The sequence below is a fragment of the Narcine bancroftii genome, chromosome 1 (assembly GCF_036971445.1).
Source record: "Narcine bancroftii isolate sNarBan1 chromosome 1, sNarBan1.hap1, whole genome shotgun sequence".
NCBI classification, from domain to species: Eukaryota; Metazoa; Chordata; class Chondrichthyes; order Torpediniformes; family Narcinidae; genus Narcine; species Narcine bancroftii.
The window spans coordinates 32,234,486-32,378,664 of NC_091469.1; the positions used below are offsets into that span (position 1 = coordinate 32,234,486).

Below are 144,179 nucleotides of genomic sequence, written 5' to 3' on the forward strand. Positions count from 1 at the left end.
GCCTGAAAAGGTTTAGCTACATTGAATTAGAACATTACAGCACAGTACAGGCCTTTGACCCACATTGTTGTGCCGACCTATTTAAACCAACTCCACAACAATCTAATCCTTCCCTGCTTTACATCTACAATCCTCTATTTTTCCTACTGACATCCAATTGTCTATTGAAGATATATCCCTATTTTACCTGCCTCCACCATCACCCCCAGCAATGTATTCCAGGCACCCTCCACTCTTTGTTATAAAAAACTATCCTCTAACATCTCCCTATTTGCCAAGGGAAAAATATGGAACCTTCATGCTTGCATTAATTTAACATTACCTATCCCCTTACTTTATCATCTGTAATGAAAACTGCCCATTGATCTCACTGATAGTTTAATACACCTCCTTCCATGGACTGAAAAACCAGGGAGTTAGCTCAAGCTTCTACTCTCTGTGGGATCTGCATTGGCTCCTTGAGATAATTTTAACGCTATACTGTTATATTTCAACAGAGTGACGTGTTTGATTGGAAAATATAAATTGCAAGAGATATCATCACTCCTCCTTTCTGTGAACTCCTCTGTCTATGGTCTGCTTGTGTATCGTACCATTCTTAGTTACCTGCATTGTTCTTTCCAATGGATTGCTCTTCTGGAAACTGCCTGGTCATTGGTGCAAAGCAGAGTTTCGAATGGCTCTCCATTTCTTTTCATTTTGAAAAGCTGGATCCCAAAGATGGCATCAACAGCAGAACAGCTCCCAATCCCACTCCAAGGGAGTGAACAGCTTGGCATGGGTAGCTCCAGTTCCACAGCAAGACACCAATGGGCTGAGGAGTTTGGCACAGGCATCTCCAGCTCCAGCACCACAGCAAGGCATGGCAGCAGTGGCAGCATCTGAATCATGGTAAAATCAAGCCCACTGCATTTCTGGGTGCTCCTGCCACTTGGTATGCGGCAGGAAGGGATTCAATGTATGGTGGTCACAGCCACAGCAGAGGTGTACCAGCTGTGGTTAGATGGTGTTTATTCAGAGAAGGAGAGGAGCAGTGATGTCAGTGGAGGCTGGTAAATTGCAGAATCATAGGGAATACATATACAAATCTCTTTCTCTCTCAAACCATTCCAACCCCCCCCCCCCCCCCACACACACACACACACACACACACACACACACACACACACACACACACACACACACACACACACACACACACACACACACACACACACACACACATATATATAAATAATTCTTGGTGTCACTATCTCTTCATCCTAAACTTCACATCACTGTTTTTCAGTCACTATATCCTTGCAATTGTTGTCCAGAAATGAATTAAACTCTCCAATGCTGCCAATTGCCTCCTGAGCAAAGAGATGCTCTGTGTCAAATGGTGAATGTTCTGACAATTTCCATTATAGCCTACTTATCACACACCACACGCATCAAAAGATTTGCTGTATTGGCATTCCTCTTTGTTGAACTGACAACTTAAAAAAAAATCTGTTTTATAGTTTGCTAAAAAAATCTTGCAATCGCCATAATCCATTTATTCCATTTATCATTCCTTTAATTCTCCAAAGTAATGGTCTTCTTTTCATATTCACTTCAGCTGACTTGACAACTTTTTATTCTTGGATGATTTATTTACCCAGCATATTTGGCAGATTTACTCCAACATGACCTCTAACTAAACATTCCATTGAGCTCTTTTGCAGGATTAAGTAGCTACTTAGCCCAGTTAAGGAGATTCTGAATTCTGCTATACCATTGATTTACCATTTTGTTGGCATTTTATTACACTATCAAATTACAATTCCAGTCAATCTTAAAATAGGATTGTTGAACAATAACATTCAGAAACCTGAAGCAATTCTTTAATCAGAATTGAAACGTTCCTTCTAAGATACGCAAGTTCAGATCAAATTGTAAGAAAATTTGTTTGAATGATAGGCCTTTAAAACTATTTTAAACATTAAAAATATATTTCACTTCAGTTTTAGTGTTCCAACTATTGTTAAACATAGAGGATATTTCAACGCTGATACAATAGGCCAGATTCCATTGGGTTACATGGTAGTTTCAGCACATAAAAAAGCTATTCTGCCTCACTGGTCCATGTTCCTTTCAGGTAACCCACAATCCCTTCTTCCACATATGCTTGATAATTCCCCCCCTTACAAATCACCCCCTCCAAGATATCTTGTAAGCTCCCCAACATTTAAATTTCCTGGCCTCCACTGCCTCATCTTCACCATGGATATCCAGTCCTATACAGTTCCATTCCCCAACAGGAAGACCTTTGGACCTTCTGTTTCTTTCTAGAATTCAAATCCAACCAGTTCCCCTTATCTAACATTTTCTTCCACCTGGCAGAATCTCATCTTCCCCAAATCAACTTCACTTTGGATTTCTCTCACCTTCAACAAAGCAAAGGTGCAGCAATGGATTCTTCCACCAGTCCTAGCTATGCCTGCCTATTTTGATTGCATGAAGCAGTCTTTGTACCCAACCTGCTCTGGTACACCTCCCCAACTCTTTCTCCATATTATCAATGACTGCATTGATGTTTCCTCTTGCACTGATAAAGAACTTGTCAATTTCATCAACTTTGCTCCAAACTACCACGTCAAATTAATTTTGATTATTTCTGACATATCACTCTCCCTTTCTGGATCCATCTCAGGAGACAAACTATTCACCAACATTGCCAACAAACTCAATAACTCCCACATCTACTGAGACTACACCTCCACCCATCTCGTCTTCTGTCAGGACAGCGTCCCTCTCTCTCAGCTTCTTGTCTTCACCATATCCATTCTCAAGATGAGCTTCCAACTCCAGGGCACCTGAAATGCTTTTCTTTTTCAGCAAATGTGGATCCCCTCCTGGCCCCACGTTGTGTTTGATAGAACCTTCAGCCATCTCCTCTCTTTCCTGTTTTTCCCTCACCTTGCCTTTCCCCAGACGGAACAAGGGTAGAGTTCCCTTGGTCCTTGCCTTTCACCTCTCTAGCCTCCATATCCAACACATCATTCTTTAACATTTCTGCCAGTTATAAAATGATCCCACCACCATCCTTTCTTGATTTCTGCAGGGAACACGCTCCCTGTGACTATGGAGTTTTCCCATTGCTCATCTCTCATCCCTCCGTCCTCCCCAGCTACTTTCTTCAGCAATGATAAGTGGTGTCACACCTGCCCCCACATCTCAAATCCCAACTCCATCAAGGGACCTAAACCATCTAGGTGGGACACAGACTCACATGCATCTCCTCCTGCTTCTTCTGTTGATGTTTTTGATGTAGTCCCCTCTTCACTGACAAGGCCAAGCACAGTCTGTTGGCAATTCTGTTGGCAATGGATATCTAGAGTTCATGATTTCAAGCCATTTCATTTCCTAGCCCATTCTTACATTGCCCTGTCTGTTGTTGTCCTCCTCTAAAGCAAATGTGAAGCCAACAACACCTCAAATTCTGCATGGGTAGTCTATGACCCAGCAATGAATTGTCCAATTTCAGTAACTTGCTCGTCCTCTGTCCCTTTCTCTCTTGTCTGGTCTCACTAGGCCCCCTCACAAACACTTTCTTTCCAAACCCATCACCAGCTCCTGATATCCAGTTTTTTTCCCCCCCACCCCACCTCCTCCATCTGCCCATCACCCTAATCTCTCATCAGGTTCGCATCTCCTCCCCTCACTGTTCCCATCTGCTCACCATGCCTCTGCTGTTAGATTTCACTCTTCACCTTTCTTTTATATCAGATTCTAAAATCTGCGGCTCTCTGTTTGCTTTAACATTACCTCCCAGTCTTTGCCACTATCTCCCTCATCCCTCCCTCACCATCTATCTGACAATCAAGCCCTCCTCACCAGATCTACCTACAGCTTTTTGTTCTTGCATCACCTGTCCCCTTCACCTCTGTACTGGTGATTTGCCCTCTGCTTTTTCAGTCCAGATGAAGGGCCTGAATGTGAATGTTGACTGTCCATTTCCTGCCACAGGCATTTATCTCCACTACACCGTATCTATTCTATTCTTGTCAGCACACCCAGCGGTACCAATTTTCATATTCTCACTGCTCTCTGGGCAAAGAAGTGTGCTCTGAATTTCTTGTTGTATTTCTCACTGACTGTCTTCTACTGATGACCTCTAGTTATGCTCTTCCTCTCAATGGAAACATTCTTTCCTTCTCATTCTGTCAAAATGTATTCTAATTATAAAACCCTCTATGAGGTTTCAGTTGTATTTTTTTTCTCTCAGGAGTATAGATTCATCCTTTTCTAATATGTCAAATCTCACATTTCTAATAAATGCCATTGCCACACTCGCCAGTGCATTTATCCTGTTTTATTAATATGGTAAACAACATGATTTAACAAAATGCCCTTTCTTTTCCATTCCATTTCCCTGAAAATAAACAAAATTTTCTGTCTACCTGTCTGTGGGCTTGCTAACCTGAAGTGGAAATTTAAGTGATAGCCTCTATTATGCTGTGGCTTTGTATATCAAGAACTGAGTTGCCGCACTTTATCACCTTCCATAGATAGATCAATGATCTGAAACCTTAACTCTATTTTACCTCCCCTGAGGCTATGTGAGCTACTGACCATTTTTAGCATAGTATATTTTTTTATTTTATTCACAGTGTATTGGGTGTTTTGCTTCTGGCTTTGCTGTGGTTTTCTCTCTGCTGATGGATGATGTTCTCCTGAATATCCCTCCCTCATATGACAACAGTTTGGATCATGAACAATATGAAGCAAAAATAAAGGTCAGGCCTACCATGCATCTTTCAGTCCATGTATATAAATAATTCAGGTATTATTTTACATTGATATAAATACAATGCATAAATACTACAGAGATTGCACCTACCAAACAACTTACAGTTTTATGTACACGAACATGAAGAATCTTGAACAGATGTTGACAAAACGCACAGTATATAAACTCTACAGAGTGAATATTATGTACCTCTCATATTACAAAGGGACATGAAACTTGAAATATTTTCTGGAAGTGGACTATATAAATGCACAAGGATTATTAACAATATATTCATGACCAATCAATTTATGGCAAAGCAAAGAAACAGGTTTCAATGTAGACTTTAATTTACAATTTAGTTTTGTTATGAAGGGCTTTGTAATTCTAGATTTTATTTTATATGCTTATGGATAAAAAGAGGTTGTGTAGCAATATTGGTTAAGGAAATAATTTTAATAGTGAGGATGGATGATGCCCAAGAAATATCAATGAACAAGAATGCAGAGTTGAATTGAAGAATGAGGGAGGGACAATAAAATTGTTGGGAGTGCATTACAGGCATCAAACAGTCAGAGAAAGTCGGACAGCAAATCTATTCAAAGGTTCCTTCCATTGTCATATAATAATGTAATGTGCATGATATACTTCAACTTTTGTCTGCCATGGGTGAACAAAGAGCAGCCATGAGCATTGCCTGTTGCCCCTACCAAAAGGAGAAAGAGATGCAAAACAGAGCCCCTGCAAAGACACGAAGTGTACATGGATTCGTCTCCATTGCTCCCGCAGCCTCTGCAACTGTACAGACTCCAGTTCACAGCTGGTGCCAAGGGAGGCATTGCCCCTCCAAATGAGTCATTGTGCCCCCCCCCCCCCCACACCCATACATCCACCTGCAGGCCAAGCCTTTGGCACAAAACTTTTTAAACTAAATTATATTTATCATATTAAAACTAACCTTTTCGCTGAAAGAAATTAAATGAAATAAACACTAAAATAAGAAAAGACAAGTACACATACACATGACATCAAAAAGGAAGTTGTGTTGTAATGCGTGGAATGCGCATGTGCATGTGACATCATATCATAATAGAAGTTGCGTCGGGATTCAGTGTACACACCAGATTCAAAGTGTGCTTACCATTCCTCCATTGTGAATTGATTCTTAAAAATACATACACAACGAAAATGGATATAAGAAAATGGCTGAATGTATCTGCTTCTTCAAGGCCTCCTAAAGCTCCACCAGTGCCCAGCTCGGCCACCTCTGTAAAGCCAAAGACTCCTTCTGCGAGCAGCCACCATGATGCACCTGCTAAAATAAGTGCTAGTTGTGAAAGGCAACCCGTAGTCACAATAGCCATGCGACTGACCAACCCAACCAAATAGTCTTACAACAGTACCCTGCCAGCATCTTCAGTGGTTGAAATGTTCATTGTTCTCCGCTTGGTATCACAACAGAGACTGGCTTAAATGTATCATTTTTTCTTTGCTGTCTGTTGTCTAGCATCACTCAGAGGTCTCAGGGCACTGGGTGCCTTTGTGAGTGTGGGCTTTTGTAACTGGTAAATGATGTGGAGAGAGATAGTAGATTTCTTAAAAGCATAGTGTTGTGTATGGGAACATGCATGTGTGATGTCAGATATGTGGAGTTATGTGGTAGGGAGTTTTTCAGTGTATGGTGCCATATTTAAGAATAAAGACATGTTACCTCTCCTCCAGAGTAATGTGGTGATAAGGATGCGATGGACATCGGAGATGAGAATTTGGTGAAAAAAAAGAAAAAGCAAAAGGAATGACGTTGGAGCTGCTCAGCAGCAGGAAAAAGAAATAAGAAACTCAAGAAAAAAATCAACAAAAAAATGTGAGAGATGGAGAAAAAGAGAGAAATTGAGACGCCAAGAGTCGGGACAGCCAAGGAACTCAAGAGCCGGGACCAGAACAGCTGGGAAAAGAGGGGCAGGGACAGCCGGTGAACTCAAGAGCTGGGACTGGAACAGCTGAGGAAACCAGGGCCAGGAGAGCTGGGGGCTAAACTCAAGAGCCAGGACCGGAACAACCGGGGAAACCAGGGCCAGGAGAGCTGGGGGCTAAACTCAAGAGCCGGGACTGGAACTGATGAGAAAACCAGGGCCGGGACAGCTGGAGGCCAAACACCAAGTGAGAGTCTGGGACAGCCGGGGCAGAATGCCCAACAAGGGGCAGGATGCTGCCAGCCCGGAAGATGGTGTGGAAAAATAAGCCACCGAGTTAGTTACTGGTTTCAATGCAGCACTGGGTCTTCGGAATATCTGGGAAGGGATTGGAATGGCAGAAGATCACAGAAGTTGTTAAAAGGCATATTTTGGATATGATGATTGCAGAGGAAGATCATTTAAGTCAGCGGCTGGAAAGAGTGTGGCTGCGTGCCAGAAAGAGTTTCATGCAGTGTGTCAGAAACTTGGTTTGGATGCATGTCTGCCAGAGGAAGATTGGGCACAAATGATGAAAGAAGTGCTGAGAAAACAAAACGCAGTAGCATGTTTTAAACCCAGGCCCAATTCTGTTGCATATTAGGAGTCATATCAAGAGTCATTTAAATTAGCAACAGAAAAGCAAAGAGTGGAAGGATTTTGAAAAACACAAAGCAGAAAAAGAAGTCAGGGAAGAGAAATTTGAGCAGAAGAAGAAGAAAGAATCGAAAGAACGTGAAAGAGACGAAACTGTTAGACTTGGAACTAGTAGACAAAGCAAATACTGTTCGACGTAACAGAAAAGTGGATATCAAACCCAGTGTGGAACAGCCATTTTGTCAGCACATTGCGTCACTTAATGAAGAAAAGGAACACAGAATGGCAGAATTTGAAGAAACAAAAGAAATTCAAAGAATTTAATGTCTTCAGGGGACTTAAGGCAGACAGGATAAGGCATGTAGAGAATGAAAAAGGCAGAAATGGTGATAAAAGGGGGAACTACAGAAAGTGATGTCTCAGCATAACACACTGAATGCAGAGGCTGAAGAGCTGAAAACTCGTGCTTTCAAAAAGCAGAGTCTGGGAATTTGTGAAGAGAAACTTAATTATCATCTGCAGCAACTAGAGACTAATAAATCACCAATGGGAAAAGAAAAAGAGGAGCTCTGGGAGATGCTGGAGAGGGTTCTAGCACCAAAGGATGAAATGAAGAGAATGTTGCACAAATGATTGAGATTAAAATGGAGGAAAAAGTTGATGTGAAAGTTAAGCAAGAAGCTCCTGATCCTGTAGCATTGGAAACTAGGATTTTGGAATTGTGCTAGCAGTTTCCACAGGGAATCACAGACCAAGTTATTCAGATTTACATGCCACAGGTTGAACCGCAGAAGAGAGCAATGGTCATCACTAGGCTTCTCCCTATAGGCCAGCTAGACTTGTTGAGGGGCACTTTACCACATAAAGTTTTCCCAAACTGCAATCAAAATTAAGGGATCTGACAATCAGGAGAATTGGTTTATTGAATCATTGAAGATGCTGGAAATCAAGGAATAAGGAGCAGAAATATTCGATACTAAGAGCAACCTCCCTCTGCCAGAGATCAACAAAATCTTGAAGAATATGGAAAATGAAAAACTAAGTAAAGCCGTGAAATCATAGGCTTCTTTGGAAATAATCACACACTCACGCAATAAAATGGAAAATGAAAAAAATAGAGATACAGAAATTGAAAATTAATTTACCTGTACAGGAATCTCAGGAAAACAACAAATTGAACATTCAATCTGAAATAAATTGGAGAATGCTTTATTTGACAAAGAATATGATCAAATTGCTACTTCGCAGAAAATTCAAAAAGCTTTCTCTGCCTCTTCGCAAGAAAAGGAAGCTACAAAGAAACTCAAAGTGCGTATTCAGTGATTGGAGGTAGAGAATACATAATTAGAATTTGTGGTAAAACAGCAGACAATCAAATCTGAGTTGATGGAGAAGGCATTTCAGGATATTGAGTCGGTCCGAACTTGTCTGGAAGACTTGATAACTTTCATTTCATGCACACCTGTTACCAACTGACAAATGATCGACTGAGGGTGATGTTCAAAATAAAAATGTTGAAATGAGATGGGGTCTTGAAATGGGAAGATAAAGACACCAGAAAGAAGTCAACTGAATGAAGACAATGGTGAGGATGATCAAAAAACGAGCTGAAAGAAAATCTTGGACAGTTCACGCAAGAACTGGACTTTGGGTGCTCTGAACCTGAGGCTGCAAGCAAGATTGATGAATTGTCCAGTCCACTTGAAGTACAATCTGCAAAACGTCGACACTTGGAATCAACTCATCAAGTGCCTGTGAACAGGTCTCCATGATGTGAGTTTTACCAAAGAATCAGGATCATCTGGAAAAAACTAACAGTACTTCAAGCTCTGACAAAATAAGGCTGAGGTGGTTCAGAAGAATAAGCATAAACAACGTCCTATGGTGCAAAAGAACAGTCCCTTTGCTTCATCTCATGAAGTGTGGATGGGCAAATGAAGTAGAGAGCAGTCAATCCAATTATCCAGCCCATTGGCCTGACGAGCATACCTTGTGGTATTTAGAAGACTAGGCGCAGTGACTTGAAGATTTATGAAGGGCATCTCAAAGACTGTGATCTGCTGACTTAAAGACTTGTATGTTCTATAGTCACTGTACCTGTGGAAGACATCGTTAAATTTTCTGTAATGTCAGCAACATTAAATTTAATGTTTGTTTGCCAGTAAGTACAAACCATTTTTTTGAGGGGGAAGAGTGTTGTGTATGGGAACATGCATGCGTGATGTCAGATATGTGGAGTTACATGGTAGGGAGTGTTTCAGTGTGTGGTGGCATATTAAAGAATAAAGACATGATTACCTCTCCTCCAGTATAATGTTAATTCCTAAAGGTCAAATACACAACACACATCTCTGTGGAAGGCGCAGGAGAAGCGTGTTAATACTGGAAAGGAGATTTCAACACTTGTCAACGCAGAACAATTATGAAAGAACAAGTATTATCTTTCCTCTCTCATCGATGTTCTCGGATTTTTGTCGAAAAACCAGTTGACTTTTTGAGGGAAGATAGAGGCTCTTAATAACTTATCAGAGCAGGGAAGTGCACTTTTCCTCTCTTTACTGGACTATGCACTTAAAAAAAGGCTTTTAATTGGCTGAGGTTGTGAAAACGATCCCTCGTAATGGCACGTACAACTGTCATGACATGCAAAATGAACTCACAAGTACACTCAGCAGTGTGATGTTAGGGCTATAGTGGAGGAAGTAGGCAGAACCTGTGACCCCACTGGATGTGAAAATATATCAATTGTCAATCAATTTGTAAAGGGGTTACATGAGGTCACAGAGAAACTGCTAACCATAGCAACAGCTGACAAAGGTGACACACAGACATTAGCACACACCATTTTGTCAGAGCCAAATGAAGTTGGACTGGACACATCAAAAATTCTAAGCCAGGTATTTGTTGGGATGTTCTGATCTCTGGGAAGCATGGTAGTGTCCAGAAGCTACTGCAAGAGAAACTAGGTCACGAGATACCTTATGTACACTGTCTTAGCCACCAGCTACACTCGGTGGTAGTACATGCAATGTCAACAGAGAAAGCTGTATTGGACCTTTTTATGTATGTGATGTCCTCTACAAATTCTGCAGGAAACCCAAAACTGTAGTGCATGATAAGGGTGTTCTTCTTAAACACCTTCGGGAACAGAGATGGATGGGAGATATTGCCACTGTGTCAGTCATTTTAAAATCCTTTCATGACATAACATCTCTTTTGACTAGTGGGATTGACTCTGTGCCTGTCTATAGCACAGAGGTATGAATAGAGGCTGTGGGCCTGCTGCGTGAGATGACCAATCCCTGTTTCTCATTCATTGCCAAGCTACTGCATACAGTTCTTGCCCTGTTGGATCCAGCAAACCGGCTTCTACAACAGGAGGACACTGACTTCATGACAGGTTTAAATTTTGTGGCTAATCCAACAAGTTGTGTACAGAAACTCTGTTGTGACAAGGAGTTTAGTAAGATGTGGGACATGGCCACAGCTTCTAGTGTATCACTGAGACACATGATCACCAAACAGAGATGAAAGGCGAACACGATTATGGATGATTATGTCGTTATGGGAACTAGAGGAAACAGGAATGATGATGATAAACAGAACTTCAGAGACTGTACTACAACACTGTGGTGGATGATCTTTGTGCTCCGACGGCATCATGTTGAAATAACGAGACCCACACCTGAAGTTATCAGCCAGTGAAGAGAAGAGTTATCAGGCTTAATAGAGACAAACAACATGTGACCTGGCGTCATGACATCTGAAGTGCTAACAACCTCATGACATAGCTATGTTGAGTAGGCCAGGGCTTCTTAGTAGACATACAGGTGCTGCTGAGTCACTAGGCCTCATGGTTGTAGTGGTTCGTTGCCAGTAGATAGGAAGCTGTTGTGCCTGGCTATTAGCTGTTAGCGCTGGTTCTGCCCACTCCCTCCAAGCATACCCGCTACAATACTATTGATTCAGTGCTTGGAGAGATCGATAGATTCAGCGAGCGCAATTCACATTTGGCTAGTGCACTTGTTGCACTGAATCCAGAAAGTGATATATTTCTTGATGAAAAGGCTCTGAAGCATATTATGGTCCTGTCATGATAGCCTATAATCGAGACAGAGTGCAAAGTTGCTAAACAGTTTTTCAGCTCATAAAAACAATCACAGCCAATCAAGGGGGATTGAACTACACAGCACATCCTCTCAAAGTATCGCACACATCTGATCAGAATGTCCAGTGTACTGATTGCTTTCAAACATGCCTTGACATTAGCGCCTCCACAGCAATGTGGGAGAATTCCTTCTCCACTCTGAGAAATGTATTATTAACCCAAAAATGCACAAATGAGTGGAAGGACACCATTGTTAGGAGATTCAGCACCAACACTCGCTGCCTGCAACTCTTTTCAAGCTAAGCCATGCTTTTAATTCATTTTATGATACCAGCCTTGGCCTTCACGATCATTTACGCAAAATATTGAATGTTTTTTTGGTTCTGTGCCATGAACTGGGATTCACTGGTCGGGTGTTGTGCTGATGGCTGGCTCTGCCTCCATCTGCTCACATATAACCCTGGTTTCTCACCTAAACCCAGAACCCTTCCGAAGACTACTGTGAGACCCTACCCATAGTTATAAGCTAATAAAAACCATGGTGATGGTGGGGGGTGGGGCATACACTACCATTGGAGAACTCACTCAGATGGGGGGGTAGGGTGCCTCCAGTTGTGGGAGCTTTTATTTGCGCTACAGTCTGTCTACATTTATTCGGTAGAGTGGAGTATATAGTCTATTTCAAATGATGTTCTAATGACGCGTGCAGCATAGCATGTATGTGTGTGAAAGAGAGAGACTTTGCAGCATGTTTTTAAACTGGAACTGGTGTTGGTGGTTGATGGCAGTCTTCTTATCAGCAGGTTGTGTGTGGTTAGATGATGCCACAGTGGTGGTAATGGTGTAAATAAAAATGAATGTAACAATATACAGTGATGGAAATTTATGAATACAGAACTTTGGACCGTTTTCTTTTTTGTTCACTTTATTGTGAATAAAGTTTATGTTTGGTTGAGGTTCAACATTCATCTTATTTATAGCATTGAGAGGATGATAAGTACATGTGAAGCACAAAATGGTTTCTTTCGAAAATAGCTTTTTTCCCATGGTCTCCTGCAGCAAGAGTATGGCTTGAACCCAAATTTGTAGGTCTTTAAGCTGTAGGTCCAGGTGCAGAGACCCCAGCAGTAGTGTCATTAGAGGTTGCTGGTAATGGCATTGGAGGAGATGCAATTTATTACAAGCACTCATGTTACTCTTGGCACATCCAACAGAGAGAAATAACTGAATATGTCACAGTTTGATATACAGCTGATTTTTTTTTTCCCAATTTATCTGTTTTCTGCAGAAAAGCAATACATTTTTGTTGTTTCACTACAGCAGCATTAGTCATTTTTAATTGCCCTTAACTATATTCACTCACCAAAATGAAACCATGCATTTGTCTGAAACGCTGGAGGGAGGGGGAAATGTGATGGTACAGCAGACGGAGGAGGTCATGGCAGATATGGTAAGGCACCCTTCCCCCCCATCTGAGTGAGTTCTCCAATGGTAGTGTATGCCCCACCCCCACCATCACCATGGTTACCCTAATGCCCCCCATTTAGATCCAAACTGCCACTGACCCTGCTCCAGTTCAAAGCATTATCAACCCAAGCTCCAGATCCTAACCTATGATACAATCAGGAAGCTTTCAGCACCCAAAGTGTATGCCCTACCCCCAATGTCACCATGGTAACTCTAATGCTCCCCATTTAGATCCAAACTGCCTCTGATCCTGCTCCAGTTCAAAGCATTATCAACCCAAGCTCCAGATCCTAATCTATGATACAATCAGGAAGCCTTCAGCACCCAAGGTGCTTCAGGAGCTCATCTTGCCCTCAGCACTCACTCAAATTCCAGTTCAGATAGCTGGTTCCCATGAACCAGTCTCTAGCAACCCACAACCAGTGTGAGTCCTTCAGACACTGAGCTATTCACTGGTCTACTGCCATGGTCACCATCCTTTAAGGTCATCTCCTATGCTTCTCCTTTTCAACGAAGGATGTTCTCCCCATTTCTGGTCTTCTGCTCCCCCCTGGAGTCTGCAGCCCCTTGTGTTATGCTGCCAGGCACATGTGACAACATCTTGGCACAAACCTGTGGTAAAACGTCAGCTCCTTTAATGGGTCATTTAAAGCCTGTAAGGAGCTCTTGGCATCAGGACCAAGCAGTAGGACCCTGGGAAGCAGAGCTGTATTTCCACTTTCTGTTCTCCCAGGTCTTCACTAGCAGCAGTCCTACCATTACGGCAGCTCCAGCAATGCCACCTTTTTGTGGGCTCGCTTCAGAAAAGTCTAAAGATAGTAAAAGAATAATGGCAGGGGGCTTCAAGTGGGGTTGTAACAGAGTAAAATGCATAGAAGATGAAAAATTCTTAACATGTACTCGGAATAACTCTTTAATGAATATGCTGTGAGTCTAACAAGGACATTCTTTAGACATTCAAGTTTGCAAATGAGCATACAAGGGCTAACAATGGGAGCATAGGAAATGTTGTGGTCATCTGTGGGGAAGGAACGAATTGGCCAGAGCAGTGGCGTGGCAGAGAAGGGTTGAAAATGGAGAATAAATGACGCAACATTGTTTGCTGAGCTGAACGGTGTGAATCCTCTTTATTTGTGAGATGAAAGTTTAGCGGTTCTTACAAAGTACGACTTGGGTGCCTGGAGATCAGGTCCGCCTCTGGAACAGACAGGAGGCAGGGATTTGGATGGTTCGTGAAGTTTAGAGCAGAGGGATTGCTGACCTGTGATCTGCCGGTGGGTTAGGTGTGAGCCGTGAGAGATTCTGCACGATCTAGCACCAGCTTCTCACTGCGCATCAATAGTTTGCATCGTCTTTACAAGTCAGAAGTCAGTGCATGTTGCCAAGATAGATGATGGCATATACCGGGCAATGGAAATAGCTCAAAGACATTTGATATACCATGACTCACTGAGAACATACAGAATGTGACAAGGAATACTTTATTTACACCAGGAATAAGCTACTGGTGACAGTATAATGGAACATCAGATCAACAGACATTTTGAGCATGTCAAATCAACTTCAAGCATGGTTTTGCCTGGAACCTAATATTTTGATTTGTTACATGAATCATTATAGGGCAAAGAGGGTGCAAAGTGAGGAACAGGTGTAAAAAATTACGAGAGGCTTACATAGAGGTAATAAAAAGGAACAATTGCCTTTGACAGAGGTCAAAATCCAGTTGTCATACTGTAGATTTGAAGTATGAAGTGGTGAAAGGCTGTTATTTGGGCTGGAGGCCTGTGATCAGTAGTGTTTTTCACAGAGATTGGTGTTGGGAAGCCTGTTTGTTTGTGATACATATAAATGGATGTAAAAGTAGGTGGGGGTCATTGGTAGATGAAGCTTATAGCAGACAAGTGTGAGGAGCTACATTTTGGGAGGTCAAATGTAAAGGGATGGAAAAGGCTCTAAAAAGAATCGATGTGCAGAAGAGTCTGGGGTCCATAGCACCTTGAAAGTGGCCACACAAGTAAATAGGGAGGTTAAGAGCCTGGCTTCTTTAGGCAGAACATTGAGTATAAAAGTAAGGAGGTTATGTCACAGTTATTGAAAAATCTGGTCAAGTTACACATCGAATACTTTGTGCAATTCTGGTTACTCCATTACAGGAAGAACATGGAGGCTTTGGAAAAGATATAGATGAGGTTTATTAGGACGTTGCCTGGTTTAGAGGGTATGAGTGAAGGAGAGACATCGGGTAAACTTGGGTTGATATGCCATTGATACCAGGTTGAACACAACATTAAACATCTACAGAGAGCATATATTCACGGAATACAACAGTTTAAAGTATCTCTGCAATTTTTCTTTCCCTGTTTTTCATTACAGCAACTCATGTTCCTTTTTTACAAATAGCTCATTTCAACTGAAGTGATTCATGTGCAACTTAAATTACTCAGATCATGTACAAATGAAACAGGACACAAGGAGGAAAGTATCCTTTTACATAAAGAAATGTTGTATTACTAGCTACAATATTAAATAAGCCAAAAGCATAGCGATACAGGCCTCATCCATTCCTTCTAACATGGGGTAGTCCACACACAGGGTTACCAAAAATCCCACACATAACTATGGTGATATGCTATTATATCACTAGGTTACCAAGGGCCACCACCTGATGACCTTGTATATATAAGTCGATCGTAGTTCATTAGCCTCCATTCTGACCTAGGCTTGCACAGAGGCAAGACCCAGCTGTATATATTAGCCTATTAAAACTGGCGTTTAACTTGCACTCTGTCTCTTGTGATTGATGCCAGTCACCATCAATTTAATAGACTAACATATAACCAGATTGGAAGCTACTTCTGCCCTCACCCATACTCCCAATTCCACCGAAACCCAATTTAAGGACCTGGAAATGGAGATGGGTCCCACGCACGTGCAACCGAGTATGGACCAGATGGAGAGCTGCGGGACCGAAATTGCGGGGGAGAGAGGGACTACAAGATGGACAGAAGTAACCCGGAGAAGGAAAAGAGCGACCAAGAGTCCCGCCTGTTAATTAATTCACTGAAACCGGACCCGGCCATGCAAACCCCCGGGTTCCTGATTTATAATCAAGGATCACAACAAGCGCTGGGAGAAGGCGTGTGGCAAGTCACCCTCCTGATCACGATCTACCACCAGGACTGCGGGGATGGGTTGCTATCCCCGAGACAACCCCAGCTAACCCCAATTCCCCAGAGGGGGCACATGCTTCCCCAGGACTGAGTGGCTGTGTGGGGAAGGGATCAGGCTTGGTATGCACACCCCCCTCCCAGCCAGCCACTGAATCAGGAGAGTCGCAGACCCCTATGGATCAGCATGAAGGGATCGTGGACAACAAGGGAGAGTCGCAGACCCCTACGGATCAGCATGAAGGGATCGTGAACAACAACGGAGAGTTACAGACCCCTACGGATCAGCATGAAGGACGACAGACACTAGGACAACCAACCATCACGTCACCCCAAAGGACCCCACCGAACAATACACCCCCAACAACCAGTACTCGTACGGAAAACCCTATACCCCCTCAGCATACTCCCACCCTGCAACCGACGGGAAGCCCTACACCACCTCAGCATACTTCCAACCAATGTCAGGACCCTCTGCCCTTAATACCTTGCACTCCCTCCTGCCCCAATACCCCAAAGGTCCAGGAGAAAAAGGAAAGCCTGTCAGATACTGGACTTATGAACATACGGTGAGGGGGGGAGGTCAAAATCCTTTGTGGGGGGAATGTGGTGATATGTTATTACACCACTAGGTCACCAAGGGCCACCACCTGATGACCTTGTATATATAAGCTGATTGCAGCTCATTCTCATCCATTCTGACCTAGGCTTGCACAGAGGCACGACCTAGCTGTATATATTAGCCTTTTAAAACTAGCATTTAACTTGCACTCTGTCTCGTGTGATTGATGCCAGTCACCATCAATAACACCCTACATTTATTTTTACAGAAACTAACCGCTAGACTCGTGGATTAGGACAAATGTTTTTTTTTTAAAAATGACTTTCTTCAGTTCTGTTAATTATTCCCTTATCTTTATTTCCTTCTGTCCCCACTCAGGCATGCAAGGAGATCTCAGAGGGATTCTCAATGTCTGTGTCCCACAACATTACCCAAGATAAGTTTTCAGACAGATTAATTCATAACAGGATCTCTGAAGACCAGAGCAGGAGCAGGATCAAATTCACATAGCTTTTTTAAAAAAAATTCTCTATACTAGAGGGATCTTGGAGCAAGAATGCTTTTTTCCCCAACATCTTAGAGGACGGATTGCAGAATGTGCACACTCATTTGCTAGAATGCCTGATTTGACAAATATATAGAGCCCTGCATACTGCATTTGAGTTCTGCTTGGGGCATTCATTAATAACCCAGAGCTCTTTCTGAGCAGAAAAGGCTTCTATTCCCTCATCTTCCATGTAATAGTCAAACACAAGATGAATGCAATAGCAATCAAAGCCTGCGTACTAATCAGCACACATAGCCTCTTTATGTAACTTAGTTTACCACTGTTACAAGGGAAAGAGAATCTTTTGCATCGATGGATATTAAGAAGCAAGAGGTGTCAATGTCAGCCATTACTCCTCAAACCAATAAGGGCTCCAGATTCTCAAGATGAACAGAGTTGTAAGATGTGCAACCTCGTGGAAACACTAAAGCTGAGATTTTACAGACATCAGTCGCAAGACACGTTGCAGTACTTACCCAGCCTAGACTCCTTGTATATCGTGGTTTGCAGGGTTCTCCATTATTTAGGTATCAATGGGACAGAACCTTCAATAGATTAAGCACCAGAAGAGAAGTGGTACACCTCAATAGAGCCTGGCAAGGAGCAGTGTGAAACCTACAATAATGTCAATGCCAGAGGAGAATGAGGGCAGTGGAAAATGGTGCCAGCACCATCAGTCTCTGAGAGCTGCATCACAGCCGCTGGTGGATCACCAGTATTGTGTGGCCAAGATGAGATGTCCCCAGGTATAGCTTCACCCTCCTCCAACCCCAGCCTCAAATTAAAGTAGAATACATTCATCATGACTCGGTTAAAAAAAATTCTAAAAACCTTTTTTCATGCATTTCAGTTCCCAGCTAATTATGTAATCAATGAGGTCCTAATTTACTTCTGTATCTAGTGTCAAAATCTGGAAAACTGCTTTAAAGTTAATAGTAGCACAGATTTTGATATTAAAAATTATAATTTGCAAGCACATTGTCATGTGTATGGGAGCTACGAAATCTCAGCTTCAATTTCAGATGTCTCCAAGCATTGTTACAGCTCCTTTGCAAAATATTTGATCAAAAGACCATCAACCATAAAAATTTTCAATCCTTTCCATACACATTTAGCTACAATGCTATCATCTTTCTTGTAAATGTGCTTACAAAACCTGCACTGCAGGCTACAGTGTTCCATAACCATTACAAAGCAACATAGCAATATATAATCAGAATTTTTCAACAGTGCATAAGTAGTTTTGGAGTTTCAAAGATCTAACCTTGCCGTTAACAATCACCTTGCCACATGATGATGTTCAAAATAAACTAACAATGGTAAAGTCATTAAACCTTAAGCTACACAACTCTTTATTGTAACTCATTGATTAGATGTGTATCTTTTAATGACAGCTGTTAACAAATATAATCAGAATGATAAGACATTGCTGTAATAATGAAAATTTAGGGGATTGTCAAAGTTTATGCGCTGCCAATAACCAGAAATAAAATCTCACCATGAGATCTGTGTAAAATAGAGTTATATTATTATTACCTTTGATAAACAATGATTCCTCGTGAAGGGAAAATTAGTTAAAGCATCACTAAAGTGTTGGGGAGAGGAGGAGATTCATCAACTAAGCAAGAACCTGGTGGGCTAGATCCGACAGGATTGACAGAATGGGACCAGAGATGAGGTTGATGATTTACTTGCTTGTTTTGGTCCATTGCTATTTATTAGTCAGACCAAGGAGTCCATGCCAAATGAAAGCAGTGAATTATTAGGCCATTTCATATCGGGCCTCTCCCTTGAGACCAGATAGAAAAATGGCAACTTACCTTTCAGGCAGCAGCCCTAAAAGGGTGCTCCAGCATCCCATTCATATCCAGAGGCGCCTCATAGCGCCTTCCGGATCCGACGGAGGTGAGGGAGACTGGTGCTGTATCGCCCCCTGTCATCAATATGCGGCAGAGCAATGTGGCCATCTTCCCTACCCATAATTCTCTATGCAGCTGAAACCACTCTATAGTTCCCAGAACAGTTCCAGCTGCATGGGGGTAATGGGTAGGGAAGACGGCCATTGCTCTGTCGTATTTTGAGCAGCAGAGAGCGGCCCCGAAGGCCAAAGAAGCCCAGTGTGTCTGTCCCAGCCTGCACTGGCTGCCCCCCGCTGCCCCACCGTCCCCGCTGCCCTGCCGGTACCCGCTGAACCACCGGTACCGACTGCCCCGAGGGCTCCCCACCACCCCTGACGGAGGGAGAGGAATGAGTGGGTAGATGGGCTGTGGGCTGACGGCATCATCAGCCTGCCCCTAAACAGCCTGCTTAGCATGGCTGTACATTCGGATTGATCGGCGGAGGATCTATGCTACGGACATTACCCCTCTCAGAGAGGGGTTGGAATATGCGACTTGGAGACAGCCTCCGCACATTCAGAAAGGTAAGTGATTATGTGTTTTGGCGGAGCTTCTCTGCCTTTTCATCTCAACTTTTTGGCTATCTGAAATGGCTTAGTGAAACAAACAACAGCCAGGAGAATGGGAGGGAGATAGTTTAGCTGTACATAACTATTTTAAATGCTTACATTTTCAGAGCATTAAATTGTACCTCACTTATCTGGTGCTCTGTGGTACAGCAACTCCCATGGTCTGGCGCATTTGAATCTGTTGCCATTAGTACAAATTCCTCACAGACAGTTAGGATTGCTAGCGTTGCTAGTATTGTAAAGGCATTGTGCTAACGGTGCCGCACCACAGTATTACTTTCTGTTTTAAGCTTTGTTCTGCCTTTGATATGTTTACATAGGGGGTTCCCTTAGTGGTCAATTTCTGTTTTCCATTATTTTCTGTGGTCCGCAATGGCAAGGTCTCAATGTCGCCAGATTAAAGAGGGTGTGTGTGTGTGTCTCTCACACACACACACACACACACACACACAATCAGAGTTTGAGTTTCAGTCATAGGAGGGGAGGTGCCTTGTGTGGTGATGGAAGATTTTTGTAAAGTTTGAAAAGGGAGCATATTCTGGACTAGGGCCTTTTAAGTTTCAATCAGGGGAAAGTCAGAGAAGGTTCCTTTGTGTGGTGAGAAGATTTTTGTAAAGGGTTAAGCAGAATGTTGATTTATGGAATTGAGTAATTGGGTAATTGGCCAGGGATCAATAAAAGGAGGGGTTGCTAAAGGAGAAGCTAGTGAGGAATCCATTGTGTGTGAGTGGCACAGGAGCTCTGAGGTGTTGGCTCAAGATGCTTTGGTAGGGAGAAGATTATGCCACAGTTGGGGAGGGTGAGAAGTGGTGAAGAAATGACAGGTAAAGTGATTCAATGTGATGCTTGCATGATGTGGGAGGTCAGGAATACTGGTGGGTGCCTCTGGCTGCTACAAAATGTGGAAACTATGTCTAGGTTCAGCTCCTAAAGGACTGTGTTGGGGCACTGGAGAAGCAATTAGATAACCTCAGATTCATTTGGGAAAAATTTGTTTTCTGGATAGGACCTACAGTGAGATTGTTACAACAAAGATTCTAGAGAAGGGAAGAGGGGTGATGAGGGATGGCTGCTTGCAGTTCAGAAGACCCTGGGGATGTACCTTTTGAAAACTAGTTCACCCTCTTGGAAGCTGTTGGGACAGAAGGCACTGCCAGTCTGAGAGGTGGACAGGTCTGTGAGTCAAAAATGTTTGCTGAAACAAAGCTGAGGAGACAGATGTCAGGCAGAGCTGCGGAAGTAGGGAACTCCATGGTGAGAAGTACAGAAAGGGGTCTGTGGCAACAGGTGGGATTTAAGGATAGTATTGCCTACCTGGTGCCAGGATCCAGCATTGCAGGGCATCCTTGAAAGTGAACAGATGCAGTGTGACTTGAGAGAACTTGGAAGAAGGCTGAAAAGCAGGACCTCCAGTGTGGTCATCTCTGGTTTGCTTCTGGCTCCTCGTGCTGGTGAAAGTAGGAGAAAGGGGATCTGAATGTGTGGCTGTGGTGTGCGGAGCAGGGTTTTGGATTCTTAGACCACTGGGATCTGTTTTGGGGTAAGGATGAATTGTACAGGGGGAGGGGTTGCACCTTAACAGGCAGGGGATCAGCATTCTAGCAGGCAGATTTGCCATTGATACACAGATGTGTTTGAACTAAGTAATAGGGAGGGGGGGGTAGGGAAAGATGAACTGGAAATATAATGGTGTTAAAGGGAAAGTGAGAATAAGAATAGTTAAGACAACAGAATTCGTGGGGAAGAAAGCTCAGGAAGGGAATCAGCCAAATGCAATAGCAATTGATGTGAAAGGGGAGGGGAGTAATGGATTAAGTGTTATTTATGAATGCATGAAGTATAAGAAATTAAATGGATGAACTTGAGGCTCAGTTGGAAATTGGCGAGTATGATGTTGTAGGAATAACAGACATGGTTGCAAGAGGACCAGGGCTTGGAAATGAATATTCAAGGATACTTCCTATTGAAAAGACAGACAGGTGGGTAGAGGGGATGGGGTGGCTCTGTTGAAGAAAAATGAAATTCAGTCCCTCGTGAGGGGTGACATCGAATCAGAAGATATAGTCAGTATAGATAGAATGGAGAAATTGTTAGGGCAAAAACTCCCTAATGGGAGTTACCTATAGGCTCCCAAACAGTAGCCTGGATATAGGGTGCAAGTTGAATCAAGAGTTAAAATTGGCATGTTGCAAAAGTAGTGCTATGATTGTAATAGTGGATTTCAACATGCAAGTAGACTGGGAAAAATGGGTTTGTACTGGACCCCAAGAAAGGGAGTTTTTGGAATGCCTCCAAGATGGGTTCTTAGATCAACTTGTGCTAGAGCAATTCTGAATTTAATGTTATGTAATGAACTGGCTTGAAAAGGGAACTTGAAGTAAAGGAGAAATTAGGAGGTACTGACCATAATAATGTTTTCATCTACAATCAGAGGGAAGGGAAAATCAGGTGTCAATATTACAGTTGAACAAGGGGGATTATGGCACCTGTTAAATGTATATGTGTATGTATGCATGTGTATATGAAATCCATATGTATGACTGGCAGGCTTGAAATGCAGGAAGAGGTTGGGACATTTCTCATTGAGGAGGAGATAGGAGATTGAGGGGTAATGTAGAGCTTTATAAAATCATGAGGGGCATTAAGTAAATTGACATGGTCTTTTTTCCTAGACTAGCAGAATCTAAAAGCTGAGGAGTATCTTTAAGATGAAGGACCTAAAAAAGACCTGATGGGCCTTCCCAACCCCTACCCCCCCACAGAGGATTGTGGGGGATATAGAGCAAGCAGCCAGATGAAGTGATAAAGGGAGGTTCAAATGTAATGCTTAAAAGACATTTAGACAAGTACATGAATAGGAAAGACTGAAAGGGATGTGGGCTGAATGCAGGTAGATGGGAATAGCTTGAGCAGACACTATGGTTGTCAGAGAAGTTGGGTTGAAGGGCCTGTTTCTATTCTTTTAAACTCTGACTCAATATTTGTTCTTCATTAGTTCTTGAATCTTACTGCAAGTTTGTAAATAGCTGATGTGTAGGGAACTGTCTTCTCAGTGGAAGACTGCAGCCAACATCTCATTGAAAGGAAGGGCATGGTCCAGAAGCAGGTGATTCCAGTGTGTATGGAAAATCTACTCCATTAGGTGGAAGCTTTTCTGGGGTAAAGTCAGGAATGCATCTTTCCAGAATGAGACTGGACATTTAGCACTTTTACTACAAAATGCTATTGAAGCTAAGGGTCAATTAAAAGTTTTAAGCTGCTTCTTTGAGTCCATGGGTGTTTAGAGGAATGGAACCAATGCTGAAGAATGGGGGTTAAGATACAGATTCATCATAATTTTGTAAATTTGAGATGCAGCCTCAAGAGATTAAATTGGCTTCCATTGATCTGTGCTTTTATGCTGCTAACAAATGTATAATGACAGATTTTCAACCTCCAAGTTTGCTTTAAAGTCCCAATCATGTTGATATTGTGGAATGTTTCCTAGCAATAATACTACATGGACATTGAGAGAATGAAGGCTTTCTGTTTGGAAAGATCTCTGGGTAATTAATAGGTGCCCTGCGTAACAGCATGGAAGGCTCCATGTATTTGGCTAGTCAGGCATTCCAGCAAGTGACCGTACACATTCTGCGAACTTTGCTCTGAGATGTTGGGGCGGTGCGGGGAAGGGATGATGATTCCTGCAAAAGCAGAATGTGTTCAAAACCTCTAATACAGAGAGTATATGATGGCTGTCTTTGTGTATCTGGCATGCATGTGCATTGCTTCAAAGAGATCAACTTGTGAATGTGTTCCCAGACAGTCTTAGTAAAATCATGAATTATGTATGTAAACATTGCAGGAAACAAATCAGTGTATATTAAGAGGGTAGGGTGTGTTACTTTGAATGTTTACATGATTTTCTCAATTATCAATAGGTAGTGGTTTATGACATTCTTAATACAATGTGTCATAAAAACCAGAATTCAGTTAATTCTCTTCCTTATCAGCCAAAGTTAGAATGATCATTGTAAATGGCAGTTATTTAGTTTGTGATGATTAGTGTTTGCTCATTGCACCCCTAAGCATGCATCAAGAGAAAACACAATCTGTTGGAGTCATAATTTCCAATTAAAAGGGAGCTATTGAACAGATTGAGTAGTCAGTCACAAATGCAGAGAGTAACTTTCAGTGCTTTTCTCAGCATATTTTCATTTTATGCCTCACAAGATGATTCCCCAGCCATGACCAGCTGGCTTAATTTAAACATGATGAAGAGTACAAAATGTGCCATTTAAGAACTAGGCCTAGCATTTCCTGACAGCAAAGAGGCACTCAACTTCAATGAGCATCAACCCTTTGTTTTAAGCAGCTATTAATGGTATTCCTCATTGCAAAGCTTGAGCTTGCTAATGTCAGGTTAAACATGATGCATTATGGGCCGGTAAGTGGATTTCACAATACTCTGCCAACATTTGAAAGTTAAAAAAAATGGAATTTGTAATTTTATTTAGACATAGTATTGTGTTGTTAATTTTTTGATCATTGGTACTTTGATTTTATTTTTTATTTCTTGTTCAAACATGCATTTTGGCTTAATTAACTAATCTCTTTGGGTGAAGCTTGCCTATGATGCAAACCTGACTAAATTTTGGAGCCTACAACAAATTTACTTCAGAATCAAATTTATTGTAATGAACATGTCAAAACCTGTTGTCTTATGGCAGCATCACCGTACACACATTTATATAAACCATCTTGTAAAATAAATTAAATTAGTGCTAGAAGAGAAGGGTCAAAGTAAGGCAGTGTCGATGTTTCATGATTAATTCAGGAATCTGATGGCAGAGGGAAAAGCTGTCCTTTTGCCACTGAGTGCTTGTCTTCAGGCTCCTGTAACTTTTTCCCTCAATTGTAGCAGAATGAAGAGGGCATGGCCTGGGAGATGGGGTCCTTGAGTATCAATTCTGTTTTCTTGAGACACCACCTCTTATAGATGTCCTCAATGGAGTGAAGTCTGGTGCCTGTGATGTTGGAGGTAGAGTTAACCACATTCTGGAGAGTTTCTTGTCCCGAGCATGGACACCTCTGTACTGGTCCATAATGCAACCAGCCAGAATGCTCTTCAGATGGAGTGAAGTTTTCAAGACTTTGATATAACAACTTCAATCCAATAAATAGTCACTTGAAGGCCAAGTGAGACACTATTTGTGATGCATTTCAATTTTAAACACAAATACAGATGTATTTAAATCCTTTTATTAAATTCTCTTTCTCCATTCAATTCTTTTGATAAGAAAATAATTCTCTCATCTTCTAAGAAATTATTAACTTGATCTGAAGGGAAAAAAAATCATGTGATGCATTGGTATTTCTGTTGGCTCTGCTGTAGTAAACCAAGTGTTTGAATTTATATTGCTACAATGCAATTTCTCTATCTTCCTTCAAATTACATTCTTGTTTGTTTTTGTTAGTCAACGGTTTTGGGTTAATAACCAATGACTTCATCTCTCTCAAAAGATGAATCTCTTCCTCTAACCTTTACATTTTGATAATGTAGAATCTCTACTTAATAACTATTCATTTCTTCAGCAGTTATTTTTTCACTTTCTTATCAAACATTTCCAAGTCTGTTTTCAACATGTTGTTCTCAGTTACACCAAATTTTCAGTCAGATGGTTCTTTATTCCATCAGTGCAATTTTCGGTGTCAACAGTTTTGCAGAATATTGCAAGATTTTTTCATTGGCCTTGACTGCTGTAATCTTAGCTACAAAAGTTATTCATATTTGTTCTCAGTCTTTTGTTTTAGTCCTCCCCCAGATTCACTTACACCAGCAGTATTTGCAACATCTTCAAATGCTTCATTTTCATCCACTTTCTGAAAATAATCCTTCAATGTTGTTTTGGATCCCTTTGATTTATTTTCACATTATTCTGTTTTTATTCAGATGTGAATTTCTTATTTAGTCTGTGTTCCCACAACTCATCAAATTTCACAAACAAAATCCTGTCATCATTTGTCTCTATAACTGTTCCAAAGCAATATCATTATTTTTTTTCTAATGATACATTGATTGTCTATCTAAGCATAGTTTTAATGGCATAAGGTCCATTCCCACACTCTGTATTTCATCTAGTGTTTCCAAAGCCTTTGATACATCTGAACCAATCGGCATATCTACCTCAGAATTAACTATAGGTATATAAACCCTCCACAGACAAAACAACCGATGGATATTGTTTTGATGTGGGATGTTTCTTTTGTGCACCAGCATCATCTTCTGCGTGTATAAAATTGGAAGATCGCAAATATTCTTGTCCTGCAATCCAGCAACCTCTAAGCTTGAACCGATGCTGGTTTCAATGACCTTATCCCATGGCTTTCACATAATTTATGTCTTCATTCCTTGAGGATTAAGTTTTTATCAGTTCCACCATGAAAAAAAGATGCAGTACTATCTGAGTCAAGAAACACATGCGTATATTGCATTCCAATTTTTGGTCTTGACTTGTACAGGCACTATTAAGAGTTTCCAGTTATCCACACCAGTTCCAGTAAGACCACTTGTCCAAACCAAAATTATAACACTGTTTTCTGATGTTTCCTTTATTTCTGCTTGTTCCTTTTCCAATACCTTGTTCCTTTGATGGATATGCAGTATTTTAGGATGCCTCTGACTGCATATATTACAGTTAAGTCAATTTATAGTTTTACTGATGTGCCCTTTCTTTGGCTTGGCTTCGCGGACGAAGATTTATGGAGGGGGTAAAAAGTCCACGTCAGCTGCAGGCTCGTTTGTGGCTGACCAGTCCGATGCGGGACAGGCAGACACGATTGCAGCGGTTGCAAGGGAAAATTGGTTGGTTGGGGTTGGGTGTTGGGTTTTTCCTCCTTTGCCTTTTGTCAGTGAGGTGGGCTCTGCGGTCTTCTTCAAAGGAGGCTGCTGCCCGCCAAACTGTGAGGCGCCAAGATGCACGGTTTGAGGCGTTATCAGCCCACTGGCGGTGGTCAATGTGGCAGGCACCAAGAGATTTCTTTAGGCAGTCCTTGTACCTTTTCTTTGGTGCACCTCTGTCACGGTGGCCAGTGGAGAGCTCGCCATATAATACGATCTTGGGAAGGCAATGGTCCTCCATTCTGGAGACGTGAATTCTGGAGACATTCTGGAGCCATGAAAGACCCCAACAATGAAGACGCTGTTTACATCCGGTACCGCACGGATGGCAGTCTCTTCAATCTGAGGCGCCTGCAAGCTCACACCAAGACACAAGAGAAACTTGTCCGTGAACTACTCTTTGCAGATGATGCCGCTTTAGTTGCCCATTCAGAGCCAGCTCTTCAGCGCCTGACGTCCTGCTTTGCGGAAACTGCCAAAATGTTTGGCCTGGAAGTCAGCCTGAAGAAAACTGAGGTCCTCCATCAGCCAGCTCCCCACCATGACTACCAGCCCCCCCACATCTCCATCGGGCACACAAAACTCAAAACGGTCAACCAGTTTACCTATCTCGGCTGCACCATTTCATCAGATGCAAGGATCGACAATGAGATAGACAACAGACTCGCCAAGGCAAATAGCGCCTTTGGAAGACTACACAAAAGAGTCTGGAAAAACAACCAACTGAAAAACCTCACAAAGATAAGCGTATACAGAGCCGTTGTCATAACCACACTCCTGTTCGGCTCCGAATCATGGGTCCTCTACCGGCACCACCTACGGCTCCTAGAACGCTTCCACCAGCGTTGTCTCCGCTCCATCCTCAACATCCATTGGAGCGCTCACACCCCTAACGTCGAGGTACTCGAGATGGCAGAGGTCGACAGCATCGAGTCCACGCTGCTGAAGATCCAGCTGCGCTGGATGGGGGGGGGGGTCACGTCTCCATGGGGTCATGATGTGCCCTTTACACACAGTTCAAATGTACTCCATTTTCCTTTAAGAAAATGATCTTTTTGTGTTTCTTTTCCAACATTTACAAAGCATGTCCATATTTGACAGAACAGACAACTCTTCTCAGAAGGCAAACTCTCCTTTTCCTAGTTATTTTCTCTTTTTCTTTATTTATAACTGACACAGTAGCAGCAAAGGTACTCCTTTTCACTTTCAGACCAAGCTTTTAAGTTGGACCTCCTTACTCCTTTGTTCCCAATTAAAGTGCCTCTGGCATTTTCCATATATTGGATCTGTTGCAATGTACACCTGTCATTCAAGGAAATTCACCAAATCTTTTAGGGTAGCTCTTAGATCATTTTTTTTTCTGGAAATCAACTTAAATTCTCCATATATCCCACAGCTGGAATTTATCTGAGATGACTCTCATATTACCAGACAAGCTCACTAATGTCAATATCTTCCATGGCATTGCACCATCCTTTTAAAGTGTTTGTTTGTAGAGCTTTTGCATAATTCAGCTTTATTGATGACCACTGAAGAGTTTTATCCATACAAGTTAAACCAATTCTATGCTTGTTATCAAAATGTTGCTCTAGTAAAGACATTGTTGAATCCTCCATCTGAGTAAATATGTTGACAACATGTTACAAGTTCCTTTGGCTGTTCTGTGAATATTTCCAAATAATAAATATAATCTCCAGTATCTTCACACGTTTTCAATATTGCATCTAAAAGATTTCATGCAAGGTTGGTCTATCAAAAGCTTAAACCTCCTAGGGCAAAGAGAGACTCTAACTGGATCAATGATGCAGGACTTTCATTGGATTATGGATGATGGCTCATTGCTCTGTTCACCACTTGTAGCAGGTATTTGGAAACCTCACTGGCGTAGGTTCACCCATATTTCTGTGGCCTGACTTGAATGCCAAAGGATCTGCAGTTTTTGACTGAACCTGAGCCACAGCTCAGTCTGTGGATGTTACCACTGATACATGTGGCTTGATAACATCATGCTCTGGGAGGATATTTCCATGTATATGCATATCTTGAACCCATGACACTAAGATATCTGCCTTATTGAATGGTTTTCTTACTTGTTGGTCATTTTCTAAATATGACTTCCTACTATCATTCACTTTAGATAATTTACCCTAAACACAAGATAATCTTGAGCCTTCTATTATCTCCATTTTAGCCATGTTAACAGCTATGCTTCTTTCCATCTTCAGCTGTTCCTTTCTCCTTTTTAATCTCTTATCTTCCTTAGCTGCTCCTCCTATTCTTCTAAACACGTTAATCCTTAAGTTTTTAATCGTACAAGAAGAGTGGTCTTTTCAGCTTTAATGTTTGTATATGTTGTACTGGAAACTCTGGAGCTTGAACAAGAAGAACTTTATTTGTTTCTCCTGCTTTGAACATTTGATGCATTGTCACCTGCTTGTATCTCTTCCTGCAGGTCAAATGTTAATTTAATACTTCCTCCAATTTGAACTGTACATTCTTTGCATTTTTTATCCTCTTCTAGTCATCTTTTGGTGACACATCTTCAGCCATTTCTTCATTGCTGTCTTCAAATTGAGTTGTCATCTTCTGCAATGATTTTGCAATGTCTTCATTCCCATCAACTGAAACCTTGGCTTCTTCCCTTCCCGCATTCAGTCTTGCAATGAGAATTTTTTTCTACTTGTATCTAGTTTCTGTTGGTTTGGTTCTTTAAGATCCACAACCTTCATATCTTCAATACGTTGCTCTTTTGCAGCTAAGTCAGCAGCTGCTTCAGCAAATTTTACTCGTCTTGTTCCACTGCCCTTCGAGTGCGCACACACCAGCCATATCAACAGTCCTCAATAGACTAGCGACAGCAAAATTTAAACTGTGTTCAAACTTGCCACAAATACACAGGAGTGCACATACTTGAGCCTACTACTTCTAATGCCTATAACACACTGCTATTAACAAACATGTTTCCTCTGCAGCATCCATCAATAATATTTCAGATCTTCAAGAGACCAGTTATATTTTAACAGCTGTGGGGTGATTGTGACAGTAGGCAATCTGTGGTTCTTTACTGAATTACATATTATTTCTGGCTACGACTGACCTCTCACAGCATTTGATCACAGTAGATGTTAGTGCTACTGGGCAATAGTCGTTGAGGCAGCTTGCACTACTCTTCTTGGGTACCGGGATGATCGATGCCCTTTTGAAGCAGGTTGTAACTTCCTTTTATGCAATCTAAGATGGACAAGAACAATTTATACTTCTGTCCAAAGTAACTTCATAAATGTAGCAAAGGCCAAGTCTTTGACTAACATTCTGGTTTTGGATTCCTACCCCTCCAGTGTTGGAAGTGGTCTCTTGCACCTTTTCCTTTGGGTCAGCCTGAACCTGTCTGGGTGTGGTAAAACTGGTCCTGGTGCTCAAAGCAACAGAACCAAGAACTCTTTATTTAAAAAAAAAAATACTAAGGCTGACCAAATGTCATAAATAAAATGATATAAATGCAAGCATTATAAATAATATCTTGTGTGAAGATGCAGTTAACATAGTGGTTATCACATGTTATACAAGTAACCTGGGTTTGAATTTGGTACTGTTTGTAAGGAATTTGCATGATCTCCCCATAACAGCATGGGTTTTCTCTGTCCCACATTCCAAAGACATAAGCATTAAATTTTAAAGTAGACATACAACAGGGTAACAAGCCATTTTGGCCCAGTGGTCTATGCTGTGAAATTTATACCCCATTAACCTATATCTCTGGTACATTTGGAACAGTGGGAGGAAATCCGAGCCCCCAGAGAAAACCCACGCAGACACTGGGAGAATGTACAAGCTCTGCACTGACAGTGGGATTTGAGTCTAATCCTGATCACTGGCACTGCCAAGGCATTGCTCTAACCACCACACCAACCATGCTGCCTTGTAGGTTAATTGGTCGTATTGGTGTATTTGGATGGTGTGGACTCGAGGGCTGGAAGGGCCGTTTCTGTGCTACACAAATGCTCTTCATGGCATGCTTCTCAAACAGCCTCTGACAACCACATTAACCTCCTGGCCTTCACATGTGGTATGGTTCTTATGCCTGCCGGTTGTTTAACTGCATGGAAAAAGGGGCAAAGGTGGGCTACTGGTTCCAAGCAGATGGGCTCACTAACCATGGATGGTAACTTAACTAGGAGAGGGAAACCTCCTCTATCTTGTGGCTATACCCACTCATGGGAAAGGCTTTGGGAGTAAATGCTGAAGAAAAATCTGGAGTTGAAATCCTGAAGACAGCAGACTGCTGTACCCAGCACCAGCACAGCAATTCCTGCAATGCTGCTGCCACCAAACTGTATCGACTTTTGTCTTTCCTTTGGACCTGTCATTAATGGGGATCGGGTCCCACTACACAGGCAACAGATAGATCTCCATATCAACTCTGCCCTGGAGAGGCCACTCCAACTTTGTCTTGTAGTGTCAGACAAACACTGGAAACAGCAAAGACACAGTTGACTCTGCTCACCAAACTAGTGACTACCAGATGCACAGTACCCATGGTTGACCACGACTGGTGGGGACCACAATGATGTAAAATACTGCAAACTATTTTACATTTACTGTGAGTTTGTATTTTAACCTGTAACAATGACTTAAATCACATGTGGTGATAAAGGCTTGCACTTGCATAAAAAGTCCACACCAACATCTATTTGCATTAATCCTGTTTTATACTGTGAATAAACTCAGAAATTTCACTCAGATTAAACAAAGGACAATCCATAGCAGTCAGTTAACCTACCACCCCACATGTCTTTGGGATGTGGGAGGAACCATAGGAAGCTCAGAAGGAGAATTTAAACTCTGCTACATCAGCCCCAAAAGTCAACACTGGGAGACAGAATTGACCTCTGGAGAGCTGCAACTGTACCATCTGAGCCACTGTGCCATTTTTCTCCCTGATTCTGAATGCAACTCACTCGAGCAATATCTTTAAGGAGCCTATCCCTGATGGACATCTCCTCCTCCTTCCCCCCCCCCCCCGCCCCATGTCCACATGACAGTTATTAACACTGTCCTTGTCAATTCCACATTCATTTTCACTATTGCTCCCTCTGTTTCTCCAAATGACTCTGAAAATATATCAGCAATCACCTGGACGAGCATGACTCCATGTGTACAGTAGTTACCTTTTCTCAATCACTGCCTTTAACTGTATAATTTACTCCTCCATTTTTCATGGTTTTGTCCACAACTCACTCCAACCATACTTCGGAATGGCTAAGTGGCCATCTTGTTTGCACCCATCGACAAATTGTCCCCAACTTTCATTAATTTTTTTATATAAAAAAAACAATTTCACGGTTGGAGACCCATCTTATTCTGTGCCATCTTCATTTTGTTTCTCTGCAAAAAAAAAATTCCATGAACTGTTGAATAGATATGTTGGCGTTCCAACCTTTTTTTAAAAAAGTGTGCTTCAATGGAGAAGCATCTGAATTTATCAGCCTTCTGAAAAGGTATGGAATGAGTTTTATTCTGATGTCTGCCTTTTTCAAAGGCAAGAATAGGCACCACCGACATGCCAATCTGTCAGTAATGGCAGTCTAGGAGTACAAAGAAGAAATGAATAGTTGTGTTCCAGCTGCATCCTGTATGTTGATAGTGTTCACACTGTTACCTCAAGGCTCACAGCCAATTTGAAAAGTTTGGTGAATTACTCAGAGAATATTACAGCACAGAAACATGCCTCTTTGGCCCATCTAGTCTGTGCTGAATCATTTTTTGCCTTGTCCCACTAATCTGCACCCAGTCCATAGCCATCCATACCTCTACCGTCAATGTACCTGTCCAAATTTCTCTTAAATGTTAAAATCGAACCCACATTCAACACTTCAGCTGGAATCTTGTTCCACACTCCCACTGCTCTCTGAATGAAGTTCTCTGTCATCTTATCCCTAAACTTTTCGCCTTTCACTTTTAATCCATGTCCTCTGGTTTGTATCTCACCTACCCTCAAAGGGGAAAAAGCCTATCTACATTTACTCTGTATATCCCTCTCATAATTTTAAATGCCTCTATCAAATCTCTCCTCATTCTTCTTTACTCCAGGGAATAAAGTTCTAACCTGTTTAACCATTCCCTGTAATTCAGTTCATGAAGTCCAGGCAACATCCTAGTAAATCTTCTCTGCACTCTTTCTATCTTACTGAAACTTTCCTGTAGTTAGGTGACCAAAACTGCACACAATACTTCAAATTTGGCCTCATCGATGTCTTATAAAACTTTAACATGACATCCCAACTCATGTACTCAATACTTTGATTTATGAAGACCAATATGGCAAAAGCTCTCTTTATAATGCTTTCTACCTGTGATGCCACTTTTGGTGAATTATATATCTGTATTCCAAGATCCATCTGTTCTACTGCACACATCAGTGCCCTAACATTTACCGTATATGTCTTTTCTTGGATTGTCCTTCCAAACGCAATACTTCGTACTTGTCTGCATGAAATTCTGTCTGCTGTTTTTCAGCTCATTTTTCCAGCTGCAAGCTTTGAAAACTTTCTTTGCTGTCCTCCTTGTTCCCTTCAGCACAGTGAAGAGTGGGCTCTGGAGTGTTAAGTGCAGACTGGGAGAAGCTGAGTTGAAAATGTGATTATTGCCACAAGAAATTCAGAAAAATCTGCTGATGTTGGAATCTGATGTGACAGTGTTTTGAGATGGTTTGGGAGGAATTGCTAGAGCTGCTTGCACACACATTTTAAAACACAGAATATTTGCAGGAATTTTGCAGAGTGCTTTTTGCAAGAGGCATCAAAGTATCAACATACAGCTTGCCTGAGAACATGTGATTTTTGCAGGAAGGGACAGAACAGCTTTGTTCTCAGAGAGAGAGAGGGAGGGAGTGAGAGAAAAAGAGTCACAGAAATCCGTTCCAGAGGGACAAACTGGCAAACTTTGGAAGGCTGTCTGGTCAAAGATTTTTCTCTCAGAATCTTGCATTTTAAAAACTAAATACTAAAATGCAACGTTACATTTTTCCAGGTAATCCTATAAAGATTAATCCTTTTAGAGAAAGAAAAATAAAAGTTTAAAGCAAGATTTTCAAAGACAGCTCTTTGAAAAGAAATGGAGGGTTAGAGAAGACAGGGCATGTGTTCAGGCTGTAAATGAGCATCTTCAACTATTAAACCTGGAAAGAAACATTTAAAGGGTGATCATCTGCAAAGAACCATAGCGTATGCTAAATGCTAAGCCACTGATCACTAGGCATTCCAATACAATGGAGCACTGCTGTGATTGAAAGATGCAAATGAGAAATCGTATAATGTGCACAGACACGCTAAATTTAATTCTGTAATATGAAAGCCAATTTAATGGTCTAACATATTGCTTATTAATAAAAATAACCAAAATGTTATCAGGCTGGCAATTTATTATCAACATTAGATGGTTCAACACAATAAACCTTAGGATGACTTGACCTCTCATTTGGCCAAGCAGAAACAAATGACACCTGTCCTCTTGCAATGAAACTCATTTCATGTCTATAATCTCATCACTCTCAGTGTAGCTTGTTCAATGCACATTAACTGCATTATAAACATACTCAGCAGGTACCTTGCTGTTTGCCAGATTCCTAGGTCATTCCAAGCAATCTGGACACTCCATAAATAAAACTGATTTGGGGCAATTCACTCTGGTGATTTTCTGGTTACCTCAAATAACAAGAATGGATCTCCTTGAAGCTTATAATATTCAAAAAAGCCTTAACAGGTTAGATGGTGGTATAAGTTTTCCTTGAATGAGTAGGTTACAACCTGGGGCATAATTTCAAAAGAACTGGTCACTTGTTTAAAAATGAAACCAGGAAAGAATTTTTCACTCAAATATCATTAGCTGGAAAGGGTGCAGAAATTATTCCTGAAAATGTTACTGGCTTGTGGGCTTGAATTATAAGGAGAGGCTGGACAGGCTGGGATTTTCCTCACTGGAATATGAGACTGGTGAGGGGGTGGGGTTAATAGGTTTACAAAATCCTGATAGTCTGAGTGGCATTGATGAAGTAAATATTTTTTGTCTTTTCCCAAGGGAGGGAAATGGTAGACTAGAGGGCATGGGTTTAAGGTGAGAAGGGGAAAATTTGAAAAGGGACCCCAGGAAAGCAATTTTCACAGAGGGTGGAGCTTCTGTGGAATTACCTGTCTGTGAAAGTGGTGGACATGGGTGCAATTGCAACATTTAAAATGGGACTTCATACGAAAGGCTAAAAGGAGAACGAGTTGAGTACAGGTAAATAGAACTAACCTGGGTGGACAATGAGGTCAGCATGGACAATTTTACCGAAGTACCTGTTTCTGAGTCGTGAATGTTTGAGGTCAAAGTTACCAGCATGTGAAGTTGTTGATTAGGCACAATTAATTGGGACTGAGTGAAAGAGAGGAAATAAAATAAAATGGGTAAGTTACCTAATCTCAAAGTTGGCTACTTTCAAAGAAAATCATTACTTCATTCTTGGATTCAATTTTCAATCACAATGTCTGAATTTTATGATTGAGCTATCAGGAAGAAAGAGGAAGATTTGAATTTCCATTATGACTTCATTATCCATTTGGGATATCCCAAAGCACGGTTGAGGTAATAAATTGTTTTATACTCAGTGCAGGAAATAGACTAGGTGGTTAACGCACACGAATTCCACAGGAACCAGATCAGATGCTCCACAATTGTTGAATTGTGGTAAATGCAGGCAGAGACCCTTCGTGCCTTCCTTGGGGACTTATGAAACCTTTGTCAACCTGGAAGAACAGGAAGAGGTTTAGTTTTGCATCTTTTATGAAAGACAGGATATTTCAGAATCAGAAATTATTGTCTTATGAGCCGAGAGGATACCAAAATCCAACAGCAATAGAAATTCACCAAGACAAATACTTAAACAAAAGTTGCTTTTAATTATCTTTAAACATGAAAACAGGATCAAGCTTCAAATTTTTACTATTAACTTAACCCCCTTCTAATTCTAAGTGCACGTATATATAATGTGTAAGTACAGAAAATTATTTTGATTTATAGTCCAATTTTCATGTTTCCAAGTTCACCAGTATCAGGCAATTCTTGTACTGTGCACAGAATTTAACATTTATGAAATTCACCAGGTAAATGGTTAATGCTCTGGAAGGTTCCTGTTGGTTTTCAGAGAGAGATTTGTTTCTCATTGGACACCCACAATTTATTCCTTCTGATCAGCCACTTCAGTATCTTGCTGAAGAAACTTGCCCCATCAGGGTTTTCTGGATGATAACCTCTTTCTTTCAAGTCACTACAGAATTCCTTTTTGTTTCCCTTGTTTCAAGTGATATATTAAACAGCCAGCCATCTCCTCTTGCATGGACCACAAGGGCTTTGAACAGGCTGAACTCAGAACTCACAACCCATCTTCAAAATGGAGTTTTTCCACAAGCTTTCCAGCTTGTTGTGCTCCAATCCCAGTTGCTGCTGCTGAACCGTAGAATTGAATTTTTTCTTGCGGTCTCTCACAGAGAAAACCACATGACCCTCTTAGAACAGCAAACTACACTCAGAATGTGGCACCGAACCCCATCTTCTGAGTTTGTTCATCTGTCACTTTCCAAAACAATAATCCATTACTCCTTGTCAAGTCCTTATAGGCATTCTTCAAAGTTTTTGCAAAGGCACTCTGAGCCTGGACTGTCTGGCTTGAGCAGAGCTCCAGCATTTTAAATGAGATCTGTTTTGTAGTGTTTGTATCTGTGTGAGACCTAACTAAAATCCCTACACAATTTATCTCCTTTAAAACATTATTTTCATAAAGACAGACACATTATAAAATACAACAATCCATCACGATTATTATGATCAAGTCTTGACATTCTGTGTTTTTTGACAGCATCACAGTGCAAGCATACATATTATAACCATCTTATGACATTACTATAAAATATTAATAATTAATAGTGTATGAAAAGTAAGGAAGTGTCTTTGGTTCATTGGTGGCAGCAGGGAAGAGCCGTTGAGTGCTTGTCTTAAGTCTCCTGTATCTTTTTGCCGATGGTAGCAGAGTGAAGAATGCATGGCCTGGGTGATGGGGGGGTCTTTGAGGATAGAGGTTGCTTTTTTTTAAGACACCGCCTCATGTAGATGTCCTCGATGGAGTGATATGCCTGTGATGTCACAGGCTGAGTTAATAACCCTCTGGAGATTATTCTTGTCCTAAGAGTTGGTACCTCCAAACCAGGCAATGATGTAACCAGCCAGAATGCTCTCCATGGTACACCTATAGAAGTTTGCGAGAGTCTTTGGTGACATTCTGAACTGCATCAGACACCTCAAAGTATAGCCACTGGCAAGCCTTCTATGTGATTGCATCAACTTGGAGGCTCCAGGACAGATCCTTGGAGATGTTGACACCCAGGAATTTGAAGTTCTTGGCCCTCTCCACTACTGAGCCCTTGATGAGAACTGGGTCATGTTCCCCTGACTTCCTCCTGAAGTCCACAATCATCTCCTTGGTTTTGCTTCCTCATTGCTGTTTGTGATTCTGCCGACAACTGTGACAAACTTGTAGATGGCATTGGATTTGTGCCTGGCCTCACAGTCATGAGTGTATAATGAGTAGAGGAGTGGGCTAAGCACACATCCTTGGGGTGCGCCTGTGTTGATGATTAGTGAGGAGGAGATGTTTCTAATTCCTACTGACTGTGGTCTTCCAATGAGAAAGTCAAGGATCCAGTTTGCAGAGTGCATTACAGAGGCCCAGAGTTTGTAGCTTTTTGAACAGCACTGAGGGAATAATGGCACTGAAGGCTGAGCTGTAGTCTATGAAGAGCAGCTGAATGGATGAATTGGTGTTTTTGAGGTGATCCACGGCTGAGTGGAAAGCCAGCAATATTGCTTCTGCTGTGGAGCGATCGTGATTGTAGGAGAATTGCAGCGGATCCAGATTTTTGCTCAGCTGTGTGTCATTTCTGGCCATGACCAGCCTCTCAAAGCATTTAATCACAGTAGAAGTTGGTGCTACTGGTTAGTAATTGTTGAAGCAGCCCATGCTGCTTTTCGTGGGTACCAGGATGATTGATGCCCTTTTGAAGCTGGTGGGATATTTGACTGATGTGCAGCACTTGCTTGGTAATACACTGGAGTGGCAGCCCAAACTTCCATGTTCAAAACTCTTGAATGGGTCTCTATTCCAAATAGTTTCAACCCAGAAAAAAGAATGTTGTCAACTGAGCCACATATAAACATGATTATTTCAGAGAGTGATTTTTAATTTTTAAGTGTTGATTGGAACTTGGTTGTCATGGGCTTAAATAGAATTTGTTTCATTCATCCAGGAAAGTATGCACTTAGTCCAACAAGAAAGGGGCCCTACAAGACTTTGTAATAAGTAATGAGCCAGGCTAGGCAATCAAATTTTCAGTGGGAAGGTATTTTGGAAACCATGATCAAAACTCTAATTTTTAGATAGTTACAAATGAAGATAAGACCGGTCCTTGGGAGGAACTGCTTAATAGGGGGAAGGTTAATTATATCAGCATTAAGCAGGAAATGGGGAGAGTAAATTGGGAACAACTGTTATCCAGTAAGTTTACATCTGACCTGTGGGAGTAATTCAAAGGCAAAATGGTCTGAATTCGGGACCAATACATTCCTATGAGGGTAAAACATAAAAGTGGAAATGATTTGGAAAAGCAAAATGGTTAACGTAGCCGTTAGCACAATGGTGTTACAGCACCAGTGATCAGGGCTCGAATCCAGCACTATCTGTGAGGAGCTTGTACATTTTCCTCGTCTCTGGGTGGATTTCTTCTGGATGCTCCAGTTTCCTCCCACCCTTCAAAACATACTGGGGATTGGTTGGATGTTATTGAGCAGTAATAAGCTGAAGGGGCTTATTACCATGCTGTGAATCTAAATTGTTAAAATTAAAACTGTAAGATTTAGGAAGCTGAATCATTAAGGGGCTCTTGAGAGTCATGGAAGATGTAGGAAAGAACATTAAAAAAAAAGGGAATTGTGGATCGGTGGGGCTGAAAAGGGCCATGAAATATTCTTAGTAAATAGCATTTTGGGAAAGTCACAAAACATATTGCATGAACAGTAATAACAAGAGGGTAGCTAGAGAAAGACTATTCAAGGACAATTTTATGCATGAGCAAAAGAAAGTGGGCAAGGCATTAAATGTATAATTTGCATCAGAATTCATTGAGAAGAATGATATTAGGGAAAGGTATGTTGGGATTCTAGGGCAGGATTATATCAATAAGGATATAAGTACATGAGAACCATATAAGACCTACATGGAATAAGTATAGGAGGACACAATATCAATAACCTCCGTGATGCAGATGATACAATACTAATAGCAAACAGTGAAGAAAATTTACAGAAATTGGCATCTACCATCAACAGAGAGAGTGAAAGACGTGGCTTAACTTTAAACAAAAAGAAAACTGAAGTAATGATAATATCAAATAAATCTGATATTACAAATTGCAGGATTGTATTGGGAAATTAAATCCTGAAACAAGTTCCCAACTTAAAGTACCTTGGATCATGGGATTGCTTAAGTTGGTATGTGAAGGGAAGGTTGAGAATCAGTGGTCTCGACCCAATTGTTACTGAAATATTTTGCTTGAGAAAAATTGTCATTGGTCCATTTCCTTTGGAGTTATGAAACCACGCATATAACGAGTTAATTAGGTATGATTAAAACAGTGGCTTTTAAACTTTTTCTTTCCACCCACACACCACCTTAAGCAATCCCTTACAGAGCATCTATGGCATTGGGATTGCTTAAGGAGGTATGTGAATGGAAAGAAAAAGTTGAGAACCACTATCCTAGAGACTGGAGAACACTTAATGGTGTATTTTTGTTGAAGGGCAATGGTGATAAACTCAAAAATTGTAGAATGATGTGTTTACATTAATGGGAGAAAAAATACTTATGAATAGGATTTACTCACATTTGGAAAAGCATGGGTTTGGGCAGATGAAGCCATCTCATACAAACTTGATTGAGCTTATTGCAGAGGTGAAAAAGATTATTAAGTTTAGACAGTGGATGTTATCTACATCGTCATTAATAAAGCATTCAACAGTGTGTCTCATGGTGGGCAGATCGATGATGACTTGGTAGATTAGATTTAAAACTGACTTGGCCGTGGAAGACAAAGGATAGTGATGAAGTGGTGTGATTTTGACTGGAGGTCCATCACCAGTGGAGTTCCACAGAGATCAGTGCCAGGACTTTAAGATGCGTATAAATGATTAGAACAAAAATAAGTGGTGTGACAGATTATGTTGTATTTGTATTGTAAAAAGATATGTTTTGGGAGATAAATTGAGGAAAGTTTTTTAGTGTAGGTCACATACAAACACCTCAAAACAGATCTCATTTAAAATACTGGAGTTCTGCTCATCCTAGAAAGTCCAGAGCCAAGAGCCTTTGCAAAAGCTTTGGAGAGTGCCCAAGAGACTTCACTAATGGATTTTTTTTACAAAAGGGCAACAGGTTCAAGAACTCATCAGAGCTGCAGGCTGAAATGTTCTAGGAGGGTCATGTGGTTTTGCAAGCAGAGAATAAAACAGGCTGTGTGTGTGTGTGTGTGTGTGTGTGTGTGTGTGTGTGTGAGAGAATATTCAGTTTTACAGTCATCAGCAGCAGCTGGGACTGGAACAGGACAAGTTGGCAAGCTTGTGGAAAACCCATTTGGAAGACGGGTTGTGAGTGCTTAGTTCAGCATGGTCAAAGCTCTTGTGATTTATGCAAGAGAAGAGGACTGGCTGCAAAATGTTTCACCTGAAATACGAGAAACAAAAAGGAACTTTGTGGTGATCTGAAAGAAAGAGGTTATCATCTGGAGATCCTTGATGGGGAAAGTTTCTTCGGTAAGACACTGAAGTTACAATAAATCAGTTGTGGATGTCCAGGAACAACAAATGTCTCTGAAAACTGACAAGAACTTTCCTGAGCAGTAACCATTTACCTTTCAAGCACCAAAGCCTGGTGAACTTTATAAATGTAAAATTCTGTGTACAGTGCAAGAATTGCCTGCAACCAGTGAACTTGGAGGAATGAGAAGTGAGATTGGACTGTGAATCAAATAACTTTTCTGAACTTGCATACAAATTACATACATGTGCACTTAGAATTAGAAAGGTGTTAAGTTAGGTTAGTTGAATTAATAGTAATAAGTTGAAGTTTGATCCTGTTTTCATGTTTAAAGATAATTAAAAGCAACTTTTGTTTGTAACAATTTGTCTTGGTGAATATCTATTGCTGCTGGGCTTTGGGGTCCTCTGGACTCCTAACAGTGGGCTGATAATTTTCAGTCAACACAGTAATTGTGTAGCTATGGATAATGAGGAAGTTTGTCAAAGAATACAGTAGGAGATAGACGAGTTGGATAAATAGATAGAGAAATGTTAGATAGAATTTAATCCAGACAAAACTAAAGGGTTGCATTGTGGGAGGTCAAATGTAAGAGGAAAGTATACTGTTAAATGGCAGTACTCTTGGGAATATTGATATACCGATCTTGGGGTACAAGTACATAGGTCCGTGAGAATGGTCCATAAGCTGAAAGGATGGTAAAGAAGGCACACAGCTTGCTTGTCTTCATTATTCAGGATTATTCAGGAGAATGGTTGGTGCCCAGAACACAATGCCAGAAGAGATAATGGAAGATGGTATGATAGGATGCATTTGGAATGGGCCAGGAACATACAGGGAATAAAAAAGATCAGGTTAATTTGGCATTGTGGTAGGAGCAGGCAGAATGGACTGAAGGGCTTGTTGTATGTTTTGTGAATAAATCGTCACATTGGCCCAAATTTCTCTGGTGTTACCACTGCACATATTCTTCACAATCATTGTTAAATAATGAATCACCCCCACTTCTGTTGATAAGCTTGTACACTCAGCATATCTGCAGCCCCCAGATCCACACAGGAACACCATTACATCTGGGAAAAGGAAAATCCATCACTTTTCTGCTAATTTCTTTTGCAATCCCAACAGTATGCATTTATCTTTTTAATCTTATTCTTGCAGCTCTCCCTCTCCTTGAATCAATACAAATGTGATTACCTTAATAACCACCAAAATGCTACTTATGAATTCAGTATTCTTCGAAAAATAACACAAATTTGCAAAAATAAGTTGAATGCAGAATTATAAAGCAGAAACTGTCTGAGTCGTGAAAATGTTGTATGGAAAATTAATTTCTTGTCACATCATCCCACTTCCAAATGCTAAATCCAATTTCTTTGTGAGACAGGTCACAATATATCAGATGGTATAAATCCCATCTTTGGAGATAAATGGACGTACATTAGCTGAGTGCCCATATTTAATATGATGGTTTCTAAAACAGTGGAACAGCAGATATAAAACATAAACACATCTTCATTTCAATTTAAATATGATAAATTGCAGCTGCTCGAAGAATACATTTGCCAAGCTATCTCATGGTTATCTCTTCCAGAAGCAAGCATACTCTTGTACAATTGCACTGTTGCCTAAAACAATAAGGGAGGGATGAACTAATTACAGACTGATCAGTTCAAGTTTGGTGGTGGGAAAATTATTGGAGGACTATATGAGCCTTAAATCTAGAAGGTTACAGATTGGTCAAGGACAGTTGGCATGCTAAGAAACATCACGTCTGCGTAACTTCATTCAAATTTTTGAGAAAGAGGCAAGAAGGTTTGGAGGTAGGCCCTGTATTTGATGTGGTTTGCATAAATTTCAGAAAAGCTTTCGGCAAGATCCAATTTTGCACGTGAATCAAGTGAGTAAAATCTTCGAGATGGCTCTAAAACTGGGCCAGAGGTTGGGAAAAACTGGATAATCTTCAATGTTTCAGTGACAGGAAACCCATTACCTATGGAGTTCCAGCAGCTTCAGGAAACCCATTACCTATGGAGTTCCAGCAGCTTCCATAATTTATCTCTTTCCTTTGTGTTTTTTTTAAATAAAAATTCTGAACTTGTGTGCATATGTGTGTGGGAGTGGAATGGGAGGTGGGGTGTGAGGATATCCAGGAGATGACCATATTTAGACAGTACTCAGATGGGGTGGATGTCCTTTTTCTGTGCTGTACATTTTCAAAGATTCTGTAAGTTATATTGAGGGTCAATGCACTTCTACCTGATTGTTTTATTATGATTTCCTCACTGAGGTGAATATTAGTTGAAAAAACGTTGAAACCTGAGTATATTGATATGTCTGATGGAATAACAATTGCACTTTCGATCAATACATTTGTTTTCTTTATGATGCCACTGATTAAAATTGTCTGATCAATATTATAGTATATCCACATTTTTAACATTTGTCAAAGATCTAAACCAATGGTTCTCGATCTTTTTCACTCACTACCACTTTAGGAAATTCCTATGCCATCAGTGCTCTGTGATTAGTGAGGGATTCCTTAAGTTGGTATGTGGATGGAAAGGGAAGGTTGAGAATCACTGCTCTAGACCCGATTGTTACTACAATATTTTGCTTGAGAAAAATTGTCATTGGCCCATTTCCTTTGGAGTTATGAAACGGTGCACATAACAAGTCAATTAGGTTCGATTTAAAACAGTGGATTTCAAACTTTTTCTTTCCACCCACATACCACCATAAACAATCCCTTACTAATCACAGAACACCTATGGCATAGGGAATACTAAAAGTGGTATGTGAGTGGAAAGAAAAAAGTTGAGAACCTTTGATCTAATTATTCATTTCCTATTGATGTGCTCACCTGCAATGATCATGGAAAAGAGCTATTTTACAGAATAGTGTCATTTCTGGATTGCACAAAAAGGAATTATTTATGGGCCTTGGACATTTCTAGTAAGTCCAGTAAATATTATCCATCCCTCATTCTATTTGAATCCACCTACTTGAACTCACAGAGCACAAAAACTGCTCCTCAAGTCCAACAAGAAATTTGCAGCATTAAATATCCATTAATACCATTTTAATCATATTCATATACCAATCAAATCAAACCAGATTCTACCACATTGCCCAAATACTAGTGATGATTAATATTAGCCAATTAATTTACCAATCTCTATATTTTTGGGATGTGGGAGGAAATCGAAGCACAAATGAACTTGCTTAGTCACTGGGAGAATGTGTAAACCTCACTCAGACAACAACGAAGATTTGGATTAAATCCGGTCAACTGGACCCGTGAGGCAGAATGCAACCAGTAAGTGTCCCATTAGCTCCTTCTGATGAAGGTACCTCCACTGTACATTTGGGAAGGAGTACTAGGATTTGCACTCAGCAATGATAGTATATTTTCTGCAGGCTATTACATTAAGTTCAAAGGAAACCTGTAGGTGTTCCTTCATGCTAGTCTTCATAATGATTAGCACATTTGGAGGAACAGTTTGAATAACTTTGAAGAGTAACATTTTATAGATTGCATTTTGTAGGTGGGACATACTGCAGCCACATTTGTGGAGGGAGTTGATGTTTAGGCTTGTAAAACCATTGCCAACTAAGTTCTAATCCACACATACTGTTTATTTCCTCCATGCCTTTGTCTTTCCAACACTATACTCTCTTTAACCAACTGCAATGCTGCACTTTTGTTATTGCACTATCTGCTGTACTTAAATATGGTTTGACTTGCCTGGATATCACTCACAACAAAGCTTTTCACTGTATTGCTGTATATGTGGCAATAAACAATTCAAAATGGTTCAGATCTCAGCAAGGGGATTTAAAGATCTGTACATTTTTAAAAACCTCTATATAAAAAAAAAAATCAATGGTCCCACCGCTTACAATTAGCAGTAACCTGTTCCCTGCTATTTGGTGGGACAGGATATTGAGAATTTGGCAGGACAGCCTCAGGCTATTTAAACCTATCTGCTGAAAGTTTGAGCTCTTCATGAAGATCTCCTGGCCCATCACATGGATTGATTTTTTTCTATTCCCTTCTGGAGAATTTTTAAAGGTGTTGATAATAAGCAGGGTCCCAAAGGACCTTTAACTCTGACAGCTTCTTAATTATTTTGAGGATTCAGAAATAGGAGCCAAGATCATGAAATTTAGATGTGTTGACCTTGGCTTCATGAGTGAATTGGATAGGAGGTTGTGCGGTCACAGGAGCACAGAAAGCAGTGGGTCCATGGACACTCAGTGTTTCTGAAGGAACTCTCTTTTGCTTCTCTTTCTTGGCCTGATCGTTATACCTCTTGGTATACTTTTACGTGACAAAGAAAGATTTTTGTGCATAACAATAAATTGACTCTTGATTTCTTGATCTTCTTCCATTTATTCAGCTTCTCCTGAAGCATAACTCTTTCAATTTCCTTGTCTTTACCCTGCATCACTTCAGCTGAAGACTTCCTATAGCTTTTCTTATTGATTTCACCCATGACCACCTCATTTCAATCACCCTCAGCTTTGGATTTTCCCCATGAGTCCACCCAATTAAGCTTCACAATTTTAAGGACTTCAACTACCAAACATCTTTTTGCTCCAACAAAATAATGTTCAAGTCTGTCCAATCGGAATTATTGTAACCTTACAGTCCAGACACTATCCTTATAAATCTTTAAATGGTTGGACTTGAATTCTCAGGACACTTCAGGCACATTGTTTGGTTACTGGACGATCCAAAGCTATAAGCAGATCATTTTAGAAGGCACAAACGATTGGGCTTTGCTGCATTGGATAATGAGTCACACATAAACCAGATCCGGAAAGGAAAAGTTTCCTCCTTTGCAACTCATTGAGTGGAATGAGTTTCTATAATTATCTAGCTATTTCGGGTCATCCTTACTGAGATGAGTGTTCACATAATTTTTATTTGAATGTAAATTTCCTGTTTTAAAATTACATTCTCCAGATGATTAATCCAATTCTCTCATTCAGTGGGAAAACAGAGTTCCAATTCTCATTGTCCATTTGCTTTAGCAATCTGCTAACATGACAGGAAATAGCACTGCTCTCTGTCCAGGGTTAAGTGTGAGCAGCAAGAGTGGATTCAGAACATAAGTTAACCAGGTGCCAGGCACTAATAGATAGTGTTTGTTTTTTGCAGTCAGCAAAAACTATAACCTTGACACCTGTTGGTTTTATAAGACTCCATTTTAATGAGTTGTGAACTCTTGGGTCAGTGCTAATCTTCTGCACAGTACGCATGGAATCCTGAACAAGGAGTTAGTCAAACTTGTAATTGGGTTGGAAAATATTTCCCTTTCTCTTCCCTGTCGATGATTAGTCAGAGAGGCACATTGAGGAAGTAAAACATCAATACCCAGTAAGGACATTTTAATTCATGGGTAGTTGTTCACTTGATCTAGGATTTGCTCTTTTTAGACATGGTAGAAAAAAAAGCAAATTGTGGATTGCACTTTGTGACCCCCTTTTAATTGGTAATTAGAAAATGTATATTTCACATGACAATGTCATTATATGTACAAATGATGCCACGAAAATGACACCTGGATGAGGCTGAATCATTCCTGAAAGTGCCTTTTCCAATTTCTCAATGGTTAAAACTTGCCAAATGCATGTAATGTTGAAGTTCATTTTCAACAAACTGCTACCAGATGAAACCACATTTCCGCAGACCAAGGTACACACAATTGACAGCACATAATTACATAAAAATATAATTTAAAATAAACATATAAATATTTGGAATTATTTACTCAGTTACAGGATACTTTTCATCAATCTTGCAGCCTGTGGGAAGAAGCTATTGCCCGGCCTAGCAATCCTGCTTTTCATATTTGTCCATCTCCTTTTGATGGTAGTGTTGGGAACTACCAGTTGCCCCAATAATAAAAGAGGCGAAGACTGAGAGGAACGATAGGCTTTATTACACACAAGACTTGCTGGCCTGGGTTTAAGCTCTGGAAGTGCAGGGAAGGAAGAGGTGACTCTACCTTTATGACTTGGGTCGCAGGGGAGGAATCTAGGAGAGGATGTCATCAGAAGGGCAGGCCAGGCCGTGCCTGTACTGCCCAGTACATGCAATAAACTACATCATAACATTAACCTCCTTTTTGAATAGAAACCACAGGGAACGATAACAAGGAAGGGGAGAGAGAGAAGAAAAAAAAAATGGGAACAGGCAAACTCTCTCTGACTAGATGTTCAGTCACACAGGCGACTTCTTCCTTCTGCCGGACCGACAAGTGTCCATGCGCTGCTCATCGGAGGTGGGGTGGGGGGGGGGAAAGGCTGTCACGGGAGAGGCTGGGGTAGGAACAGTTTGGGTCGGGGTGATGGGGGACTCCAGGGTGCTCGGGTGTCTCCTCGGGCGGGGGTGTCTCCTCGGGCGGGGGTGTCTCCTCGGGGGCGGGGGTGTCTCCTCGGGGGGGGGGGTGTCTCCTCGGGGGGGGTGTCTCCTCGGGGGGGGGGTGTCTCCTCGGGGGGGTGACTCCTCGGGGGGGGAGTGTCTCCTCGGGGGGGAGTGTCTCCTCGGGGGGGTGAGTGTCTCCTCGGGGGGGTGAGTGTCTCCTCGGGGGGGTGAGTGTCTCCTCGGGGGGGTGTGTCTCCTCGGGGGGGGGTGTCTCCTCGGGGGGGGGTGTCTCCTCGGGGGGGGGGTGTCTCCTCGGGGGGAGGGTGTCTCCTCGGGGGGGGTGTCTCCTTGGGGGGGGGGTGTCTCCTCGGGGGGGGGGGTGTCTCCTCGGGGGGGGGGGTGTCTCCTCGGGGGGAGGTGTCTCCTCGGGGGGGGTGTCTCCTCGGGGGGGGGTGTCTCCTCGGGGGGGGTGTCTCCTCGGGGGGGGGTGTCTCCTCGGGGGGGGGGGTCTCCTCAGGGGGGGGTGTCTCCTCGGGGGGGGTGTCTCCTCGGGGGTGGGGTGTCTCCTCGGTGGGGGGGGGTGTCTCCTCGGGGGGGGGGGTGTCTCCTCGGGGGGAGGAGCCAGACAGCTCAGGCTCCAGGATTGTGCTCCTGTGTTGTGTGATCAAATCCATAGGCTGGTCAGCAGCAGGCAGGGTCATTTCGGGGTCTCCGGCCCTCACCAGGTCTCTGATCGGTACAGTATCCTTGTGGCCATCAGGGTACCTCATGAACATTTATTGGGGGTTGGCGTGAATGAGGTACACTGCTTCCACCAGTGGATCCATCTTATGGCCCCTGACGTACTTCGGTAGCAGGACCGTCCCTGGGATTGCCATCCATCCAACTGTTTGCCGATCTCCTAGGGAAAGCAAAGAGGCTTTCATGTGGGGTGGTGGTAGTAGTGGTGCACAGCAGCGATCAGATGGCATGGAGCGCCTCGGGAAAAATGTCCTGCCAGCTATTCACTGCCATGTTTCTGGACCTGAGGACCAGGTGCACTGCCTTCCAGATGGTGGCGTCCTCCCTTTCCACCCGGCTATTACCCCTGGGGTTGTAGCTGGTTGTCCTGCTGGTGACTATGCCTCTGGCTAGGAAGTACTGTTGCAATTCCTCACTCATGAACGAGGACCCCCAGTCACTGTAAATGTAGTCGGGGTACCTGAACAGAGTGAAGATGCTGTGCAGCACCTTGGTAACCATCGTCAAAGTCATATCCAAGCAGGGAATCACAAAGGGGAAACTGGATAACTTGTCCATCACCGTCAGGAAGTAGGTGTTCCTATTTGAAGTGGGAAGGGGTCCCTTGAAATCGACACTGAGTCATTCGAAGGGATGTGTGGCCTTAATGAGGTGTGCCTTTTCTGGCCAGTAGAACTGCGGCTTGCATTCCATGCAGATCTGGCAGCGTCTGGTCGTGGACCAGACGTCCTCTACAGAGTATGGAAGGTTGAGAGTCTTGATGAAGTGGTACAGCCTCGTGACTCTGGGGTGGCACAGATTGTCATGTAGGGCCTGGAGACGGTTGAGATCCACACTGGTGCACATCCTCCGGGATAAGACACCTGGGGGATCATTGAGTTTACCTGGCCGATATAAGATGTTGTAATTGTAGGTGGATAACTTGATCCTCCACCTAAGAATCTTCTCATTTTTGATTTTACACTGCTGTTTTATATTGAACATGAAGGCCACTGCCCTCTGGTCAGAGAGCAGGGTAAACCTTTTACCGGCCAGGTAGTGTTGCCAGTGGCACACTGCCTCAACGATCGCTTGTGCCTCCTTCTTGATGAGAAATGCTGTACTTCAGGACCATGCAGGGTGCGGGAAAAAAATGCTACCGGCCTGCCTGGTTAAGTATGGTGGCCAGTGCGAAATTGGAGGCATCACATTCCACCTGGAACAGGATGGATTCATCCACGACATGCATCGTGGCCTTTGCGCAGCCTGGGCTTCCGCCAATAATGGGAATGTTGTGGATTTAATCAGGGGGTGGGCTTTATTGGCGTAATTGGGCACACATTGTCTTCTTTCTTTGGCTTGGCTTCGCGGACGAAGATTTATGGAGGGGGTAAAAAGTCCACGTCAGCTGCAGGCTCGTTTGTGGCTGACCAGTCCGATGCGGGACAGGCAGACACGATTGCAGCGGTTGCAAGGGAAAATTGGTTGGTTGGGGTTGGGTGTTGGGTTTTTCCTCCTTTGCCTTTTGTCAGTGAGGTGGGCTCTGCGGTCTTCTTCAAAGGAGGCTGCTGCCCGCCAAACTGTGAGGCGCCAAGATGCACGGTTTGAGGCATTATCAGCCCACTGGCGGTGGTCAATGTGGCAGGCACCAAGAGATTTCTTTAGGCAGTCCTTGTACCTTTTCTTTGGTGCACCTCTGTCACGGTGGCCAGTGGAGAGCTCGCCATATAATACGATCTTGGGAAGGCGATGGTCCTCCATTCTGGAGACGTGACCCATCCAGCGCAGCTGGATCTTCAGCAGCGTGGACTCGATGCTGTCGACCTCTGCCATCTCGAGTACCTCGACGTTAGGGGTGTGAGCGCTCCAATGGATGTTGAGGATGGAGCGGAGACAACGCTGGTGGAAGCGTTCTAGGAGCCGTAGGTGGTGCCGGTAGAGGACCCATGATTCGGAGCCGAACAGGAGTGTGGGTATGACAACGGCTCTGTATACGCTTATCTTTGTGAGGTTTTTCAGTTGGTTGTTTTTCCAGACTCTTTTGTGTAGTCTTCCAAAGGCGCTATTTGCCTTGGCGAGTCTGTTGTCTATCTCATTGTCGATCCTTGCATCTGATGAAATGGTGCAGCCGAGATAGGTAAACTGGTTGACCGTTTTGAGTTTTGTGTGCCCGATGGAGATGTGGGGGGGCTGGTAGTCATGGTGGGGAGCTGGCTGATGGAGGACCTCAGTTTTCTTCAGGCTGACTTCCAGGCCAAACATTTTGGCAGTTTCCGCAAAGCAGGACGTCAAGCGCTGAAGAGCTTGACACACATTGTACATAATAGGAAAACAGCCCCACGCACATCTTCAGCGCCTTTAGGGAATTTGGGACTGAGAGCTCCATTAGTGGTCGCATGCCATGACACTATGTGGTACGATATATCTGAGAAGGGCCAGGCAATCTGTATTGAATACACACTTGTCCTTATTGTACATCAAGTTGAGAGACTTGGCCATATGCAAGAACTTTGCAAAGTTAGTGTCGTGGTCCTGCTGGTTGTGGCCACAAATGGTGACATTGTCAAAATATGGGAACGTTGCCATCAGCTTGTGCTCCTCCACCATCCGATCCATGACCCTCTGAAAAGCAGAGACACCGTTAGTAACTCTGAAAGGCACCCGCAGGAAGTTAAATAGTTTGCCGTCGGCCTCGAATCCCATGTAGATTTGGTTGCTTGGGTGAAGGGGGAGTTAATGGTAAGTCGACTTGAGGACAATGGTCGAAAAGACACAAAATTGCATGAACTTGTTGACCAAGTCAGCTATCTGAGAGAGCGGGTAAGCGTCCAACTGGGTGAAGCGGTTGATGGTTTGACTATAGTCAATCACCATCTGAGGCTTGCCTGCCCCTCTGACCACAAGGACCTGCACCCTCCAGGGGCTGGAACTAGGGGCTATGATCCCCTCCGCCAAGAGTCGCTAAACCTTGGCCTGGATGAACTCCATATCTTCAGTGTTATAGCGCCTACTCTTGGTAACGATCGGTTTACAGTCCAGGCTGAGGTTTGCAGATAGTGACAGAGGGGCCACCTGCAGGATGGTGAGGCTGCAGGATGATGCTGGAGACTGGGTGCTTGGTTGGGGAGTGGAGTCCGTAAGCTGGGGGTTGTGAACGGTAAGCTGCGGTTGGAGGCCCCCCAAACACCATCGTCACACTCCTGAACTGACTCTGGAAGTTGAGGCACAGGAGAATCAGCGCATAAAGCTAGGGCATGATCAACAATATGAAAACATTGTAACATTTTCCCCCCACACCACAGTCAGAGACTCTAAACAGTACCCCCGGATACAAGTCTGTTGGTCCTTCGGTGCCATCGATACCAATCTGTTCATCGGCCAGACGGGAAGGAAGAGTCGGCGGACCACCTCTGGATGGATAAAACTTTCAGTGTTGCCACTGTCATAGAGGCAGTTCGTCTTGCGCCCATTCACCTCGATCTACATCATGGACTTCATGATCAGGTGAAGGCTGGCTTGATTCAGGACAGGTATCCTCCTCCTCGCTGGTGTGGAAGCCTGACACCCAAGATGGCGGCCTCCATGTTGACCACTCTGCAATCATCGAGGAAGGTGGAAGTGGTGTCGCTGAGGGCGGAAATGACATAATCGATGAAGTAACCGCGGTGTAGAGGATGGTGGCGGTAGCGAGTAAAATAGCATCCTCCTTACCGCACACATAGTCGGTACTGGAAGTTCTTTGGTAGCACACGCTGTGATGTTCCTGGACAGGGTTCTAGACCTACAAACTTTCTGGTAATGGCCCTTCTTCCCACAGCCCAAGTAAGTAGCTCCTCTCGCAGGGCAGAGGTGTCGCAAGTGTCTAGCCTGCCCGCAGAAGTCGCATCTCGATGATGCTGGTTTTAATGCATGATGCTGACTCCCAAGATGGTGACCCTCACAGCAGTACATACATGGTAGGGCTGCTTCTGCCCGTGATCGACTCTGCTTGGTGGAGGTTCTGATCAGTTGGATCGCCCTTTTTAGTGGGAGTTGATCCTCCTCGAGGAGATGTTGTCGGATATAATCTGACCTCAACCCCAACACAGAGGCATCCTGGACCAGGTCTTCCACAAACTGGGCCCCCGATATCAAGGCCATGGGTTTCCCCAAACAGTCTTTTTCCAATGTGACCAGGGATCGAATAAACTCTTCAGCTTACTCACCAGGCTGCTGTCTTCTGGACACCAGCAGGTAATGGAAGTAGACATTGTTAACCTTGGGTTTGTATAGCGCCTATAGTTCAGCCATCGCCTCAGTGTAGATTGCACTGCTTCTGATGGTCTGGTCAGCCCTCTGGCCGATTCTTGCCTATAGGACCTTCAGCCTCTTCTCGTCCGAATCGGCCATTCCAACGGCGACCTCGAAGTTATTGAAGCAGTTCACCCACTGTTCAAAGAGTTCTGATGCACCTGGGACTTGGGGATCTACCTCTAGCCACTCGGGGTGCAGCAACTTCTCCATTACTGGAGACGTTTATAAAAAAAATTATGTATAATAAATTGTTGGGCACTACCAGTTGCTCCAATAATCAGAGACAAAAACTGAGGGGATCGATAGGCTTTATTACACACTAAACTTGCTGGCCTGGGTCCAAGCTAGGGAAGTGCAGGGAAGGAAGAGGTGACTCAACCTTTATGGCCTGAGTCACAGGAGAGGATGACATCAGGAGGGCCCATGCCTATATTGGCCAGTACATACAATAAACCATATCAATACAGGTAGTAGGTCAAAGATACTGTGTGCTGGATAGAAACTGTCCTCAACAAGTCTTGAGCCCCATTTAAGCAACAATCCTGATTAGTGTCATCAAAAAAGGAAAGGGAGACACCAGTGATCTTCTCAGCCGTTTTGATGATCCTCTCTATTGACTTTCTATCCAGTGCTTTTGGAGCTACCATACCAAAGCTCACCTTAAATGCTAAAATATTGCCTTAATAGCTCAAATTTCAGTGCAGACTTTTTGTGATACTTGGTGGTAACCAAAATACAGTACAAGTCCTGTGCTGCGTTTTGGCAAATCACAAGAAAAAAGTGTGAGAATTCAACCAATGATTCATGGAAGCAAAATAGCTCCTACTCTACATCCCACTCATCAATTCAAGTGAGTATCATCACAGAGAAGTGATGCAGAAAGCAACAACTTGTCAAAGTAAGCCAGTGAAAAGTATTCTCGATGTTAGCGAAAGAGATTTAGGCATGTGTTTTTTAATTTTCATTGAATGCCTCTACAATTGCCTGTTGATTGTAAAATCTGGTGTCTTATTTCAAAAAGACTTTAACTTGCTATTGAAGTTAAAACCATAGAACATTACAGCACAGAAAACAGACCATTTGGCGCTTCTAGTCTGTGCCAACCATCATTGCGCTAATCCCACTGACCTGCTACAATTCCATAACCCTCCAGTCCTCTTGCATCCATGCACCCATCCAATTTATTCTTAAAACACTAGATCATGCTCTCATTCACCACATCACAGGGCAGCTCATTCCATGCTCCCACCACTCTCTGAGTGAAAAACTTTCCCCTAATGTTCTCCCTATGTACCTTTCATCTATCAGCTTAAAACTATGACCTTTTGTATTGATCTCCTCCAATATAAGTGGGGGGGGGGAAAAAACCTACTCACATCCACTCTGTCTATACCTCTCATAATCTTATAAACCTCCCCTCATTCTTCTTTGCTCCAAGGAATAAAGTCTGTTCAATCTTTTCCTGTAAATCAACTCCTAAAGACATCTTAGTAAATCTTTTCTGCACTCTTTCAATCTTATTGAGATCTATCGTGCAGTTAAGTGACCAGAACTGCATACAATATTCCAAATTTGGCCTCGCCAATGTCTTAAACAACTTCAACATAACATCCCAACTCCTACACTCAATACATCAATTTTATAAAGGCAAGTTGCAATTCATTTATTATTTTGTTCATTTTCAAGTAAGTTTATCTGTATTGTTTGACTATCAACAGACTATTCATTTAACACCATCCACTAAATTTGTTTCATACTTCAAATTTAGAGATAAGATCAAATTAAGGTAGAATGCAACGTTACTTCAGACAGGGATGTTTTTAGTCCCAAGAACTTTGCAGAAGCTTCTTATGAATTTGAAATCAAGTGTAATTATTTTAAAGTGATGAAGTGCTGGAGATGTCTGAGATTGGAGGATGGAAATGATCTTGAGTAAGAAGGGCTGAAAAGACAGAAAACATGGTGTGAAGTGATAGGTGTCATTTATTCTATTCTTTTGTTCCATGCAGCATGCAGTCTTTCTGCCAGTCTTACACAGAATATTACAGCACACTAAATGCCTTTTAGCCCATGTTGTTGTGCCAACCTATGAACCTTTACTCCACAACAATCTAATCCTTCCCTGTCTCACACCCATAATCCTCTATTTTTCTTACATCCACCTGCCCATCTGCACATTCTAAAAATGTCTATTTTAGAATATAGTATAATAGTTAGTCTTCTTTCTTCCTCCCATACTTCAAATCATCTATTGGATAAAAAACATCCTAACCTAAGCAGGATTTGATGTCTTATTGATTAGTGCATTGGAGTAAAAATGTGTACCCTCCTCCACTGAAGAGATTTCCAGTTTCTTATATTTTTCACAAATGTGATTTCCTTCCCCCATTACTAACCACTACACTGCATCATCTACTCCAAAACTCCAGAAATTCATTCAATTAGGTAACAGTTGATCTCCATTCACCATCCTGTCAACCTTAGATCCAGAGATATTCATATTTCTGATTTATTATCAGAGAACATATATGACATTACATATAACCCTGAGATTCTTTTTCCCACAGGCATGGCAGAATTCCCATTTATTAGTAGTGCAAAAAAATCCACAATGTGCACATGCAAACAAATGAAGAAATGTAAACAAACTGTACAATGGAGAGAGGGAAAAAAATATTAAATTGCAAAAATAAGAGTCCTTAAATGAATTTATGGTTAAGGAGACTGATGGTGGAGGAACAGCAGCTGTTCCTGAACCTGGTGGTGGAAGTCTTGTGGCATCTATACCTCTTTCCTGATGGTAGAAGTGAGGACAGAGCATGGGTGCTTAGAATGCAGTCCTGTGGTCCTCTAGTACTGATGGAGATTGTGGAGACCTCGCTGATTGTGTTCTGGAGGTGAGGATATCAAGGATCAAGTCGAGTGTTGAGTCCGAGGTCTTGGAGTTTGCTGATCAGTTTTGAAGAGATGATGGTATTAAATGCCAAACTGTAATCTATAAAATGCATCCTGATGTATGCATGTTGATGTATGCATCTTTGCTGTCCAGGTGTTGTAGGGCTTTGTGTAGAGCCAGTGAGATGGCATCTGTCATAGACCTGTTTCTACGATGGGCAAATTGGAACTGATCCATATCGCTGCTCAGACAGGAGCTGATATGCTTCAACACCAGACTTTCAAAATAATTTTACTATTAATGTGAGTGCCAGTGTCAGTGCCAAGGGAGTATTCACAGACATTACCCCCTCAAATTAGGTATTGTAACCCCACATCACCCATGTTCAAGTGGCCAGTTTTAGGCCAGACAGTCCTGCTTTTGGGCCCTCCAGCGGGCACCACCTCAATCCAGATGTTGATTTGTCCTCTGGATCATGGGACACCACATTTAACATGGTAAGTGCGCCACTCCCCCCCCATCCTGAACAAGGTTTTGAGCATTAGATTGTGCCCCCCTGCCCCATGGTTACCCTAATGCCCCCCAAGATGACTTTTGGCACCGACCCTGGTGAGTGCCACTGGTCGATAGTCATTTAGGCAGGATATTTGAAGCAGAAAAAATTAGAAGCAAAATAGCCTGAAATATAGCATGGTGGTAGCTAAAGAAGGATTCAATGCAGTGAACGATTGACTAAATTGCCACAATAGTGGGAATTGTGTTGATAAAATGACTGTATACTCCTATACTATGTTGCTCTCCAATGCATCAAAGTTCTTTGCAAAGCAAGTGTTCATTTCTCTAAGCCAGTCCATGGCCACCAATGTTGGTGGACCAGTATGATCCACTTTATATTTCATCTGACGAGCACTCTTCCACGCTCTTCCTCAATGTGTTTAGTCATTCTCTGATTTTTGTCTGAATATGTGTTCTTATCATGACTGCACAATCTCCTGATCATCCAGCTAATTATCCTTCCTTCCAACAATCCCATTGGTGGTCAAAATGCTGTGCCAATCCAATTCTCCATTGTTTTCATTGTGCAAGACTTGCACTTTGGGTTTTCCCTTTGCAAATGCCCTTCCTGTGGGAAAATCATACTGTTGCAATAGTTCTGGCAGAGAATCTTGACTCTCAACTTGCATGATGAGGAAATGTAAGCCTTTTTTTCCTGACTGAAAGCATATTGTTGCCATCAATTGATGTACATGTAGTGGAGGGTGTGCACAACACTGTTCCAGCATTTCACACTTCTCTCATCCTTAAACTGTGCTAGCACCGGCATTTGTGTCTGTGGTTGACTTCAATTTGCTGTTGTCTTTGGATCTCACACAGCATATATTTTGTTTGCTTACTCCATTGATATTCTGATTTTTGCTTGCAATATCAAATTTACTTTCTGTGTATCTAATAAGTAGATCAAATTCAGCAAACAACTGAGCCACCCACAAACTTGTCAGTCTCAGAAAGTTTTGCAGATGCAGTCCCAATCTCTTTAAAGAGATGATGTACTTGCTAACAACCTTATCTGCATTTCAATGTGCAATGTGAGTTTCTTGTTATATAAATAAGTAAAACATACAAATGCATTGAAATTCATGCTTACTGCAGTCAAATGCAAATTAAAATAATAGGTACAAATACAAGCAGAAAAAGACATAATAAATATAAAAAATGAATAAATAAATAATCATAATTGCAGTGAGTTCGAGAAAACAAAAGTGACATTTGGGTTGTGCAGACCAATCGTTTGATTGTCCTGGGTTAGTTTGTGTTTAGGGTTAGAGTAGTAAGGGGACATTCAAGGGTCGGAAGTGTTGGACTTCAGGTTTCTGTACTCCCTTTCTGAAGGGAGCAGTGAAGATTGTGACCAGAGTCATAGGGATGCTTTATGATGTTGGCTGTCCTCTTGAGGCATTTCATTCTGACGACCACATTATCACAAAAATCTGATTGCAGTGGAGAGATTTAAAAGTTGCTGCCGAGATTGGAAAATTGTAGCCTTAAAGAAAGTTCAAATTTCTGACTCTTTGAAACCAAGGAAGTTGAGGGAAGACTAAAATGACCTGTTGGGGGGGGGGTGTCTATTTCACTCAGCCAAGGGTTCAAAAACAAAGCAAAATAAATTTGAAACAATTGCCAGAACAACTGGAGAGGAGACAAGAAATCATTACTTTCACCCAGACACTGATGGAGATCTGGAACTCAATATCTGAAAGTATGGTTGGAACACAAACACCACATTTCTAGAATACCTAGGTCTGCACTTGAAGAGCTGAGATTGCAGGGCTATGGGCCAATGGGTTGAGTAAAGCTATTTTTGACTGGTACAGACACTGTAGGTTGAACAGCCTTCTCCTGCACTGTAACTTCATTTTTTTGATTACTACAGGTACAAGATCCTTTATCCGGACATCTAAAATCTGGAAAGTTCCAAAATATGGCAAGTGGGAACTGGTGGTTGGGGGAGGTGGCTGAAGGACCGCAGTTGGGGGAGATGGCCAGGTGACTTGGTGGGGGTGGATATGGCAGCACTATTCGAAATGACTCCTTGCTGCATGACTCTATGCATCTGTATCCTTGACTCCACCCAAACACACAGGTATACACTCAGAAACAAACACACACATAAAGTAGCTCCATTGATTTCCTTCTCTAACTACATGTAGCACCAAAAATGTAATGAATCTCTGAGAGAAATGGAAGACTGCTCAAACACATAAAATTGTTTATTTTTCTCTCTCCAAATACACTGCATACCAGTTTTCAGTCCAACCCTCTAAAGTCAGCTTGATCACCACTGATGTACATATCACTTTCTCTACTCATTCTGATCTTTAGCTATCCTTGTGCAATCAACTAAAGATTAACCACTTTTGAAGACAAGTCATTATTCTATTCCTCATTTTACTCATTGTGTTTTTATGCTGTGCAATGAATATAATTATAACAGCAAGCCCAATAAGATGATTATAGACATCTGGCCATTGCTGTTTATTTATGGTAAGTGTATAAAGATGGAAAGAATTGAACCAATAGCTACCCTATTTTGTTTTAGACAAGTGCAGAAGTTTCTTTCTAAAATCTTGCATTATCCATCTGAGAAACCTTGGAACATCAACAAAACTGCAGATGCTGGAAACTGAAATCAAAACTGAAAATGTTGGAAGAATTCAGCCAGTCAAATAAGATCCCTGCAGTGAACTGGGATTCACTGGTAGTGTGTGCTAATGGCTGGCTCTGCCTCCATTTTCCACCTAAACCCAGAACCCTTCCGAAGACCATTGTGAAACCCTACCCTTAATTATAAGCTAATAAAAGTGTTCGTTCCCCTCCAGCTGTGAGAACTTTTATTCACGCTACAGTCCCCTGACCCAAAACATTCATTTCTCATACCTCCTGACTGGTTGAGATTTACATTTCTGTTTTGAGAAACTTTGCAAACATTGACTGGTAATTAAAAGTGTTGTGCTTTGTTCCTGCTTGCATTGGGGTCAGTGAAATTAATTGTTTTTAATTTCTTTCCTACTGTCCTAACTTTACATAAAACATAAACAATATGTCCTAAAATATTTTAAGTTCCTACCGTATAAAATTCTATTCACAAATAGTCCTGCAAATAAATCACTAGATAAATGCAGGGCTCAATTGTTATACGTAAGATCGATCCTATATAATATTTTCTTTTCCTCTGTCAACTATACCTTACCTAAAATCAATAAGAAGGGGGACGTGGCAAGATGGCATAAGGATCAGACGTGCCTTCCAGTCCTCTCCTGACTCTATCTTATTGTTTTATCTAGAAATGCCTGTTAAAATTCTTTAAAAGTTTAGATAATTTCAGTGCTGTTAACTTAACTTATGATGGTAAAATTGGTGAAAAAGAGCAAAAAAAAACGACAACAGATCATCAAAAAACTACATTTTCCAAAAGTTCAAGTTTTGGAGCCTACCTGCAGGAAAGACATCGGGACTCAGCGTGAAATAGATCCCCAGAGAGAGGTACAGTGTTCGGATGTAGAGCTCTATGTTACATCGGTAGAGCCCCCTAAAGAGGGCGCCAAACAGCCTTTAGAACAAAGAGTTACTCAAAGGCATTTGTCAACTGTAGAGGTGGCGCTGCAAACTGCACCTCTTGAGATAGAAGAACCTATACAACTTGATGCACTGGGAGAACTTAATACATTATGGACTGGGGAAAACCCCAGCCAACGTCCTCCAGTCACTGCTGGAGAGGCTGTGTTTGGGGTTTCCACACGCAGTCATACTACAAGGAAGGCAACCAGAATGAAGGAAGGAACAGAAGATCCTTTGATTATGCAGAAGAAGCAGGAATCTGTTGAGCCAAAATTTCTTCCAATTGAAAAGATTTTTGTGAATTTTGAATCTAAATTATCTTATACAATGCAGGGATTATCCAAGATTATGACTGAACTTGGTACTAGTGAAAATACATTCTCAACAGATGGCTGAGTTTGGAGCTTTTAAGCTTGAAGTGAGAGATAAATTTAATTTGTGTGAAGAAGATATAGACGAAATACGGGATCAAGTTTTTTATGTGACTAAAATGGTCGAAGACTTATAAACTCAAAATAAAAATTTGGTGAAAAAGATTGATTATTTGGAAAACCAATCCAGACAGAACAATATAAAGATTATTGGTTTGCTGGAAGGTATGGAGGGACCAGACCCAAGAAAATTTTTTACTGAATGGATTCCGCAGGTGCTGGGTCAAGAACATTTCCCGGAAGGTATAATACTGGAATGTGCTCACAGACCCTTGCGTAGAAGACCTATTTCAGGTCAAAGTCCAAGACCTGTTTTGGTTCGTTGCTTGAATTATAACGACAGAGAAATAATTTTACGAGTGGCTATTAGAAATGCACAACAGAGAAAATCACCCTTGGTGATTCAAAAAATCGAGTTTTCTTCTATGCGGATTTGAGTCAAGAGGTTATGTTCCAATGACGGGAATTCAACCCTGCTAAAGAGTTGTTGTGGAAGAAAGGTTACAAGGCAACCTTTAGATATCCAGCTGTTTTGAAGGTTTTTCAAGATGGTTACCAACCAAAGTTCTTTGATTCTCCAAAGGAAGCTATAGCATTTGCTCAAGAGCTGCCAATTACTCAGTTTCAACAGAGACATAGTCCGCCGTGATCTCTAAGGAGACAAGAGATGGAAGAAAAGAGCCGTGCTCCAAGAAGGAATGGTTGTAATGGTGACTCGGCAGTTGGAGCTGATTAAAAGAGTTGTCCTTTTTTTTTCTAATGTTTTTTTTTAAAAAAGGGATATTAGATAATGATGATGTTAGTTTAAGATGAAGTGAGAGTTGGGGGAGAGAACTGGATAGGCACTATTTCCTGAAAGTCATCTGCTGCGTGTGAGTTATCTCACACCCATTTTTTTTGGGAGTTACCGCATTGCGCGGTTTAGACGGGAGGGGGTATTTTTAACCTCCTACCCATTTTTTTCCTTTTTTTTTGTATTATTAGATTAATGAGTGAAGGGGTTTTTTTTGTTTAAATATTAAAAAAAGCATAAGAAAATATTTGATTGTTTAAAAAAACTAAAAATTAATGTGGTTTTTTTTGTAAAGTTTATTCAGTAGATAAGGAATATCTGAAATTTAAATGTGAATGGGATGGATACATTTTTTTAAATTTTTTCTTTAACTTTAAGGTGAAAGGAGTGGTAATTCTGGTGTATATTATTTTGCTATTTTAGTTATAGAACAAAGAGAATAATGGTGAAAGTTATAAATTGAATTGTACAATTCTTAATGATGCTTGAATTTTGTTTGTGGTTTATGCTCCATTTGTTGAAGATATAGATTTCATTGTAGATGTGTTTTTATTATTTGGATATCTGAATTTTAACGTAATGATTGGGGATATTTAAATGTGGTATTGGAGCTTTTATTGGATAACTATTCAAGAGTAAAAAGGAAAAATGGTGGAAGAGTACTAAAATTGAATTGTAGAATGCTTAATGAGGTTTGAATTTTGTTTTAAGATGGTGGTTTATGTGACTAATATGATGATAGATGTGAAGTTAGTTGATATTTGGTGAAGATTTATCTCTATAGAGAAAGTTTTTTTTCATCTTTTTCATGCTACAATTTTTTTTTAAGAATTGATTATTGTTTAAGAATTTTTGATAGATAATGTTACTAACTTTACTAATTTTTTATATTAAGTTTGAGTTAAATATATGTTTCATCTTAACTCCGTTTGTTAAATATATGCATTTAAGTTTGATTTAAATATGTTTTTTTTAATGTAATCCTATATGTTATTCATGTTATAAAATCTTAAATAAAGTTTAAAAAAAAGCCTAATCTCACATCTATCCAACTGTGACATGAGAAAAAAGTATTTAATAGTAAAATAAAGTATTTTCTAAATGTTTAAAAAAAAATCAATAAGAAGTAAATAATCAAGCTGACTCATAATTCTTCAGTGTTTAATCAGATTAGCAGATTCACCAAATCATCACATAATTGATTTAGTTGTGCTGGTTTGTTATTTAAGGCCCAACATTTCTTCAGAATGAAAGCAGAAACTGCTAAAACTTCACAGCAGATCACACACCTTCCTTGGCTAGAAATAGAGTTAACATTGCAGGCCAGTAATCCGCCATCAATACTGGGGAAAAAAAGAGATGAAACTATTAAATAGGGGAGACAACAAATAAGCTGAAAGCAGGAGAGTTCAAATAACAAATAAAATTATGATAATGCTGGGAAAAAGAGGATGTTGGTGGGCATAATTACACCTAGGATGGACCTGGAAGAGGCATCAAAGTGAAAAGGCAAACTATATCAGAAATGGCTCAACTCCAAAGAAAGGATTGAGTAAAAATAATTTATTTTCTGAAGTGGGGCCATAAGAGCTCAAAAGGACAAGAGATAGAATTGACCTCAAAAGATTATCCATAATTTCATTTATAAAACAAGGCATAGGAGTAGAATCAGGTCAATTAGCCCATTGAGTCTGCCCCTCCATTCTACTATCATTTCAACCCAATTTTCTAGTCTTTTCCCTGTAACGTTTGATTCCCTTCCTAATCAGGAAGGTATTTGCATTTGTCTTAGATATCCCCAATGACTTAGCCTCCATATCTATCCATGACAATAAATTTCACAGATTCACCATCTTCTTGGTTAAGAAATTCCGCCATCTGTGTTCTAAAGGGGCATGTTTGCATTCTGAGACTCTGGCCTCTGGTCCCAGACTCCCCTATCATAGGAAACAACCTTTCCACATCCACTCTATCTAGGCTTTCTGTGTTCAATAGGTTTCAATGAGACGTCATCTTTCTAAACTCCAGCAAGTACAGTCCTAATGCTATCAAATGATCACCTTTACATTCCAACGATCATTCTAGTGAGCCTTCTCTGGACCCTTTCCAATGCAACGCACAGTTCTTAGGAAAAAGGAGCCCAAAATTCCTCAACACTTCTAATATGATCTGACCAATGCCTTTAATTTAGCATTGAACTTTGATGATCGTGTCCATAGAAAGTGGGATGAAGCAGCCTATTTTTCAACCCCAGCTGAATACTGCTTAATCATTTTAGTTGAAATTACCAGGCCTCGTCTCAAAAGCAGAAACTTCTGCCAGACTTGTTCATTTGAGACAGACACTTGGTAACCGTGTAAGAATGCTGTATTTTCTTTTGGGGAATCCCTGTGGACAAACCTATTAGCTACTGTATTATTTGAGAGAACTGCAAAAGACACAACCATCACAGCGTTTTTTTTTTATTGTGCTCCAAATTGACTCATTCATCTGTGGAGTAAAGAAATTTATGTTTGAGAAACTTGGAGTTAGGGATTGTGAGTATTGAGATCTCATCAATACTCTGAAAATTTGCAGCAAGATTACCCTACTTTTATATGCTCTCCCATTTGTAGTGAAAGCCAACATAATCCTCATTATTTGCAATACCAAAGTATGTCCACTTTTTAACAATCGAGTACAAGGACATTTAGACCTTCTAACATTTCCATTTTGCTTCCTTTGCCAATCTTCCTGCCAATGTGATTTACAGCACATATCCTGACATGACATGCCATTTAGCAATATTTCACATGCTACTTTTAGCCATTGAAATCCCTAAGCAGACTCAATGTGTCCTCCTTACAACTTACTTTCTCATCTATCTTCATACTGACAGCAAAATGATGAGTCCCTTCAGCTAAACCATTAATAGTGGTTGCAAATAGTCACACACTGTTCCTTGGGGCATGGGACTCATTAGAGATGGTCAACTTGAAAATCACCCATTTAATCCAGCTCTCTTTCATAATTGGTCACACCTCGATCCATGCTAATCTATTGTTCTTATATTTTACATTCTTCTTACATGTACATTAAATGTTTACATTCTCATTGATGAATACCTTTTGGAAATTTAAGTATACACATCCACTCCTTCCTATTTATCTTCAGGGTTCATTAAATTCTCCAATAAATGTGGTGAACACAATCTCTCTTTACATAAAAATGAATTATTCAGTTTAATGTTGTAATGATTTTTATAAATGCTCTGAATTAGTTACTTTATAATAGATCCCAGGATTTTCCAAATGACAAACTGGCCTCTGGTTTCTTCCTTTCTGTCTCTGTCCGTTCTTGTACATGCCATTGCCTTTGTTCTTTTTCAATCTACTGTCATCTTCACAAAACTATTAGATTTCAACCTTAATCCCATTAGTTAGCCAACTATCTTTCCTTTAGTGAGAATGGTTGCTTTGAAGATCAATGAGAGAGATTTTTATGGAAAAGTATACAATTATGAAAGGGATAGATAAAATAGAGGTCGTCAAGTTGTTTCCACTGAGACCAAAACTAGAGGACATTGACTCAAGATTTCAGGGAGCAGATTTAGGATGGAGATGAGGAGGAACCGTATCTCCCAGAGAAGTTAATCTGTGGAATTCTTTGCCCCAAAAAAGAAGTAGAGGCTGCCTCATTAATTTTTTTTTAAATTTAAATTTGGACATACAGCATGGTAACAGGTAATTTCGACCCACGAGCTTGTACCACCTAATTACACCCGATTGGCCAACATCCCTTTCATAATTGAATGGTGGGAGGAAGCTGGAGTCCCCAGGAAAGCCCACTCATACACTGGGAGAACGTACAAACTCCTTGCAGACAGTGCAGAATTTGAACCCAAGTCCCGATCGCTGGCGCTGTAAAGGCATTGCACTAACCGCTATGCCAAACATGCCACCTCAAATATGTTCAAAATTGAGTCAGATAGATTTATGTAAAGTAGGAAGATTAAGGCCTATGCAGAAAAGACAGATTGATGGAGCTGAGTCCACAGTAGGATTATCCGTAATCTCATTGAATCACAGAGCAAGCTCGAAAAGCCAAATGATCATTTCCAGTTTCTTGTGTTGTTTCTCCACTCCCTGTCCCTGTTGCCTTTTGCCATCTGAAATTCCCCCATTACCACCTTTTACTGTGAAGGCAGACTTAAAAATATTTACGTCTTGATTCTTTATTCTTTGCGAGACAGTGTACTCTATTAACAGGAAAGCAATGAAATAATTTGAATGTTCCACGAATACCATTTGTTAGTTGAAGGTTTTCTTTTGCAAAACTGGGCTAATATTTACCAGGCTGTCTACTTATCTTTGAGGAATTCATTTGCAATTGCTGTCAAAGATTTGATGTGGTCATAAGATTAGCTTCACTGATTAACTCACTCTTAGTTCCTTAAAAGTGTAATAATTATGCAAATTACAGGCATCGTAAAACATTTGTCTAAATCACACTTTATCTGTGACCAAATTGCCATTAAAGCAGAATGCACTAATTACTAATGATAATCTATTTTTAAAATCTTTTTGCAACAATGCACAATTGTAACAAAGATTCCAATATAATGGCTAATTTGTGAAATAATCTGAAAGGGTAGTTATTTGCATCTGGGAAGTCACAGCTGCTGGTGTAATGAGCAGTGTCCATTAAATAGCGCGCAACTGAAGAAAGTAATCTGAGGCAATTGACAATTTATTGAGAAAAAAGCCCAAAGCAATCAAATGAATGGCAGCACAGTTAGCATAGTGGTTAACACCAGGGGTGCAGTGCTAATTTTTTAGGTTCCGGTGTTCACCAAATTCAGCGTCAAGGAGGTGCTGGAGCTGCTCCAGGAGGTTCCCGGAGCGGCCCAATGAGGTGCTGAAGCTATCCCCTGAGGTGCCAGAGGTGTGTTCCAGTGAGCTCCGACAGCGCTGCGCCCCTGGTTAGCACAATTCTATTACAGTGCCAGCAACCTGGGTTTGAATCCAGTGCTGTCTGTAAAGAGTTTGTACGTTCTCCCCTTGTCCGTGTGGATTTCCTTTGGGTGCTCTGGTTTGTTCCCATATTCCAAAGACGTATAGGGTCTAATTGGTCACATGGGTGAATGTGGGCAGCACGACTTGCAGGCTGTAAAGGCCTGTTAATGTGCTGTCATTTTAAATATATAATGTGGTACACCACTGGCCTACTGCAGGGGGCAACCTCTGTACCTGCAGGAGTGTAAGGGGACAGAACAACACCTGACCGGCTGCCAATCAGTCAGCCTGAATGGATCAAGCCCAACCCGATAGGGTGTCAATCACCCTCCGGGATTTAAGCCTGTGCCGGCCTACCAAGGCCTCACACTGAGTTGCTGCAGCCACAGCCAGCCTGGCTCTGTGGAGGTTTTTGTGAATTAAAGCCTGTTGTTCAGTCTTTACCTTGTGTGTGTCTGATTCTGTCTAACAATGTAACACATATAAAAAAAATATATTTTCTTTGACTATATCAGAACTGACCATTTCATCTGGAATTTTTGCTTAGTTTCTTCTTCTCCATTGGCACAGCCTGACCTGCTGAACATATGCAAAAGCCTTATGTTTTAAAACTCATTTTGTTCTTTTGTTTATGTTTTCACTAATCCCTCAATTTATAGCTTTTATTTGTTTTCATTCTTTTAACAAACCTTTTGAATCTATTCACCAGATGACCTCCACAACCTACCCCATGTCAACACTGGTCTCTCTCAATCAGAACATCCTTTTCTACTGCTCCCTCTCTCCTTCTCTACAACTTGAATCTGACTTGTTTTCTCTCTTCCCAGTTTTTGACAAATGGCCTTTGTCCCTCCCCTGCCTCTGCCTGACCCACTGAGTGTCTCCAGCATTTATTTTTTGTTTCAGATTTGCAGCATTGACTGGGTTTTATTTTCTACACACATCAAGCCCTATTGTCACAATACCCATTAATCTACTGCACTGGCCACTGATTTTCAAATCCCTCTGTGGTCTTATCTGGTTTTTACACTGTGTCACTTCTCTGGCTTCCCTGTATCATCAAATTTACATGAGCACCTTTCCCATCTTGACCCATTGCATTAGAGTTCCCTTCCATAAACTCCCAGCTTCTCTACATCTCTCTCCTTTCCTTCAACAGCTCATTAAAACCCACCTCACACTTGTACGATCTGTGTGTTCACATCAGATTCTCTTTAATGACACTTTTATGAAGTATGTTGGGACATTTTATTACTTTAAGGGTGTTATTAAATTGTAAATTGTTGCCGTACTATGATTTGCACCTCCATGCACTTTCCATTGAGGCTAGCAAATGTTCCATCTACAGACACTCCACAGGATCAGAATGAAAATTGTTCTTTTTTTCATTTAAAATATCAAATAATAAAAAACTTACCATGGATTTTAAAATTGAAAATCTGGCTTGACTAAATTAATTGAATTCTTTGATCTGAATACAAAGAAAGCATACAAGGGAAAATATCTATAATTTATCTAATTTCCAAACAGCTTTGGATAAAATTGGAATAAATAAATTCTGAACATGTCGAATCAGAGGAGAAAATAGCATGCCTGTCTTGTCGGCTTTATACAGAAAGCAGAGTGAGATCAGAGCATAGAGTGATAGAAAGTGGCAAGCAAGATCATACAATGATCTGCACTGACATCTTTTTACACAACTTTTAATAATGATTTAAATCTAAGAACAATGCAGAGGCAGCAATTTGTCTTTGACTGGCCGCAGTAAGTATCCATAGTAATATCGCCCATTTACTATATGCACTTCCCAGCATATAGCACATTGGCTTCAGCACTATGTCCGCCAGCTACAAGAGACTTGATAGAGAAATGGATGAAGTAACTGAAAATGCTTTCCACGAAACAATGTTTATATAAAAAAAAACCTCAGGTTGTTTTCTCTGTTGTGTTGGTCACTGAGGATAGAAGTGAGGGTAGATATAAAATTATGAGAAGCATAGGGTAGACAGTCAGAGCCTTTAAGGTGAGGGAAGGGTACATTTAAAAGATGTGTACAGGACAATTCTGCTTATTTATTTATTTAATTTACACAGAGCATATTAGAACCATTGAATATTACAGCAATAAAACAGGCCCCTTCAGTCTGTCTAGTCTGTGCTGAACCATTTTTTTGCCTAGTTCCACTAAATATACCTCTCCCATCCATGTACCTGTCCAAATTCCTCTTAAATGTTAAAATTGAGTCCACATTCAGCACTTCAGCTGGAAGCTCGTTCCACTCTCCCACTGCTTTCTGTGTGAAGATGTTGATCCTCTGGTTTGTATCTCACCTACCCTCAATGGAAAAAGCTTATCCCCCTCATAATTTTAAATACCTCTATCAAATATCCCCTCATCCTTCTACACTCCAGGAAATAAAGTCCAAACCCTGTATAACCTTTCCCTGTAACTCAGTTCCTGAAGTCTGGGCAACATCCTAGTAAATTTTCTTTGCATTCTTTCTATCTTATTGATATCTTTCCTGTAGTGCTACACACAATACTCAACATTTAGCCTTGCCAATGTTTTATTCAACTTTAACATCACAACCCAACTCCTGTACTCAATACCTTGATTTATGAAGGCCAATATGTCAAAAGTTCTCTTTACAACCTTCTCCACCTGTGGATGCCACTTCCAGGGAATTATGTATCTGTATTTCCAGATTCCTCTATTCTACCACACTCCTCAGTGTCCTATTGTTTTGAATGAATGTCCCTTCTTGGTTTGTTCTTCCAAAATGCAACACCTCACATTTGGTGGCATTAAATTCCATCGGCCACTTTTCAGCCCATTTTTCCAGCTGGTCCAAATCCTTCTGCAAGCTTTGAAAACCTTCTTTACTGTCCACAACACCTCCAATCTTAGTGTCATCTGAAAACTTGCTGATATAATTTTCCACCTTATCATAAAGATAACAAAATAACAATGGTCCCAGCACTGATCCCTGAGGCAAACCACTAGTCACAGGTCTCCAGTCTGAGAAGCAATCATCCATCACAACTCTCTGGCTTTTCCCATCCAACCATTGTCAAATCCAGTTCACTACTTCACCATGAATACCTACCCTCTGAATCTTGCTAACTAAACTCCTGTGTAGGAACTTGACAAAGGCCTTGCTAAATTCCATGTAGACAAAGTCCACAGCCTTTGTCAAGTTTTCTGGTAACCTTGGTTAAACATGACCTACCAAGCACAAAGCCATGTTGACTATCCCTAATCAGTCCATGGCTATCCAAATAATTGTATATCCAATCCCTTAGAACACCTTCCAATAATTTACCAACTTCTGACCTCCGGCTCACTTTCTTATAATTTCCAGGTTTACTTTTGGAGCCTTTTTTAAACAACAGAACAATGTGAGGTATGCTCCAATCCTCTGGCACCACACCCATGGCTAAGGACATTTAAATATTTCTGCCAGAGCCCCTGTAATTTCTACACGAGTCTCCCTCAAGGTCTGAGGGGATATCTTGTCAGGCTCTAGGGATTTATCCACCTTATTTGCTTTAAAACAGCAAAAACTTCCTCTTTGATCTGGATAGGTTTCATGACTTCACTGCTTGTTTTCCTTACTTCCTACAACTCTGTGCCCTTTTCCTGAGTGAATCCTATTTTGGATCCATACAAAGCCAACCATTCTGATTTTCAAGGGAATCAATTTTGTCCATTACTATCCTTTTGCTCTTAATATACCTGTCGAAACCCTTCAGTTTTTCTTTCACATTGTCCTTCCTGATTTCTTTCTTTTTTTTGGCACTTTTTATACTCCATGTCACTTATATCTCTCTTCTTCTGAACCAGATCCCCAATATACTTCAAAAATCAAGGTTCTCTATGCCTGCTAACCTTGACTATGATCCTGACAGGAACATACAAACTCTGTACTCTCAAAATGCCAGCTTTGAAGTTTCTCTACTTATCAGAAAACAATTTATTCCAATCTATACATTCTAGATCCTTTTTCATTTCCTCAAAATTTGCCTTTCTCTAATTTAGAATCTCAACCCATCTATCTCCCCAGTATTCATCGTAGGCAAAGATTTATAACCAGTGTTGGCTCAGGCCCAAAATGTTGATTAAATATCTTTGCCTCCTATGAATGCTGTGGGGCCTGCTGAGTTTCTCCAGCACCTTTGTGTATGAACAAACTTGAGTAGCACTTTAAAATTCTGCAATCGTTTAGGCTGGAGTACTAGGTTTTGGAGCAAGTTCACTGAAAGTGCGTGGAACAATCCAAGGCATGTCCTGGGTTGCGCGGCATCAGAAGATTGGCACGGAGGGAGATTTTAGGAACATTGCATCGTGAACTTGGAGAATACTGGGCAATGATTTTAGAAACTGCTGGGATCACAGGCATTTAAGTCTGGAGATTCAGATCAATACAAAAGAAGCAGGTATGACCTACAAAAAGGTATCTCCTGGGCAAAGTGGAGATTCCGGTTGAAAACAGAAACAAAATGGGACACCTTACAGTTGTGACAGGGCCTAAATGCCAAAACTAAATTTGATGAAATAGCAGGTGGTAAAGCTTTGCTCCCAGAGGAATTCAATGCGTCTATACCCATTTTTATGAAGAACCACCCCTCTGCACCCCAAGTCCCATATCTGATGCACATGCTGCCTTCAGGAGAGTGAATCCAAGGAAACATTCAGCCCGGAAGGAGTACCTGGCTGAGTATTAAAAATCTTCGATGACCAACTTACTAATGTATACACAGATATCTTCAATATCTCACTCCAGCAGGGCATGGTACCCATCTGTTTTAAACAGACATCAATCACACCAGTGGCAAATAAGATGGCAGTAACCTGCCTTGATTACTATCAACAAGTAGCACATACATAAACAATGATAACAAATCAGCTCTTGTCTGAAAACATAAGAAATAGGAGCAGGAGTAGGCCATCCTGCCCATCGAGCGAGCTCTGCCTTCCAATAAGATCATGGCTGATCTGATCATTGACTCAACTCCACCTATCTGCCTTTTTCCCATATCCTTTAATTCCTTTTTATGTAAAAAAAACTATTTAACTGAACCTTAAATATGTTTAATTAAATAATCTTAACTGCTTCCCTGGGCAGAGAATTTCATAGATTCACTACTCTCTGGGTAAAAGTTTTTCCTCTTCTCTGACTTAAACCTACTCCACTGAATCTTGAGGCTGTGACCCCTAGTTCTGGTCTCATCTACCAGTGAAAATAATTTTTCTGCCTTTATCTTATCTATCCTTTTCATAATTTTATGTTTATCTCAGATTTCCTCTCATTCTTCTGAATTTGAGTGAGTATAATCCCAGGCGATTTAGTGTCTCCTCGTAGGTCAACCTCCACATCTCCGGGATCAGCCTGGTGAACCTCCTCTGGACTGCCTCCAAGGCCAGTATATCCTCCTTCAAATATTGAGACCAGAATGGCACACAGTACTCCATGTGCGGCCTCACCATTACCTTGTACAGTTGCAGTATAACCTTCCTGCTCATTAACCTTCCTGCTCTTGAATTTAATTCCTCTAGTGATGAAGGCCAACATTCCATTTGCCTTCTTAATAACCTTTGTTCCTGCAACCCAACTTTTTGTGATTCATGCACAAGCTCTCCCAAGTCCTACTCCACTACAGCATGTTGCAGTTTTCACCATTTAAATAATTATTTGCTCTTCTATTTTTCCTACCAAAGTGGATGACCTCACATTTATTAATGTTGAACTTCATATTGCCAGACTTTTTTCCACTCAACTAACTTAACTAAATCCTTCTGCAGCCTCTCCACATCCTCTGTGCAATTTGCTTTTCCACTCAATTTAGTATCATCTGCAAACTTGGCTACACTACACTCTATCCCCTCTTCCAAATCTCAATGTAAATGATGATCAGCTGGAGGCCCAGCACTGACCCCTGTGGCCCCTCCCCCACTTACCATTGTCTGCCAATCAGAAAAACACCCATTGATCCCGACTCTCTGCCTTCTATCAGTTAATCAATCCTCAATCCATGCCAATATACTTCTCCTGATTCCATTCATCTGTATTTTATTGGTAAGTCTTTTGTGCGTCACCTTATCCAACACTTTCTGGAAAACCAAATATACAACATCAAACTGTTCCCCTCTATCTACTGCACCCATTATATCCTCAAAGAAATCCAGCAAGTTTCTTAAACAAGACCTGCCCTTGCTGAATCTATGTTGGGTCTGTCTGATGGAACCTCTTGGTTCCAAATGTCTCACTATTTCATCTTAATGACAGTTTCAAGCATTTTCCTCGCTGGGGTCTCATTCCTGTGAGGGGTGCTGGACAAAGTGTTGACTCTCATTCTTCTTTACAGTAAGCTAACTGGCTGATAGTTACCGTCTTCTGCTTACATCCCTTTTAAAAAGTGGTGTAACATTTGCTTTCTTCCAATCTGCAGGACCTGCTCAGAATCCAGAGAATTTTGGTAAATGACTACCAACACATCACCTATAACTCACGCTATTTCCTTCAGTACCCTGGGATGCATCCCATCACTCACAATCCCATTAATTTGCTCATTACTATCCCTTTTGTAACAATTATTTTATTGAGGCTCTCACCTCCCTTCGCATTCCTATCACCACACTTTGACATGCTGGATGTGTCTTCCACTGTAAAGACTGACTCAATGCCTCAGCCATTTCCTCATTACTCAATATCAATCTTCCTCTCTCATATTCCAAGGTATCTGTGTTGACTCTAGCCACCCTATTCCATTTTATATATTTATAATTTTTTTTGCTATCTGTTTTTATATTTTATGCAAATTTACTCTCATAATCCTTCCCTTTCCAGTTCACCTATCATAACAACAATTTTATGATAGATGCCATCTCACTGGCTCCACACAAAGCACTAGAACACCTGGACAGTAAAGATGCATTCATCAGGATGCTCTTTATTGATTACAATTTGGCATTTAACTTCATGCTGTGTTTCTTCATTTCAAAAGTTCCACAAGTACTTCCAACGTTCTCTTCAAACTGAAGTTTTCAGCAACAACAACAACACCCTAAATCTCAAAATTTCAGTATTTTTTTTCCAACTGCATCCAGTCACCTTCATCTATTCATTTATCTCCAAATATATCAGAAATTATCAACTGGCATTCCTTTTCCTTTTTTTGAATCAAAGGCAACTTTATCACCTGCAAGCCCTTGATGTTGCAGATGTTCTTGGTTCTCTCACTCTTTCCACTATCTACACCCTAAAGCACAGCTTTTCTCATTTTGTTAGTCTTTAACTGGAAAAGTGAACTACTTTTCTCTGCACACGCTGCCTGATTTGATGAGTATTTCCAGCACTTTTTCTTTTAATTGGTCATTTAGATTTATGTACATCCTCTTTGTCTCATCTTCAAGATTTGATATCGTGCTACTTACATCACACAAGTGTATGGCACAAACCCTCATTGCAGAGACAATGGGAGGCAAAAATCATGATGTTCTTGTGAGGAGTCCAAAAGTAGAAGGAGTCTAAATAAGACAATTATTAAATTTCAACAATAGTCACTTGATTTCATCAACATGCAACTGAATATTGGATTGGAAAGATTAACTGGAGTGAAAAACTTTCAATTGCGAACAATTGATTTAATTCATGCTGTCAAATATTTGATCAAGAATTTTCTTGGTGAGTTGTCCTATAAGTGATGCTCCAAAAAGCTCAGTGGTCAGAGCACTAGTCTTGTATACCAGGGATTGAAAATTCATTCCTTGCTGGCGCTTCATTCCTGTGAGGGGCGCTGGACAAAGTGGCGACTCTATCTTCCTTACAGTAGACAAAGTTTAAAAAAAATCATGTATGTTGCATTCTAAATGTAGTATTTCATTGACAATAATGTGAATTATTATTTGGGTCTACAATGCCAAATTTTTAATTCAGTCGGCGAACTGGCCAATTTCAAATGTACCCAACAGTACTGTAGAAACATCTTCACCAAAAGGACTGCAATAATTCAATAAGGTGACTGAATGTTTCCTCCTTAACAGCAAGAAAGGATGGCCAATAAATACCACCTTGCCAGCAATGCAGGAATCCCAATAGATGGCTGATAGATAAATAAATATATATTTTAAAATTATATATACCTGTGTTTGTGTGTGTGGTCTAAATTCCATTAGAATTTGTTGTAGTTATTGTTGGAGATGTTTTTGAAATGTTATTTTATTCTGACATATATATTCATAGTACATTTGGATTGTTACAATATTAAAAACCTGTTACAACCAACATACACTTTGGTTTCTGTTAATCAATCGAGTCCATTCATTTCCTGAATCTCCATTTGTACTCTCCAAATGTTGTCATTCTATGAGTTTTCTCTGAATCATTTTTATTTTTTAGTATTGTTATTTTCAGTACAAAATGTACATCTAATTTTTAGATTTTACATGGTGCAGTGAAAATGTGATTGGTCAAAAGGCTTTAATGTTTCCTTGTTCTGCTCAAACCATATATCCTACTGATATAAATACTCACTGATACTGAGTTTGTTTCCATGATACCAAAATTTCTATTGTACGGTGTATGCTTCCCTGCTCCCGACTCAAAAATCTTTTATTCTTTGCATCTGCTGCCATTGCCCTTAAAGTTGATGCATTCCAGATCAAAACTCACTGACTCATTCTGAATACGATACTGGGTAAATTTAAAAAGTCATCCCAAGACAGAAGCAATCATCCAAAATGTACAGGCTAAATGATTGCCTGACTTAATATACATATAAAGTAACTGTAAGTTCTTTTCTATTCTTGGCTATTACGAAATCAAGAATTTTTGGTTTGTTTCCATTATTACAATTAGAAGGTTTATATAATATTAACTTCTGCAATAAAATGTTTCACCAAAAAGAGGAATAATTTAAGACTATTAAAAATGTATTTCATTGTTTTTATTATTTCATTCAACTCATCTATGTTTGATTTAAATATGCCCTTACTCCTTGCATGTCTAAAGCGTATAAACCATATTGCCTACATTAAGATAATGAATATTATAATTTTGCCAATAGCAATTTCTGAGTTGAATTGGGAGTACATTATGAAGGGAAAAAGACTCAGACATCTCAGAAGCTGATGGTTAGTCCATATAATTTGTCTTAAATGGATGGAATAGTTTTCATGTGAAGTAAAAAAAAAACTGAGAGAGAAAGCAGTTTATTAAGTCCTGTAGGATTCATCTTCAGAGGCCTTGAATTAAAAAGGAGATAAATCATGTCATGTACTTAGATCAAACAGAGAATAGTTTTGATTTCCTTATCTTAAAAATTAGATGTTGAGTCATGTTAAACTGAGGGTTGGATGCTCAGAAGAGACTCAGCCAGTCAGGAATCTGGAGCATTTTACTTTGAGGGTAAGTGAGACATGAAGTTATAGTTGATCACCTCATCAGCAGCAGGCATCTGACAGGAGTCAGGGCCAACCTCTCCATATGGGCTACTAGACTGAGACATTTATGGTGTCAGTAATAATAATAATAACCCAACCCCAACCTACCAATTTTCCCCTGCAACCGCTGCAACCGTGTCTGCCTGTCCCGCATCAGACTTGTCAGCCACAAACGAGCCTGCAGCAGACGTGGACATTACCCCTCCATTAATCTTCGTCTGCGAAGCCAAGCCAAAGAAGAAGAATAAATTCAGGATAGGTTGTGGGAGAGAGGTAGTAATGTGAACCTTAGGATGGATCTGATTTTTCAGAACCTTTCCCATTGAGAGATCTCTCGACAAACCATCGAATGAAAGTTTGCCAATGCTTTTTCTTTGGCTGAAAGTGCTAGCATCAGCTGAACTGAGAGTGAGCTGTTGGTTGGACTCACCAGTGCAAACTGGATTTAGTGAAGGGAATCCGACATGTTGGAGTGCATCTGTTGCTCAGACACATGTAACACCAAATCAAATTTCTACCTGAAAGGCAGTCATCCTGGTCATCAGTGAATACTTCATATAAATGGGCTTGAAGATCTTTATTCCAATGCAACCAGCTGAAGTGGAAGGCTGTGAAATCAGGGAGTCCTTTTTAAATATTAATTACCTTTCTCTGTAATTAGAACACTTTTTCTTTGGGGGGGGGGGTGGTTCATTTGCTGAAAGTTGCAGTCGAAGTGAAACTTCTGCCAGCCAGTAATCTGCTAGAGCTCTATCATGACCTTGCCTTCTCTTTTTGTGCATTTTCGGATGAAATGATGTGCAAAGAACATACATGCAAATGAGAGGGAAATGCTAAAATCTATTTAAGCATGGAGCTACCAGAGTGAAGGACAAAGGTTTCAATGCCAGATCATCAAAGCAAACTTTCCACAAAGAAGTTGAGTCCTTTCTGAAACATGAAAGTCTGCAAACACTACATTTGCAGTAAAAACACAGAAATGCTAGACGAACTCAGCAGGTCTCACAGCATCCTTCGGAGGTAAAAATATATAACCAACATTTCAGGCCTCAGTCCTTCAAGATACCTTGAAGAAGGGCTCAGGCCCGAAACATTGGTTATATATCTTTACTTCATGGATGCTGTGAGACCTGTTGAGTTCTTCCAGCATTTATGTGCCTTTCTGAAAGGTAACCATGGAAACTGTGTCTTCAAAGTTTTTATCCCAACATCAACACAGTTGAAATATATGTGAATAATAGATGTCCATTAATTATGAGACGAATGCAAATACTTTCATCATTAAACCATCCCATCAAACTTGACAAACATAACAGACAACAGAAGAGTTGGAATATTCATTTCAATAAGCAAGTATTCATTAAAGCTTATGAATCATTCATTCTCCACCAAACTGAAGGCGCCTCATGAATGTTGTTATGGTTTTCTGTACTCCAGTTCAATTGGTTTGAGCACACTCTCTTGATTGCCTGGCTGTTGAAAGATTCCATCACTGCCAAATATACAGTAGTTAGTTGGGCACATGAGGGGAATTTATCAACGTAGAGGGTACTAAACATGTGGACATCAGAGGCCCTGTTTATAATGTGGCTTATTTGCTTCAGCCACCAACTTATCACACACAAGGATGAAAATCTCTGTCTCGGTCTCTCATAATTCAAACCAACAGGAAAAATGCTTAACTTAATAACAGAAAAGCATATTGTATCAGTGACCATTCCTTCCTAGGATTTTTGCCACAGTGGCAGAAAGATTTTCTGGAACTTTCTACATTTAAATGAGTTGCAACAACAATGAGAGTATTGTCAAATGCGTTGCCAGTCAGTTTTATGTGAGGTTCAATGTTCCATTTCAGAAATCCTATAATTATGAAAGAGAAAAAAAAACAAAAATCAAAATTCCAAAATGATTGATTGGCTTTCTCTATCAATTTATTTTTACTTTACATGAAAACCATTCCATCCATTTAACACGCATTATATGGACTAACTAATCAGTTTCTGAGATGACTAGGTCCAACTTAGAAACTGCTGTTCCCAAATTTAAATTATGTACTTCATTCTGCCACAAAATATACATGCACCAAAACTCTTTCTTGTTCCAGTGAAACAGATACTTCACCAAAAACGCAACCACAATAATATACTTTAAATTACTATGGAAGGAGATCATAAATCTAAAAGATAGAAAGATAATAAATATTCATAGATACCATAGTACAAGAAAAAAAGTGCAGAACGGTCTTTGTTGGTACCAGCGTACTTTATAATAAGGGTAGGAAGCAGAGGTTCAAGAACCTGATAACCATTGAGGAAAAGAAACTGTTTTTGAACCTAAACATACAGGACTTAAAGGCTTCAGTACCTTCTTCCCGAATGTAGCAAAGAGGAGAGGTTGTGATCAGAGTGATGATGGTCCTTTATGATGTTGCCTGCCTTCTTGAGATAGAAACCCATACAGATATTTGCAATGGATGGGAGGTCAGAGCCTGTGATGGCCCTGGCTATTTTTGTTAACTTCTGCAGCCATCTGCATTCCTGAATATTCTAATTACCAAACCAGGCTACTTACCAAAGTCAGTATACTTTCCACAATATACCTTTAGAGGTTTGACAGAGTATGCAACAACATGCCAAATCGCCTCAGACTTCTCAGGAAGTAAAGGTGTCAGGGTTGGCTGCAGGAGAAATCTTCCTATATATGGACTCCCAGGAACTTGAAAAGAATAACCCTCTTCACCTCTGTCCCGTCAATGCAGACAGATGTGTCATCCCTCAGCCTACCCTTCCTAAAATCTGCAACAAGTTCCTTGGTCTTGGTGATGTTGAGACCAAGCTTGCTGTTTTGACACCACACAACTAAATACTCAATGCATCCAGTGATGTTGTCAGTGAATTGCATTGGAACAATAGTGTAAAGGGAATAGAGAAGGGAGCCAAGCATACAGCCTTGAGGTGCCCCTGTGTTGATATCTCTGTGATAGTGAGTGCCACATTCTCATCCCCGTTTGGGAAAGGAGTTTCTTCTGAATTCTCATTTGATGAGTTGGATGTGATATCTTTACTCCCAGGGAGTTGAGATGAATAAATCTGTTAGCTGTGAGATTCCACCTTTGCATTGAGCAGTGCATCATTTGTTTTACGTTCTGTTGTGTTCTTCGAGTAACTGTACCAAGTATCTGCACGGTAAATTGTTTGTGAGCATGCATTTTAGAGATACAAATGAGTTTGGTGAAAGACAAATTGCTTGTTTATGACATCTCATCATTTCCATTCATAATTCCCTTAATTGATCAGGAAACCACACTGGTACTTCAAGCAATACTGTGTAACGTAAAGAAGTCATAGCAGTTGTGTATTTGCAGACATACAGGTGAAAATTGAAGGATCTCACTGAATTCTCTGCTGTCGATCCTGTTGAAACACGGTGCAATTTTTGAAATGATAAAACAAAGGCGAGAAATCAGACTGCTCAAACTACAGGGGAATCACGCTGCTCTCCATTGCAGGCAAAATCTTCGCTAGGATTCTCCTAAATAGAATAATATCTAGTGTCGCCGAGAATATTCTCCCAGAATCACAGTGCGGCTTTCGCGCAAACAGAGGAACTACTGACATAGTCTTTGCCCTCAGACAGCTCCAAGAAAAGTGCAGAGAACAAAACAAAGGACTCTACATCACCTTTGTTGACCTCACCAAAGCCTTCGACACCGTGAGCAGGAAAGGGCTTTGGCAAATACTAGAGCGCATCGGATGTCCCCCAAAGTTCCTCAACATGATTATCCAAATGCACGAAAACCAACAAGGTCGGGTCAGATACAGCAATGAGCTCTCTGAACCCTTCTCCATTAACAATGGCATGAAGCAAGGCTGTGTTCTCGCACCAACCCTCTTTTCAATCTTCTTCAGCATGATGCTGAACCAAGCCATGAAAGACCTCAACAATGAAGACGCTGTTTACATCCGGTACTGCACGGATGGCAATCTCTTCAATCTGAGGCGCCTGCAAGCTCACACCAAGACACAAGAGAAACTTGTCCGTGAACTACTCTTAGCAGACGATGCCGCTTTAGTTGCCCATTCAGAGCCAGCTCTTCAGCGCTTGACGTCCTGCTTTGCGGAAACTGCCAAAATGTTTGGCCTGGAAGTCAGCCTGAAGAAAACTGAGGTCCTCCATCAGCCAGCTCCCCACCATGACTACCAGGCCCCCCACATCTCCATTGGGCACACAAAACGCAAAACGGTCAACCAGTTTACCTATCTCGGCTGCACCATTTCATCAGATGCAAGGATCGACAATGAGATAGACAACAGACTCGCCAAGGCAAATAGCGCCTTTGGAAGACTACACAAAAGAGTCTGGAAAAACAACCAACTGAAAAACCTCACAAAGATAAGCGTATACAGAGCCGTTGTCATACCCACACTCCTGTTCGGCTCCGAATCATGGGTCCTCTACCGGCATCACCTACGGCTCCTAGAACGCTTCCACCAGCGTTGTCTCCGCTCCATCCTCAACATCCATTGGAGCGCTTTCATCCCTAACGTCGAAGTACTCGAGATGGCAGAGGTCGACAGCATCGAGTCCACACTGCTGAAGATCCAGCTGCGCTGGGTGGGTCACATCTCCAGAATGGAGGACCATCGCCTTCCCAAGATCCTGTTATATGGCGAGCTCTCCACTGGCCACCGTGACAGAGGTGCACCAAAGAAAAGGTACAAGGACTGCCTAAAGAAATCTCTTGGTGCCTGCCACATTGACCACCGCCAGTGGGCTGATATCGCCTCAAACCGTGCATCTTGGCGCCTCACAGTTTGGCGGGCAGCAACCTCCTTTGAAGAAGACCGCAGAGCCCACCTCACTGACAAAAGGCAAAGGAGGAAAAACCCAACACCCAACCCCAACCAACCAATTTTCCCCTGCAGCCGCTGCAACCGTGTCTGCCTGTCCCGCATCGGACTTGTCAGCCACAAACGAGCCTGCAGCTGACGTGGACTTTTTACCCCCTCCATAAATCTTCGTCCGCGAAGCCAAGCCAAAGAAGAAAGCTATTTGGCAATAAAAATGGGATACAGAGAAACTATGGAACAGGTTGTTCAGTACAAATAATGCCTGTCTGTAACTAACATCAAAACTGAGGAAACTTTATAAATCTCAGAGTGAAATAATAATTAGCTTTGGATGTTCAGAAGAGATCTCGGTAATTTTACGTTTGAAATTGACAAGCTCAGCCCAAAAACACAAGAGTGTGGGAAATGCATGCCTATGATCAAACTCTAGCTTTGGGGTAGATAAGAAGCACACTGATCATTCGTTACATCTCTTTGAAAGTTCTGTCCTCTCCTCAAGCTCTTTGTCTGGTCTAAAAATGTACCCATTTGGAATTTGTAATGTTGTAATGCTCATGGTTCAATCTGCCTGTTTCTGAGTTTGATGCAGAGGTATTTCTGCATTGTTGTAGGTATAATCCATAGAGGAAACAATGAGTCAAGAGATTCACTGGTTATTGCTTATAGGCATAAAACATTCTTTCTTCTGCTTGCATAAAGATCTCATAGAATTTCAAAGGGGTATTCAAAGTAATTTAGCTTGAGGCAAGTAAACAGGCACTTCATCAAAGTAAGCCTACATTGCAAGGGTAATTATAGCTAAATTCAATTTCAAAGTTCCAAATTAAACTAGTGGACTTCATGTTGAAAGGCTGAATACTGCAGATGTGTGAAGTCTGAATTATAAATACAAATTCACTAATGATATCATCTCATTGGGACCAACCATATAAATATCATGGTTGGATATCCAGTGACTCACTTCCTAATGTCCTGAGGACTTACCAGAATGACAAATCTGGAGTGTGATGGACTATCTTCCACCTCCTGGATTAGTGTAGTCACAATTCTCAGATGCTCAGCACGATCCAAGACAAAACCGCCTATTTGATTGACATCCTGACACTCTAACACTACTGTACAAAGGCTACAATATAGAGAATCTATAAAGTACATTGCAGTTACTGACCCAGGCTCTCTGACAGCATCTCTTAAATCCAATACAGACAAGAGCAGCTAGCTGCAGGTTGGGAATGCCACTACCCTTATGTTCCTCTCTAAATCATGTATTATTCTGACTTGGAAATGAATTGCCATTTATCATTAGATTGTGGATCTTCGTTTACAAAAAGATCACATCAGTTCAAGGAAGTGGCTTTCGAGCAGCTTCTTGAGAGCAATAAGGGTTGAGTGATAAATTGAACCTTGCCATCAATAGTCCATGTGCAAAAATCATGTGCCAAGTTTTAACATATGTCTGATTGACAGCCTTGGCAGAAAGCAAACCTCAGCCACCATCAACCACCTATGTTTTGAAATCCTGTCAAGAAATTTAAGGGATGAGATCTGAATGATGTTCCAGCTGCGGCCTAAACATTGGTAAGACTTTGCCCACAGTCTCCAGGTGCAGAGGTCCAATGAGAATGAATATGTGGGAACTACAGGCAGTAACATAGAACATTAAAGCACAGTACAGGCCCTTCTGCCCACAATGTTGTGCACACACATACCTACCAAAAAAAAAACTAAACTATAATCCTCTATATTTCTTTCATCCCAGTGCCTGTCTAAGAGCCTTTTAAATGTCCCTATTGTTCTGGCTTCCACCATCACCCACAACTCTCTAGATCAAAACAAACTTAATCCCTGATGATCATCATAAACTTTCTTCCCTTCATTTTGTACAAGTGTCCTCTGGTGTTTGCTACTCCTGCCCTGGGGAAAAGGTGCTGAGGGTGCAACTTATCTATGTCTCGCATAATCTTGTTGACCTCAATTACGTTATCTCTCATCCTTCTTCACTTCAAACAGAAAAGCCCTAGCTTTGCCAACCTTGCCTCATAAGGTGTATTTTCCAATCCAGGCAATATCCTGGTAAATCTTTTCTGCACCCATTCCATAGCCTCCGCATCTTTTCAGTAATGAAGTGACCAGAACTGAACACAATATTCTAAGTGTGGTTTCACCAGAGATTTACATTACCTCATGACTCCTGAACTCAATCCCCCGATTAATGAAGCCCAGCATACCATAAGCCTTCTTAACTGACTTATCAACCTGTGCATCAACGTTAAGAGATCTATGGATTTAGACTCCAAGGTCTCTTTATTCTCTCTTACTTTTAAGCATCCTACCATTAACCAGATATTCTGCCTTCAAGTGTGACATAGCAAAATGCAGCACCTCACATTTATCCAGGGATGCAGTGCTAATTTTTTAAGTGCCAGAGCTCACCAAAAATGATCAAATATCCTAATGTTATTAGTGTTAATTTTGCCCTGCCAGCCACCACTCCCTCTCCCCATCCCCCACCCCAAAACCCACTTCTGCAAAATCTCCTGTATTCTGAGTCAGAATAAATCAAATAGAGGGGAATAGGGTAACCATGCCAGGGTGGGTATGAGGGTAATGGCGTAACTACACAAAATAGCACCTATGGCAGGGTTGGCCAATGTGTCATAATAAATGGCGATAAGAAAACAAGGACATCTTGTGAGACCTGGCCTTGGTGGCTGCCATGTTGTATTTGGCATTGTATAACTGACGAGGAGGATGAGTGAACCAGTCGTGGAAGAAACAGTTTTCTTCTATGTCCAGAATAGCACTCAGTGGTGGGGGTGGGGGAATGACCCCATCCATGTCTGTATTTAATATGCGACCACTGTTAAATTCCCCTCTAGTTAAAATACCCCGCTTGTTTATTTTGCCTTTTTTACAGATGTGCCAGTGCAATGCTCCAGTGAGCTCCAGCTAAACTGCACCTCTGATCTAGGTTGAAATCCATCTGCCACTTTTCTGCCCAAATCTGCATCCTGTTGGAGCCTGTGACAGCCTTCAGCACCATCCACAACTCCTCCAACCTTTTGTATCATCTGCAAATTTATTGACCCATCCCTCTAGTTCTTCATCCAGGTCATGTCTACTACTAGTCTCTGCTTTCTACAGGCAACCCAATTCTGTATCTATGCAGCCAAGGATCCATGGATCCCATGCCTCATAACTTTCTGAATGAGTCTCGAATGGGGGAACCTTGTCAAATGCCTAACTAAAATCCATATGTACCACATTTACTGCCTTCCCTTCATCAATTTCTTTTGTTACTCCCTCAAAAAAGTCAATTAGGGTCTTGAGACATGGCCTTCCCTTCACAACCCATGCTGATTTTCCCTGAGAAGACTGTACTTCTCTAAATGCTTGTAAATCGTGTCCTTGAGAATCCTCTGGTCACTGGTCTATAATTCCCTAGATTCTCCCTATTTCCTTTTTTAAACAAGGGCACCACATTTTCTGTTCTCTAATCTGATGTGGCTAAGGAGGATGCAAAGATCATTGCCAATGTCCCAGCAATCTCTTCCCTGAATTCCCATAGCAACCTGGGATATATCTTGTCCAATCCCGGGGACTTAGCAATCCTAATATTTTTAAGTAGATCCAACACTTTCTCTTTCTTAATCTCGACATGATCCAAGCACATAAACTTGTTCTATTCTGACGTCGTCTTGACCAAGTTACATGAAAGTGGCAATTCATGTGGACTAGTAAGTGAAGGCGTTTGGCACACTTGCCTTCATGGGGTGGGATATGGAGTTCAAAAGTTGGGACAAAATGATACAGCTGTAGTAGTGGATGTTGAGACCACATTTGGAGTACTGCACATAGTTCTGGTTTTCCAGGTATAGATAAGAAGAATATTGATTATCTGAAAGAGTTGCAAAGATGTTTTACCAAGATGTTGGTGGAACTGGAGAGCTCTAGTTAAAGGGAACGTTTTGATCAGCTCGGTCTTTATTCTCTTGATGGGTAAGAGATGGAATGTTGAATGAGGGGCATGGAAAAAGTGAACATTCAAAAACTTTTTCCGAAGGTGGATGATTCTACAACTAGAAGACATAGAGTGATGGTGAGAAGGAAGAGATCGAAGAGGATCATGAGAGCAACCTTTACACTCAGAGGGTGGTCCGCATCTGCAATGTGCTGCCCAAGAAAGCTATAGAAGTGGATACAATTACAATGTTCTAAAGATATTTGAACATAAAAATGGAGAAGACTGATTTAGAAGAATATGGACGAAATGCAGGGAAATAGCACTTGCATAGAATGACAACTTATTTGGCATGGAATTCCCATCCCCATTCTCCCTTTAATTCAGGTTTCTTCCCAATTCTTGCTATTCTCAATGAAGGGTTACAGCCTGAAATGAATTGTCCATTGCCTTCCATGGATGGTGTCTTACCAGCTGAGATCCTCCAGCATTCTGTGTGATACTCTAATACTCTGCATAGTTTACTATTTGTAAATACAAAAAGGATTCTTTGATGGCAGGGAAAGCAGAAGGAAAACTGGATTAAAAAAATGAGAGAGAGAGAGAAGAGAAACATTGTTACCACCCACTAATTTCCCAGAGATCCAAAACCAATTGGGAGAACAGTACGGTCAATGACCTCTTCATTTCAAATGCCTGAATGTTAAAACAAAGACCCTCTACAGTTGCAGTCCTCAGTAATTCTGAGACCACTCATTTCAAATGAAAGAATTTGTGACCTGGAACCTTCTCTGCAGGACTTAACATAACAATTACAGCACGGAAACAGGCCATTAGGCCCTTCTAGTCCACACCGAACCAAACACCCATTTCTAGTCCCACCTCCCCGCACAATGCCCATAACCCTCCATCTTCTTCTCATCCATATACCTGTCCAACCTTTTCTTAAATAATACAATTGACTCCGCCGCCACTATTTCTCCCGGAAGATTATTCCACACGGCTACCACTCTCTGAGTAAAGAAGTTCCCCCTCATGTTACCTCTAAACCTCTGCCCCTTAATTCTTAACTCATGTCCTCTTGTTTTAATCTTTCCTCCTCTTAACGGAAATAGTCTATCCACATCCACTCTGTCTATCCCTTTCATAATCTTAAATACTTCTATCAAATCCCCTCTCAACCTTCTATGCTCCAAAGAATAAAGACCTAATCTGTCCAATCTCTCCCTATACTCTAGATGCTTAAACCCAGGTAACATTCTGGTAAACCTTCTCTGCACTCTCTCCACTCTGTTTATATCCTTCCTATAATTAGGCGACCAGAACTGCACACAGAACTCCAAATTAGGCCACACCAACGTCTTATACAATCTCAACATCACCTCCCAACTCCTATATTCCATGCAATGATTGATAAAGGCCAGCATACTAAAAGCCTTCTTCACTACCCTATTCACGTGAGTTTCTACCTTCAGGGAACGATGTACCGTCACTCCTAAATCTTTCTGCTCTTCTGTATTCCTCAATGCTCTCCCATTTACCACATATGTCCTATTCTGATTCTTCTTACCAAAATGAAGCACCTCACACTTATCAGCATTAAATTCCATCTGCCATTTTTCAGCCCATTTTTCTAAGCAGCCCAAATCCCTCTGCAATCCTTGAAAACCTTCTTCATTATTCACTATTCCACCTATCTTAGTATTGTCTGCATATTTACTAATCCAATTCACCACCCCATCATCTAGATCATTAATGTATATAACGAACAACAATGGGCCCAATACAGATCCTTGAGGCACACCACTGGTCACCGGCCTCCAACCTGACAGACAATTATCCACTACCACTCTCTGGCCTCTCCCTTTCAGCCAATGTTCAATCCATTTGACTATCTTAAAATTTATACCTAAAGACTGCACCTTCCTAACTAACCTTCCATGTGGTACCTTATCGAAGGCCTTACTGAAGTCCATATAGACAACATCCACTGCGCTACCCTCATCCACATTCCTAGTCACCTCTTCAAAAAATTCAATCAGATTGGTCAAACATGACCTTCCTCCCACAAATCCATGTTGAGTGCTCCTGATCAGACCCTGTCTATCCAGATGTTTATAAGTACTATCTCTAAGAATTTTCTCCATTAATTTACCTACCACAGACGTCAAACTTACAGGCCAATAGTTGCCAGGATTCCTCCTTGAACCCTTTTTAAATAACGGAACCACATGCGCAATGCGCCAATCCTCCGGCACTATCCCCATATCTAATGACATTTGGAAAATTACCGCCAGAGCCTCTGCTATTTCCTCCTTCACTTCTCTCAATGTCCTGGGGAAGATCCCGTCTGGTCCCGGAGACTTATCCACCTTTATATTCTTCAAAAGCCTTAAAACTACACCTTTTGTAATCTCTATATTCCCCATATTTACCCAATTTGCTTTTTTTATCTCACATCTCCCAATATCCTTCTCCTTAGTGAATACCAAAGAAAAGAAACTGTTCAATATCTCCCCCATTTCTCTAGGCTCCACACACAGTTTTCCGCTCTGATTTTCTAAGGGACCAATTTTGTCTCTAGCTTTCCTCTTACCATTAACATATTTGTAGAACTCTTTTGGATTAGTTTTCACCCTGCTTGCCATAGTTTTCTCGTACCTTCTTTTAGCTTTCCTAATTCCTCTCTTAAGATTCCTCTTACATTCAATGTAGCTTTCAAACATCTCCTTAACTCCATGTTTCTTATATCTAATGTACGCCTCCCTTTTTCTTCGAACCAAGTTTCCAATATTCCTTGAAAACCATGGCTCTCTCAAACCTTTTGCCCCTCCTTTTAACCTAACAGGAACATAAAGCTTTTGCACTCTCAAAATCTGATCTTTAAAAGACTTCCATCTCTCTACTACATCCTGCCCATAAAACAAAATGTCCCAATGCACACCCTGCAAGTCCTTTCGCATCTCCTCAAATCTAGCTTTTCCCCAATCAAAAACCTCAATCCTTGGCCCTGATTTCTCTCTTTCCATAATGACATTGAAGCTGATGGCATCATGATCAATGGACCCGAAGTGCTCGCCAACACTAACCTCCGTCACTTGACCCATCCCATTTGCCAACAGTAGATCTAACACTGCTCCTTCTCTGGGCGGCACCTCTACATATTGTTGTAAAAAACTATCTTGCACACATTTCACAAACTCTAACCCATCCAGTCCTTTCACAGAATGTGTTTCCCAATCTATATGTGGAAAATTAAAATCTCCCATAATTACAACCCTGTGCTTATCACAAATATCCACTATCTCCCTACAGATTTGCTCCTCTAGGTCTCGGTCCCCTCCGGGTGGTCTATAATACACCCCTACAAGTGTAACCTCTCCTTTCCTACTCCTCAGTTCCACCCAAATAGCCTCTGTGGATGTGCCCTCTAATCTATCCTTCCTAGGCACTGCTGTAATATTTTCCCTGACAAGCAATGCAACCCCACCTCCTCTTGCCCCTCCGACTCTATCACACCTAAAACAACGAAACCCAGGGATATTCAGTTGCCAATCACATCCCTCCTGCAACCATGTCTCACTAATCGCTACCACATCATACTTCCAAGTATCAATCCACACCTTCAGCTCATCCACCTTTTTTACAATACTCCTGGCATTAAAATATATGAATTTCAGGGATTTCCCAATTTTTAATCCCTGTTTTCCCTCATCTTTAAGAACAACATTATTTACTTTTCCTGCCAATTGCCCTTCATCTTCTTCCAGAGCATTTCCCTTCTCTATCACCTGCCCATCCATATTCAAATACTTACTACAAACTTTCTTTGTTTGCATTCTAGCCTTCTCCTTACTGCTCTGTACTATTTTGTTCCCTCCCCCCAACCATTCTAGTTTAAAGGATCCTGAGTAGCCCTAGCAAATACCTCTGCCAGGATTCTGGTCCCCCTGGGATTTTAGTGTAACCCGTCCTTACTGTACAGGTCACATCTCCCCCAAAAAAGGTCCCAGTTATCCAGAAACTTAAAACCCTGCCCCTTACTCCACCCCTTCAGCCACATGTTAATCCTCCACCTCATTCTATTTCTATTCACACTGTCACGTGGCACAGGAAGTAATCCAGAGATTACCCCCTTTGCGGTCCTTCTTTTTAACTCCCTACCTAACTGCCTGTACTCACTTTTTAGGACCTCTTCTCTAATTCTCCCTATGTCATTGGTACCTACATGTACCACGACCTCTGGCTCCTGTCCCTCCCACTTTAGGATATCTGGGACACGAGCAGCAACATCCCGGACCCTGGCACCAGGGAGGCAAACCACCATCCGGTTCTCCTTGCTGTGTCCGTAGAATCCCCTATCCGTCCTCTTAACTATGGAGTCTCCTACCACAATTGCCCTCCTCTTCCTTTCCCTCCCTTTCTGAGCTACAGGGGCCGACCTCGTACCGGAGGCACAGCCACTGTCACTCCCCCCAACCTTGATGTCCCCCTCAACAGTGCTTTTGGGGAGGCACTCAAAAATCTTGACATTTCTTTTGATTCATTTTGCCATTTTCAGCATTCCAACTTTGTCTTTCTTTTTCAATCCTTTTATTAATCTATTATAGGTAAATAATACATGAGGAAAATAGGAGTAAATAATCAAAAAGGGGAAAATATATCCCATCACATGATATAGCATATCATATTATACCACAATTAACAAATATGTTCTCATCTCCTCAGATTAAAATCATCAAAGAAAAATAATCTAAAAAAGCAAAAAAAAAGAAAAAGACTGGACAGCCTGTCCTGAGAATTTATTAATAAAAAAATAATTATCTTGTCTTCACCAACAAAGAGAAAAGAAATAAAATTAAATATATTCCAGAAGAGAAAATAATTATATGTGGAAATAATTTATAAAAGGTCGCCAAGTCTCTTTAAATTAAATAGAAGTATCAAATGCACAAATCCTAACTTTCTCTTGTTACGAGCCCAAAGGACCCCAAAACCCAGCAGCAATAAACATTCACCAAGACAACTGGTGTTTAAAACAAAAGTTATTTGTAATCAACTTTAAACATGAAAAATAGAATCAAACTTTAATTTAATTCTATAATTAACTAACCAAATTAACCCCCTTCTAATTCTAAGCGCACATGTATTTAATATATGTGTAAATTTAAGAAAAGTTATTTGGTTCACAGTTCAATCTCACTTCTCCTTCTTCCAAGTTCTCTGATGCAGGCAATTCTTATACTGTGCACAGAATTTAACATATATAAAGTTCACCAGGCTTTGGTGCTCGAAAGGTAAATGTTTACTGCTCAGGAAGGTTCTTGTAGGGTTTGCAGAGAGAGATTTGTTGTTCCAGGATTTCCACAACTGAAGTACCACCATTAGTCACATCAATGTCTCGCTGATGTAACTTGCCCCATCAGGGTTTTCCAAATGGGGCAACTTCTTTCTTCACTCTACCATAGAGTTCCATTCCTCTTAATCCAAGAGAAACATCAGACAGATAACACTTTCAGCCATCCACTGCTTTGGACCTTTGTTTCCAACCAGCTCTTCCTGGCTTGCACTGTTCAGCTGCTTTAGTGTCACACACACTTGCTGACTGAGAGAGCTTCTTACTTTTCTCTCTCTCTCTCCAAATGAAACTTTGAACAAACCCACGTGACTCACTCACTTGCAAAACCCCCACCTTCTTCAGCAAACAACAGGAGTTCTTTCTTCTGCTCAAGCTGTTGTTAGATAAACAAAAGTTAGGGGTGACCTTCCTGAAAGCACACTGCAGAAAGGTACTTGTAGTCATCTTGGCTTCAATTCCAAACAATGGTCATTCATTTTATGACATTAATTCAATGAACACCTACTTGTGAATATGCACAACATTCTCCAGAGATCTTCAATATTTCTTCAGTCTTTCAAATAAGATCTGTTTTAAAATGTGTGTATGCATGTACCCTACTCTAAATCTTACAAATTCTCCCCAAATATTTATCCATTACACTCTGAACTTAAACATGACATAATTTGAGAGGGCTATTGAGTCAAAGTATGTCGATTTGAATCTTTCTATTTAAATAAAATAGCTCTTCTAGCCAACAATGTAGAAAATGCTGTAACCTGATTTGTGGAAGTGGGAGAACGTCCCACTTCCAGAACCATAATTCCTAAAAGAACAGTCAATAGGTTAGGTTGCAAATTAATATCCAGTATAGCTGGCAAAGTCTTAAAGATTCTTATCCAATACTTCTCTAACATAGGGCATGACCAAAAGATATGATTTAGAAAAGCCATTTCTGATTTACATCTATCACAAATAGGATTAACATTGGAAAAAAAGGGCCATTTTGTCTTTTGACACATGTGCCCAATGTACCAATTCAAAATTAATCAAAGAATAATGAGCACATATTGAAGAGGTATTAACCAATCCAAAAATCTTGTCCCATAATTCCTCTGGAAGATGTAACTAAAGTTCCTCCTCCCAAGCCCTTTTAATTTTGTCATTAGAATTTGATTGCAATCTTAATAATTTATTATAAATGTTACCTATTAAACGCTTATGAGAAGGGTTCAAATTATTTTAAAAAGGTATCACCTAAATCCAGTTGGTACCATGTTGTAAAGTATTTGAAGTATAAGAAATAAAAGCACGGAGTATAAGAAATAAAACGGATGAGCTTGAGACTCAACCACATATTGGAGGGTATGATGTTATAGGAATAATGGAGATATGGCTGCAGGAGGGCCAGGATTGGGAAATTAATATTCCAGGGTATACATCCTATTGACAGGACATATAGGTGGGTAGAGGGGGTGGGATGGCTCTGTTGGTGAGGAATGTTTTTCAGTTCATTGAAAGGAGCAACAAAAGCAGGTGGAGAGGAGTCTGTTTGGATAGAATTGAGAAATTGCAAGGGTAAGAGGACCATAATGGGGGTCATATACAGGCCCCCAAACAGTAAATTGGTTATAAGAAGCAGAATAAATCAGGAGTTAAGATTGGCATGTCAGAATGGTAATGATGCAGTTGGTATGGTGGTTTTCAACATGCAGGTAAACTGGGAAAATCTAGCTGGTGTGGCTCTGCAAGAAATTGAGTTTATAGAATGTCTCTGGGATACATTCTTAGAGCAGTTCATGCTGGACCCCTCCAGGGGGAAGACAATTCTGGATTTGGTGTTGTGTAACATGCGAATTTGATAAGGGACCTTGAAGTAGGTAATAGTGATCATAATATGGTAAATTTTAATTTGCAATTTGAAAGGGAGAAGGAAAACTGGAAGTATCAGAATTACAGTTGAATAAAGGGGATTATGCAACAATGAGGGAAGAGCTCACCAAAATACAATGGAAGAATACCCGAGCTGGGAGAACAGTGGAACAAAATTGGCATGAGAGAATTGGCTAAGAATCAACAATGATATAACAAATGAAGTGTCAAACTGTACAATATGCTGGAGATGTCAAGCAAGCAATCCTGTAGAAACACTAAAGTCACACCCAGCATCATACAGACCTTACCAGAAGGTAGGCACTGACCTACTCAAATGTCAAGGGAAGGTCTATCTTATAGTCACAGACTATTACTCCCTGTATCCAGAGGTGTGTAAACTAAACACCAGCTCTGCAGATGCTGTAATACAGGTATGAAAGCCATATACTCCAGACATGGGGTGACAAGCAAGGACTTCACAATGGACCCCAGTTTTGCAATTTAAAGTTCCAACAGTTTGCCAAAGAGTGGGACTTTGTAAACACCACATCAAGTCCTCATTTTCCACAGTCCAATGGTCTTGCAGAAAAAATGGTAAAGACAGTGAAAAGATTGATGTACAAGGCAAAAGACAGTGGAACAGACTTCTACCAGAGCATGCAAGTATATCGCACAATGCTGCTCGAATGTGGTATGTCACCAGCACAGCTCCTTCTGGGACATAGGCTGAAATCAAACCTACCCATTCAGTAAAAACTCATAAAAACAAAAGAGGGGGAGAAAGCGAGGACATTCAAAGAACAACAGAAAGGAAAGCAAAAGTATTACTTTAACAGAGGAATAGAAAACCCACAGGAACTTCACACTGGTGACCAAGTAAGGCTAAAAAACAAAACAAGCTTATGAACTCAGAAGGGAACTGTCCTTAGTGAAGTCCAACCAATATCATACACCATTCAGACAGATGAAGGTGCTGTTCTGCGAAGAAATCATCAAGATCTTCAAATGAGACCAGCCACGGTAGATGGAAAGACGGATACTGTTGAACATCTTGAATACACAGCTGAGAAGACATCGTCTGAGGGAACAACTCAGATTCAAGAACAATCAATCAGGAGATCATCAAGGTTCGTGAATCCTCCAAAGAGACTCATAGAGCAAATTTAACGGCACACGTTATAGAATTAAGCTCTTAAATTTTTAGTGTATGTAAATGTGAACACACGAAACAAGTTTTAAAAAAATGTTAACAATGTTGATAATAATGAATATCTAAGTTCCAAATGTTAAAGTTAAAATTGCAGGGTTATACAAAGAAAACATGTTAGTTAAAAATAAGCTACTGTACCAGCGGCTACACTGCTCCTGCAATAACACACGCAACCAGACGGGTTGAGCTCAGTGAGCAGACTAGTTTATTGCAGGCTGCTGGGCTGCACTTATACTCCCAGCCCAGACCTGGCTGAGAACTGCGCTGGAGGGCACTAACATCATCCGGGTGTCACGTGGTCCCCAAGCGCGGATTTCTGAGCCCCGAGCTGGAAGGAAGGGAACACTCCCCTGACAGCGCCATTTTGTCCGGCTGCCCCGCCACATGGCTTACAAGTGGGGCCGGTTCACCTGCCTTGTGGTGAACCGTCACACAGCCCTGCCCCAGAACCGGCGAAAATGTCATTTTTGCTGGGCGGTCTCGCTTCTTGGGCTGGGCAATGACCACTGGCTTGGTTGGATCGAGGTGCGCTGGCTTCAGCCTGTCCATGGTAAACAACTCACGCCTGCCACCCAAGTCCAGCATGAACGTCGAGCCGGAACACTATATAACCCTGTACAGCCCCTCATAAAGTCGCTACAGAGGTGCTGCGGTCGGGCCCCGCCGAACGAAAATGAACTCTGCGCAAAGCAGCTCGCCAGGAATGTGAGTTGGGCAGGTGCTATGCCTGGGTGGCGGTGGGGGTTGAAAGGAGTCCAAGCGTGCCCTGAGATGAGGAAGTAGTTCATGTGGCAACTGCTGGGGATTGTGAGGTGCATTGACGAACTCACCAGGTAGTGTCAGCGGTGCACCTTAGACCAGCTCAGCTGATGATGCCTGCAGATCTTCCTTTGGAGTAGAGCGGATGCCCAGGAGCACCCAAGGCAGTTCGTCCGTCCAGTTGGGACCGGTGAGGCGGGCCATGAGAGCCGACTTAAGGTGGTGGTGCAGATGTTTGATCAGTCCATTGTCCTTCGAGTGGTAGGCCGTGGTGCGGTGTAGCTGTATCCCCAACCTGTTGGGGAGCTGTGCCCAGAGCACAGATATGAAATGAGCACCCGATCGCTGGTGAGACGAGCCAGGAAGCCGAACCGGGCGACCCAACCACGCAACAGGGCTCGGGAGCAGGAGTCGGTGGAGGTGTCTGGCATCGGGATCACCTTGGGCCAGCGAGTGGTGTGGTCCACTACCATAAACAGGTAATGGTTGCCCCGGGAAATGGGTAAGGGCCCAACGATATCCACATGAATGTGGCTGAACCGTTCCCGGACGTGCTCAAACTCCTGTACAGGCACCTGGTGTGCCTGTGCACCTTGGACATCTGGCAATGGGTGCATGTTCTGGCCCAGCCTGCGATCTGCTTCCACAGCCCATGCCATACGAACCATTCTGCCACCATCCGGACCATGGACCTGATGGACGGACGTGAAAGGTCTTGAATGGGATGGAAGACCTGCCTCCGCCACTGCTGCAGAACCACTAGCCATGGGGTGCCCAAGGAAATATCGCATAGGATGATACCTTCGCCGCTTGGAGTCGGGAGTCTAGGAACTGCAGGCCAGTGATGGCGGTCTTGAAGGCCCTCGTCTCCTCATCGGCTTCCTGGTCCCGGGCGAGCTGGTCGAAATCGAGACCAGGCGTCAGCACGAAGATGGCCGGTCGTGAGAGTGCATCGGCAACCACATTGTCTTTCCCCGCCTTGTGCCGAATGTCGGTGGTAAACTCTTGACACGAAGGAGAAGTGATGCTGCTGGCAGGCCGACCAGGTATCCTTTGCCATCGCAAGCACCCGGGTGAGGGGTTCGTGGTCGATGAAGATGGTAAAAGTCCTCCCCTCCAAAAAATAGCAGAAGTGCTGCGCTGCCAGGTACATGCCCAGTAACTCACGGTCGAAGGCAGTATGCTTGTGTTCCAGGGGGCGGAGCAGGTGGCTGAAGAATGCCAGCGGTTTCCAATGCCCATTCATCTGCTACTCTAGGACGGCACCGATGGCTGTGGCAGTGGCCTCAGCAGAGAGTGCCATATGCAGGTTGGTGTGCGGGTGGGTGAGCATGGCGACCTTCGCGAGAGCATCCTTGGTGGCCTCGAATGCGGTGCAGGCTTCTGGGTTCCAAGCGAGCGTCTTGTGCTTGGCTGCGATAAGGGCGAACAGCGGCTGCATGATGCGCACTGCTCTCGGGATGAAGCGGTTGTAAAAGTTGACCATACCCGTGAACTCCTGCAGACCTTTGAGGCTGTTCGGGCATGGGAACTCCCTGATGGTGGCAACCTTCGCAGCGGCAGGCGTGGCTCCTTCAGCCGTGATGTTGTGGCTCAGGAAATGCATGGACTCTTTTCCGAACTGGCACTTGGCTGGATTGATGGTAAGGCCAAAGTCGGCCAGTCGGGAGAAAAGGGCACGTAGATGGGCCTTGTGTTGCACCCGGTCCTTGCTGGTGACAAGGATGTTGTCCAAATAAATAAAGACGAAATCCAAGTCCCTGCCCACCGAGTCCATGAGGCGCTGGAAGGTCTGAGTGACATTCTTGAGCCTGAACGGCATGCGCAGGAATTCGAACAGGCCAAAGGGGGTGATGATGGCCGTCTTGGTATGTCCTCAGGGTGCACCGGGATCTGGTGATATCTGCGCACCAGGTCAACCTTGGAGAAGATCCTTGCGCCGTGCAGGTTGGCCGTAAAGTCCTGGATGTGAGGGATGGGGTAACGGTCAGGAACGGTTGCCTCGTTGAACTGTCAATGGTCTCCACAGGGATGCCAGCCACCGAAGGCTTTCGAGACCAGGTGGAGCGGCAAGGCCCATGGGCTGTCAGACTGCCAAATGATCCCCAGCTCTAACAGGTGCTAAAGCCCCTCCTTCGCTACCTGGAGCTTGTCAGGCAGGAGCTGGCATGCCTTGGTGTGAACTGACAGGCCTTGGGTGGGGATGTGGTGGAACACCCGTGGTGCGGCGAGGCAGCAAAGAACTGTGGCTCGAGGAGTGTCAGGAACTTGTCCAAGATCTGATGGGATTTGTCTCTGGGCATGCTGATCGTGGCCATCTGCAGTTGCATGAGTGGGAAGCGTTGAGGCGAATGGCCTGGAAGGTACAGGTGTCCACCAGGCGTCTACCTCGAATGTCCATCAGAAGCCTGTGTGCGAGGAGGATGTCTGCAACCAGGATGGCAGTCGGGAGGGACGCAAAATTCTGTTGGCCGATCTGGAAGTGGACTGTTGTCTCTATACGTCTGGAATGCCATTGCGTTGGCCGCATGGAGGGGAGGTCCACAAGGTCGGTTCCTGGATTCGATGGCCCTGGCTGGTATGATGCTGATCTGTGCTCCAGTATCGACGAGGAAGTGCCGGTTGCTGTCTGAGTCCAACAGGTAGAGAAGGCTGTGTCCTTGGCCAGCTGCCGCAGCCATTAACAGTGGCCAGTCTGGTCATTTCCCTGGAACAAGCAGGGCTGACGACAATTCCGAGCCTTGGCTCCCCAGCGCTGGTGGTAGAAGCAGAGGCCTGAAACAGATGCTGTGGCCTTAGTTATGCAGGGGCCGGGTGCTCTACCGCAGTGCTAGGGGCATGCTTGGCATGGCCATGCCCATGACCTTGCCTCGTGACCTGCTGGACCACTGAGCCTTCCAAGAATCATGCGAGCCATAGCTCTTGGGTCTTCTGGGTGACCTTCCTCGGGTCACTGAAGCTCTCCTGGACCAGCAGCGGGCGGATGCCCCCGGGCATATGTTTGAGGAAGATGTGCTCGAAAAGTGGGCAATTGGTGTGCTCACCCATGAACGTGAGCATCTCATCCATCAGTTCCTTCGGGGACCCGTCCCCCAGGGTATCGAGGTGCAGCACCCGAGCGGCACGCTGGTGTTTGGATAGTCCAATGGACCCAGTAAGCATTCGCTTGATGGTCTCATACTTGTCCTTAGCGGGTGGGTGCTGAACAAGGTGCAGCACGCATCTGGCGATGGCCTGGTTCAGGGCAGCGACCACGTGGTAGAATTTGGTTGTGTCGGACGAAATCTGGCTGAGGTGAAACTGGGCCTCCGCATGGACGAACCAGGTCTCCGGCTCCTGAACCCAGTATTCAGGCAGTTTCACAGCTATAGCCCTAATCCCAGGCTCGCTCATGATGGGTTCAAAGACCTTTGAATCTGTTGGGGTCACCAATTGTAGCAGCGGCTACACTGCTCCTGCAATAACACACGCAACCAGACGGGTTGAGCTCAGTGAGCAGACTAGTTTATTTCAGGCTGCTGGGCTGCACTTATACTCCCAGCCCGGACCTGGCTGAGAACTGCACTGGAGGGCGCTGACGTCATCTGGGCGTCACGTGGTTCCCAAGCGCAGATTTCTGAGCCCCAAACTGGAAGGAAGGGGAAACCCCCCCCCCGATGGTGCCATTTTGGCTGCTGCCCCGCCGCGTGGCTCACAAGCGGGGCCTGTTCGCCTGCCTTGTGGTGAGCCGCCAGACTACTTTTGTTTTAAGAAAAGGAGATATAATGATCGTGTGGCCACTAGCAAGGTCTTAAGGATCATAGTTCCTGTTTGATTTTATATGGCTGCCATCAGGGGCTCACACAGATGGAGAGACTGCTGTATGAGAGATCTGTAATGGAGGTGCTGATAACAACTTTAAAGTAAAGAACCTTTTCCTCCATCCATGTGTTGTCTAAGAACTCATACATATGAATACAAGATGAAACACAGTGTACATTTGATTACTTGTCCAAATAGGCTCCAAGGACTGAATGGGGTTCTTCTACAATGCTACAAGTGAGAGAGAAGCAGCATTCACTCTGCTGTCCTTACTTTGATTTTGTAGCCCTATCTAGGAATGACTTCTGGTTCCATCCAGTTTGGTGTCCACTTGAGCACAAACCCAAAATCTGACAATTTAATTCTTCCATCATGACATCAGCAAGTTCCAGCTCTCTGTGTGGATTACATTTTAAATGGGTTAATGTACTTCTTAGTTTTGTTCACAATACCTTATCAGTACTTAACATTTCCTCAGCTTTAGAAATATTTTGTTATTTGCTTCCTTTAATACAGAAAATTCCAAGCCTCCATCGAAGGGACCATTGGCAATGTCATTGTATTATTCGCACATGAAAAGAAAGCAAGAGAATAGTTATATGAAAGTATAGTGACATGGAATCAGATGTAAGTCTGACAAACTGCTCAGACTTTGAACTAGTCTGTGGCAGATCAATATATTAACTTCATTGACCAGTCTCAGGTCTGTTATTCTTAATACCCTTGGCTAACAAAAATCTGTCACAGTTCTTAAAGTTTCAATTAACTCCCAACTTCAACATCCTTTTGGCAGTGAAATGTCCAGATTTCCACACATTTCTTGGTATTAAAATGACAACAACCCTGAACAACACAGATCTCATTTCAAGATGAGAAAATTTCTCCTGGACTCAACCTTGGGAGAAAATAGTTTCTGTCCATCAATCCTTATCAATTCCTCATCTTCAAAACCAGATTCAGATTACCCTAAAACTTTCAAGGTTAGATCACGCAAACACTCTGAAAAGTCATTGAGTTCTACAACATGGCAACAGCCTCAGAGACTCAGCTTGTGACGCTGAAAAACGTGCTCTCTTACATTAGTCCCACTTGCCTACATTAGCTTCATACCTTTCTAATTTCCCCACCCCCCCACAACTGAATTTATGCACATCAGATTTTTTTTAAAGTAAGTTAATGTACTTACTTCCACCACTTAGGCAACTTGTTCTATATACCCACCATCTCTGATTCTAAATTCTCATCAAAAGGTGCTTTCAGGTGGCCAGAATACCCGAACGTAAAGCCGCCTAAAATATCCGAATGCGGCTGTCGAGAGGCCATCTGAAAGTGGAGAACCGGCCCTGAGGAGCACTTATCTAACCCTCCTCAGGGAGCTATATTCTCCAGCTTGGAGCGCTCCCCCTAGGCACCTGAAAGCAGCAAGGCAAAGCAGCTAGCAGCTTTCAGGTGCCTAGCAGCGGGAAGGCTGTTGACAGTCAGCTGGCAACCCGCTGACAGTTACCCTCCCCACTGTTGACACCTACCCTCCCCACTGTCTGACAGCCCCCGGTGTGGGATTATGGGGTTGGAGCGGCCGGCGTGGGACTATGGGGCTGGGGCAGCCGACGTGGGACTTTGGGCTCCTGATGTCCCGTGCCAGCCACTCCAGCCCTGTAGTCCTGCGCCAGCCACAATTTGGTGTCGGTTTATAGAGAATGAGGAAGGCTTGTTAGTTGCAGTTAATCTTTCACATTGATTTTTTCATTCTGGAGAGAGTTCTACATGAGCATCTCTCAACCTATGCGTCCTTAAACCTAATAAACAGAAACCCGCAGAAATTCTGTCATAAATTATCAAGAGCAAAGGATACATCAATAGGGAGCAAGCGCAGAGATATTCTTTCTTCTTTGGCTTGACTTCGCGGATGAAGATTTATGGAGGGGTAATGTCCACGTCAGCTGCAGGCTCGTTTGTGGCTGACAAGTCTGATGGGGAACAGGCAGACACGGTTGCAGCGGTTGCAAGGGAAAATTGGTTGGTTGGGGTTGGGTATTGGGTTTGTCAGTGAGGTGGGCTCTGCGGTCTTCTTCAAAGGAGGTTGCTGCCCACCGAACTGTGAAGCGCCAAGATGCACGGTTTGAGGCGATATCAGCCCACTGGCAGTGGTCAATGTGGCAGGCATATTATCCTCATGAAAACAAACCAACAACTGTTTTGTGGAAAACAATTAAAGTTTATTTATTTTTCATTATTTTCATGTAGTGCTGCTACAAGATGTTCCATAAACAAGCCGTGAACATGGCCACAGCCATAGGAGCTGGCGTTCGTTCGTACGCAGCTCTCCTTCAGCCGGCATGTTCAGGTGACAGGTGTCTTCTCCACAGCCACCTGAACATCCCAGCTGTACTCACCCAGCTGCATCTGCCGGTGCATTTTCTGCATCCAAGCACCTGAAAGCAGCTTTAGGTTCTCCCACTTTTGGAAATAAACTGTCACTATTCACCTCATCAATGATCTTCATGATTTTATATTCCTCAATGAGATCCCCACTCAAATTCACGTGCTCAAAGGAAAACAGGCTTATTAATTTAACTGTTTTACTCCTGTTAAATATTTGGCCATGCACTGACTTGATCCTCTTCAGGATCAATAGTCATTGGGTGTTATTTTCATCAGGTCATAAAAGCCTTCTAACTTCCAATGTGTGTCACATGGAGCAGAACAATACTTCAAAAGTGCTGGAGAAACTCAGCAGGTCACGCAGCAATCATGGGAAGTAAAAGATAATCAAAGTTTCAGGCCTGAGCTCTTTGGAACAGAGGTTTTTGTTAAGCTATACAGATGAGGAGAGGCAGTTGTACGTTGGCCAAGAGATTAGAAGAAGAGCCAATCTTTCAATTGTCTGTATGATCACTTCTTTTAACAAGTTTAGAATTGAAGTGCTACCTTCATATTCATCTATGAACTAGAATAGTTGTCATTTGGTTAATAGGGAGCTACACAACCCAACATACCTGTGGCAGCTTTCTGACAGAAATATTGACTTAAAGGTGTGCTCCTGCTCCTTGACCTCAGCCCTGCAAAATCTTTCCTTTCAAATTCCCTTTTGAATGTTTGAGTTGAGCCTATTTCCTTCACTCTTGGTGACCATGCATTCCAGGTCTTAACAACTTGTTATGTGAGAAAAGTATCACTGCTTGTTTTAACCAAGTATCATAAATTGTGTCCTGACACCCTCCAGAATTCCTAAGACTGATGATAGTGAAGGAAATGATGATGCAGTTTATTGTCATAAACCTCAGTAATGATGCACCTAAATTCTAACCTTGCAGCAACCACACATATATATAAGATTCACCAACATCAATAGTATAAATTAAATCACTGAAAAATGCCAAGGAAGAAAAATAAATTATGAATATAGAAGTATTTAGAAATAAGATTTGTGAAAGAAAAGTGAAATTTCAGTAGTGTGGACAGATCTTTGGTGGTCACAGAGTCCATTAGGGTTAGGGTTGTATGGGGTGGTTCAAGAGCTGTGGGGGGGGGAAGGTTCAAGAATGTTCGTTAAATCACCTCTTAGTCTTTCCCATAACACCAGAAGACTAAAGAGGGGAATTAGGCCATTTGGCCCATTGAGTTTTCCTGCCATTTTATCGTGGCAGATTTATTATCCTTTATCTACCCTTACTTGACTAGATTCTCTAAACTTTCCATCAACTTTGTGAGAAAGAGATTTAATTGAGTAGATGGCTGAGTATTTGTAGGAACAAGGACCTGGAGGAGGAGAAGATGAAACAGATCTTTGGGGTGGCAGAAACAGAGGATGCAAGGATTATGGTGATGGTTGACTAGGAAGGTTTGGTGGTGGATAACTCATGAAAATCTGGTGTTGGCTGGCAAGCCTTATATCTCATTTGTGAAGAGCTTCCTGGCATATAATGCAACAGGGAAAGAAAGAGGTTATTCAACTCTGAGTTATAGAACAATACAGCACAGTGCAGGCCCGATAGCCCTTGATGTGGTGCTGACCTTCTTTAAAAAATATTGAACCCTCCATACACCATAATTCACTATTTTTCTTCCATCCATGTGCCTGTCTAAGGGTCTCTTACATGCCCTTAATGTTTCAGCTTCCACCACCATCCCTGGTCAAGGCATCCCAGGCACCCACAGCTCTCTGCATTAAAAAAAGTACCCTGATGTCTCCCCTAAACTTACCTTCCTTTACTTTGTGCATATATCCTCTTTTTTTTCTCTATTCATGCCCTGGGAAACAGGTTCTGTCAGTCCACCCTATCTATGCCTCTCATAATCTTGTAGACTTCTATTAAGTCTCCTCTCAGCCTTCTATTCTCCAAAGAAAATGTCCCAACTCTGCTAACCTTGCCCCATAAAACTTATTTTCCAATCCAGGTAACATCCTGGTAAATCTCCTCTGCACCCTCACCATAGCTTCCACATCCTTCCTATAATGAGGTGACCAGAAATGAACACAATACTCTGTGTGGTCTCACCAGAGACTTGTGAAGTTGCAAGATGACCTCTCTACTCTTGAACTCAATTCCCCCATTAATTAAGCCCAGCATCCCATAGGCCTTCTTCACTATCCGATCAACCTGTGAAGCGACATTGAAGGATGCATGCATTTGGACCCCAAGCTCCCTCTGTTCATCCACATTCTTAAGTAACTGACCATTAACCCATTTCTTCTAAAAATGCATCCCCTCATACTTATCTGGATTGAACTCCATCTGCCACTTTTCCTCCCATCTCTGCATCCTGTCTATATCCTTTTTTAACCTTTGACAACCCTCAGCTATATCCACAACTCCTCCAAACTTTGTGTCATCCGCAACAGACTGACCCATCCTTTCGCCTCTACATCCAGGTCATTTATAAAAATCACAAAGAGCAGAGGTCCCAGAACAGTTCCTCATGGAACTCCACTAGTCACCGACCTTTTTTCCTTCCACTACCACTCTCTGCTTTCCATCTGCAAGTCAATTTTTTACCACACAGCCAAGGTTCCATAGATCCCATGCCTTGAGACTACTGAATGATCTCTCATGGGGGACCTTGGCAAATGCCTTATTAAAATTCATGTTACCCACATCTACCACCATAAAAAAATTTCTGTTACCTTCTCAAAAAACGCAATTATGCTCGTGAGTCACGAAGTTCTCTTCACAAAGCCATGCTGACTATCCTTGAGTAGACTCTACTTCTCCAAATGCTCATAGATCCTATCCTTAAGAATCCTCTCCAATCGCTTGCACATCACTGACGTAAGACTCACTGGTCTATAATTCCCAGGATTCTCCCTATCACCTTTTTTAAACAAAGGGACTACATTTGCCATTCTCCAATCCTTTAGCACCTCCTGTGTGGTCAAAGAAGATCATAGCTATTACTCCAGCTATCTCTTCCCTCTCTTCCCACAGCAATCTGGGGTTGCCTCAGGGACTTATCAATTTTAATGTTTTTAAGAAGATCCAACATTTCCTCTTCCTTAATCTCAACACTGTCCAGCACACAAGCCTGTTCTATTCTGACCTCACCCTGATCATGGTTACAAAATATTAATTTAAGACCTCCCCAACCTCCTTCAACTCCAGGGACATGTTGCCACCTTTATAATTTAGCGGTCCCACCTTTATTCCCATCATCCTTCTGTTTGTCATACATACATAGAACACCTTGGGGTTCTCCCTAATCCTGTATGCCAAGGTCTTCTCATGCCCCTTTTGAGCTCCTTTCTTAAGGTCCTTCCTGGCTACCATGTACTGTAATTCTCATGAGCCATTCCTGTTTCCTACATTCTAGATCCAATATATGTTTCCTTCTTCCTTTTGACTGGCTGCCTCACCTGTTTTGACAACCATGGTTCCCTTTTCCTACCATCTTTTCACTATCCCAATGGGACAAACCTACCCAGCACATGGTCCATAAACTTCATCCATATTAGTTCTGTGCTTTGTCCCTTGAACATCTGTTTCCAGTTTACTCTCCCTTGTTCCTGCCTCATCCTATCGTAATTAGCCCTTCCCCAATTAAGCACTTTCTCATTTTGTCTACTTATATCCTTTTCGATGGCTATGCTAAAGCTCAGGGAGTTGTGGTCACTCTCATCAAATTCTCCCCCACTGAGAGGTCCATCACCTGACCAGGTTCATTACCCAGGATTAGATCCAATATGCCCTCTCCTCTTGTTGGCCGATCCATGGACTGTGTCGGGAATACTTCTTGGACAGACCTGACAAGTTCATCCCCTTCTATCCCTCTTGCAGTCAGTAGGTGCCAGTCACCCATAACCACAAACCTGTATTTCCTGCACCATTCCAAAATCTGCCTGCTTATCTGCTCCGCAGTGTTCAGTGGACTATTTGGGGACCTATAGATTACTTCCAGCACAGTGATTGCTCCCTTCCTATTTCTGACTTCCACGCACACCGACTCAATGGACACTCCCTCTTCAGCCTCCTTTATTTCTATACCCTTAATACTTCCCTGACCAGTTATGCTACTTTACACACACACACACATACACACACACACACACACACACACACACACACACACATACACACACACACACACACACACACACACACACACACACACACACACACACACACACACACACACACACACACCCTTACCTCCCAACCTATTCCTTTTAAAACACATAAACCTCTTGTTGTCAGGGTTCATGTGGGTCCCACGGGTTAAGAATCAGACCAAAGTCAAGTTACAAAGCACACATTTATTTTGGGGATGTAAATAGGACAACAGGGTCAATATGCTAGGCAAACCTATACACACTCAAACACAATGTTCAAGGGGTAAATATACACTTCGGACAACAAGGGAGAAACCAACTGAAGACTGGGGAAACTACATTAATACACACTTTCAACAGTCAGGATCAAGGTGATACTACATTCCCCCACCCTTTGACCAGTATGGACATGGCTCTTGCTACCTAACCTCAGGACCCACCTCAACCCCATGCAAAAGGAACAACTTACATGCCACAAGGAGTCCAAAAGACGAAGAACAAAGGGGCACATGGTCCTTTATAGTTCCGCAGGCAGTACTGGGGGGGCCAATCACTCGGGGCAGGCTGGGTCTCATGCTGTGGCCAATGTTTCGAAGCCAGGAGCCTAGCAGGGGTCAGCCGAGGTGATTTACCTGGGCCAATAGGGTGAAGGTCAGGGCTGAGTCTGGGCAGGCTGCCTGGACTGCAGCACCTGGTGATTTAGGGGGCCAATCGCAAGGTTTACCTTTATGGCTTGGGGTGAGTCTTGGACATTGATTGGCAGGTAGTGTGTCCTCCGAACAGGAGCACAGCAGCGCCACCAGGTGGTGGATGCTGCCTCTGCATTACCCCCTGGTACTTGCATCTGCCAATTCTGCCCTTCCTCCAGCCGTTTTAGGAACAGCCACAACATTGTAGTTTCACATATCGATCCATGCTCTACATTCATCCCCTTTATTCCTAATACTCCTGGTGTTAAAATAGGCACCTTTCAAACCCTCTAACTGGCTCCATTTATATTTTGTACCCTGCCTCTCCTTCCTCACAAACTCAGAACACATATGCTGGCTCTTCAAGCAACCCCATCAATACTATTCACCTAATTACTCTCATATGGCATAAACATCACCCTGACTCTAGTACCACACACCCTAGTAGGTAGGAAGCCTAAAATTAACACATTATGGTGATGCTAAAGCATCAAATACTAGATTTGAAGTGACATCCTGTAACTTTCAAAATAGTGCAAATGCTGGAAATTAATAACAAAAATGGCGATGTCCCTGGGGAGAGAGGAAAAAAGTTTTTGTTCAAGTTCAAACTTATTGTCAGACTACATACGTGGGGGCGTGGCAAGATGGCGTAGAGTCTAGACGTGCAATCTCGACCTCTCTGGCCAGACATTTAAATAGCCATTTTTTAACCCTTTGTTTCCAAGTTTAAACTTTTTAAATTTTAGTTTAAAGTATTAAGGAATTATTATGGCCACTAATGGTAAAAAGAAGACTAAATCTCAAGTTCAAAAGAAGATACATTTTCAAAGTGCTGAAGATCTGGGGCCTAGATAACTTGAAACAGCCCCAGACTCAATTTTTTCATTGCCTAAATCCCAAGGATCGCTTGTGGAGGCTGAAAAGGAAATGCATCAGGCAGCATTACAATCTGAAGAAATCGTTTTTTTTTTGCGAATGGATGAGAAAACAACAAGATGCAGGGAAGACCAGTGGTGACTCCTGAAGAAGTCGGGATGCCATCGCTAGGAGTCCAGACCCGCAGTAAAACTTTTAAAATGCCTTCTGTTGAATTGCAGCAGGAGCTGGAGTTACCTTTGTTCTGCCACTACGTCAGAGAGAGCAGAGCTGAGCTTTACAGCTTTTCAATGTATGCAGTTGAATGCAGTTATTCAACCTATGTTGACATCTTTAATGAATGAGATGGTTCAAATGAATGCTGGTATAAGTTCAGAATTAAATATGATTAAGACACGTGTGGATGCATCTTATGAAGAATTTTTAAAAATTCAGACTGCTTTTTTGGTCTGTAAACAACAAGTGACTTCTAACACAGAAAAAGCGTTGAAGGTGGAAAACTCAGTCATAGAATTAGGAGATCGTGAGAAGGAGCTAGAAAGAAAAACAGATTATTTGGAAAATCAAAGCAGAAGGAATAATGTGAAAATTGTTGGTTTGCCAGAAGGTATAGTAGGACAAGACCCTCTTGGTTTCTTTAAAAACTAGATTCCGCAAATATTAGGGCAAGAATTTTTCTCTGGGGGATTGGTACTGGAAAAAGACCATAGAGCTTTAAGAAGAATACCCTCAGCTGGTCAACCCCCAAGACCGGTAATAATTCGATGTCTGAGTTATTTGGATAGAGAAGCAATACTTCAACTTGCAGTACAAAATGTGAGACAATGATATACCCGATTATTGATTCAGAATAGTAGAGTCTTTTTTTATCCTGATCTGAGTCAAGATGTCATTCAACGTCGACGTCAATTTAATCCAGTTAAAGAAGTCTTGTGGCGTAAAGGTTATAAGTCTACTTTTCGTTACCCTGCAGTGTTGAAGGTCTTTTACGGAGACTATCAATTCTCATTACTTATAAACCTCATGAGATTAATGATGAATTTTATTAATTTTATAAAAAGTTATATACATCTGAAGGAAAACAAGAAACTGGATCAATTGATTTTTTTTATCACAGTTGAATTTACCAATATTAGAGGATGTAGATATACAGGAGTTAGAAGAACCATTTACTGATTCGGAAATTAAAATGGCTATGCTGGAAATGGCAAATGGTAAATTGCCTGGTGATGATGGATTTTCGGTTGAATTTTATATATTTTTTTATGATGACTTATCTACAGTTTTTCGGGATGTATTACGTCAAGTTGGAGAACACTATGATTTACCTGAGTCTTGTTTTAGAGCTTTAATTACAGTAATTCCTAAAAAAGTTAGAGATGCTTTGAAGGTATCTTCATATAGACCAATTTCATTGTTAAATGTAGATTATAAAATAATAGCTAAATTATTAGCGAATAGATTGGCTAAATTTTTACTGAAGTTGATTCATATTGATCAAACAGGTTTTATAAAGAATAGATATGCTTCAGATAATATTTTTTGAGTGATTAGTTTGATTAATAGATTTCGACAATCTTTAGATCATCCGATGGTGATATCCTTAGATTCAGAAAAAGCATTTGATAGAGTTGAATGGAATTTTTTGTTTAAAGTTTTGGAGAAATTTAAGTTTGGTCCTTCTTTTATTGGTTGGATTAGGGATCTATATAGTAAACCGGTAGCTAGAGTATTGATGAATGGTTTGATTTTGGAATCTTTTAAGTTAACTCGATCTACTCATCAAGGTTGTCCTTTATCACCAGCTTTGTTTGTGTTAGTGATTGAACCTTTAGCACAGTTGATAAGACAAAAATACATAGATACAAGGTATGAAAGTTTTAGATGAGGAGTATAAAATTAATTAATTTGCTGATGACATATTGTTGTATTTAACAAATCCAGCTCAGTCACTTTTGCATTTGAAGGAATGTTTAATACAATATGGATGTCTTTCTGGATATAATGTTAATTGGGGAAAAAGTGAAATATTACCGGTAAGTGAAGGAGATTATTCAGTTTATAAGAATATTATTAATTTCAAGTGGGCTGTTCAAATTAAATATCTGGGTATAATTTTGAATGTTAATTATCAATCATTATATAAATTTAATCATGCTCCGTTAATGAAAAAAAAATTAAAACTGATTTGATTAAATGGAATGATTTACCTATTAATTTAATGGGAAGGATAAATACAATTAAGATGAATATCTTTCCATGTATAAAATATTTGTTTCAATCTATTCCATATTTACTTGATAATTTTTTTTTTTGAAATTTAAATAAAATGGTTAGGGAGTTTTTATGGAGGGGTAAGTTTTCGAGAGTAGCTTTGAATAAATTAACTTGGAAATATGAATTAGTGGGATTACGTTTTCAACATTTTCAAAATTATTATGAGGCAGCCCAACTTAAATTTATTAGTTCATTGATGGATTTGGTATGGCATCCTAGTTGGGCTAAATTTGAGATGTATGTATTTCTAAATTTGAAATACATCAATTTTTATTTAGGTGGAATAATAATTTGTTACAACAATATAATGTGACTATACTTAAACATTTAATGAAGTTATGGATAAAGAAAAATAAAATGATAGGTTCTAGGGGTAAATTATTGGCTTTGACTCCGTTGTATAATAATCAACTTATTTCTTTTTCAATACATAATCAAAGTTTATTGCATTGGAGATTTAAATGTGTGAAAAATTTGGAAGATTGTTTTAAAGAGGGTAATTTTTTACCTTTTAATCAGATGAGGGAAGATTTTGGTATTGATAAGAATTCTTTATTTTTTTATTATCAAATTCGATCTTTGGTAAAATGTGTTTGGCAGAGACATGATTTTACCTGAAATGACTAAATTTGAGATTTCTCTTATGAAGGTACCAGAGAAGGGTTATATTTCATTTATGTATCAAATATTGCAGGATGGTATGGATAAAAAGGGTTGGGATAGATCTAAAATTAAATGGGAAGCGGATATTGGTTTTACTTTTCCTGAAGAGGATTGGTTAGATATTTGTTATGATAGTGTAACTAGATTGATAAATGCACGTCATGCAATTTTTTTACATCAATTATATTTGACACCTCAAAAATGTAAAAAAAAATATGGTTTTCATGAATCAGATTTGTGTTTTAGATGTGGTGATACAGTTGGAACATTTTTTCATGCTGTTTGGTCATGTATACATATACAATCTTTTTGGATGAAAATTCAATCATTTTTAGAATATCTGTATAAGATTAAAATAGTTTTAGATACAACAGTATTTTTATTGGGTAGTTTGCAACCTCTGAAAGGCTTGGGATTAGATAAGTTTCAGCTTGCTTTTGTATATTTAGCTTTACCTGTAGCAAAAAAAATGTATTGCTAGTATATGGAAAGATACAAATATGATTGATATTAATAGATGGCATAATGAGATGAAATATTGTTTAACAATGGAAAAAATAATGTATGTTTTGCATGATAATTATAATTATTTTATTAATATGTGGCTGTTATACTCAGAATATTTACATTTCAATTTATATTGATTAGATTTTAATTTGTATATTTAACTTCTTTTAATATTCTTTCCTTTTTCTTTTAAGGCTCTCTTTAGGAGAGTTGGCTGAAGGGGGGGGATCTTTTATTTTTATTATATATATATAAAAATGTTTATGTTTAATTGCTGTATATGTCATGTATTATTTATTTTTTGAACGAATAAATAAAGTTTTAAAAAAAGACTACATACGTGACATTATATGCAACCCTGAATTTTTTTTTTCTGCAGCGAGGTTAACCTTTCAATAGACCTAAAAAAATGAACAAGCTGGAGAGAAGGGAAGGATTACAAAGGATAGACAGAAAGTCTGCGATAGACTACTTGGCACAAGTGATCGTGGTGTTGCTGCAATCAGAATCGATTTGAAATGTGAGAGGGACTCAATGGGTCAAGCAAGGGAAGGTACAGTTAATGGATGGTGGAGTTGATGACAAAGAAGCAGACAAGGTTTGTTAATTGCAACTGATCTGTCTAAAAGTACAAAAAGAAGTAAACAAATGCAAACAAAGTAGAGGGACTAGGAATCGAACTGTGGTTTGTAAAACATAATAGATGCTGGAAAACAGAAATAAAACAAAATGCTATAAATATTCATCAGATCAGATATATCTGAAGAGCAAACAAACAGAATTAGCATTACAGATGGGGGTGGAACAGGGTCTTTAACCTAAAATAGTAACTCTGTTTCTCTTTCTACAGATGCTGGTTTGACCAGCTGATTAATTCCAGCATTTTCTGTCATATTTTACATGACAAATTGATGAATTTGACTTGGAGCTGGCCAGTTACAATTCAAATTGAAAGGTTGATTTCAGTCATTCACAGCCCAAACACGGGCAGTCTTTCAAACAAGAGAGAAACCCAATAACTGCAGATGGTGGAACTCTGACTAAATAATGAGATGCTGAGGAACTGTTTGGGTCAAGCAGCATCCATCAGAAAAAGTGATCAGTCCATGTTCTGGTTCAGGACTCTTTATTGAGATTAAAGTGAAAGGAGATGATACTGCATTCGTTAACGCAGATAGAAGCTGGGGACAGACCAAGGGAGTATTGGGTATTGGATAGAAGGTGGAAGATGTGAAGGGATAGATAGAAGGAGAGACCTCTGGGAATGGAGAAAGGAATCTGTAGAGGAGCAGGTAAAGAAGAGATGGAAATAATGTAAGCAGATAGAGATGGGGGTTAGCTGAGCCAGAATTAGAATAATTGATGATCCTTCCATTAGGTTAAAGGCAACACAGAAGGATTGTGATGTGTTTTCTTCAAGTTTACTTTTAGCCTCACTCTGACAATGAATGAGATAAAGGACAGAAATATCTGTGTAGGAATTGTTGGGAAAGTTTAAATGGTTGACTGCAGAAAATTTTAGCTTAGACCCACTGTGACAGAGTATATAGATATATGTAGATATGTTTTTGGGAGATAAATTCGGAAAGGTTTGTTAGAGTAGCTCACATACAAACACTTTAAAACAGATCTTATTTGAAATACTGGATCTCTGCCCCATGGTAGATGTATTGGCTCCAGAGCTTTTGCAAGAGCTTTGAAGAGTGCTCAAGAGACATCACTAATGGATTGCTGTTTGCAAAAGGCAACAGATGAAAGAGCATGCTGGAGCCACTGCTGTCTGGAAGAGACCTTGCTGTTTTGAGAGGGTCCTATGGTTTTGCAAGCAGAGAGAGTCAAACAGGCTTTCCGTCAGAAAGAGCCAGAGACAGAGATCACTTGTACAGTGTTATAGCCAGCAGAAGTAGCTGGGACTGAAACAGGACAAGCTGGCAATCCTGTTTGGAAGATGGCCTGGTAAAAGACCTTGTGGTTCATGCAAGAGGAGAGGACTGGCTATCTAATGTTTCCCTTGGATTAAGAGAAACAAAAAGGCACTCTGTGGTGACCTGAAAGAAAGAGATTATCATCTAGAGAACCCTGAAAGGGCTAGTTTTGTCAGCAAGACACTGAAGTGGCTGATGGAACTACATCAGTTGTAGATGTCCTGGAACAACAAATCTCTCTGAAAATCGACAAGAACCTTCCTGACTGGTAACCATTTACCTTTCAAACACCAAAGCCTGGTGAACTTTATAAATGTTAAATTCTGTGCAGAGTATAAGAATTGCCTGCAACCAGCGAACTTGGAGGAACGAGAAGTGAGATTGCACTGTGAACCAAAGAATTTTTGTGAACTTACACACACATTACCTACACGTGCACTTAGAATTAGATGGGGGTTAAGTTGGGTTATGTAACTCAATAGAGATAAGTTAAAGTTTGATTCTATTTTCATGTTCAAAGATAATTAAAAGCAACTTTTGTTTGAGTAACCATTTGTTGTGGTGAATATCTATTGCTGCTGGGTTTTGGGGTCCTCTGGGCTTGTAACACCCACCATCATGACTTGGGGTTGTCAGTGTTCAGTGAAGTGGTCATCCAATCCAAGTGAAGTACACCAAATGCAATAGGTTGGGTTACATACATGTAAAGCCCTGCCTCATCTGGAGGGAAATCTGTCTGTGGCCAACCCAAAAAATTGATTTAGTGGAAAATCACTTAATGTCCTTTTTCAATTAATGAGCAATACTATTTCCCACCATCTCTGAAGTAATTCTTCTTAGTTACATTTAAGCAAACATGTGCTGCCATATTCCCCACAAACACCTACAAGTTAAAAGTTCTCTTGTATATTTTAAACTCTCCAATCATACACATTATTTCATGTTGCTGCTTTGACTTAGTGTAACTAAAATAAGTAATAATTAAAAACTCACGCAGCCTCTTCACCATATATAAAAAAAAACAAAATTTGAAATGCACTGCTTGACCTTTTCGTAAAACCTCCTCTGAAACATGATGAATCCCTAACACCACAGGGAAGCATCCATTTAGCAAGTGATAATTGGAAATTCTTTGCTCCTCTGAGCATAATTACAAAGTGCAGAATGAATTGCTGATAAATGGGAGATTAATAACTGGAATGTGACAGCTATTTTATGCTTCGTTTGAGGTAATTGCATCATTAACGCAACAGGCCAGTGAATAATGCAAACAGTTAGATCAGGCAGAAACATTTGAGACCCAATGGAACCAAAGTCTCTTGGAATTACACAAAATGCTTGTCTTTGGTAACCATTTCATCATGACTTGATCCTAATAATTAGAACATCTAAAGATATTGAGAAAGAACTTCCATTTTTCATACCTTCAGGAAATTCCCAAGTCTTTTTTCAGCCAATTTAGTACTCTTGATAATGTCAATGTTGTATTAGAGAAATAATCAGAAGTTAATTTGCAAACAATACCCACCGAGGGCAAAAATTAAATGAGTGGGTGTGTGAAGACACAAGAGACTGCAGATTCTGGAATGTAAAGGAAACACAAAGTGTTGGAGAATCTCAGCATGTCAGTCAGCATCCACGGAGCATCCACATTTTGGATCAAGATCCTTCTTTGTGACAGAAATGAGAGGTAAGTGGAAGCATTAAAACGGAGAGAAGGAATAGATAGTAGATGCTAGGAGGATTAAGGAGGGGTGAAGTATGTCAGACAGATTAGGAGAGAAAGACAGAAGAGTAATAGATGGAAGCAGGCAATAGCAGGGAGGCGATTTGGGGAAGGAGATGGAAGGCGGAAGGGAAGATGAGGATTGACACAGCTGCTGAAGTAAGGAGAAAGAAGGAACACTATTGGGGGGATGGTGGCAAGATGGGAACAGAGGAGGAAAGGGTATAATAGGCAAATATTTGTTGGTGATAGGTAAGTGGAGAAAGTGGGGAAGGGGGAATAAACTCATAAAATAGTGGGCTGAAGAGGGGAGTGTGTGTGGACTTGAATGGATGAAAAATAGAACAGTTCAGAGGGAGAACAGGTTAGCTTGCCCCCTCTCCTCTTTAATATTGCTTATCTTCCCTTTCTTTTCTCACTCCTGAAACAGGGTTTGGATCTGAAACATGGATTGTACATTTCCTTCCACTGATGCTGTCTAACCTGCAAAGTTCCTCCAGCAGTTTGTTTTTTTGCTCTTATCCTCTGGGTTCTTCCTGATCTGAGGCATGATCTTTTCTTTTGAAGTTACTAATGAGTTGCTGGAGACATTATACACCATATTGACCTCAAAATATATATTGCTGGTCCATCATCATTATTGGGTCCAAATTCTGGACCTCTCTCCACTACTGCAGTGAGAGGTCTCTGTTACCAGAACAACTACAGGAGTTTAAGAAACAATTTTAACATATCCTTCTTTACCCCTTTCACTTCTCAGATTCTTTCTCTTCTACCTGCCCACCTGTATCCACCAATGACCTCTTACCTATTAGCCTGTGCTCCTCCCCCTTACCCTTCCTCCATCCTTTCCTCTCCTCCTCCCTACTTCCCCTCCTTTTTATTTAGGTGTTTGGCCTTTTTCCTTATTCACAGTAACTTTTTCCTTCCTGTGGATGCTGCGCGACCTGCTGAGTTTCTCCAGCACTTTTATGCATGGCACTTGACCCCTGCATCTGTAGATTTTCTCATTTAACTTCTCAATCGCAGTTAGCTTCGGATAATAAATGCCAGCTAATCGAGCCTTCATATGATTCTATAAATGACTAAAGAGAAATGCACGACACCTGAAGATCGGAGGTTGTTGTAGGTTACAACAAGATAGAGAGAGGATGCAGAGTTGGGCTGGAAAGTGGCAGATGGAGCTCAACTCAGATAAGTATGAAGTGATACATTTTTGAGGTTCAAACTTGACAGCAGGATTGTTAACAGTGTGAAGAAGAGAGGGATTCAATAGATTTCTCAAGATTGACACATAGGTTGATAGGGTAGTTAAGGAGGCTTATGGTGTGCTGGGCTTCATTAGTCAGGGGATTGAGTTCAAGAGTCATGAAGTAATGTTGCAGCTCTATAAAACTCTGGTCAGGCAGTTGGAATATTGTGTTCAATTCTGTTTGCCTCATTACAGGATGTGGAAAATATGGAGAGGATGCATAGAATGTGTCTTATGAGGGAAGGTTACCAGAGCAAGCAGTTTTCTCGTTGGAATGAAGAAGGACGAGAGGTGACATAATAGAGGTTTAAAAGATTATAACATGCATAGATAAGGTGGACAGCCAACACCTTTTCTCAGATGAGACTGGCAAACTCCAAACTTCTACTAATCATGAACATCAGAGGGGAGGAATGTTTAGGGAAGACATCAGGGGTAAGTATTTTTACACAGAGTTGTAGGTGCCTCAAATGCATTGCCAAGGGTGGTGGTGGAGGCTGGTACTGAGATGCAAACAAAATAGAGGCTTGTGGGTGTGAGGCAGGGGAGGTTTAAATTGTTGAGTAGGTTTATATAGGTTAGCACAACATCATGAGCTGAAGGGCCTTTACTGTGCTGTAAATTCTATATGTTCAAAAAAGTTGTTGTCAGTAAGCCAATTGATATGTGAATGTGTGATCCAAAATGATCAAAGCACATCCATAGATGTCAATAGACTGGCAATATCATGGTAACATATTTGGACTGGCATCCAATGAACTGGACCACAATCAGAGACACATTTGGAATATCACTGCAGCAGCAGGAGGATTTAAATTTATGAATTTAATTAACTCAAAAATAAACATTTGTTGGCAGTAATGGATTATTGTTAAAAGCCTATCTGGTTTACCCATGCTCCCTGTGGAAAGAAATTTCCAACACTGAACCCGGACTGCTTTATGCGCAACTCCAGCCTCACAATAATGTAGTTGCCTCGTGACTGAAATGATCAAAACAAATGTTTGGCTTACTAGTGATGTTCATGATTAGTAATTTAAAAAAAAATACATGAATGGATACTTACTTAGGGGTAGAATTTGAAAATTAATGATCAAGAATGGAATATCCAGTTATTGCCATCTTTCCCTATTTCCCAACCGGCAGCCTCAAGGTAAGATATGCAAAGTGGTCTACATCAGGGGTACTTTGTTGCTGTAGCTCACTGGAGCAGTACTATGGCACCTCATCTGGCCGCACCAGAACCTCATTGGGCAGTGTCGGTGGCAGCTCAAAGCAGGTCAGTGGCTGTCTTTGTTACCGATAATCCCCCATGCAGCTGCCAGTGCCAGGGAAACGTGAATGCCTGCCGCTGCGCATGCCCCTCCACCCCTCACTCCACTGAGTGCTATTTTCTTTCCTGGACACACCTGTTTCTTCCATAACTGGTCACCTTACTTCGTAGTCCTATAGTTCGCTGTCAATTAATAGGACATCCTTGCAAAAATATTCATTTTACTGTAATAAAATGTAATAAAATGATCCTATTTAGGATCTGACCTGTTGATGGGGGGGGGGTGCTGCTGGCAGAGTCCGATTTATCCTTGAGGCCATCCCTCCAACATGGGATGGGAGGACACTGTTTTTATTATGTCAAGCATCATTATTCGCTGCTAACGCTTGACACACGCTAGTGATATAGCTGGGTGTGGGTGGAGAGTTGCTAGCATGCGTCAACCTAGACGCTGCTGATGTGGGAGTGAGGCGGGTCTGACAGTGCATGCTGATGCCTCCCCTTGGTGCAGTCCCTGAATTTGATCGAGCTTTTTTAAGGTGGTAGCAGTGGAGATTGATGAAGGCAGGCAGGAGAGTAGATTTTGTCTATATGCACTTTAATGAGGCAAAATACAAGATCTGGCAAGGTGCTCTGGTGCAGAAGGTTAAGACACATGAGATCCAAGTGACCCAATTAATTGGATCCAAATTGTTAGGAATAGGTGGTGTTAGAAGAATGTATCCTTGATTGGAAGACTGTGACCAGCAGTCTTGTGACCTGGAGATATTAGTACTAAGTTTGCAGGTAACACAAAAATTGATAGTGTTTTAGAGAGCAAGGACTGATAAGGCTCAACAGAATGTGGTTCAGAATGAAAGTTGGGTGGCATGTTCGCAGATGAAACTTAAATCGACGTGTGAGATGTTGCACTTTGGGAAGTCAAATAGAGGTAAGACATATGCAGTAAATAGTAAGAGGAGCAAATTTGCAAATCACACAGCTTCAGGAAACGGAAAGTTATTACAGTCGGTCATTTTGATTTTCCACATATTGATTGAGGCTTCTTTACAGGAAAAGACCTGGATAGCTTAGAGTTTGTCAAATGTTTTTTAAGTCAATATATTGAGGTTCCAATGATGGAACTCCTCTTAGGAACAAGGCAGGGCAGGTGAGATATGTGTAGGGGACCACTTTAGGTCCAGTGATGATAATGCCATTAGCTTCGAGATAATTATGGATATTGATAGGTCTGGTCCTTAAATTGAGATTCTAAATTGGACAAAAGGCCAATTTTGTGGTAATGAGAAAGGATCTAGATTGCATAGATTGGGGTGGGTTATTTTTGGGCAAGGATGTGCTCAGTAAGTGGGAGGCCTTCAAATTTGAGAGTACAGCGTTTGTATGCTCTGTAAGGATTAAAAACAAAGATAACAGGCATAAGGAACCTTGTTTTTCAAGGGATATTGGGGATCTGGTTTTGAAAAATAGAGAGCTGCACAGCAAGTCTTGACAATAAGGAGCAAATGAGGTACTTGAGCAATATAAAAATGCAGGAAAAAACAAGGGAAATCAGGAGGGCAAAAAGTCACAGATGAGGTGCTCATATTGGCCCTTTGTTTAAATAAAACCCAAAAATAGCACAGGAAATATAAACCAGTGAGCCTGACATCAGTATTAGGCAAGTTATTGGAAGGTGTTGTCACAGATTGGATATGAAAGTATTGGATGGTCTGATTATTGATTTTAGATTTAATGTCAGAGTATATGCATGACATCACAACCAACAATTCCTTTTTTTTCTGCGGGCATGGCAGAAATACCATTACTTGGTTGTGCAAAAAATAAACTGTACACACTGTAAATGTACACCAACAAAGAACTGTAAGCAGATAATGAATATAAACAAACTGTCTGTGTAATACAGAGGGAACATAAAGAAAATCAATAAAGTGCAGAAGTAAGAGTCCTTAAGAGAGTCTCTGATTGAGTTTGTTGTTGAGTCTGATGGTGGAGGGGTAGCAGCTGTTCCTGAACCTGGTGGTGCGAGTCTTGTGCCACCTATACCTCTTTCCTGATGGCAGCAGCGAGAACAGAGCATGTGCTGGGTGGAGTGGGTCATTGGTAATTGCTCCTGCTCTTTGATGGAAGCACTCCTTGTAGATGAACTCAGTAGTGGGGAAGGTTTTGCCTGTGATGTCCTGGGCTGTGTCCACTACTTTTTGGAGGGCTTTATGCTCAGGGATATTAGTGTTTCCATACCAGACCATGATACAGCCAGTCAGCACACTTTCCACCAAACTTCTGTCGAAATTTGCCATGGTTTCTGATGTCATACCAAGCCTCTGTAAATGCCTGAGGAAGTAGAGACACTGTCATGTTTTCTTCATGCCATTGGTGTGCTGGGTCCAGGAAAGATCCTCTGAGATTGTGACTCCAAAGAACTTAAATTTGCTCACCCACTCCACCTCTGATTCCCCCAAAGATCACCCGATTTTATACCTCTGGCTTTCCTTTCCTGAAGTCAACAATTGGCTCCTTAGTTTTGGTGACATTGAATTCAAGGCTGATGTTGGTGCAACATTCAGCCAAGTTTTCAATCTCCATCCTGGATGCAGAATCATCCCCTTCCTTTATACAACCTAATACTGTGGAATCGACAGCAAATTTGTAGATGACGTAATGTATAAATTACTTCAAAGGAAAATGTCCAAATCAGATATTCATAAATCAAGATTAAGGAGGGAAACTGATTTAGGTAGAACAAAAGATCAAAATGATTGCAGAAGGTTATGTAAAGATAATATGTCTAAAATTATTAATGTAAGATATAGATTAGTGAAATATAATTTTTTGCATCAATTATATTTAACACCTCAAAAATAAAAAAAAAGATTTAATTTATTATCTTCAGAGTTATGCTTTAGATATGATAAATAGATTCTTTTTTTTCATTCGATTTGGCAGTGTACTAAGGTTAAGCAGTTTTAGATACAAATTAAAGTATTTTTGGAGAAAATATTAAAGGTTAAACTTCAGTCAGATCCAATGTTTTTTTTTTGGGTGGGGGGGAATATTAAGGTGTTCAGTGTTGTGTTTGCACTCACACAATTAAGACTCGGAGACTTGATGCTTTCTCATCCTTTACTTCTATTAGACTAACATGGCTACTGACACATAGGGTTTTATATATGGAAGGGTGACATCATGAGGTGAACATCTTGATGTCCAGCAGAGGGCAGGCTTATACCCAACACTCTTTCCCACCCCGCCCCCCCCACCCCCCAGTGCAGTAAATACTGACTGGGCCCCTTTGAACTAATAAGATTACAGCAGGCCCAGGACCTCAAGTGAGAATTAGAAAACATCTCATGAGTAATTATAATTATAAAAGAGAAAGTATTTAATAATAATCAGGGTACATAGTCCTTAAACCATTCAGGTGGTCTTCTTTCTCTTTAGGACTGCCTTGGCATGGTTTGCTGTGTCGATCTTTGCTCGGGACCTTTAGATAGTCGGGTCGGCGGTCGAATCAGGGGTGAATGATCGCCTTTGCTGACCTTTGGCGGTGACTGCCCATCTTCACTGCCCTCCTGGCCACGTGTCTCAGTTACTGGACTGCTCAGCTCTGCGACCATCTTTGCCCCACCCCCACTCGGTCTGAGGGGTGGGGTATTTGGGACAGGCCACGGCAGGTCTGATTCCACCTCCTCCCATTCATGAAGCAGTTCGTGGACCTTAGTGTCAGTCAATCCTCTTAATTGGTCAATGTGTCGCTTCCACAATCTGTCCCCCACTAGAACAGAGTATGAGCAGGAGGCTCAATTTTTGTAAGATTACTCCTACCACCCATCTTTATATTGTCTATAATCTTGTACCAGAACTCTCTCACCCACTTCCAATGTTCTAGGTGAGGTCTGTGGCGATGCTGTTTTTTGCAATCGGAGACCCAGATCTGGATGAACAGTAGACAGTCTGGTCCATAGGTTTCAGTCAAACCTTAGTTTTGTGGTAGAATGCATTGCATTTCTGTATCCCAATAGGAAATCTCTGATTTTGTGTATCCAGGAGGCATTCAGAAGTTTCATGTTTTTCATTGCTTTTTTGAATGTTTGTACAAAACATTCTGCTTCCTATCAGTACTTGGGTGACAGGGTGCGGACAAAATCTGTCTGATATTGTAGTTGCACATCAATTTTCTTTAAATGATCTGATGTAAATTGAGGCCCATTGTCCCTTACTAATTCATGAGGCAATCTGTAAGTGGCAAAGATAGCTCGTAGACAGTCAATCGTGGGATCTGCTTTGGAGTTTTTCAGCTGTGAAACTACTGGCCATTTGGAGTGTGCATCCACTGCTATTAGGAAAGTCTCATCCATGAATGGTCCAGCGAAGTCTACATGAATCCGATGCCCAGGTTTAAATCGCCATTTTCATGGGTTAGCTTCGGCTGGCAGCATTTTTGACTGCATTGACTGACATACTTTGCATTCTCTTACTGTTGTTTCAATATCTCTGTCTATGGAGGGCCACCAGACATGCATCCGGGCCAGTGCTTTCATTTGTACCATTCCTGGGTGGTTGTGGTGCAGTTCTGATAACATGGTAGTTTGCCATTTGGCTGGAATAATTGTACGGGTACCCCATAGTAAACATCCTTCTCTGACTGATAGTTCATGGAGGCGTGTGTGGTAAGGTTTTAGATCTTCTGGAATGAATTCAGATTCGGGCCACCCATTAAGGGTGAAGTAGAGGATCTTGCTAAATTTGCCTCCTTTTGTGTTTTCTTTGTGATCATCTGGGCTTAATGGACAGTTGTTGAAGTTATTCTTGGTTGATGGCTACTGCCTCTGCTGTCCATTTAATAATTTATTTTCATTGTTCTGTCTCAGGTAACGCCATGTGTGATAAGGCATGGCTGTTGAGTATTCCTGGTTTATGTAAACTAAGAGGCTTGTTGTCTGTGATCAGGGTGAATTATTTTCTGTAAAGATATCGGTGGAATTTTCTACACCAAAAATTATTGCCAATCCTTTTTCTAGTTGGGCGTAATTGCATTCGCTTGTGGTTCATGTTCGCGAAGCGTACGCTACTGGTTGCTCACCTTTTCTGTGATTTGAAATAGTACCGTTCCTAGTCCCATTGGTGAAGCATCCACAGCTAATGTAACTTCTTTCTAGGGTCAGAGTGGATCAGCACCTTATTTGTATTGGTTCTAATATGCCTTCCTGTTTTAGTCTGTTTAATTTAGCCTCAATTTTCCCTTTCATACCAAATGGGACTGTTCTGGCTTTGAAGAATTTCGGTTCTGCATTATCTTTTAATTGCAGTTTGGCTTGAACACCTTTGATTTTCCCCAATTCTTGTTGGAAAATCACTGTGTGGTTGTTGAGGATTTGGTTGAGTTCTGGCTGGGAGGTGTCCGTGTGGTTTACATTTAGTATTGAACTAATTTCCAGCCAGTCTAGGGGAATGTGTTGCAGCCATTTTCTTCCAAAAAGTGCTGGTCCCTGGGTATCTACGATGTAGAGAGAGAGTGTTGTTTGTATTGTACTTGGACCGTACATTTTCTAAACACTTTTTTTCTGTGTCCTTTAACACATTTTGGAGTTATTTCAGTTTTTACAGGGAGGCAAGGTAGCAAGCATTAGGGACACCTCTGCTCCGTGTCTAATTCCATCTTCAGGGGATGTCAGTTTATTTTTAGTTGTATAAAGATTCCTGTGTTTCATCTGTTTATTCCTCGTATGTATAATATCTCAGGAGCTGAAATTTCAGGTCAGCTGTTGAGCTGTTATCATCATCGTTGCTAGGTTGCCTCTCTCTCTCTCTCTCTCTCTCTCTCTCTCTCTGTGCAATTAATTGTTTTGACTTTAGCTGCCTGTTTATTTGCAGGCAACCTGTGCATTAGAAACAGACATTTAGCTTTGATATGTCCTTCTGTTTTGCAATAGTTGCATTTAGAATTTCTGAAGAAACAGTTTTCTGGTTGGTGGCTGTATTACCCACAACATTATTGATGGGAAGGCCTCCTGACCAGTAGGTCTGGTTGACCCATTTCCAAGTTTTTATTTTCCATTTCAGAGCTGCAGACGGGTCTGTATACACTCTGTAACATAACGTCTTGATCCATACCTAATAATTTTTGCCTTGCTTGCTGATTTGCCAGCCCCATCTCTAATCTGTCTCACAGTGCTTGATTTAGAAACTGCTCGAAATGACAGTGCTCCGCCAGTTTGCGCTACGATGTCAGGTATTCACCTACTCTTTTTCCTGGTCCTTGTCTCCTTTCATAGAATCGTTGCCTTTCTGCCATAGCTGGTTGTTTGCGCCTTACCGGTAAATGGTTCCTTAGAGCTGAGCATAATTCGTTGAATGTCTTCATCCCTGAACCCTCTTGGGTCAGCAAGGTCTTAAGGAGGTCGAATGTTTTGCTGCGCATTATACTGAGAAAGAGAGTATGTTTGAGGTTTACTGGACCTTCCATAATATTGTGGGCTACACAGTAGTAGTTAATCCATTCTACATAGTTATCCCAACTTTCTTCTACTTTGTTGAATTCCCTGAACTTTTCCTCTACCATCTTGGCGCACTTTCATCTTGATCTTTTGGCAGAAATTTGTTGGGGTTGTTAAGAAGTAATTTTCTACCTTTTTTTCTGTTATTTTCTTTCTCTCGGTTGGTGCATGGAGTATGTGTAGGATTTGTTTTGTTCATCATCACCACCATTGTGTTTGCACTCACACAATTGAGACTCGGAGACTTGATGCTTTCTCATCCTTTACTTCTATTAGACTAACATGGCTACTGACACACAGGGTTATATATGTGGAAGAGTGACATCATGACGTGGGTGTCATGATGTCCAGCAGAGGGCATGCTTATCCCCAACATTTAGTTTAAAATTGAGGTTAACTATCAAATTGAATTTTTACAATTAGCTTTAGCTGTTTCTAGGAAATATGTAGCTATTACTTGGAAGTCTGATATGGATTTGGGGATGCAAAGGTGGCATATCGAAATGAGATCTTGATTTCCTCTTGAAAAAATAACATAGTTTACGTGATAATTACCACTTTGTTTTAAATATGGAGACCGTATCTACAACATCTTGGTTTGAAAATGTAAGCTCTCATTAGCTCATCCTGGTAATGGTTCTCTGTTTCACGGAGGTTGATTTTAATTTATGTATCTATTTGATAATCTCTTTTTCTTCTTTCTTTCTTGGGGTACTTGGGAGGGAGGGGGATAGTGGGGAGGGAGGGGAAATTTTATATATATATATATATAATTTTTTTTACACACACTTACTTATAATTCATTATTAATTGAAATGTATCGTGGCTTTAAAATTTAAAATAAAACATTCAAAAAAATGGAAAGGCTGTGGATGTTGTCCACATGGACTTTAGTAAGGCCTTTGACAAGGTCCCACATGAGAGGAGATTCATTTGCTCAATAGTCATGTTAAGTTATTAAAATTGATTCAACATTGACTTTAAGGGAGAAGCCAGAGAGTGGTACTGAATTATTGCTTCCCTGACTGCAGGCCTAGTGGTGTGTCTCAAGGATTGGTGCTGGCTTCATTGTTGTTTGTTATCAATATCATCAAACTACATTTCAATGTGGTAAATTTAATCAGCAAGTTTGCAGATGACATAAAGACTAGTGGTGTAGTGGACAATGAGGGTGGCTTTCAAAACTTGCAGATCTGGAACAGCTGGAAAAATGGGCTGAAAAAAGGTAGAAGGAATTTAATGCAGACAAGTGTGATGCTTTGTATTTTGGAAGGACAAATCAATGTAGGACATATAAAGTGGATGGTAGGGTACAGAGGAATGTGGTAGAACAGAGGAATCTTGGAATTTAGAAACATCATTCCCTGAAAGTGGCATCACAGGTAAATATGGTCGTAAGGAGAGATTTTTTTTTATCACTTTAGCTCTCATAAATCAAAGTATTGAGTATAGGAGTTAGGAAGTAATGGCAAACTTTGTGGACACCAGGAGGGGGAAATCCAAAGAACACTAGCAAATCCTCATGTAGGGATCAGCAGTGGAAAGAATCTTTGGGTGTCAACATTTCTGAAGATCTATCTGAGGACCTCCATATTGATGCAATCACAAAATGGGCTTGCCAGCAGCTATACTTCATGAGAAGTTTGAGGAGATTTAGTATGACAGCAAAAACTCTTGCAAATATCTGCACATATTCAGGCTGCATCCCTATTTGATATGGAGGGGCTAATGCACTAGACAGGAAATGGTCACAGAGAGTTGTGAACTGGGCCAGTGTCATCATGGGCTCCAGTCTTCATGCCATCAAGGACATCTACAAGAGATGATGTCTCAAGAAAGCAGCCTCTATATCAAGGACACACACCACTTAGGCCATGCCCTCTTCACGCTGCTATCCTCAGGAAGGAGGTGCATGAGGCTAAGGTCGAGCATGCAATGGTACAAAATCAGTTTCTTGCCCTCTGCCATCAAATTACCGAATGCACAATGAACAACAGAACACTAACTCACTTTCTCTTCTATTTGGATTAGCTTATTTATTTTTCAGCGATGTAATTTATAACAGTGGTTGCACCTGTAATGCTGCCACAAAACAATGAACTTGATGACACATTAATGACAATAAATTTTGAGTCTGATTCTGAATCTTGTACATCACTTTGATGAGACCAAATTTGGAGTATTTCTTGCAGTTTTTGTGACCTAACTCCAAGAAAACTATCAACAAAATTGAAAGAGTGCAGAGAAGATTTATGAGAGGATGTTGCTGAGAAAATGACAGCGCTACCAGAGCTGCTGCCACGAAGAGCTGGAAGCGTAGACACAACACTCCACTGCAGGGTTCTCCCATCCAGTCCAACTACCGACGGCTCTGTACAGGCTTTAAATGGCCAGTTAAAAGAGCCAACAGGGTTTATTTTAAAATCCTGTGACCGGGAGATATGGGTCCAACTTGTGTTCAGCAGCAGTCTCAAGGGGTTGCAGACTCCAGAGGAGCAGGAGACTGGCACAAGGCACCAGAAAATTGGGAGACCACTCCTCTTTTGAGAAGAAAAAGCAGAGGAGATGATCCTATGGGACAGTGACTACAGCAATGGATGAGTGAAGGTCTCTGTGGCTGAAAGATACATAGGCATCATGCTATTGGTGACTTGACGTGAGCAACCCCTGCAGGCTGTGGGCTGTTTTGATTCCAGTCAAAGGACTCACACCAGGCTATAGACTGCTGGAGACTGGCTGAAGGGGTTACCAGGTATCGGAACAAGGATGCGAGACAAGTGTTGAGGGTGCTGAAAGCTTCCTGACCAAGTTGGAGGTTTGGAGCTGCAGTTCGGTTTGCTGATGGTTTGAACTGAAGCCTATGTGGCTGCAGAGGCTGTAGGAGTGTTGGAGATGTATTCACGGACACTCAGAGACTCTGGAGGGGCGACTCCCTTTTGCTTCTCTTTCTCTGACTGTAAGGGGCACTGGTCAATTTCTGCTGATGGTGAATCTGTCTGCCTTACTGCAGACTAAAGATAATTCCATGTAAAATTACATTTGCTTCATGACATGACCATAAAGGAATCTTAAGGAACTGAGTTACAGGGAAAGATTAAACAGATTAGGACTATTTCCTGGAGTACAGAAGAATGAGGGGAGATTTGATAGAGGTAAGCAAAATTATGATGGGTGTAGATTGAATAAATGCAGGTAGATTCCTTCCACTGAGGTTAAATGAGGTGCAAACCAAAGGACATGAGTGAAGGGTGAAAGAGGAGATGTTTAGGGGAATAAAGAAAGGGAGGAAGGATTAAAAAGGTAAATTAGCACAAAATATAAAAACGGATAGGAAAAAAATTATTAATATATAAAACAGAAGATGTTGACTAGAGTCAACAGAGGTTTCTTTGAAGATGAGAAAGGGAGATTGATATTGACTAATAAGGAAATGACCAAGGCATTGAACAGATATTTTGTGTCAGTCTTCACAGTGGAAGACATGTCCAGTATGTCAAAGAGTGGTGAAAGGGATGCAAAGGGAGGTGAGGTCCTCAATAAAATAATTGTTACAAAAGAGCAAAATAATGGGACTGAAAGCAGACAAATCCCCTAGTCCTGATAGGATGCAACCCAGGGTACTGAGGGAAATGGCAGGAGTAATAGGTGATGCGTTGGTAGTCATTTATCAGAATTCCCTGAATTCTGGGCAGGGCCCAACAGATTGGAAGACAGCAAATGTTACACCACTTTTAAAAAGGGATGTAGCGGAAGATGGGTAACTATCAGCCAGTTAACTTAACATTTGTAGTCGGGAAAATGCTTGAAGCTGTCATTAAGGATGAAATCATGAGACATTTAGAATGACGGGGTTCCATCAGGCAGATGCAGCATGGATTCAAAAAGGGCAGGTCTTCTTTGACAAACTTGCTGGAGTTCTTTGAGGATATAATGGGTGTGGTAGATAGAGGGGTGTTGGATATTTGGATTTCGGGAATGTGTTTGATCAAGTGCTGTACAAGAGACTTATCAATCAGATACAGATGAATGGAGTAGAGGGAAGTATATTGGAATGGATTGAGGATTGGTTAGAAGGCAGAGAGTCAGGATAAATGCTTTTTCTGATTAACAGACAGTGGTAAGTGGGGTGATGCAGGGGTCGCTGCTGGGCCTACAGTTGTTCACCATTTACATTCATGATTTGGAAGAGGGGACAGGGTGTAGTGTTGCCAAATTTCCGGATGATACTAAATTGAGTGGAAAAGAAAATTATACAGAGGATGTGGAGAGGCAGCAGAAGGATATAGTTAAGTAAGGTGAGTGGGCAAAGGTCTGGCAGATGGAGTACAGTGTTAGTAAATGCGAGGTCATCCATTCGGCAAGAAAAATAGAAGAGCAGATTATTATTTAAATGGTGAAAAACTGCTGCATGCTGTATGCAGAAGGACTTGGAAGAGCTTGTGTATGAATCACAAAAAGTTGGATTGCAGGTATTACAGGCTATTAAGGCAAATGGAATATTGGCTTTCATTGCTAGAGGAATTGAATTCAAGAGCAGGGAGGTCATGCTACAAATGTACAAGGTACTGGTGAGGCCACACCTGGAGTATTGTGTGCAGTTCTAGTCTCCATACTTAAGGAAGTATTAACTTTTTAAAATCTCATACTGGCCTTGGAGGAAGTCCAGAGGAGGTTTACCAGGTTGATCCCGGAGATGAGGAGGTTGACCTACAAGGAGAAACTAAATAATCTAGGATTGAGAGGAGATCTTATTGAAACATATAAAATTATGAAAGGGATAGATAAGATAGAGACAGGAAAATTATTTTCACAGGTAGAAAAGACCAGAACTAAAGGACACAGCCTCAAGATTCAGGGGAATAGATTCAAGACAGAGATGAGGAAAACTATTTTTCCCCAGAGAGTAGTGAATCTGTGGAATTCTCTACCCAGGGAAGCATTTGAGGCTATTTCATTACACATATTTAAGGTTCAGTTAGATTGATTTTTACATAAAATAGGAATTAAGAGATATGGGGAAAAGGCATGTAGGTGGAGTTGAGTCAATGGTCAGATCAGCCCTGATCTTCTTGAATGGCAGAACAGGCTCAATGGGCCGGATGACCTACTCCTGCTCCTTTTTCTTATGTTCTTATAAATATTAAGGAGAACCTCTTCAAGCAGAGAGTGTTGGGAGTGTGGAACGAGCTGCTAGGTAAAGTGGTGAATGCGGACTCAATTTTAACACTTAAGAAAAATTTGAACAGGATATGGATTGGGTGCATGTCAGTGGGACCAGATAGAATAATAGTTCAGCACAGTCAAGGTGGGTTGAAGAGTGGCCTGTTTTCTGTGCTGCAATCTTACCTGGTTCTCTGGTAGGGTGCTAAAGAATCTTGATTTAACAGAGGGCTCTTGACTTTCAAGTCCACAGAGGTAACAGGTAGATAGGGTGGTGAAGGAGGCATGTTTGCCTTCATAGATTTGGACTTAATAGTTAGAACTTTATGTTGAAACTTTTCAAAATAGTGGTGAGACTGAATTTGGAATATTGTGTGCACCACAATATAAGAAGCAGATGGCTACACTAGAAACATACTTTGAGAACTGCATCATTGTCATTCGCATGAACTCTTAAAATGATCCAAATTGCAAGTATATGAGAGGCTTTTATACTGGACTCTGCCCCCCCCCCCCCCACCAATAGCTCAAAATACACAACTTTGCATTTTTACCATCCCACTGCTACCTCTCTGCTCCTACCCACCTCCACATGAAGCACACTTACATAAAGGCAGGACAGTTTGGTCTGACCTCCATGGGATGTAGATGACAGGAGATAAGGTGGCTGGGATTGATCAGCATGTAAAAAAGAGAATAGGTTACATGGAAATGAGTGGATAGGCAACATAGATCGGTAAGGCTAAGTGCCCTCCTTCAGTATCAGGAGAAAATATGAAGGCGTGAAAACATTTTTAAAAAGTTCAATACTTCAGTTCACTTAACTAAACATTGTTAATTATCTGAATTTTTGTTGTTACTTTCTGATTTCCATGTTTCTTTTGAGGTGAGAGGTCACTGATCTTATACCAGGTGTAAATTATGCAAGTATCATCAGATCAGTCTGTTCAGCCTAAAGCACAATGCAGACCAAGGTGCTGCACTTAGATTTCCAAACATAACTGCTAAAAAATCAGTTGTGGTTGCCATTTAGCTGCAGAACCCTATCAGGACTAGGTCTCCGGTGTTTACATAAGTGACCCTCAATGAGTTTTGTATTGTCAACACACTGGACACTACATATAATGGAATCTGGAGCAAAAATCTGGAGGAACTCAGCAGGTTGAGTAGAAAAGGAATTGTAAGTAGTTTGAGCCAAAACTTTTCATTAAGACTTTGTTGCCAATTCCTTTTCTCCCATTGATGCTGAACCTGCTGAGTTCCTCCAGCAGGCTGTTCCTCCAGATCCCAGCATCTGCATGTGTCTCCAGATAACCACTCCACTGCAGCCTTTACAGGAATGCTGACTTTGAGGAAATTTTCCTCTTCTCTTTGGCAGAAGCCTTGTGAGTCCCTTACTCACTGCTCCCCCTCTCTGCAGAAATGATGTATAGCACTCATCTACCCCTTTCTACTTTTAAAAGAAAGAAAAATGTTGCATTTGTCCTTTTCCCCCGACATGACATTTTATCAATCCAAATCCAAACAATCCTAGTCCCCCTGAAGCTCTGCTGTTTCCAAAAAAATCCTCATGTTGATTGTTATGTTGACAATACGCTCAACTTAAAAAAAGGTGAACAGATGTGTCAAGGCTACAAATAACTTTTTTAAAGTCTTATAATCATGGTTTAAATTGCTTTGAAAGCATCTTGTACACAATGGAGGAAATGTTTTCATCAAAAATAGAACCAGGTGGGTTCCTCCTTAATTGCAACATGGCTATTTTGAAAATAAAAATATATTTTGGCATTTTAGAATAAATTAGCATTTTCATTATAAACACAGCTGTAATTTATTATTTCACTACTAAAATGAAGTTATGCACAATTTGTCTTCCCAGATGTGCATGAATCCTGATGTTTTCAAAAGCTTGCTTTCACATAAGGACAAACCAATTTGTTCATATGAATAATGGCTTAATATTGGCAGGTATATGAAGAGGATGTCAATTACAGCATGAATAGAACCACTGGATGCCAAGTAGTAGTTATCACTTATTATTCACTAAGTAATTGGAAAATCTCCATAATTAAAGATAACAACAAGAGGGCTTTATTGAATAACAAAAACTCAAGAGTTAGGGCAACATTCTTTCAGTCACTTTCTCCTCAGAAAACAGGCAACTTGGACTTCTTCCTCACTCAAGGAAGGAGATGAGAAAGAACTGCTTTTCCCAGAAGGTGATGAATCTGTGGAATGTGTTGCCCATTGATGCACTGGAGTCACAAGTAGGTGTGTGTGCATGTGCACGAATGCACACACGATACACAAATAATAGAATACATCTTAAAACCTGCCAGTATGAATAGTCAGTAAATTTCAAGTCTGTCAAGCCCCAACCGAGCTGTTAATACATGTGCTTATGGTGATATGAATGCTTAATGTAATGTGATGGAAGTGTTGCAGCCACAATATGAAGAATCTTTCCAGAAGAGGTGAAGTTTTTGACCTTGAGCTGACTTTGGATATCACTTCGAAGCCATAATTAAGGCCAACTATTTCCATTTCTTCCACAGGCCCTGTCCCTCCTGTTGTTTCCCACCTGCCTTAGCTCATCTGCCGCAACAGCACGTATCCATACCTTTTGTTTCTTATGGCCTTTTCCATTATGCTCTGCATAAGTCTGAGATTATTTCTCTGTCCTTTGACTTACAGTCTCTAAAACAATGATTTTAACACAACTCTCCAGACATTTTCACCCCTGAATGTAATTATTTTCCACAGATGCTCAAAAACAAATTCTTTTTTGAACCACGAGGCTTATTTCTCCTTCTCTGAGTCTCTCCCTATAAACTATCTCTTTGTCTAACCTTTTAGTTATCTTTTCTAACATTTTGCTTTGTTTAACTTGGCATCTATTTTATCAACTGATTTTGACCCTGTGAAGTGCACTGCGACATTATTAAAGAAACATTAAATCAGCAGTTAATTATTGTTAATATGATTTTATTCAATGCAATTAATATTAAACTTGCATTTTGGAAGGACAAACCAAGAAAGGACATCCACATTTAATGGTAGGGCACTGAGGAGTGTGGTAGAAAAGAGGGATCTGGAAACACATACATAGTTCCCTGAAAGTGGCATCACAGAAAGATAAGATTGTAAGGAGAAATTTTGGCATATTGGCCTTCATAAATCAAAATACAGGTATTGAGTATAGGAGTTGGGATGTTATGGTAAAGTTGTATAAGACATTTGTGAGGATAAATTTGGAGTATTGAATGCAGTTTTGGTCACCTAACTACAGGAAATATATCAATAAGATTGAAGGAGTGCAGAGAAGATATACTAGGATGTTGCCCGGACTTCAGGAACTGAGTTACAAAAAGATTAAGCAGGTTAAGATTTTATTCCCTGGAGTGGAGAAGAATGAAAGGAAATTTGAAAGAAGTATTTAAAATTATGAGCAGTATAGATAGAGTAAAGGTAGGTAGGCTTTTTCCACTGATGGTAGGTGATATACAAACCAGAGGGCATGGGTTAAGAGTGAAAGGGGAAATGTTTAGGGGGAATGTCTTCACACAGAGAGTGGTGGGAGTGTGGAATGAGCTTCCAGCTAAAGTGGTGAATGCAGGCTCAGTTTTAACATTTAAGAAGAATTTGAATAGGATCATGGTTGGGGGAGGTATGGAGAGTTATGGACTGGGTGCTGGTCAGTGGGACTGGACAGAACAATAATTTGGCACAGATTAGAAGGGTTGAAGCATCTATTCTGTGCTGTAATGTTCTATGGTTTAAGTAGCTATTATTCTTTGATGAACGTCATTCTCAAGCAAATGGTCTATTCCAATGTAAATTTTCAAGTCTAATTCTTGTCACACAATACATAAGCAATACTACTAATATCTGGTAATGTTATTAGAAAGAGTCAAGGGGAGATTTTCATACAGGTGATAACTTTCTTGTCCTCAATTATTTTGAATTCTGTCATTTATTTCTTTTGGCCTTCTTCATCAAGAGACATAGATTCCATACTAATGGCAATATTATCATTATTGAACAATGAAAAGTCATTGACCTGAATTCCAAACTCTGTTCCTCTCTTCAGATGCTGTTTGATCCTTTAGATAATTTCAGAATTTCCAATATTTCCTGTTAAACATAAATCTAAATGAAGGTGCAATTAAACTATTTGATTAAAAACTAGAAAATGAAAAATCATAACATATGAATTCCAAATAGCATGGAACATAGTGCATTACAGCACAGTACAGGTCCTTCAATCCTTAATCTTGTGCTGACCTATATAGTCCACACAAAAAATAAAACAAAACCCTCCCTACATCATAATCCTTTATTTTTTTCTTTCACCCATGGGTCTTAGCATCTCTTAAATGGCCCTAATATCTCCACCACCACTCCTGGCAAGCCATTCCAGGGACACACAACTCTTTGTGTGTGTAAAAAACAAAATAAATAAAAATACCCCTGATGTCTCCCCTAAACTGTCATTTCTTCATTATGTAACAATGTCCTTGATGTTTGCTATTCCTGCCCTGGTAAAAAGGTGTTGGCTGTCCACCTTACCTATGCCTCTCAGAACTTTGTAGACCTCTAGTAAATTTCCTCTCATCCTTCTACGCTCCAAAGAGCAAAGTCCCAGCTCTGCTTGCATTATGACTAATTTTCCAATCCAGGTAACATCCTGGTAAATCCCCTCTGCATCCTCTCCATAGCTTCCACATCCTTCCTATAATGAGGTGACCAGAACTGAACACAATACTCTAAGAGTGGTCTTACCAGAGATTTGTAGAGTTGTAACTTGATCTCTCTACTCTTGAACTCAATCCCCCTCATAATGAAGGCCAGCATCCCTTAGTCCTTTTTTAAATAATATTTTATTGAAGCAAAATATCCATATTTTTATAAACAGATGCACATTAAAAAAAACAAATGCTGCCTTTTACTCCTCCACCCCCCCCTCCCCCAATACAACATTGGCATGGTAGAAATTTCTTCCATGTTCACAATTGAAAAATAGCAAAAATAAAATTCGATCAAGAAAGGTACAAGGTCCTAATAAATATTAATAATGTACATATTACTACATTAAACAGATAGTAGGAGTATGGGAGGATAGGTATCCGTATTAAGGAGAATGTGTCATGATGGTAATAAGACCTAAAAAGAGCCTCATATTTTCTCATATGTTGCTCATTTCCTCCTCACACTATACAAGATCTTTTCAGGTGTACTATGGGATGTTAATTCTGTGAAGGAGGGATTTCAGATTTCCAGTTTTGTAGGATACACTTTTTTCCAGCTGTGGCTGGAAGCAATGCAAAGTATTTTTTTATTATTGTGGTTCACATTGTAGATCTCCCAAAATCCAAGCCCTAGGGTCAAATGAAATTTTGGATTTTATCATATCAGAGGTTATTCTAACAATGTATTTCCAAAGGTTTTCCAGATATGACCAGTTACAAAGCATATGAAGTAATTCATCGTCATAAGTTTTACATCTCTGACATTGAGAGAGGGGTTATGGTATATTTTGTGCAGTCTATGCAGAGTGCAGTAGTTCCTAATGAAGAAGATATTAAACTGTATTTGTCTATATTTAGTTCGAGTCATTTGAAGGATATTACACCCATCAGCATCATTGTAATTGCATTTAAGATCTGATTCCCATTTATTTTTAATATCACTCTTAGAATAGATTTGCAAGGTAATGTTTTAAAAAATATAAAAACAACTATGTCAGACCCTTTGTAGTGTACAGGGCTTCACTTAACAAGTGCTGTTCAAACAGGGATTCTGTTGGAATTTGAGGATAGTCTGTATAACTATTATGGACCCAGTGGCTAATCTGAAAATATTTGAATAAATTATGATTTGAAAGATTGAATTGTTGAAAATTGGTAAAGTTATCTTGGCTATATAAATCTTCAACTGTTTTTATACCACTATTAACTCAATTTTTAAAAATTCCATCTGCAATCATGTGGGGTTATTGGGGTTATTCTACAGAGGAGTTTTCTGAAATAATGAGGAACTTATACCAATAACTGCATGAGCTTCTTGCCATACTGCAAAAGAATTTAGAGTTATGGGGTTCTTAGTAATATTTAAGAATGCTTTCTTCGATTTAAAAAAAATGGAAGAACTTTTAAGGGAACATTCTTTAGTTGATGTTGTTCAATAGGAACCCATCTAGCCTCATTGTCCTCAGAATGGAATTCAGCTGCAAGGTGGTAACATTTAAAATTAGGAAGATTTAATCCTCCCTTGGCATAAGGGGCCTGAAGGGTTGAGAGTTGGACTCTAGGGATTTAACCTTTCCATAAGAGGCTGGAAGTTTAATTCATTAAATAGACTTTTAATTGTGAAATATCGGAATAAATGTAGAAATTTGGGGAGTATATTCATTTTAATTAAGTTCACTCTTCCAATTAAAGATAATGGCTGTTCCCTCCATTTCTGTAGATCTAATTTAACCCGATTCAATAATTTGATGTAATTATCTTTAAGGATTTAGTCTGCAGATTTCCAAATTTCTAAGTTTAAATATTTAATTCCATTCGGGCACCATTGCAAGGATTTGACTAAGTTTTTGAAGTTATTATCCTGTATATTAAAACATATGACTTCACTTTTTAAAAGGTTTAATTAGTCCTTCTTAACTATCCTATTAACCTGCGTGGAAAACTTGAGAGATACATGGATTTGGACCCCAAGGTCCCTCTGTTCCTCCACACTGTCAAGTATCCAACCATTAACCCTGTAGTCAGTCTTCTGGTATGACTTTCCAAACTGCATCACCACACACATATCTGAATTGGACTCCATCTGACACTTTTCTACCCAACTCTGCATCTTGCCTATATCGTTTTGTAACCTATGACAACCTTCAGCACCATCCACAACTCCTCCAACCTTGTATTATCCGCAAACTTAATGACCCATCCTTCCTCATCTTCATCTTGTTCATTTATAAAAATTATGAAGAGCAGGGTCCCCAAACAGATCCCTGTGGAACTCCACTAGTCACTGTCCTCCAGGCAGAATATTACATGCAAGCCATTTTTTAATCCTCAGAGCCAAGGCTCTATAGACTTTCTGAATGAGTCTCTCATGGGGAACCTCATCAATTGCCTTACTAAAATCCATATAGACGACATCCACCATCCTATCTTCATAATTTATTTTGTAATAAATAAGCCTCAAAAAACTCAAATTAGGCTGATGAGGCATAATCATCCCTGTACAAATCCATGCAGAATATCCTTGAGTAGATTGCACAAATGATCATATATCCTTTACTTAAGAATCCTCTCCATTAGTTTTCACACCACAGCTATCTCTTCCTTCCCGTCCCACAGCAACCTGGGGTATATTGCATCTGTCCCCAGTGTCTTGTCTATCTTAATTCTTTTTGGAGATCTAGCACATCCTCTTCCTTAATCTCAACACCATCCAGCTCATGTCTGTTTTATTCTGACTTCACCCATTTCTCTTGTGAATACTGAAGCAAAATATTAATCATATAACCATTTATTGCATGGAAACAGGCCATGTCAGTCCTTCAAGTCCTCACCGGTTCACTCGAACAACTCCACTAGCTCAACCCTCCCGCTCTCCGCCCATAACCCTCTAACCCCCTCACCTCCATGTACATATCCAACCTTCTCTTAAATGACAGAATGGACCCTGCCGCAGCTATCTTATTTGGAAGATCATTCCACTCTGCCACCACTCGCTGAGTGAAAAAGTATCCTCTAATATTTTTCCTAAAGTTTTCCCCCCTTACTCATGCCCTCTTGTTCCAACCTCCCCTGTCTTAAGAGGAAAGAGTCTGTTTATGTCTAGTCTATCTATTCCTTTCATAATTTTAAATACCTCTATCAAGTCCCCTCTCAGTCATCTCTGTTCCAATGAATAAAGTCCCAGTCTCCTTAATCTCTCCCTGTAATCCAGATGCTGTAAGCCAGACAACATCCTTGTAAACCTTCTCTGCACCCTCTCCACCTTATCTATATCCTTTCTATAATTTGGAGACCAGAACTGAGCACAGTACTCCAAACCAGGCCTCACCAAGCCTTAAGATGTCCCCAACTTCAAGTCGTCATCAGCAGCGGATGGCACCACTCCCGATGAAGATAAGTATGTGACCGCTGGTTGTAAGCTGTGGTAAATCAGTGCAGTTGCACTCCCCAACCTCCTCCACCTCCAGGCACTTGTTGCCTCCTTTATCCTAAAACAGCCCCACCTTCATTCTCATCATCCTTCTGTTCTTCGCATATGCAAAGAAGGCCTTGGGGGTTTTCCTTAATCCTACTTGCCAAGGCCTTCCTCATGTCTTCAGCTTCTTCCTGGCTACCATATACTTCTCAGGAACCCTTCCTGTTTCCTGCTTTCAAAATCTAATGTATGCTTCCTTCTTCATCTTAACTAGCTGCCTCACCTATTTTGCCAAACATGGTTCCATTTTCCTTCCCTCTTTTCACTGTCCCAACAGGAGAAACCTATCCTGAACCCTGAACTTCCTCAACATTAGTTTCTGTCCTTTACCCTTGAACATCTGTTTCCAATTTACTCTTGCTAATTCTTGCCTCATCCCATTGTAATTAGCCCTTCCACAATTAAACACTTTCCCATTTTGTCTGCTTTTATCCTTGTCCATAGCTATGCTAAAGCTTAGGGAGTTGTGGTCACTCTCACTGAAATGCTCCCCCACAAAGAGTTCCACCACCTGACCAGGTTCATTATCCAGTACTAGATCCAGGAGGATCTCTCCTCTCATTGGCAGGTTGAAATACTGTGTTAGGAATCCTTCTTGAACGAACCTGACAAATTCAGCTCTATTAATCCCACTTGCAGTCAGGAAGTGCCAGTTAATATTAGAGAAGTTGAAGTCTTCCATAACAACTCTGCATTTCCTGCACCATTCCAAATCGGCCTGCTAATCTGTTCTTCAATGTACCGAGGGCTATTTGGGGGCCTATAAACTACTCCCTTTCTATATCTGACTTCCACTCATACCAATTCATTAGCCAGTGTTCTCCCTTTCTATGGCTGTGATACTATCCCTGACAGGTAATGTCTTACCTCACATCCTATTTATTTTAAAATACCTAAACTCCAGTACCTGCATCCGCCAATCCTGCCCTTCCACCAGCCAAGTCTCTGTACCACCCACAGTATTTCCACGTATTAACTAATGCTGTAAATTCATCTCCTTTTATTTCAAATACTCCTCACATTGAAATAGACAATTTCAAACCCTCTGACTACATTTATGTTTCCTCCCCTGCCTGTCTTTTCTCTCAAACTCAGAACACATTGCATCGTGTTTTGACCTTCTATCCTAATCTCTGCCCTTACATTCTGGTTCCCACTTCCCTTCCAAACTAGTTTAAACCCTTCCCAACAGTTCTAACAAACCTGCCCACCAGGATATTGGTCCTTTCCAGTTCAGGTGCAGCCCATCCTCTTTGTACAGGTCAGACCTACCCCAGAAGAGATCCCAATGATCCACAAATCAGAACCCCTGCTCCCTTCACCATCTCCTCAGCCATGCATTGATCTGCCACAACTTCCAATTCCTGCCCTCGCTAGCGCATGGCACAGACAGCAATCCCGAGATTATCACCCTTGATGTCCTGCTTTCCAATTTCTTTCCTAACTCTCTATATTCCCTCTCAGGACCTCATCTACACTCTCATATCTATTTCATTGGTGTCTGCATGGACTATGATGTCTGGCTGCTCACTCTCCCACCTTAGATTGTTGTGGACTTGATCAGAAATGTCCCTGACCCTGGCACCTCAGTAGCAACATACCATCCAGGAGCATCAATCTCATCCACAGAACCTTGATTCTGTTCACCTAATTATCCCCAATCACAAGAGCTCTCCTCTACTCTCCCTTCCCTTCTGAGCTGAAGGGTCAGACTCTGTGCCAAAAGCATGACCACCGCAACTCGTCCCTGGTAAATTGTCACTGTCCCGGCCTCAATTTTGTGTTTGGTTCCATCGATGATATTCTGGTTGCAAATGTGGATGAAGAGGAGCACAAGAACTGCCTTTCACATTGTTTCAAAGTTGAGGAGTTTGGCACTGTGATCAATCTCAGTAAATGCATTTTAGGTGTTGCTGATTTTATATTTTTGGGTCATAACGTTATGCAACATGGCATTTTGCCTGATGAATCAGAAGTGCAAGGGATTGGAGAACTTCCTAAACCTGTCACGTTTGGCCAGTTGTGACATTTTTTGGCATGATGAATTTTTATTCCCGATTCCTGCCGAATGCTGCAGCATCTCTATACCCCTTACTGAACTACTAAAATGATCTGATAGGTCTGTGTCCGAAAGAACATTAACTTTGGGAGACGATGCTGTGCGTGCTTTCAACAATGTGAAGGCCGTGCTTGCAAATGCCATGATGCTTATATATCAAAAGCCCAACTCCTTGCTCTCTCTTGCCACAGATGCGTCTATCAGTGCTGTGGGAGCCGTGTTTGAACATTGAATCTGTGGGCAATTGGAACCTCTGGCATTTTTTTCAACCAAGCTGACACTGGCTAGGGCAAAGTATAGTTCATTTGGTCGAGAACTCTTGGCCATCCATCTCGCAGTGAAACATTTTTGCTTTTTATTCGAAGGTCAACCTTTCACCATTTATACAGACCTCTTATGCATACTGCGAGTATAAATACACATTTCTAGTCACCCAGAGAGATTCAGCACTTGGACATAATCCTACAATTTTCATCGGACATACAGCACATCTGAGGAAAAGCAAATGCTGCGGCCAACACCCTGACATTGATGCGTGACATGCAACTTCTGCCTTCGATTTCATTGCCATGGCTCATGCACAGCGCACCAATCACAATTTCATCCAGTATTGCTGGATTATTTCTGTGCCATTACAATATTACTTATGGATAGTGCTACTTTAGTACTATTTAAAGCCAGTTTGCCCCACCTTAAGGGGAGGAAATAAGATGTAACTTATCTACAAGGGACCACAATGTTCTTCACCAAAAAAAAGAATGTTGTTAATGAAGTGAGAGCCAATAGTTATGGTAGTTAATTAGAATGCTCAAACCCTGAAGACTTGGATGCATTGATGCAAAAGGTACAATGACCAAATACACATGGTTAAAGTTAGAAAATTCATCTTCAAAATGTCATATCCTCCCAACTACAAGATTGGATATAAAACTTTGCTCAATGTCTCTGACACTCATTTACCAATAATATTTATCAATCAGGAGTCGTACCTAAAGCTCATAGCTCTGCAGTAAACTTCAGACCTACATCTAACTGCTTGCAAATGATTCCTGCTACAGAATGTGATGCAGGTACATCACAACATTCATCAAAACAACTCTCTCTCTATTAGTGGCGAGAAAATATTGGGGTCAGCATTAATTAATCAAGGCAATCCATGGTGCAACCTCGCTCCACAGAGCAGATTGTGTTGTTCATCACTGGACTAATTGTCTCTCAATCCATTTAGGTGTTCATTGTGGATAATGCTGGAGCAACCATGATCACAGAGGCAAGTTTAAAGAAAAAGTATAGAAGGAGAAGGGAAAATTGAAAGGAAAGGTGTGGGACAAGTGTTTTTTTTTTCTTACACAGAATGTGGTGGGTACCAGGAACAGACTACCAGATCAGTGGTGGAAGCAGATACAAGTAGCACTAAAGAGGCTTTTTGATGGACACATTGATCTGCAGGGAATACAGGAATATGCATCTTATGCAAGCAGCAGAGTTTGAATTCAACTTGGACATAGTTTCTGGCAGAGGCACATGGGCCAAAAAAACACAGTCTCCGTATTGCACTGCTCTATGTTCTGTGTAAATCTAGCAGAAAATGAGGAAGGAATAGAAAATATGCAGCCAGGCCAAAAATAATGGAAATAAGATGCAAGGATAGCCAAAGGCCATAAAAATATTCATGAGTAGCAGAAAGGTTAAAATAAGTACCAAAATTAATATGAGGAAAATTGGGGAGAGGACGAAAATGCAGAAAAATAGATTAAAATGTGAACGAGGGAAAAATAATAAGGTTAAAATGGAATCTTAATTGAAGTGCAGGAAAAAGAATACTGAATGTCCAGATGAAAAACAAGTACAAGAAATGCTATTAAAAATAAAATGAAAGGGACAAAAAAACAAGAGTGAAATAGAGAAATGTTGCATATTAGATTGAAGAAGAGTGAGACAAATGTGTGGAAACAAAGAAGACAAAAATATTGACTGATGTTTTGTTTAATATATGTCAATATGGAATTATATTTAAAACATTGGGATAAATATTAATGAAAAATAAGCTTGACAGAACTGTAGAATATGAGAAATGTAAGAACATAGATAAAGAACCAGAAAGAAGAAAATGTATGAGAGAAGAGCAATGAGGTAAAGCAGACGAGGAGTTGTGAAGAGGATATTATACAATTAAAACTAAAGCATGAATAAATTGAAGTGTTGATGGTAATAGAAAGATGGGGGAACATGAAGTTAAATAAAGGTTATTTGGAAGTCTGAAACAAGAATGTCCGCAAACACTGTGATTGTAAAGCAATGCCTGTGTTGGGTGCTATCAGTAGCCCCAATAACGACACAGATATAGACCGAGGGGAACGATAGGCTTTATTGCACTAGAGAATACTGGCCCGGGTCCAAGGCTAGGAAGGAGAGGGGACTCGACCTTTATGGCCTGGGGTCACATGAGCAGGATTAAGGGAGGAGCCAAGGTAGAAGGACACCTGGAGGGCGGGCCAGCCAGGACATATAATGATATCACTACAGCCCCAAAGTGCTGGAGAAACTCAGCAAGTCATGCACCATCTATAGATACTGCATGGCCTGCTGAGTTTCTCCAAAACTTCTGTATATTGAATGGTTTTCAGTAGCCTATTTTAAACCGCAGCACCTGGTTAGCCCTCCTAGGACACAGATGTGATTATTGGGGCAAAGGTGCTGGAAGCACCTTTTAAATTGCAGGGGGATCAACCCATTATGTCACCAACCCAGTGATTTAAGGAGGGATCCCGCCCCTGCAATGACCTGTCACCTACTCACTGGAATTGCTGCCAGATGTTTGGCTGCCAGCTGCCCAGTGACAGGTGCACGCATGCAAGCGCTGATGTCACTGGAATAAGTGGGTCGGCCGTTTTTGTTTTCAAATCGCCTGTGGACGTGACCTAGGTAAGTTTAATTGGGTTCCCTGAATACCTCTGAGGTAGGTCATGGACCCAGTTGGATTCCGACAGGGTTGACTGGGTCAGACCCTTTCTAACTGCAGTGTAACTGGGGCACTAACCCCATTTTACATGGCAGTTTGAAAGGGCCTAGTGTTTGTGACCATGTGCAGGGTGCCTGGTGCTCATCTTGCACCATCCTCCTAACTTGGCTGTATTCCTATGGAAGAAGTGCTTGCTGTTGATATTACAGTACACAAATGTGCTGGAGAAACACAGCAAGTCATGCAGCGTACATGAAAAATGCATTTTCTCCAACCATTTTTGGGGCTTTCCATGGGTGCTGCACAAGTTTCTTCAGCACCTTCGTGTATTGCACTAGACCCCAGCACCTGCGATTTTTTTTATTCCCTGCTGTTAATATTAGTCAGCTCAAGGCCGTCTGTGAAGGTTCAGCAGCTACCATTTAGAAATGGTTGTGTTTTGTTTCCAATGAACAAATTAAACAGCAAAAATTGGAGATGGAATTCAATTACAAATCAAAAGGAATGGGAATTCAGAAATTACACTTGAAAGTGAAGTGAATTATTACAAAATGAGGTAAGTACAATGCAAGATCAAAGGTAAGAAATGTTCAGAGTGAGAGGAGCATGAGTACATGTGAGGCACAAAAAAATTAAGAAGCATAATTTCAAAGCTTTAGCATGTCTCACCTTCCAATGCAATGTAAACTTAATTATTTCATGCATCATGGACGTGAAGTAAATGAACAAGGTATCCCATGGATCAAATGAACCAGACGCACAATTAAAGGTTGTGTTTGCAAAGGGCTAGATATTCTGCACTTGGTGAATATCTCAATAAAGACTTTCCGATAGCTAAAGAACATTTTAAAAATTCTTTAGTTTAATCTCAGCTAATTTGACTGCTTATGGAAAAATAGCCATGCAAGAAATGCAATTTGCAAAATCAAGGTTGATCTTATAACTCCGACTTCCAATTGCTCAACCCTTTCCTTGATTTCACTGGCATCCAAAGTTATTTTGATCTCAGTTTTGAATATACTCCACATTAAGCAAAACAAAGTTGTCAATAAATTGGACGAATACATAGCACAAGATGGCAGAGGAGATCCTGTTAAATTGGCATTGTATTCTCTGCAATCAACAATCACTTGTTCCTAAACCAATGCAGCAGTGCACATATTCCAGAAAATGTCCAGCAGCAATTCATCAAGTCTATTTTGACATTATATAATGCCGACAAACTCTACTCCCCCCAAAAAATGGACATCGGAAGTACTAAACAATGTAAACTGTATGTTCCTCTCCAAGTCACACCCTGCAAAGAATTTTCCCAGTATGTGATTCCCCATTTCCTCTGAATATGTCAGTTGAAAAGAAAGAGCTTGGTAATACCATGAATACATTGAAGTGATAATGGGAGTGAAACTGAATTAGAAAAAGATTGGATGCAAAGGGGAGAAAAACTAAGATCAAAATGAAAAATCAATGTATTGAAATGTTAAAATGGAGCAGTAAAAAAAATCAATGAGATAAGAGAGAATTTAAAAATCAGAGGGCTGAATGGGTAATGGTAGGGCACTATCAGTAACCACCAAGATTAGGCTGAGGGACAGAAGAACCTTGCTGGCCCGGATCCAGGTATAGGAATGGTGGAAGGGAGAGATGGCATGACCTTTATAGTCCAAGACCATGGGGGAAGAGTCATAGGTATGAGTCATCAGTGGGCGGGCCAGATCCAAAAATACAGTAACCAACAATAACTATATACAATGGAGGAAACATATCACCACAGTAACTAAATCTCAGATTTCAGATTCAGATTCCAGATTTATTGTCAGAGCACATAAATGACAACATATACAACCCTGAAATTCCTTTTTCTGTGGGTGAAGCAGAATTACCACTTATTTGTAGTGCAAAAAAAACACTGTACACAGCGTAAGCATGTAAGCAAATAAAGAACTGTAAACAGATAACAAAGGTTATCTGACAACCTGGCAAGATATTGAAGTGACAGGCAACTACAATTGAAATACAAGAGAGAGTGGATAAAATAAGAAAGAAGATGGCTTCAGAATATTGCTCCACATGTTGTTTGATTGCCAGGAAAATTGATTTAAAATCATATTCGTAAAAATATTGTGGTATGAGGTGCATCAATCATAATATTGGTCAGGACTCCTTGTTTGGCTTGGCTTCGCGGATGAAGATTTATGGAGGGGGTAAAAGTCCACGTCAGCTGCAGGCTCGTTTGTGGCTGACAAGTCCGATGCGGGACAGGCAGACACAGTTTCAGCGGCTGCAGGGGAAAATTGGTGGGTTGGGGTTGGGTGTTGGGTTTTTCCTCCTTTGCCTTTTGTCAGTGAGGTGGGCTCTGCGGTCTTCTTCAAAGGAGGTTGCTGCCCGCCAAACTGTGAGGCGCCAAGATGCACGGTTTGAGGCGATATCAGCCCACTGGCGGTGGTCAATGTGGCAGGCACCAAGAGATTTCTTTAGGCAGTCCTTGTACCTTTTCTTTGGTGCACCTCTGTCATGGTGGCCAGTGGAGAGCTCGCCATATAACACGATCTTGGGAAGGCGATGGTCCTCCATTCTGGAGACGTGACCCACCCAGCGCAGCTGGATCTTCAGCAGCGTGAACTCGATGCTGTCGACCTCTGCCATCTCGAGTACTTCGACTCCTACGTACACTTCAAATACCCATACGTAAACAGTGGAGGCAAACAAGCCATGGCATCTCTTAGAGTGCAAGACCGACTTAATGAGCACTCATAATCACACACCAGTTAATACCTACACCCCACTCAGTCGAACCCATATTCAAAAACACGAATGCTTTTCCATCACAAAGTCAACAGTTTTTAGTCTGTACACTGACTGATTTCTACAGTCTGTGGCTATGATTCTGGTGCTTTTTTTTAAAATCCTCCATTTAAGTTACTTAAGTCTTTTGGGCTTTGTGCCAACTATGGCAATGTTGTCTAATCCTCTTGTTCCCTGATTTATGTTATAAACCAACCTCATGGAATAAAATGACCTCATGTTGAATGGTTGACATAAATGGAGAAGAAAGGTAAGGTAAATAGAAGTTTCATAGTTAAAAAAGAAAATATAGATATGATGAAGAAGATGTAATCAGTGCAAGCTGAAATGGAGAAATAAAGGAAATATTAAAGTGGAAAATGAGATCTTGAAGATGTAGAAGTGAATAAAATATTAGCAAGTTGAGGAAATGAGCAAAAATATAGAAGGGAAGCTGGAAAATAAATAAAGTTAGAAAATGATCTTCTGCAAGTAAAAAGCTGAATAAAATCTTAAAACAATGAGAGAAAAAGTAAAAGCTCATTCAGCAAATGAAAGTTGAAAAATGGTTAGAAGTAGAAAGTAAGGTGGAAATGGTAATATATATAGAATTTGCATCACCTACAAGCATCCTAAATGTAATGCAAAGAAAGAGAAGCTAGAGGGATGGGAAAAGTTCGTTCATATTCATGGGGAGAAAATATCAGTATGTAGTGGCATTATTGTCAGCACCACATCACCCTGGAGGCATCGAACCGGCTATGTGATGTTAGTGCGTGATGACGTCAGAGCACGGGCTATGAAGAGTAAATCAGTTTGATTCACTCTAAAAACGCCTTGTGTGATTATTTCATCGTGTCCACTGTTATTCCAGTGGCCACAACGGGTGACCTCAACGTGTCCAAACATAAACTCTGCAGCTGTTTCTATAAGCTGCCATCTTTCTGGACAGCTGAGCCTGAACTGTGGTTCCCACAGGATGAAGCACAATTTCACCTTTGCAAAGTTGAATTGGACACCATTCGTTAGAACTATCTTGTCAGTGCCTTGGACCAGGCTGTCACTAAGAGGGTCAGCGTCCTTCTACAGGATCCACCATACACCAGCAATTATGACCTTTTATTACATGTATGTGGTATGTCCTGTAGCGAAAGGGCAGCCAAGTTACGCCCCTTCAGAAGTAATGGATGAAATGCTGTTCCTCGCATCTGGCGAAAGGCCCAATATGTTATTTGAACAGCTGTTTTTGGAGTGAATGCCAGATGGTATTAGGCTCTTGATATCCAAGCATTCATTTGAAGACCCAAGGGCTGTTGCAGCAGTAGAAGACATTCTATGGCTGGCTAAAAAGCACAGCAAGGAAAGACAAGTCTGCGCAACCAACCCCTCTGATATTCACTCTGTGTCACACTGTCGTGCTGTTAGCACATCACTCCCTACAGGCAGGCAATGCACTTAGATAAGCAAGTAGCCTGTGGACACCTCATCTTGGTGTTATTATCACAGGTTTTGGGGAGTAAATGCCTGCAAGTGCCTTCCACCCTGCTCATTTGTGGGAAACGCCCAGGCCAATCACCAGTAAGGGCTGCAGTGGTTGACGAGAAACCTGCAAGCCTACTATATGTACGGGATGAGTTGTCCCAGTGAAAATTTCTGGTGGACACAGATTCTGAAGTTAGTGTATTTCCACCCACTGGTTTTGACACTCCATCCTACCCCAGACCCCCAATTACAAGCAGTTAAACAGTTCCAACATTTCGACCTTCGGCACCAGGAAGATAAATGTCAAGTTCGAGAATCATCTTTACACTTCACCATTTATTACAGCAGCAGAATCCCGACCTTTACTTGGTGCAGATTTTCTTCAGGCTCATTCATTCCTTGTTGATTTAAAAGGGCATCAGCTGATAGACTATTCTCTATCAGACTATTTTCAGACTATTCCTCTGGCAGATGCCTGTACCCCTGCTCTGTGCCTTCAAACATTAAGTAAACCAGTGATTCTGGCTTTTAAAAGGTTGCACGGGTTATGAAGAGTAAATCGTTTTGATTCACGCTAAGGATGCCTTGTGTGATTGTCATGTCCACTGTGATTCCAGTGGCCAAAAGTACACTCGTGGGTACCCAGAATATGGGAGAGGGGAAGGAGAGTCAGGTCACGGAGTTCATCAGTGGGGCTGGGGGAGGATTGTTGAGTGAAAAGCAAATGCTGTAATAAGCAAGGAAAATGGGACAGGCCAGCAGAATATAATATGTAATACATGTTCTTCTGTCCAGGACCTTATTACCTCTTGGCCCCCTTCCCATTCCTCCACCACACCACCCCATCCTTCTTATGCTTATTATCTCTCCTTCACATGTTAATCTGGAAAAGGGATCATGAGTCAAAACATTGACTGACCTCAGGGCAAGGCTGCTTTATCAGACAGGTGAGACAAATCTCAGTTGTTTGCAGTACCAAAATATATCTAACAGAGAGTACACGGGACCACACGATCTGACCAGAGG

At 41.2% G+C, this 144,179-nt stretch overlaps 1 long non-coding RNA gene and 1 pseudogene across 3 annotated transcripts; both read left to right on the forward strand.

The window, feature by feature from the left end:
- Positions 1-7,815: 7,815 nt before the first annotated feature.
- On the forward strand, positions 7,816-9,360 carry LOC138765050 (DNA-directed RNA polymerase III subunit RPC6-like; annotated as a pseudogene).
- A 763-nt stretch (positions 9,361-10,123) lies between these two features.
- LOC138765098 (uncharacterized) lies at positions 10,124-108,588 on the forward strand. 3 transcript variants are annotated; one of them, XR_011358478.1, is made up of 4 exons: positions 10,124-10,199; positions 15,251-15,356; positions 42,126-42,220; positions 108,190-108,588. It is a non-coding gene; the product is annotated as an uncharacterized lncRNA (long non-coding RNA). The 3 variants fall into 3 exon arrangements; XR_011358485.1 differs by having other exon boundaries at positions 42,133-42,220; XR_011358489.1 differs by lacking the exon at positions 42,126-42,220 and adding an exon at positions 74,342-74,422.
- The last annotated feature ends 35,591 nt before the right edge of the window (positions 108,589-144,179 follow it).